The 136,756-nt window shown below is 51.4% G+C and overlaps 9 protein-coding genes across 27 annotated transcripts in view; 3 read left to right on the forward strand and 6 right to left on the reverse strand.

Moving 5' to 3' along the window:
* Window positions 1-4,351: 4,351 nt before the first annotated feature.
* EGLN2 (egl-9 family hypoxia inducible factor 2) lies at window positions 4,352-13,530 on the reverse strand. 3 transcript variants are annotated; one of them, XM_040252774.1, is made up of 6 exons: window positions 13,430-13,530; window positions 11,271-12,325; window positions 6,120-6,239; window positions 5,546-5,682; window positions 5,280-5,347; window positions 4,352-4,984 (listed from the first exon to the last, which is right to left on the reverse strand). In XM_040252774.1, exons 2-6 carry the CDS (start codon window positions 12,087-12,089, stop codon window positions 4,929-4,931), a joined length of 1,200 nt encoding a protein of 399 aa, XP_040108708.1. In that variant the 5' UTR covers window positions 12,090-12,325; window positions 13,430-13,530; the 3' UTR covers window positions 4,352-4,928. The 3 variants fall into 3 exon arrangements, with proteins under 3 accessions (XP_040108708.1, XP_040108709.1, XP_040108710.1); XM_040252775.1 differs by lacking the exon at window positions 13,430-13,530 and adding an exon at window positions 12,926-13,216; XM_040252776.1 differs by lacking the exons at window positions 4,352-4,984; window positions 5,280-5,347 and having other exon boundaries at window positions 5,542-5,682; window positions 13,430-13,518.
* A 1,447-nt stretch (window positions 13,531-14,977) lies between these two features.
* On the reverse strand, window positions 14,978-24,225 carry RAB4B (RAB4B, member RAS oncogene family). Of its 8 annotated transcripts, none has more exons than XR_005723247.1 (8): window positions 23,421-24,059; window positions 22,794-22,874; window positions 22,415-22,529; window positions 20,837-20,899; window positions 20,601-20,755; window positions 18,627-18,722; window positions 18,405-18,535; window positions 14,978-15,379 (listed from the first exon to the last, which is right to left on the reverse strand). XR_005723247.1 is itself a non-coding variant. In XM_040252820.1 (8 exons), the coding sequence occupies exons 1-7, from the start codon at window positions 24,079-24,081 to the stop codon at window positions 18,420-18,422; spliced, it is 642 nt and encodes a 213-aa protein (XP_040108754.1). In that variant the 5' UTR covers window positions 24,082-24,225; the 3' UTR covers window positions 14,978-15,379; window positions 18,405-18,419. The 8 variants fall into 8 exon arrangements, 5 of the variants coding, with proteins under 5 accessions (XP_040108754.1, XP_040108757.1, XP_040108756.1 ...); XM_040252820.1 differs by lacking the exon at window positions 23,421-24,059 and adding an exon at window positions 24,066-24,225; XR_005723249.1 differs by lacking the exon at window positions 22,794-22,874.
* Window positions 24,226-24,952: 727 nt separating this feature from the next.
* MIA (MIA SH3 domain containing) lies at window positions 24,953-28,736 on the reverse strand. Of its 3 annotated transcripts, none has more exons than XM_040252849.1 (5): window positions 27,601-28,736; window positions 26,174-26,245; window positions 25,950-26,083; window positions 25,362-25,472; window positions 24,953-25,044 (listed from the first exon to the last, which is right to left on the reverse strand). In XM_040252849.1, exons 2-5 carry the CDS (start codon window positions 26,220-26,222, stop codon window positions 25,021-25,023), a joined length of 318 nt encoding a protein of 105 aa, XP_040108783.1. In that variant the 5' UTR covers window positions 26,223-26,245; window positions 27,601-28,736; the 3' UTR covers window positions 24,953-25,020. The 3 variants fall into 3 exon arrangements, with proteins under 3 accessions (XP_040108783.1, XP_040108782.1, XP_040108781.1); XM_040252848.1 differs by having other exon boundaries at window positions 26,174-26,321; XM_040252847.1 differs by having other exon boundaries at window positions 26,174-28,736.
* Window positions 28,737-28,839: 103 nt separating this feature from the next.
* Window positions 28,840-39,844, reverse strand: SNRPA (small nuclear ribonucleoprotein polypeptide A). Of its 2 annotated transcripts, XM_040252800.1 has the most exons (7): window positions 39,602-39,844; window positions 39,046-39,140; window positions 35,745-35,917; window positions 33,319-33,498; window positions 31,063-31,236; window positions 30,551-30,639; window positions 28,840-29,214 (listed from the first exon to the last, which is right to left on the reverse strand). In XM_040252800.1, the coding sequence occupies exons 2-7, from the start codon at window positions 39,116-39,118 to the stop codon at window positions 29,055-29,057; spliced, it is 849 nt and encodes a 282-aa protein (XP_040108734.1). In that variant the 5' UTR covers window positions 39,119-39,140; window positions 39,602-39,844; the 3' UTR covers window positions 28,840-29,054. The 2 variants fall into 2 exon arrangements, with proteins under 2 accessions (XP_040108734.1, XP_040108733.1); XM_040252799.1 differs by lacking the exon at window positions 39,602-39,844 and having other exon boundaries at window positions 39,046-39,343.
* A 160-nt stretch (window positions 39,845-40,004) lies between these two features.
* Window positions 40,005-59,209, forward strand: CUNH19orf54 (chromosome unknown C19orf54 homolog). 3 transcript variants are annotated; one of them, XM_040252787.1, is made up of 7 exons: window positions 40,005-40,048; window positions 40,908-41,004; window positions 44,185-44,253; window positions 44,743-44,867; window positions 45,635-45,764; window positions 45,871-45,941; window positions 46,698-48,212. In XM_040252787.1, exons 4-7 carry the CDS (start codon window positions 44,765-44,767, stop codon window positions 47,033-47,035), a joined length of 642 nt encoding a protein of 213 aa, XP_040108721.1. In that variant the 5' UTR covers window positions 40,005-40,048; window positions 40,908-41,004; window positions 44,185-44,253; window positions 44,743-44,764; the 3' UTR covers window positions 47,036-48,212. The 3 variants fall into 3 exon arrangements, with proteins under 3 accessions (XP_040108721.1, XP_040108720.1, XP_040108719.1); XM_040252786.1 differs by lacking the exons at window positions 45,635-45,764; window positions 45,871-45,941; window positions 46,698-48,212 and adding exons at window positions 51,083-51,196; window positions 57,600-57,676; window positions 58,551-59,209 and having other exon boundaries at window positions 40,005-41,004; XM_040252785.1 differs by having other exon boundaries at window positions 40,005-41,004.
* Window positions 48,215-65,948, reverse strand: ITPKC (inositol-trisphosphate 3-kinase C). Its single transcript, XM_040252697.1, has 7 exons — window positions 64,608-65,948; window positions 59,990-60,089; window positions 57,265-57,478; window positions 55,608-55,812; window positions 53,323-53,424; window positions 52,628-52,699; window positions 48,215-49,662 (listed from the first exon to the last, which is right to left on the reverse strand). Exons 1-7 carry the CDS (start codon window positions 65,739-65,741, stop codon window positions 49,459-49,461), a joined length of 2,031 nt encoding a protein of 676 aa, XP_040108631.1. The 5' UTR covers window positions 65,742-65,948; the 3' UTR covers window positions 48,215-49,458.
* A 3,018-nt stretch (window positions 65,949-68,966) lies between these two features.
* COQ8B (coenzyme Q8B) lies at window positions 68,967-86,954 on the forward strand. Of its 2 annotated transcripts, none has more exons than XM_040252735.1 (15): window positions 68,967-69,032; window positions 69,434-69,538; window positions 69,675-69,794; window positions 69,941-70,007; window positions 71,805-71,882; window positions 74,981-75,103; window positions 75,253-75,338; window positions 76,555-76,695; window positions 76,782-76,863; window positions 77,851-77,944; window positions 80,765-80,906; window positions 81,051-81,158; window positions 83,476-83,541; window positions 85,636-85,722; window positions 86,172-86,954. In XM_040252735.1, exons 2-15 carry the CDS (start codon window positions 69,437-69,439, stop codon window positions 86,451-86,453), a joined length of 1,578 nt encoding a protein of 525 aa, XP_040108669.1. In that variant the 5' UTR covers window positions 68,967-69,032; window positions 69,434-69,436; the 3' UTR covers window positions 86,454-86,954. The 2 variants fall into 2 exon arrangements, with proteins under 2 accessions (XP_040108669.1, XP_040108668.1); XM_040252734.1 differs by having other exon boundaries at window positions 68,977-69,163.
* Window positions 86,954-111,765, forward strand: NUMBL (NUMB like endocytic adaptor protein). Of its 2 annotated transcripts, none has more exons than XM_040252698.1 (10): window positions 86,954-88,064; window positions 91,861-91,945; window positions 93,774-93,913; window positions 95,598-95,672; window positions 95,759-95,833; window positions 96,769-96,909; window positions 101,680-101,869; window positions 106,786-107,091; window positions 109,146-109,268; window positions 110,358-111,765. In XM_040252698.1, exons 1-10 carry the CDS (start codon window positions 87,810-87,812, stop codon window positions 110,990-110,992), a joined length of 2,025 nt encoding a protein of 674 aa, XP_040108632.1. In that variant the 5' UTR covers window positions 86,954-87,809; the 3' UTR covers window positions 110,993-111,765. The 2 variants fall into 2 exon arrangements, with proteins under 2 accessions (XP_040108632.1, XP_040108633.1); XM_040252699.1 differs by having other exon boundaries at window positions 106,789-107,091.
* A 24,027-nt stretch (window positions 111,766-135,792) lies between these two features.
* The window catches only part of LTBP4 (latent transforming growth factor beta binding protein 4), a 25,978-nt gene continuing 25,014 nt past the window's right edge, over window positions 135,793-136,756 (reverse strand). For 2 of the 3 annotated variants that reach the window (XM_040252654.1, XM_040252651.1), the window contains one exon: window positions 135,793-136,209. In XM_040252654.1, coding sequence (XP_040108588.1) covers window positions 136,055-136,209 — 155 coding nt within the window. In that variant the 3' untranslated portion in view covers window positions 135,793-136,054. The remainder of the gene's footprint in view (window positions 136,210-136,756) is intronic. The other variant, XM_040252653.1, reaches the window with a different exon arrangement.

The raw sequence follows: 136,756 nt of genomic DNA on the forward strand, positions 1-136,756 counted from the left end.
TGGCCTCAAGCTGCGGCCTACGTGCTCATCCTGGAACATTCTTTGTAAAGATCCTTGAACAAATGTCAATGGTTACTTTATATTTTCTGGGCACAACTGCAGAAGGCTTTGTGCTTTCTCATGCTTCTCTCAAGAACAATAAGCACCTTAACATTTTTTCCAGCCAACTCAACCGAAGAAAGGAGAGAGCAAGTCAGAATCACAAGGCCTAACTCCTTCATCCTGGGACTGTACCTGCGGGATGAGGAGAGGGGGTTGGGACCATGCCTCCATTTTGTCACTAATGCCTAATGCAGCTCCCGACACACAGGAGTGCCAGGCTAATGCACACATCACTAGGGGTGTTTTATGAAGTTTATTCAGGAATCAGAAGTACAAGGTACAGGACTTCCCTGGTAGTCCAGTGATTAAGAATCCGACTACCAATGCAGAGGGCACAGGTTCGATCCCTGGTGCAGGAAGATCCCACATGCCACGGGGCAACTACCTTTGAGTTGCAACTACTAGAGCCTGGGCACCCTAGGGCCTATGCTCTGCAGCAAGAGAAGCCACTGCAATGAGAAGCCCTTGCACTGCAACTAGAGAGTAGCCTCTGCTTGCCACAACTAGAGAGAGTCCACTAGTAGCGACAAAGACCCAGTGCAGCCAATTAATTTTTTTTTTTTTAAGTATAAGGTCCAGCATTCATGGACCCAGAGGTGTCCAGGGGATATAGGAATGCACAACTACAGGACAAGATGGACCCAAAGGTACTATGGAGGGTGTACCTGTTGATTTGGTGTGCTGACATGAAAATGCTAGTGCATTAAGACTACCAAATAAGACAGGCTGAGGCAGGCACACACGTGCGCACACACATGCACACACACGTGCACGTGTGCACACACACACACACACAAAGCCAGGAGAAGCCAAGCACACCAGTGACATGGAAAAGAACTGGGTTGACAAATTACAGAATGAGAGGCTGGCAGGTGCCCACTCCTCCACACTCAGTCTCCACCCTTGCTCCACCCAAGACCCCAGGGGAATAAAACAGAAGAAATGAGGAGGTGCGGGCATCGAGGATCAGGGCATGATGGTCTCTGGCCTTACAGCGCTGTCATTGCTGGTCCTGCTACTGGCACTAGCCAGGTGGGGTTAGGGTGCACGCAGCACTCCGAGGCAGGGAGCCCTACCTCCTAGGCCTGCTCTGCTCCCGCTGCTGGGGAACTTGCTGCAGTTAAGAGTTTGGACGCCTGGGCTGTGCACTCATGGAGGCAGCCCCGAGTGGGTGGGGGTTAGAATTCAGAATTCTGCATTTCTGGAAGTGGGGCTGGGGGCTGGAATTCTTAGCTCCCTGAATGAAGACAGAGCTGAGGGCTCAGACCCGGCGAGTCCTGAGAGAGGCTGAAGGGGCTAGAGTCCTGCTTCCTGGGGAAGGAGGAGACGGGGTGGGAAGGTAGATCTAGAGGGAAAATGGGCAGTGGGCCTGAGCTCCTGGTTCAAGGCGGAGTCTTGCTGCCACACGCCAACCCTTACTCCCGGGTCCTGAGGGAGGGGGAGCCTACGGCAGGCCACAGAGAGGTCTGTTTTGGCTCAAGGCGGTGGGGAAAGGGGGGCGGGTCCTGAGGACCCAGACACCTAGTTCTGAGGGGGCAGGGGGCTGGGGACCTGAACTTCTAGATTTTGACGGAAGGCGGAGGGGCTGGACTCCTGGATCCGAAGGAGAAGGAAGCTGGGGTCTCGGCGGCGGAGGGGTCAGGAGCCCAGACTGGGGCCCGCTGACCACCGGCTCCGTGTAGCTCTCTGGCCGCTGGGGTCCGGTGTTCACGGTGTGGCTAGGCACGCGCCCTGCAGTGGTGCTGTGCCGCTACGCAGCGCTGCGGGACGCACTGGTGCTGCAAGCGAATGCCTTCTCTGGCCGCAGGCCATGGCAATCTTCGAACGCATCACAGGCGGAAATGGTGAGGCCCAGGGGTGGGCGGCGGGGGTGGGGGCGGGGGGGAGCGGCGGAAGAGCGGCCGGGAATATCCAGTCGGCGAGAAAAAGCTGGATCGGAGAAATGGGGCGGGGCCTCCTAGAGTCAAGGCTAATGAGAGGTTGGGGCGGAGCTACATTGTAGGGGTCAAATGGGAGTAGGGGGACTGGTTCCTTGTGCAGCCCCTAGAAGAGCCAGAGTCAAAGCCAAACAGAGCATGCACTGGTCAGGGGACAGGACCAGCAGAGGCAGGGTCAATGTGTGGATAGGGCCGAGAAGGCTGGAGTGGTGGCATCCAAAAGATCTGGAACAGAAGCAGAGCGAAGAGTTGCGAGAAAGTCGGCTCCATCGCGGGAAGCTTCTGGGATGGGGCGTGGCCAACTTATCACCCCACCCCTTCTCTTCCCAACGCCCCCCCACAACTCCCCCAAGGCATAGCGTTTTCTGAAGGGCCGCGCTGGCCGACGCTGCGCCGTTTTGCACTTGGAGCACCTAAGGAGTTTGGCTTGGGTACGCGTACCGTCGAAGAGCGTGTCCTGGAAGAGGCGGCTTGTCTGCTTGGTGAATTTCAAGCCACTGGATATACGGCCTGGAAAAAGAGAGGGACCAATGTGGGCGTGGACGCTGGTCAAGAAAGGACCCAGTGAAGGCGTTTGGGTGGAACGAAGCCAGTAACCCAAGAGCTGGGTGGGATCTGAACCACCCAGCGTATGACCTTGTCATGTTCCCACCTCTAGGAGTCCCATTCAACCCCCGGCGGCTACTGGATAGTGCTGTATCTAATGTTATCTGCTCCGTGGTCTTTGGGAACCACTATGGCTATGAGGACATGGAGTTCCCGAGGCTCCTGGACCTTTTCAATTACAACTTTCGCATCATGAGCTCCAGGTGGGGTGAGGTGAGAGGGTCGTGTGCCCAGTCTATGCCAAACCCGAGTGCGTGGATCATTAGAATGGAGCAGTCTTAGAACGTTGGAATGGAAGTTTCACAACTTATAACATCGCAGTCCTGGTCCAGACCCCCCAAAGGGAATTAATGGTCTTGTTCAAGGTCCTGATTTCCTGTCCCCCCAGATGTACATTTTCCCCTCCCTCCTGAACGGGCTCCCGGGCCCACACCACTGAATATTCCGAAACTTCACTTCGGGTCTTCATCTCTCAGCAAATCCAGCTGCACCAGCAGACGCGGCAGCCCGGGAAGCCCCACTATTTCATCCATAGCTTCCTGGATCAAATAGATAAGGTACAGGGCCCTGCCACCCTAAATTCTAGCCCTGCCGCCCACCAGCAGGCGCCTGGCACGCAGCAGCACCCATCTTCAGTACCCACAGGAACAGAGAACCCAGAGAGCCATTTCCAGGCAGAGACGTTGGTGATGACAATGCATAATCTCTTCTTTGGTGGTACAGAGATCACAGGCACCACCCTGCGCTATGGACTCCTCATTCTGCTCAAATACCCAGAGATGGCATGTCTGCGAGCTGGAGAGCAAGGGATGAGGAGATTGGGGTTTGGGGTCGGCTGGAGGCTGCGGTATGCACAGTTCACATCTCCGGTATCCCCAAAGTGCAGGCTGAGCTGGATGGCGTGGCTGGCCGAATGCGTGCCCCAACCCTGGAGGACTGAGAGCACCCGCCCTGCACCAACACTGTGCTGCACGACATCCAGCGTTTCATCAGTATGTTGCCCTTTGGGCTCCCACGTGCTCTCACCTGCAACACTACTTCCTGCCTAAGGTGCCCATTGAGTCTGGGGATCCTGCACAGGAACGGGGAAGGCCTATCAGCGGGTCTGAGCATTCACTGCTGATGCACAAAGGATTCCTTGCGTTGGCTTCTAACTGGGGTCTTTTTTGAGTAACCTTGGCACATCACCCCAGGGCACCTTTGTGATTCCTCTGCTTGTGTCTACACACTGGGTCCCCACCCAATTCAAGAACCCAGAATGCTTAAACCCCACCAACTTCCTAATGACCAGGGTGAGTTGCACAGCAACAACGCCTTCATGCCCTTTGCCCTAGGTCTGGGCTGGGCAGGGAGGAGACCAGTCAGGACATACCCTGGCATGCATGGGTTTCTCACTCCATACCCGTGTCCCCAGGAAAGCGGATGTGCCTGGGTGCAGGCCTGGCCCCAACCGAGATCTTCCTCACCTCCATTCTACTGTGGTTCTTCCTGCTCCCTGTGGGGAGCCACTCCGACACAGACCTCACCCCGCAGTGCACTGGCCCGGGCAACGTGCCCCCAGCCTTCCAGCTCCGCCTCGTGGCCCGCTGAAGGCAGATTCAGCTCAGCTCACTGGCTCTCAGAACTCCTTACCCTCTTCGGTCAATAAAAGCCTGAACTGCAGATGGAGGACTCTTTTCAAAAAGAGGGAGCAAGAGAGTCAGCTATATGCAGCTCTGAGGTAAACTTTTATTTCTTGGCTGATAGGACTTGCACACCCATGCTCCTCCCAGCACCTTTATCCTGCCCAAGCAGTGGCAGCCTAGTCCAAAAGGTGCCATGATGACAGGGGTTGGGGAGTCACTTCACATTCCAGGCTGGAGGTGTGGGGGACTTGGGGATATTCCCCCACAAACCTTTGCCAGCAAGAGGCCATGACTCACCCCAACCCCAGATCCTGCGTCCTGGCGGGAGGTGGCGATGCCTCCTTCCAGCTCTCCAAACCTGAGAGGGGCATGACCAGACAGGGCAGGACACAGGCCCCCAGCTCCAGTAACGGAAGGCCCCAACACTGGCTCCTGTCCAGGACACAACCCCCGTCCCCATCCCAGGGCAGTAGAGGTCTCTCCTCCTCCTTGGTTCTCAGCAATGGACGGAGCCCTCCACACCAGGCAGGACGGAGGCAAGGTCAGAAGCAGTGGTGGTGGCGGGGAAGGAGCAGGCACCGAGACGGGCAGCACCGGGGCCCAGGGCTCTCCTGAAGCCAGGGCAAGCTGTCTGTGCATGCAGCTCTGGGACTGGCCACTAGGTGGGTGTAGTCGGCTGTGACACGGGCACTTGGACACCTTTCTGTCCTGATGCTGGGGAGGAAGAGGGACAGGGGATTGAGTCATCGGGAAGGAACAGAGGCCAAGGGAAACTGGGAAGATTGGGAGAGTATCAGAAGAGAGGGGCTCATGCTGGGGACACCAGGTGAGTCAACTGTCTAGGGAAGGCAGGCAAAGATGGGGAAAAACGAGCTGCAAGGTTCAGTGACTTGAGATTCATCAAGAGATGATGAGGTTCATCAGAGACTGATGAGACAGCTTGAGGCCTAAAGAAGTACATGCAACAGGAAGGACTTAAGAGGCGGGTCACCATTTGGGAAGCAGGTACCTAGCTGATATTTGTCTTTGGCTGCTGCTCGCTCCTTGGCATCAAAATACCAGACAGTGATGGCGTACCTGGGGACGAGAGCAGCCCCAGAGGGCCATTAGAGATCACAGTTAATCCCACCCACTATCTCCACCCCCTCAGCCGCCCCGCCCCCCGCCCCGCCCTCCGTCTTGGCATCCCGTCACTTCCTAGTCACTCCAGGGGTCTGACAAGACTGCTAATGCAGGCAGAGTAGGTGGTCACATTCCCAGAAATATGGATCCTACCTGGTGGCATAGGCTGGTTTCACCTCATGGGGGTTCCGCCGATCAGACCAGAAAATGAGCAGCCGGTCGAAGAGGGGCTCAATGTTGGCTACCACGGGCCGGCCCTCAGGGAATATCTGCAGCAGGCCGCCATGCACCTGAGGGCGGGCCAGAGGATGAGGCAGGAGGCTGGCCAGCACTGCCTGGAACCCCACCTCCCCTTGCAGAGCCAACCCACAAGGGCCCGCCAGGGGGCATAGTAACTGCATGTATCACTCCCTCCCACCACTCAGACTCTGAAAATGAATGACAACCCAGGGTCTGCATCACCATGGAAACGGGCAGGAAGCTACTAAAGACGACAGGAAATGGGGCGGGGGAAGTGCTCCTTAGGCTGGGGGCTGGGCAGACTGCACCATTACCCAACACCAGGAGTCACCACCACACAGCTGGAAGGAGGTGCCATTTCCAGGAAGGGCCCCTAAAAGATTACAACGCCCCCCAGTGGGTTGAGAAGAGGACCAGGACCATACGAGCAGCTGGGCGGGGAGAGGAAAAGCCTCTGGGTGAACGCCGCCCCAGCCCACCATCCTACCTTGACGTCCCAGTTCTGATTCAGGTAATAGATACAGGTGATGCAGCGCCCATCGCCATGGGGATTGTCCACGTGTCTCACGTACCCCAGCCCGTTTCCTGGGTAACATGCCACCATGGCCTGGCAGAGATGGAGACAGGGTTTACTGCGGCGAGCAGGCAGGGACTTTTGAGCAAGCCAGCCATTACCTCCTCTTTCTCACCTCTTTCAGCCCCTCACCTCTCCTCAAGGGTCCTGGGGGCTCCAAGGGTTCCAGCACCCATACGTTCCTTTTTAACCAAGCCTCTATCCACAAGAAACCTCAGCTCCTGGCCCCAAGAGCCCACTTCCCACACACACGAGGCACACAAAGACTGAAGGCAAAAGAAGGGGGCACAGAGTTTGAGATGGTTAGATAACACTACTGACTTGATGGACATGAATTTGAGCAAACTCGAGACAGTGAAGAACAGAGAAGCCTGGCATGCTGCAGTCCACGGGGTCACAAAGGGTCGGACACAACTTGGCAACTGAACAGCATATACATGCCCAGAGTGTGGAACCAAGACGCAGCTCAGTGACTGAGGGTTTGGTTTTTTAAAAGATAACCCCGATCCCAAACTCAAACATTTCAGTAGAATAAAACCAATTTAAATGTTACTTAAACATTTTGTGGTATACAGGGATGTGGCCTCAAAGCCCCACATGAGTTCTCTCCCAGAGCTGTAGAGTTGGAATGACCTGGGACACTGATGCCCAGGCCCACCTCAGAGGTTCTGATGTACTTGGCCTCAGGTGCAGCCTGGAATTTTTAAAGGTTCCCAGGTAACTCTAATTTGCACAATGTTGAGAAGCACTGATCGTAACGGCAAAGAGTATCTGCTAGATACAGTCTCCTACACATGTGAACAGTACCAAAACCTGTAACATGACTAGAACCTGAGATCTAATCAGTTCCAAGGATAACCTGTCAAGTAGCCCTGGACAGTCTCATCATCTGCTACTGCTGCTAAGTCACTTTGGGCCTCAAATGCCTCATCCATCTCATCTGTCAAACGGGGATAACAAACAGCTCCTGTTCACAGCAGTAGCATGAACCCCTCCGAGAATATGACTTTGGGGCTCCTGACCCCCACAGACCTAAGAGTTAGGCCTCATCCCAGGCCATGGTTTCTATATGGAGAGGTCTAGCCACCGGGTTCCCCTTTCTCTCCTTGACTGCTGCTGCTGCCCAAGCCAGCCCTAACCCTGCTGAGCTCTGGGCCTGGCCACTCCAGGCCTGTACGCACAAAATGACAGGTATGGTGTGAGGGAAAGGCCCAGTGTTCCCACAGAGCTATCCCCTGGGTTCACTGGTCTCACTGAGGCCTCAAGAGCTGTGATGCTGGGCAGGGGACTGGGCTGAACTCTTGTTTCAGGCTCCTCATCCCTGAATTGGAGTGTAACTACTTCATAGCTTGCTGAATGAGACATAAATGTCTGGGAAAGCACCCGGGATGGTGCCTGACACGAGTTAAAGCACAGGCTGAAATGTGAAAGGTCCCTGTCCTGTCCTCTGCCCACAGCCACTGGGAAGGCTGACAAGGTCAATAAGGGAGCACTGGCATGAAGCTCCCCGTCTGGGGACCCTCTGTATTGACCCCTCCACCCACAGTGATGCCAGGACAGACTCCGCTGGCCCCTGCTCCTCATAATGCTCAGCTACACCTGGGGGCCATGGCCATCTGCCACAGCCCTGAGGTAAACATTCCCAATCGAAAAGATCGGCACCTGCTGCCAAAACCAGGAGGCTTGCCAGGCACTCCATGGCAGGCCAGGCTGACTCAACCCCTCGGCCTCCTCCCAGCTTATTATTCCCCGGGGCTCACCCCAGCGCGGAGAGTAAGCTGCTCTGTGTTAAACGTGTGCACCTGGCCCACCACAGCACCTGCCCCAGGCAAGAGGCCAGGACAACTGCCACCACCATGGCTACCCAGTGGGGCACCTCTCTCTCTGGCAACATGAGGGCAAGGTCCTGGCCCCCACAGCCCCAGGTTCCAAAGGACTTTCTTTGCACCGCTCACTCCCTGCAGACAGGTCAGTGCTCCAAGCAACTACTTCACCGCGACGAAAGGATCCCTGGCTGTGGCCAGAATGGGGGGTGGCCTGAACCAGTGAGTCACTGATTAGGGACAGGCAAGCCCTCCCCAGTGAGAATCCAAGCCGAGAATTTGCCAGTTTTGTTTGAGGATGGGGTGAGCAAAGGGGTCCAGGGCTGAAACCTCTTCCCCCACATACCATCCCCACACAGCTGCCAGAGACCCTTTACTGCCCCTCACCACAGCTCAAATCCCTTCAAGTTCCTCACTGCATCCCCAGAGAACACAAATTCCTGACCACAGCCTCCAAGGCCACCAGCCTCCCCAACCACCTCTGGCCTCGCAGTCCTCCTGCCTCTTCCCTGAGCAGGCTGAGCTCACCCCCGGGCTTCTGCACCTGCCAGGAACACTCTTCCACCGGTCCCCCTTGGCAGTCAGGTCTCGGGACCTGGAGGCCTCTAACTGAAGGCACCTGGGCCCACTTCCCCTGCCGTCCCCCTCAAAGTGAAATCAGCACAGGCACTTGTTTACCCAGCACTGGCCCCCACGGCCAGGCCAGGCTCCCTAGGGCCAAGAAGGGAGCTGCTGACTGAAAGCACTCTTCTTCTGGGTCTCCGGGCCTCCATGTGTCCTGCCCATGCCTCCTCACAGGACCTCCCACCGTGCAGGCAGGGACACACACTGTAGTCTTTCATGAAGCAGGACTCCTGTGTCAGGCTAGACACAGAGACAGGCCCTTTAAGGCCCCACTCTTCCCCCCACAGATACTCACCTGGGAGTGGGGGGTGGGGTAAGCATCCTCTGGCCTGAGAAGCATCTACTTCCCACTCCCACAAGGGAAAGGGACAGCAAGCAGAGTAATAAGCAAACGTGTTCTTTACACTTCCATCTCCGGGAAGGGGCTGCTAGGATAACGGACAGCTAGAAGCAACATGCCAAGAGCCCCACAAAGCACACACACACAGTACCCACCCACCCACCCCAAGTCAGAATCCCAGGACTGAGCCAACAGCAGCAGGCCCCACCTCCAAACTGGTCTTAAAGGGGCCTCCCCGGGACCCCTATAGTAGTCCTTGAAGCCAGTGCAAATCCAATTCCCTCCCACCTGCCGGTCAGCTGAGCAGAAGAACCAGGGAGGAGGAAGGCAGAGGAACACAGGGGGCGAGTTCAGGAAGCACAGAGGCAGGCGTGATTGGCCACAGCCACACTGTGACCTGAGCCCCACCACCACTGTGGCCACCCCGCATCTCAGCACCCCACCCCATCTTACTCTGGAGCCTGGGGCAGAACCCAGATATTGCCCTGTGAAGGTGAGGAAGCTGAAGTTGCTGTCTCACTGGGGCAGGGGAGGGTCAGAGAGGAACTCCAGTGATTGGGCTGGCTCCTCCCCTCCCTTCTCAGTCCAGCCAGGCTTGTTCTTACCTCCTAGGGCTAAAAAAGTCTCAACCCCCAGCCACCCACCCCCTCCAGGGCCGTTTCCAACCACATCCAAGGCACCAAAGGAGAGGAGATTCACGTATTCTCCTTTCCCTCCTAAAATGGCCATAGACTAGCTAGGCAGTTAACCTGGTTTTGCTATCCTGTAATAAGTAAACTGAGGTTCAGAGAAGTATCCCGCCTTGGGCTATTTTGTTCTTGTGGTCTCCCCCTAACCTCCCTCCTGTAAGGATGGGTGACCCTGGGGAGAATGTGCTGGTCACACTGTGGCTAGGGAGATTCCCACTGACCTCCTGCCCCTGAAGGGCCGCCTCTGACTCTCCACTACCAAGGTAACAGGAGGCAGAGCAAAGTGGGACAAATTCCAGCTGGGGTGGGGAGGCCAGCATGGCTTCAGCCTGGGGGGAGCCCTGGTCCCTAAGCCAGTTTCTGCCTGAGAGGAAAGCAGCAGAGGCAGAACCCAAGATGGGATCTGAGGGAGGAGGGTGGGGACACCAGGAGCACAGCCTCATGCCTGCAGGGCAGAATACAGCCGTGCCGTCAGCCAGGCATCGCTGGTGCAGGGCAGCGGGCACTCCCTACAGGGCCTTGTCCAACCACCACCACACCATGAACTCCAGGCCAGGGCCCTCACACCCTTCCATGAAAGACAATTCATGTGTTGGCAGGCTGAAAGGTCCTATGGACTATTGTCTTGTGCCGGGCTCCTGACCCCAGATTCCTGAATGGGCAGCTGGAGGCCCAGAAGGCCCTGATGACTGCCCATAAACTCCAATCAAATGAGCGTTTTTCTTAAGACAGGGTTTGGTTTCGAGCAGATTTAAAGAAAAAAAAAAAAAAAAACTACTACTCTAAAACAAAAAAAGGGGATCAAGAGAAGACCCAAAGGCAGAAGATCCAGTAAACAGACTAGAGCCAGACAGGGATGAAGTGAGGGACGGACAGAACAGAGATGGAGGACACGGGCTAGGATGGGGCAGGATGGGCGAGATGGGGTCGTGACCTCCACCTGAGCCAGCGCACGGCCACCCCGGGAAGCCGGCGTGAGGCAGACGTCACAGTATGGCATACAGGGTGCAGGGCAGCCCAGCACCAGGCATGGTGGGCATCTTCCCTCAGCCTGGCATGGGCCTCACCACTGCCACCTACCCCTCCCAGTTCTCCTACCTGGGAGACAGACTAGACAGACAAGACACGCACAGTGGACAGGATGGACTAGATACACTTGGATGGATGAAAAAATAAGGGAACAGGAAGAACACAAGATGGGCAGACAGACGGAGACACAAACCTTGCCCACTTGCTCTAAGGCCCATGAACAGACATCACGAGGCTGCTGACCCCACGAGGGCTCAGACACAGATGCGGGGCTACGAATGGCGACACCTCTCTTTAGGTTCTTTGAGAGGATCCCCGGCAAGGTCAAGAATCCCGGTGACTATGGGCCAAACCCACAGCTTGCAGGTGCACAAACTAAGGCCCACAGGGCACAAGAGCCCACAGTGAGCTCTGACACTCTCTGCACCAGGGCTGCCTAAACCCTTTTGTGACCCCAGAAGCCTGTCCCCAAACCCACTGATGCTCAGAACAACAGGCGTCCAAGTGCCTGGGGGGGCCCCGTCCCACCACTCCTCACAGCAGGTCTCTGCGGCCTCACCTTGGTGCGCCCATTGATGACGTAGCTGCCCAGCCTCCCAGCACAGTGGCGGATAACGGCATCCACGTGGGCCATGAGGGCACCGATGCTTTGGCAGCCTGGCTCATGGCCTTCCACCCAAGCAATCTGGTCCCCACGGATGCTGCGTGGCGGGATAGCCCGCTGGCTCACAAGCTGCCCGTCTCGCAGGCGCCCGCCCCGCTTCAGGGCCTCTACCTCCGCCAGCACTTGGCCACCCAGGGCCGCCCCCAGAAAGCTGTCCTTGACGCAGATGCCATAGTACCGCATGCAGGGCACAATGTAGTCCAGGGCCAGGCGCTCGGGCGCCGCGGGCAGCACCTCCTCCCTCAGCCCGGCGCTGGCCTCACTGCTGCCACTGCTGCAGCCCTCCCCCTCCGCCTCCTGGTTCTCCTGCCTGGCCCAGGGCCGCTTGCTAGGTGCAGGGGCATCCCCACCATCCTCTGCCCATTTCCGTTTGGGGGCCTCAGGCCGGGCGCCCTGGGCTGCCAGCCGCTGGCACCCCTTGGTGACCAGTGCCGCAGCACCCTCACTCTGCAGCGGCCGCAGCTCGCCGCCATCCTGCCCACCGAAGCCCTCCCGCAGGGGGCTGCCTGTGGCGGAAGTAGCTGTGGCTCTGGGAGTCCCACTCCCTGCCGAGGCCTCAGTGGGCGCTCCTGGACGGTGGTAGGACAGCAGGGGACAGGGCAGGTAACTCTCCACCCCCATCCTGGCCCGGCTAGGCTCCAAGGGCTCTGACACCGAACCCGGCAACTGAGGGAGAGCCTGACTCAAGGGCTGGGGCTGGCACGGGCTGTCCATGGCAGCAGTGTCTTCATCCCCCGGGCGTGGAGGGCACGGCCCAGGCCCATGGTGCCACCCTCCTCCACCTCCTCCTCCTCCACTTGATGCAGCCGGGGGCCGGGGCGGCTGGGCCTGGCGTGGGGCAGGATGAGGCAGGGCAGGTGGCAGAGGCTTTTCTCTCGCCCTGGGGGTGCTCGCTGGTCCCCAAGTCCTCTGCTGTCCCTAGGGGCTTGGGAAAGGACCTGTCACAGTGGCTGGAGAGAAAAAAAAGGAAGGTGAGAAGAGCTACACAGGCAAGTGCACTAGAGGGGAGTGGGGGCAGTAGGGGCAGTAGAGAGCAAGACAGACTTAGCTACAAAGACCCCAAAACCTGAGGTCATGGCGGGAGGGGGGGTGGGGGCGGCGGGGACTCTGGGACTTGCGGGGAGTCACGAAAAGACAAGGGGCAATAAGCGGGACAGCTGGAGAAGTGAGGCTGGGTAGGTGACCCACAGCCAAAGGACTGCAGTGGGGGCTACGGGTGAAATACATCCTCACACCCAGACCCACAAACAAAAAAGAAGTAAAGGAAGAGACTCTTAGTAGAAAAGGATGGCCGAGTGAGAACTCGAAGATAGTAACAAACGGGGAGGACTGGGGGGAGGGGGGCGGATCAGCCTGGAAAACACAGAAGGAAGGGGGGGTCTACAGACAGTGGAAACTGGTGGCGGTCGGGGCGGGGGCGGAATCCCGAACAGAAAAATAATAGAGCGAAGAAGAGGAGAGAGAGTGGGCCTGACACAGCCGGGCAGAACCAGGTGGAGGGGTCGACCCGAGCCCAACAGGAGGAAAGCCCGTTAGGGGCTGACACACACCCAGACGGAAGGGAGGTCCTGAGACGGACAGACGGAAGGGAGCCGTGGGAGCAGGGTCCACGGCGACAGAGGGAAGGGTGGAGGAGGGTTCACGCACTCGGGGACAGGACGAGGCGGGGAAAAAGAGCCGCCCTCCCCAGTCCCTCCGGTGCGGGCCCTGAGGCCCCTCGGGGCGCAGCAGGACACGAAGGCAAGGCCTAGGGACTGCTGGGACCCCGTGTCCCCTCCCCTCCCCACCCGCTACGCCCGACGCGCGCTCCCGGCTCCCACCCCAACACCCCCAACGGCCGGCGCTCGACGTGCTCGGCGCGCGCTCCCTCCCCCACGCCCCACCCCCACATCCCCTCCCCTCCCCTCCCGTCCCCTCCCCTCCCCTCCCCGGGGTCGCGGCGCAACGCCACGGAGTGCCAGGCGCGCGCCCCGACACCGCGCCCGGCTCGCGCCGGCGCCCGACTTCCAACTCCTTATCCGCCTCGTTCCCTTCCCTTCGCGGGCTCTCCTCACCGAGCTTTTTCCTCCGGCCCCGGCGCCGCCGTTTGTGCCAGCCGCCCTGCGCCGCACAGCGCGCCATACCCCGCCCCCACCACCCGCGACGCCCCGCCCCCGCCTCGCCCGGTGGACACGTGACCGCGTCCGGGCGGAGATGAACAGGCGCAGGCGCGAGCGGCGCGGGGCGGGGCGACGGAGTTCGGAACACCCTCTCCCAGGAGAAAAGGGGAAAGAAATGGATCCGACGGTGACGCCGGGCTTCTTGCGCCCTCCGCCCCGCCCCTTTTGTGCGAGAGGAGGAACGCAGTTAGGAAGGGCCGGATAGGGCTGGGGTTGGGGGGGCTCGTATACGACACCAAGCGAGTGGGAGGGGCATGTAAATTAGCCTATTTACATAGACCGGCCCGTCTCCTTGGAGCAGAGAACGCTGCGGGAGGATGAGCAGTGGAGTCTAGGAGTGGCATGTATATCATGGATGTTATTAACATGGACAGCCCCGCCTTCTCACAGCCCAAGATTAGGACAGAAAAGCGTCTGGGCAAATAGTTGGGAAATGTATGTAAATTTCTCGACAGCAAGTAATTTACATAGGGACATTTTATAAAGAAGAAAAAAGCGCAACGTCCTTGAGAGAAGGGAGAGAGGACTAGAAGGGATGTGGAGGTTCTGACCCGCTCTGCCCTGCCTCTTCGGGACAACTGTGTGGAGTCCGAATAAAACCAGCTAGGAAAGCTAGAGAAGACACTGGCATGACTATCTCAAGAGTCTTTTGAACAGTCTGGACGACCTGACCTAGGGGGATAAAATGCAGATGAGGTCATTTAAAATGCCCCGCCCCCTCCACCAGCCCCAGGCAGAGCAGGGACTCGGGCCTCCCTTGAGGACGGTTTAAGGCCAGCCTGGGGGAGGGAGAGCCATTGGGAGTGTCCTCAGTGGGTTGCACCAGTCCCTGGCAGAGCCGGTGCGGGTGTCAGCGGTCCACCTGGACACAGGAGGTAACACACTGATGTTAAGTATGCATGGGGGTTAGGGTAGTACAGAAGCCCACACAGTCTTCAGGGGCACACACAGGGTTCATGGTCACACACAGGTGTGTCAATAGAGCCAAATACACACCAAAACACACACAGATCTCAGGGGCATATATGCACAGTCAAGCACTAACTAGACACTGCCTCAGACTTTCAGGCATCAGAAATGCATAAGTATCACCCACTGAGCAGACCCAGGGCTCACCCACAGGCCTGAATTCTCATTCCCTAGCCTCAGTGTCCCAAACAACATCACCCTTGTAGACACAATCACCAAGGGCACAGAGCACTCACAAGCAAAGCGTCACACACACAAACAGCACTCATTCCTACAGATCCCTCACACCCACCACAAACAAAGGGACCCACGTGTTACATATGTGGGCAAAATTCCTCCACAACAGACACCTGAGCCATGGAGTCATGGTGGACCCCACACCATGTCCAACCCTAAAACATGGATCCAAACATAATCAGGGACCTCATCTGCCTCCCTTCCCTCCCCACCACCCCAAAATGACAGAGGCTATGACACAGGTGTAAACAATGCTTTATGGGGGGTGGGGGGAATTGGAACAGGACAGGCCTCCAGGTAATAAATAACACGTACTCGCAATGGCAGGGCCAGGGATGCTGAGGCCAAATGGCCCTGGTCTCAGGCTTTGTGAACTCTCTGAGTATGCTCAAAGAGGAGTTAGGGGCTCAGGGAAAACAGGGGTTAGCCAAGACAGAGGAAGCAGCAGCAGGCACGGAGAGAATCCCCCTTCCCCCATGGCTCAGTCTTGCCCCTCAGCCAGGCCCCACCAGGCCAGGGAAGGGAGACCGGTGGCAGGGCAGCTTCTCTGGGGCCAGGGCAGGTGAGGGGCTTGGCCTCCCAGGGCCTGTGTCTGGGCCCCAGACGGAAGGACAGGGCTGGTCCTGGAGAGCAGGTGAGCTGCAAGAAAAGTGTGCGGTGAACTGGGGGGATCCCGGGTCTGTCAGCTGCAGCTTTGTCTCCTTTCTGGGTATCTTCCTGCCCTATCTGTGCCCTTCTGTCTATACTTTTTCTCCCTAACTTGCTACATTTTCTGACTTTCTGTTTCTTGTCTGCAGGTAATGTGCGGCTCTCACTCTGAGGGCACCCGCATTCCCCTGTGTATTTGCCTCAGAGAGCTGTCTCCTTGAGTCTGTAGAGGGGTGTCTTGGTGTCTACATTCTGTGTCCCCACCTTTGTATCTCTGTGTTCCTCTATGTTCCTGGACCACCCTGGCTCTAGGTCTCATTCCTCTATGTTCCTGGACCACCTCAACTCTAGGTCTCATTCCAGGGTTTTCCAAGTCAGAGATCTATTTGACAATCAGTTCTTGCTTTGTGGTTATCTGAAGACAGCATTACCTGCGAGCTTCTAGAAATACCCCAATCACTTCAGAATCTCTGGGGTAAGGCTCAGGCATCAGTAGTTTTTAAAGCTCTCCAGGTGATTCCAATGCATTAGTGGGGTGGGAAATCAGTTTGGTGGGCCTTGAGCAATTTTTCATTGAAACAGAATAAAATAAAAAATACCAGAGTGCTTCATACATAATAATGTTGGTCCACAGACACAGAAAGTAAGTGGGTATAAGGTCAGAAGCTGGAAGGGGAACAGAGAGTGAATGTTTAATGGGTATGGGGTTTCCTTTTAGAATGATGAAATTGCTTTGAAACTAGACAGAGGTGATGGTTTCATAACCTTGTGAGTGTACTAAATGCCACTGAATTATACACTTTAAAATAGCTAAATTTATGTGAATTTCACCTCTGTTTTAAGAATATTAGTATGAGGGAAATGTGTGTTTTAGTTTTCTGTGTGTGTGACTGCATTAGAACAACATACAAAGTCTATTTCCTCCTGTACATTGCAATCAACAGTTTGAAAATGCACTCTTATTAGATTTGATTCACTGAGAAAACCCTGAAACAGACTCAAAATTATGTCCTAAGGTGAAGAGAACACACCCATCTGTTTCTACACAGCCCAGAGTCCTTAAATTGGATAAGAAGAAAAATAATAAACAGTCTTTAGTTTATTGAGTTTTAGTTTACTGACTGTCAGGCCCTGTTCTTAGCACTTTACATGACTTAATTAATCTTCTCAACACTCACTTGAGGTAGGTACTATTATTAGCCCCACTTACAGATGAGGAAACCAAGGCCCAGAGACGTTAAATAATTTGCCGACAGTCACGCAACTATGCAGTGAGAGTCGGAGTATAAATGCAGGCAGCCCAGCTCTGGAGTCTGTGATCTGTCACCTTCTCAGATGGGGGAGACAAACACCATAAATAACGACGGAGGGGACAGAGTTGAACACTTTAAAAAGGAGGGACAGGCGCTTCCCTGGTGGTCCAGTGGTTAGGACTCTGCGCTCTCACTGCCGAGGGCGAGAGTTCCATCCTTGGTTGGAGGACTACGATCCAACAGGCCATTCAGCACAGCCAAAAAAAAAGGAATAATAATAAAAAGGAGAGGCAGACTGCCTATCTAGAGAGAGTTACCCCTTTTGGGAAGAGACATTTTAGCAGAGACCTGATGATGAACAGGAGTTGGCCTGAGAAGGGAGGTAGGAGGACAGGCAGGGCTGATGCAGAGGTCTGGAAGGAAAGAAGCTCCACCCCAAGAGCTCACCCTTGACACATCTCTCTCAAATCCATTCATCTGGAAATTATGTTGGCCCTGCTCTCAAAGTACCTGTGTCCAAGGTCTAACCACTTTGCTCCAAGGCCATCCTGAAGCTGCCAATGGCTGGGGGTGGGGGGTGGGGGGTGGCGGCGAGTGAGTTTGAAGCAGAGAGACAAGAACTGTCAAGACGTAGACACCTACAGAGAGGTGAGGATGGGACCAAGTCTTTCAAGCCTGCCAAGGACTTTGGACCAAGCATAGGGGAACAAGCAAGGCTTCCTGGAGGAGGCGGGGGAGGTTACCAGAAGAACAGAGGGGAAGAAGCAGATTTGTACTTTAGGAAGACCCAGAGATTACATCAAGAGGGGACACGCCTGGAGGCAAAGATGATCTAACCTAACTCACCTTTCAACCCCTCCTCTGCCCCCATCCTGGTCCTGCCCACCACAGTCTTGACTTTGCAGTAGCCTCCTCACTGGTCACTGGGCAACCACCCCTGCCCACCCCACCCCCTGCCCCCCGGCAGTCTCTCTGTTTGCAGCCAGAGGGGCCCTATGAACACCTGAATCAGATCCTGTCCCTTCTCTGCTTGTATAAGCCAGTGCCTTCCCCGTGGCCTACGAGGCCTCACTCATCTGCTTCCCCCACCCCAACCTCATCTTCTGCTCACCTACCCCCGAACACACTCACACGCGCACACATACACTCAAATCCACACACACATCCACTCACTCCACTGCAGCCACACTGGAGTGGCCTTGACTTCCTCACCCAGGGGAGGCAGGACCCTACCTCAGGGCCTTTGCAGTGGCTCTTCTTTCTGCTTATATCACTCTTCCCCCAGGTCCCCACACAACCTTTGCTCAAATGTCTTTACTCAAATGTCACCTTCTCAGTGAGCCCTCCCCTCATCATCCCATTTGACCATCCACTCCTCCACCTCCCCACCCTCCTTGATTCTTCTCCATAGTTTTATCTCTCTGGCCATTATACAGTTTGCTCCTGGGTCTTGTTTCTTGTCTGTCTCTTCCACGAAGGCAGGCATTCTTGTCTGTTTTCCCCATTGCTGTTATCCCCCATGCTGTGAACAGGGTCTGGCACATAGTAGGTGCTCAACAGACATTTGAGGAATTATGAGCAGGATGATCGGACATGCAGGGCAGAGAGCTGGCAGTGGGATGGGAAGAATGGGTGGATCTCCCGTGTCTGGGAAGATGGCCCTTTTTCCTGGTTGTGTCTCCTGTTCTATGTCGCTGTCTCTGCTCTGTCCTCCCCATTGCTGGGAGACCAGCCCTGCAGCTCCCAGGTCCCCAGAATCCCACCTGACTCTGCAGGTCTCAGCAGCCACAGGGCTGAGGAGCCACGGCCTGGGCACTCCGAGGCTGCCGCAACTGGCGAAGGGAGGCATCACCATACTGAATGCCGGAGCCCATCCTCTCGGGGTCCAATTCACCTGGGAGGAGGGAGGGGAGAGGTCAGGACCAGTCCCTGGAAACCTCTGGGCTCTGCCTTCCACTCCCAGTCCAGTCAGTTGGGGGTCTCACCTGAGTCGATCTTGTTCAGAATGGTGCGGGCACACTTCAGGAATGCCTCCTCCACATTCTCACCCGTGAGAGCGCTTGTTTCGAGGAACATTAGCTCTGGTGGGGGCAGGGGGACAGACACTCAAGACAGTCAGGGCCTCAGTCAGTCTACAGTTTCCACTCAGAGTCTGACCTGCTACCTCTCATTCTGTCCCTCAAGCCTTCACTTCGGGCCTCCGTACATGTGTTTTCCTGCCATGAGAGCCCCCTTCCCCAGGTACCCACTGAGCTCTTCTTTCAGAACTCAGCTCCTACCTCCTCCTCCAAGAAGTCCTCCTGACTTCCCAGGATGAACCAGGCGCCTCCCCTGGGCTCTCATTGACCCGTTCGCCTCCCCCTTCCCAGCCCTGAGCTCTTTGGGCTGTCACTCTCTGGAAATGGTCCTCCTCCCTCCGCCCTGGGCTCTGAGACCATGAGATCTGGGCCCAGGGCTGCTTTCATCACTGTGTCCCCAGCACCATCCAGCACAGGCCCCATTCATAGTCCACCCATTAGCCATGTGACAAGGCCTCACAGTAAGTCAGAGCCAGCCAGCATTCAAACCCACATCTTTTTGATAGCAAATCCTCTAAACCTAGAGGTTACAAAAAAGAAGGAACATGGACAGACCCTAAATCAGCAGATGTGGGCCAACACAATGTTTTCAAATGAGTTTAGACCTGCATACCTCTTGTTGTAGTCACTAGTTTATTTTCTGGATTCCACATATAAGTGATACCAAACAACATTTCTTTCTCTGACTGACTTCACTTAGCAATACCTTCCAAGTCCATCTATGTTGCTGCAAATGGCATTATTTCATTCTTTTTTATGGCTGAATAGTATTCCATTGTGCATATATACCACTTTATCCATTCATCCATTGATAGACACTGAGGTTGCTTCCATATTTCAGCAATTATAAACAATACTGCTATGAGCATTGGGGTATCTTTTTGAATCCGTTTTTTGTTTTTTTAAAAGATACATACCTAGGAGTGCGATTGCTGTGTCATGCGGCAGTTCAATTTTAGTTTTCTGAGAAACTGCCATACTGTTTTCAAAAGTAGCTGCACCAGTGTACATTCCTAACAACAGCGTGCTGCTGCTAAGTCACTTCAGTCGTGTCCGACTCTGTGCGACCCCATAGACAGCAGCCTACCAGGCTCCCCCGTCCCTGGGACTCTCCAGGCAAGAACACTGGAGTGGGTTGCCATTTCCTTCTCCAATGCATGAAAGTGAAAAGTGAAAGTGAGGTCGCTCAGTCCTGTCTGACCCTCAGCGACCCCATGGACTGCAGCCCACCAGGCTCCTCTGTCCATGGGATTTGCCAGGCAAGAGTATTGGCGTGGGGTGCCAACAACAGCGCACCAGGGGTTTATTTCCTCTAAATCCTCGCCGACATTTGTTATTTGTGGTCTTTTTGATGATAACGTACTTGCACACCTTTCAATGTGGCTGTCAGTCTTGTCCATTCCCCTAATGTCAGTACCTGCTAATCTGAGGGTCTCCCCTGCCCCTTCTCCCTTATTCACAAAGTGTGCCTGTCCCCTATAGCCATCAACAGTTTACAGTCCCCACCTTACATCAATATTCTATGCTGCCTCCCCATGGTGGCCGAAACCTTCTTAGCAGCCAACATTCATGAAGCACCCATTCATCCAAGCCGTGCCGAGTTCCCCTGGACCGCCCCCCGCCTTTAACCATCTGTGAAGCAGAGTGTGCAATAGTTAAGGGAGGTGGTCCGGGGGGCACCCATTGTTCCAGATGGGGAAACAGAGTGGTCACGTAGCCTGCACATGGTCAACACCCGGGTTTGAACGCAGACCTCTAAAGTTGCATGTTGCCCTGCTGGGCAGAGCCACAGAGAGCTGGGGGGCTCTCACAGGCTCCCCCTGAATGCCCCTCATCCCTCTGCTGGTCCCCTGCCCCACTGATCCACCACCTAGCCCTCACCGTTCTCCTGGGCAAAGCGGGAGGCCTCCAGGAAAGTGACCTCGCGCTCCGGATCCAGGTCCTTCTTGTTGCCACAGAGAATGACCACGATGTTGGGGCTGGCCAGTGTGCGCGCATCCGTCAGCCAAGCAGCCAGTGAGTTGTAGGTCTCCCGGCTGTGGAAAAGGGAGCCAGGAGGGAGCAGGTGCAGCAGCAGGGGCAGCCCGGGCCCCACCCCGCCCGCTCCGCACACCCACCTGGTGATGTCATATACCAGCAGGGCTCCAGCTGCCCCTCGGTAATAACTCCGTGTCACCGACCTGTGGGGCCAGGGGGACCCAGTCACCCCCAAGGCTGGGGTCTGCCCAAGACTGCCCCCCTCTGCAGAGAGAGACTGGTGGTTCGGAGGCCCCCCTGCGCTGCTGGCCCCTCCTCCTAAACCTGGCCATAGTCTGGGTCTCACCACAGTCTCTCCCACTGGTAGCCTACTTCCCTCAGTCTTTATCTTGGCTGCCTGCCTCTGTCACAGTCTCTCCCTACCATTTCTTTGTCTTTGGCCACATCGTGTGGCTTGTAGGATCTTAGTTCCCCGACCAGGGATGGAACCTGGGCACCTCGACAGTGCAAGTGCCAATCCTAACCACTGGGCCTCCAGGGAATCCCCTCTCCCTACTTTTGACTCTCTGTGTCCCTGTCTTCCTGCATCTCTTCCTTGGTAGGTACCGTTCTGTCTCTTGTATGTGTGTGTGTCTTTAATTCTCTGTTTCTCTCCATCTCTGTTGCTCTGGCTCTGTCATCCTTTCCCTTTCATTCATCCTTTCCCACTCATTCAACATTTTCTCTCTTCTCCCCTTTGCCCAGTCCTGGCCAAGCACCAAGCAACTACATCCACTTGGCCCTCTCCTGCTGTTTGGGGGAGGCCCCTTTCCCAGGGTGGTTAACTGTCTGCTTCTCACGGTGTCGCTAGGCTGGATCCCTCTGGAATTCATGCAATCACACCACAACCATTTATAGAACACGTACTGCCGTCCTGGCGCAGTCACACACCTCTCTCTCCTCCATCCTCTCTCTGTCTCTGGACAGCTCACACAATGAACTCTCGCATGAATATTAACTCAGCAGCTACTCAATGCTGACCAGGGACCACCCTTTCCCAGAAACTGGATTCCTCGTTTCTCTCTGCTGGCTATTTCTCACTCAGGGTTTCCATGTGTCTATCACCTTTTCTGCAGACATACTGTGTGCTGAGCCCTCCACATTGCCCTGTCCCCCAAAAACATCCATTTCTCCATCTCTCTGGCCACACCTGTCCCATTCTCTCTGTCTTTGTCTCTCACCTCTATTTTAGTGTCCTCATCTGCCTCTTCTCTCTCAGTCTGTCTCTTTTTCTCCCTTCCTGAGTGTCTGTACCTCTCAACTTTCCTTTTCTGTTTCAGTCATTTTCAGTTACTCTCTGCTCCTTGCCTCACTCCAAGCATCTCCTCCTGTCCAGGCCTTATTGCTCCCTGGAGACAAGTCTCCATCCTTTCAGCCACATGGGTCTATCCTATAGGGTCTCGCTAGGGTCGGTCATCCCTCCCTGGCCCTCTCACTCTTAATCATGCTTCCTTCTCAATCTTTTTGTCTGTCTGCCATCCTCTCTTCAAGACACCTTCTTTCTTTGACTACATAGACCTGCTCATCACAGTCTCTCTTGCCCTCTCTCTCTACCTTGCCCACCCTCTGAGTGTGTCCTTGCTCCCGTCATTATGTTTCCAGGTAACTCTGCATGCCTCTTTCTCTCCTCTCTCCTCCCCTTTCCCCCCGCTTTCTCACTGGGAGCCCAGCCCACCTACCGAAACCGCTCCTGGCCAGCTGTGTCCCAAATCTGTAGCTTCACGGTCTTCCCACCCACGTTGACCACCCGAGATCCAAACTCCACGCCAATTGTGTGGTTGGAGTCCTGTTTGACTGGGAGTGGAAGGGAGAGAAGAGACAGGAGGGCGCTCAGAGGATTCCCTGTCCTCTGAGGCCTATGCAAACCCATTCTCATTGCTGGGTTGACTGAGGCTCAAGGAGGACCTCGCAAAGAGTGTATACCAAAGTAAGGACCTGGCAGCCAGCACTGAAGTTGTACCTAAGGCCAGCCCCACCCCTGCCCAACAGCTGCCTACTTGCCCCCACCATGGCCCTGTCCATGGTTTAGTGCACCCAGAACCACTCCCAGAAACTCACATTTATTTTCAATGAACTGATGAAGGAGACATGATTTGCCTGTTCCTGCACTGCCAATCACCAGGAATTTGAAGAGGAAGTCTGAGCGGATGGAGCCAAATTCAAGAAAAACCCATTCGGAGAGAAAGACATGGAAAGATGGAAACCAGGGGAACATCACAATTACAGGGAGAGAAACAGACACAAGCAGATACAGAACCGTGGGTAACAACCATTACAGATAATTCTTGCAGAGCGCTTACCACATACCCAGCAGAAGTAAGGGTCTTTACTTACATCAACAACTCACTAAATCCTCAAGAAAGCTCTGTGAAGGAGGTATACTAATAATTATTCCCATTTTCCAGATGAGAAAACGGAGGTCTTGAAAGGTTAACTGACTTGCCCAAGATCCCACTGCTAGGTACAGCTGGGATTCAAACCCAGACCAACTGGCTCCAGAGTCCAAGTAACTATTACTTTGCTAAAGCCTCTTGAAAACCATTTTATCAAGGACTACAATCTTGTCCTTGCTCCACTCCCCCACCCCGCCCCACAACTTCGCTTCCTACCACTTTCTGATTCATTCACTGCACTCCAGCCTCTGGTCAGCAGTCTACTCCGTGAGGATGACAAGCTGTTCCCTACCTCAGCGTCTTTGCATTGTTCCCTCGGCTTTTCTCTATTCGCTGAAAGAATGCATCTCCCTCTGACTCCTAATCCATTGTTCTTTCTACTGCACCCTGTTCTCCCACTTTCTACCCATCCATACATCCGGATTTTCCAACTCTGTCTCTCCTTCCCTCCCGCAGTCCGAGGCACTACCGCTAGTCTCAAGCTTAAGCCCCACCCCTTCCCGCTAGTCCCACCCCCTATTTAAAGAACAACTCACCCACAACCGCATTCCAGCCCTCTCCCAGGGTAATTCCTGGGTCCAGAGCATCCCTTCAGTATCCCCCAGCCCATCAAGCTTGATCCTTGCCGTTCAGAGTCAGCTCCGCCCCGTCCACTCAGGCTCCGCCCAGACACAGTAAGGATCATCCTTTCCTTCATGACCCATCCTCACTGCATTCCTCAAATCCCGCCCCAGATTTCGCCCACAACCCAGACCCTCAGGCTCCGCCCAAATTAACTAAGCTCAGCCTCAGACCCACTAAACCCCTCCCAGCATCCTCTAGACTCTGCCCCATAATACCAGGCCCCGCCCCCTGATATATAAGGCCCCGCCCCATACACAGGCCGCATCCTTCCTGGGCCCAGACCCCAGACCCAGCGTCCGCCCACCACCCTCACCGTAGGTCTCAGCCATGACTCGGTCGCGGCCGCTTAGGGCCGCAAAATGGCGACACGGCCGCGCCTGCTCCTCGGCTGGCAGCCGCTCTGCTCGGGGTGCAGCCCCGGCTCCTTCCTACTCCCGGGGCCGGCGCCGCCACTTCCGCCTCCACCCCCCTCCGGCGCGACCCGCTAACGCTGCGGGATACTAGGGAACGCTTCCCCAAGGCCAGGATTGGAGGACTCGGCAGGTAAGGGGCGGGACAAAGGCGTAGATTGGTGGTGAGAGGAGCAGGCGGGACCAAGACGAGCGATTGGTGGTGCCACAGATGCTTCGCCCAGCTCAGAAACGGATTTGGTCAGGAGCCCAGGGGCAGAGTCGAGATTCCAGATTGGGTAGGCGCGGACTTGGGGGCGGGGATACGAATGCAAAGACAGGGACAAGTGTAAGATTGACAGAGCCTGGAAGAGGAACTACCTTGAGCTGGGAGTACTGATCTCAAAGGCAGCAGGGTGAAAACTGGGATGGTACACACAAATTACCTTCCTACCTCCTTCTGAGGAAAGTCTTCCAAGAGAACCCAGAAGACCTCTACTCTGTGATTTGTCTTCCTCATGGTCCCATTGGCTCATTCCCAACAGTTCAATAGTTCTCCTATTGGTCTAGAGAGGACACTGTAATTCCCCAATTTGACTGTTAAGTTATTCCATCGTCTCATTTATTTGTCTGTAACAGCTAAGCTTAGGAGCCCAACTCGACCGAACTTAGGGCAGAGCTTTCAGTCCATGAAACTCTGCCTAGCAACTACTTTTGTCACCACAGTTGGTGGGTTGATTGGCTAGATTCAGAAACCTGGGAGAAACATTTTTTTCTAGATCCCCACACCACAAAGACCACAGACACCCAGTTTGCACTTGGCTGATGTATTTGCATAAAGTCGGGGAGAAACAACAGCACTGACAGCATAGACTGAGCTCACTGGCAGTAGAAATCCCATATCTGAAAAAGAGAAAGGGGAAACAGTGGGGAGAAAACCAGTGGTCACACCACAAAGGATCTAGTGGTTTTAGCAAATGCTGCAGCCTCAGGGACCAGGTTTGGCTGCACAAGTGCTATGCAAATTAGCCTGGAGCCCTCAACTCTGCAGCTCTCTAACTAGGATTTAGAAATCACTCATCTTTCAGATAAGAAAAGGCAGGGAGTCTGTTCCAGCGCATGCAGCTAGGCTGCCAGGGAGCAGAGGTTAGGAGCATCTTTGCCTGTCATTGCAACCCAAAGGTCCTCCCTCGATTCCTGCCAGCCCCCAAGATACTCACATCTGTCTTCACATCGGTTTTGGCAGGTTTCAGGGTCTGGTCTTCACGTACGATGCTACTGGGGAAATAGCCCAGGCGAGCAACTCCGTCTCCATAGTAATCTCCCTGAACCTGGGGAAGAGGAGTTAAAAGCCAGGGTCTGGGAACATGGCAAGCTTATTCCTGCTCAAGTCCTGTGCACACTTGCTCCTCCCTGATCACTTAGCTGGCTCCATCCTTGTCAGTCCAATCTCAGCTTAAAGCCACCTGCTGGAAAATCCTCCCTGACCACCCCATGTGAATTAGTCACCCAGTCACTTTATACTAATTCTTAAAGCAGCACACACGAGTTGGTATTTTTGATGGCTTGTCTCCTTCCATTAGAATAAAAGTGTCATTCTTTATCATACCTTCGGTGTCTATAGCAATTTGGCACTATAGGACATGCCCTAATAATTGCTGAAGAAAGAAAAATAAAGTGGGTCACAGCAGCCACCCCCTGCCGACTCTATTTCAGTTCACTCCCTCAGATTTGCCCTGTAGGTAAAAAAGTACGGTACGCTCCCACCCCAGCTCTCTACCCTTTCCTCCTGTTCTCCCAAGACTCACACTGCCTCCCCAGAAGAGCCGCCCTCGGCCCTTGAGCTTGGAGAAGACATACACCACTTGGCCCTGGTGTATGGTCAAGAAACGGCAGTCAGGGGCCACATAGTCCTGAAGGGCCACGGCCATGGAGATGGGGTCTGGAGAAGGAATATAGAAGGGAGTGAAGGCACCCTCCACACAGGCTAGCAACCCAAGCCCTCCACACCCCCGGGACCCCTAAGGCTCACGGCTGCATTCCTCATCGGCACACATCTTCCGGTCAGCCAGCTTGGGCATGGGGCGGCCCCCAGCACCAGGCCCTGGGAAGGCAGACAGCAAGACGACACAGAGAAACACCAAGGACCAAGCCATCATGGACTCTGGGCAAGACAGTGGCTAAGGCAGGAATGGGGTCTCTAGTTTCCTCCTGCCCTCTCTCGGCAGTAGCATAAGGAAACCTGTGTTCTGGGTCTGGTCCCCTCCTTAAACCAGTCCCAGATTTCGCCCACACCACCTAGAGGCTGCTACCCAGGCAGAACCATTTCAACGACAGGGTGAGGGTTGCCAGCACAAGGAAATACCCAGAGAGCCCCAAGGCAGCCCAGGCCACTCCAAGTAACAAGTCACCCCCCTCAACAGAGGGGCCCAGACAGGCAGGTTAAAATATTCAATTCCATCCTTTCTGAGTTGGCTTGGAGACCTAGGCCCCTCGGCTCTGTCCCCGGAGACAGAACAAGAAGAGCCAGTATGGAAAAACCACCTTGGAATTTCCTGTGCTGAGGGGCAGCAGAACAAGGCAGCCCTTTGATTGCCAGAAATAGCCCCAGCTCTCAAGTACGGAGTGAATATTATATGTTGGGCCTTAGGCTAGGCGATGTCCAACCACGATCACTATTTCTTCTCAGAAACCACTTCCTGACTGCGCTAAACTACTCTCAGAGCCTCACCTTTCTCATCTGGGATACTAGTTATTTAGTAAAGAATTCACCATGCATATTTTTGTTTAAATAGCTCAAATACATACCCTGCACCAACTTGAAGGGGGACCGTCATAATCCCATTTTAGGTAGAAATGGAAGCACAGAGCCTTAAGGAACTTGTCCAAGGTTAGTGTAAGTGGAGAGGCTAGATCTGGCTGTAGGCCCATATCCATCACTACTGGGCTTGGAGCTGTCAGTTGCCCAAGGCCAGAATGAAAGAGTGGCAGAGGATGTGAACTCAAAGTCTATCTAAAACCACGCTTCACAGAGATCCACTTGCCTGAAGACCCATCTTGTTCCTCAGGTATTCTCACCTCTAGCCAGCAAGTCCAAACTTTAGTTTTAGGGGAAGATGGACAAACACAGGCTTGGGGTGGGGAAGGATTCCTCCTGGTCAAAGACTGGGCCTAAGCCATCTCCACACACGCAACACCCAGCACCAAGTACCAGGCAAGCATCAAATAGCTCTATTCATGTCACCTCCCAGAGAGGCTTCCCTTGATCACCCGTTACTGCCCCCCAGCTCCACCACCCCATCACCCCATCATGTCAGTTTTATTCCTATCAGAACCCAGCATCTGAAATTAGCTTGTCTGTTTCATTTACTACTGCGTATCCTATGCCATAACAGTACTTCTTGTTTATTAGGTACTTGGCAAGTTATCTGTGGAATTTACTGAGTGCTTGCTAAGTACCTGGGGTGGGGTGCACAGCTCAGGAAGAAAATGAAGCTCAGAGTGGGAACATCAGTTATCTATCGTGGGAGTTGGGGGGGACTGTCCAGAGACCATGTTGCCATGTGCTGTCTGCAATAACTTGATGTAGTGAAGATGACAAGCATCCTCCCGCTTCCATCTTTCAGATCCTACAAGGAGTGTGCGTGTGGTGCCGTAAATCTTCAGCGTTTCCAACACTGTCGTTCTTCTTTAATGGAGAGAGCAGAGGAGGTGCAAGCTGGGGCTCAGAGCCTTGACACGGGAAAAGACATCCAGGGAGAATTTAACACTGTGCCTCATTGTATTTATTTTTGTGGTAATTTTCTGTTTCTGGCAAGGGATCTCATTTTGCTATCTATATGGTGTGAGAAAGGGTTTTAAGCTATATATATATATATATTTATACACACACACACATTTAGTCAACTTAAAAATTGTCAAGTCAGATCTGTGACAGACTGCTAAGGAAGGTCCCCCGTTCAATCTCCCGTTCTTCTCCAGCTTCAGCTGGGCATGTAACTGTCCAGCCAGAAACCACGTCTTCTAGCCTCCACTGCAGCTGCAGCACTGGAGGGAGACTGACTCAGCCACCTGCCCGAAGCTCCTGGCTGGTATCTCCCGTGTGTGATCAAGTCAGCACGGGCCCTCACCGCAGCAGCAGCAGGGACCTCTTCCTGAACTCCAGAGACTGCAGTTCAATCGGGGGCTGCAAAGTTGAAATCAGCATCTCCCACCCAGACTGCCATTCCTACCATCCTTTCAATGACTCCATGAATACTCATTTTCCTTCCCTTTCTTCCTGAAGTACCTAGAGTGGTTTCTGTGAGACTCCTGCTATGAGAGAAGGCATTTTTGTCTAGAAAAAGGTAAAGAAAAACCTCTTTCTTAACACTCTATCATGTCAGAAAATTATCGCAATCAACATGAGTCTATACAGTGAATGCTGTGCCATTAAAAGCAGCATCTTGTGCAGTATAGAACCTGCCCAACTGTACTTGGCAGCCTGGGTTTTAACTTCTTGCCCTGAATTCTGATTTGAGACAAAACAGAAATCTGCCAAAATAGTAAAAGTGACTTAAGTTTGGACAGTGATGCTACACTATTCTGTATTTTCCCAAGATTGCAATCCCTCAATGTGCTGAGCTGCTCAACACTAAGAATATTCTGGTGTTCAGGGAAGGGAAACATGGAGGACAAGAAAATGAAAACAAATGGTTGTGAAAAAACAAACCGCAAAAAACACTTTAATTCCAGCCTAACAGCGCCAGGTGCAATGTCTGGGGACAGACTCTGGGTACAATGCTGTGTGGCGACCACTCACTCACACACGGCTCCAAGAAGGCCCCCAAAGGGGACTTACCTTCAGGGGGCTGAACCAAGGGGGGAGGGGTGGCCCCAGAACAGGGGGCCGGGACAGGCATGGGGAAAGGGTGCTACTTCTTGGCAAAGGAGATCTTCATGGCGTTGTTCTGGGTGATCTTGAAGCCCTGCAGGGCATCTCGAGCGGCCCCTGCCTGCACCTCATTGTCAAACTCCACGAAGGCGATGTCGTGCCGCCCAGGGACCAGCCGGACCTCCTTGAACCCAGGGAACCTGAGAGAAAGGCAGAGACCTTAGGGATCCAGCCTCAGCACTCCCCTCAAACATTCGAGCATCCAGTGAGTAGGGGCCAGGAATACTGCTAAACACCCCATGATGCAGAAGATGGCCCCGATAACAAAGGGTCATCCAGCCCAAAATGGGGACAGTACTAAGCTGATGTGCTCAGCTGAGTCCGAATCTTTGCAACCCCATGGACTGTAGCCCACCAGGATCCTCTGTCCATGGAGATTCTCTAGGCAGGAATACTGAAGTGGGTTGCCATGCCCTTCTCCAAGGGATCTTCCCAACCTGAGGATCAAACCTGCATCTTCTGCACTGGCAGACGAGTTCTTTACCAACGAGCCACCTGGGAAGCCCCAGAATAACCACTACCCTCTACTTTTGATCTGCTGTTTCTTTCATTTCCCTCTTCTCATTCCTTAGTTCCTTCCCCATTAGGCAACCATCCTCAGGATTCCCCATCAGTATTCTTAGAAACTGTGCATTGTTTTGTGGACATGGTATAAAATTGAATGGTATGATTTTTGTTTCATTCAGTTTTTTCAAAATTTCCTCTCGACCTGGGTATAAAAGGTCCTGCTCCCTCTAACTGCGAGCACCTGCACTTGACTTCGCCCTTCTCCCAGGCTGCTTCCAGCTCCTGGCAGCACCATGAAGAATGCCGCACCCAGCCCCTTGGGCATGACAGAATTTCATACAGTCAGGAGCAAAGTCACCAAGTGTTGTTCTTTAGTCACTAAGTTACATCCAACTCTGTGACCCTAGGCTCCACTGTCCATGGGATTTCCTAGGCAAGAATGCTGGAGTGGGTTGTCATTTCCTTTTCCAAGGGATTGAACCTCCATCTCCTGGATTAGCAGTGGATTCTTTACTATTGAGCCACCAGAGAAATCTAGGTGAGCACTTGACTAAACAGTGGACAGTTACACCACAGAATGGGCCACATCCATGCACATCCCCGAGGGGTCGAGCATCCCCCAACCCCACACCTGCAGTCTGAACAGGCTGACTTCTTCCAGTCTAGCCAGCATTCAGTGACATCTCTGTTGCTGGACTTGCACCTCGCCTTTGTCTAAGGTAGAGACTGGGAAGATGAGATCCAGAGTCACCTCCATAAAGGCAGAGGACAGTCTGCCCATCCTGGCCACTGCTGACATCCACGCCCGGCCGCTGCAGGGCCGGCCTCAGCTTCCTCCCTCTGGCCTCCAGGCACTGACCCTGCCTGCACAGGCTCGGGCTCCACGAACAGAACCATGAGGCTTGTCCCTGTGGTGCCACCTCGCGGCCACCACCCTCTGGGCCCAGCCCAGCCACAGGCCCCACTTACTGGTTGAAAAGCATGGAAAGCATGAGCTCGTTGGTCTCTTCCGGCAGGTTGGTAAGGAACAAGATGTGATTTGGTGGATTTTCTGAAAGCTGCAGGAGAGCGACGGGAGACCGTAAGTCTGGTCGGGGATCTACAGCCCTCCTGCCCTCCAGCCTCTCCCTGCTTGGATTCTTTCTAGTCTTTCACCTAACAGACCCCACGTTGTTGCCTGTCTACCCGACTGTACCCTAGACTGTAAGCCACAAGGGAGCACACTTGCACCCATAAGCGGGTGCTCAGCAGAAGTTGAGAGTGAACCGAGGTGGAGCCCACCCCCGTTCCAGCCTCCCTTTGACTTGCTCCAGCAAACACACCAATTCCTCTGTCCCAGGGGCTGATGCCACTGCTAAATCTTCATCCTCCAACAGCAACTCCTAGGGAAGGCCTGCCCAGACCACCCAACCTAAAACAGCGCCCTGCCTGCCATTCCTGTCTCCTGACTGTACCAGACCCCGGGAGGACCAGACACTTACAGGCTGGGCAGGTGGCATCTGCCCCGGCATAAGCTGCTGTGGCGGCATGGCCCCCGGCGGGAGCTGGCCAGGCGCCAGGCCTGGAGGCGGGATCATGCCCGGGGGCGGCATGTAGGGGGGCTGGCCCGGCATGTGGTGCATGATGCGGGGCGCCTGAGTCATCGGCGGCATGCCCTGTGGGGAGAGGAGGGCAGGGCTGAGAGGGGCACCAGCAGGTGGGAGGAGGTGTGCTTTCAGTGTTGGGAGGAAGCAGAGAGGAGAAAAGGTTGTTGTTACAGGAAACACAGAAAAGATCCAGACTTGGAAAAGGCAAGAAAGGCATCCAAAGAGGGATGGATGGAGCAGATCAGGCCCAAGGTCACAGGGGACACCAAATTAGAAAAATAAATAGAAACTTTTTTAACATATAAAAATTGGTTAGGGGAATTCCCTAGCCGTCCAGTGGTTAGAACTTGGTGCTTCCACTGTAGGGGGAACAGGTTCAATCCCTGGTCAGGGAACTAAGATCCCACACGTCACTCAGTATGGCTCCCCCCACCCCCAAAAAGGAAAGAAAAATTAGTCAGAATGGCCTAATTTTGCTTGTAGACATATGAACAAAGTTAGCGGCCTACTGGGAAAAAAAAGACTAGGAGAAAAATAAAAACGTTATCAACTAAAAGGGGTGGAAATAAACACTATAAGCAGCATGCTGCACTGCTTTAAAACTTTATGGGGACTTCCCTGGTCCAGTGGTTAAGAATCTGCCTTGCAATGCAGGGGACATGGGTTTGATCCCTTGTCTGGGAACTAACACCCCACATGCTGCGGAGCAGCTAAGGCGGCACACCACAACTGGAAAGTCGGTGTGTCAAAACAGGAGGATCCCGCATGCCGCAACTAAGACCCAACACAGCCAAATAAATAAACAGACTGTATGGAGAAAGAAACAGGCCCAGAGAACAGACGGTGAAAGGCAGAGGTGGAGGGGATGGTCAGGGCTGATGCAGAAAGACATGGGAAGGGGTGACAGCAAGGGGAAGGGAGAGAGGCTGAAGGCAAAAAGCACGTGCTCCCAGGGGAGATAGGAGCTGAAACCCATGTGAAGTCAAAGTTGGACGGACAGCTGGGCACAGCAAGAGCAGAGAGGGTAAGAGGGGGGCAGCTTAACCCAGACACGGACACTGACACAAGACAAGCCATCAGAAGGTTCGGAGACCAGAGTGGGTCCAATTCATTCATCTTTTCTTCAGTACTTTATGCTTTCTGTATCTTGTTTAGAAAACAGGATGTTTCTACTCTTACAGCCTCACCAAGGTCATAAAGACATTTTTCTGTTTTCTTCAAGAACTTTGATTACTGGTGCTGACACACTCAAGTCTACCATTTATCTCAAATTAACTTATATGTAGCCAAGGCAGGGCTTAACTTTTCCCTCTTACAAATATCCAATTGGTCCAGTACGATTTACTAGGGGAAAAAGCCCTTTCACCACTGGAGAGCAGTGATACCTCAAGTCATATACAGAGCGACCACGTACACATGTGCGTGTTTCTAGACTCTACTCTGCCCCACTGGTCCATCTTCCCATCCTCAGGCCACTCTGATACCATTCCTGAACAACAGGCCCCAGCTTTGCCATCACAGACATTTACAGATAGCCTGTATGTCCCCACAAACCCCTCTAGGGATTCTGATTGGAACAGAGTTGGCTCTTAAACCAGTTTGGAGAGAAATGACATCTTAATAGCACTAAGTCTCCCAATTTCTCTCAGCCATGTTCTATTGTTTCAGTGGGCGGCCTTGCACACTTTCCTTGGAGGTGTTTTTCAATTTGAAGTATCCTTGTTTGTTGCTAATGTACAGAAACAAAACTGACTTTTCCATATTGATCTGGTGACCTTGTTAAATGAAATTCTTTTCAATCCTAATAGCTGGTTAGTGGTTTCCTCTGGATTTGCTACACAGACACTGACTTTAGAAGACACAGCAAAATCAAGGTCAAGGAGAGAAAAAACAAAAAGACTGAGACACACAGAAAAAGACCCCAAAAAACTGGCAGAGAGGTATAGACATTAGACATTTCCAAGTGGAGATACCATCATTCATATGCTCATCCCGCTATAGATAGGCACACAATCTCCACAAGAAAAATGGAAGTGGGGGGAATGTCTGGATCCCCAGGGGGATACCTCTCCCTACTGCACCCCCGCGCCAGCCTATGAGGCTGAGGAAGACCTGATGGGGAGAGGGCTGCCCCTGTGGGCCCTGGCTTACCGGGACAGGCCCTTGCACGGTGCCCACCACAGGGGCGGCCGCCCCTCCCTGCACAGCTTTTTTGGCAGCTGGGGTCTCCTGGCTCTTGGGCTTCCTCTTCTCCCGCTTGCGGTCCCGCTCCACGAAGGTGCCCTTCATCTTGGCAATGATATCCGAGTCAGTCTTGGCGTATTGGATGCGCTGCCCAACAGAGAGCAGAGGGTGAAGGAGACTGGACTTAGGAGCCCAAATCAGACCTTGCCTGGAGCTTGGTGGGAAACATCATAGAAATCCCTTGGCCTCAATGTCCCCATCCGTCAAATGGATACTGAAGTATTTCCCACTTCAAAGGACGACCAGGAGGACCAGGAGCTAAAACACGCTCTAGACAGTGCCTGGCGTGCAGCAAGCTCTCAGGAATGGATGCTGGGATTCTGATAGCAAGATGGGACAGCCCCTAGCATCACTCAGGGTACAAGGAAACAGGCTGGGACAGGAGCACTATACAGGGGGCTTTCCAACACACACGAGACCAAGGCTCCAAACTAAATCTCATTCAGTGGGTTACAGAGCACCCAAATGTGCTCAGGATTCAGCAATGAGCCAATCACACAAAAGCCCCGCCCTCATGGCATTAGTTCGCTGGAGACAATTTGGCAGAGATCAAAAAGTGAACCAACAGGGGAAGAGGAGGTGAGGAGTTGAGAAGAAGTGAAATTTTCAGAGTGCAGCCAGAAAGACCTCAGGGAGATAATGCTGGCGTAAAGACAGGGAGGGAGGGAGGAAGGGAGGCATGCAGGCATCTAGGGAAAAAAAGCATTCTAGCAAAGGAAGAGCCACGAAGAGCTAGCGTATGGGGTGTGTTCAAGGAACAGCAGGGAGGCCTACATAGATGAGGAGGGAGGGGACATCACAGAGCCAACAGGGGGCCTTGGGACTTTGTCTTTTCCTGAGCAAGCCGGGAGTCACAGGGTGTTATAAGCAAGGGGATGACAAGCTCTCACTTGTGACTCCCAAGGAACGCTGTGGCCACGGGATGGAGAGAGGCCTGGGAGGAGCAGAGGGTCAAAACAAGGAGAAGGGTGGTGGCTGGGACTAGGCGGGTACCAGGGGAGGAGTGGGAAGAATCAGTGGAGGGTTTTTTTGGAGTGGAACTTTGGATTTCTTGTTGTTGTTTTTTTTTTTTAAATTTTGTTTTCAGTGGAGGTTTTCCAGGTAGAGTTGACAGGATTCCCTGATAGAGCTCACAGTGGCTCAGCATTTCCTACGTTTCAAGCAGTGATGTTAGAGAAAAGCAGGGGAGGAAGGTCCACGTAAAATGATTTGTGATTTTTAGTCCTCAAAAGGGAATTTCCAGCTACTCCAGAAAAGCAATGGAAGACGTGGCAACTGTGGGCTCACACACCCACAACAGGACACACAGGCAGGAGTCAGAGAACAGCCCCCTCTAGAAGGGGGTGAGGGCACCAGGCCCTGTGCCCCTGGGGCCAATGTCTTCCGTGTGAAGCAACCTGCCTGGGACCTGCAGGCACTGACACTTGCTGTCACCACCCTACTGGTTCAGGGAGGCATATTCCTATCAGGTGAGAACTGATTGATATGACAGGAATTCTGGATCAGCGCAAGGACTCTGAACAATAGACACCCATCTGTTCAAGGCCTACTGAACATCTGTAACCCACTTCCTCCCATCCCATGGCCCCATGTAACAATGATTTATACATCAGCACCTGGTACCCAGTGTTAACCATCACTGGAACCCCTGATGCTAGATGAACTCTCCCCTTATCCCAGACCTGGGACCCTGACCCAGCCTCACCATCACAACTGAACCCCATCTTCCACAACTGAATCCATCCTCCCCAACAGCCACAGGCATCTCCCTAACCTTTCCACGGTTTGCCGGCAACCTTGGAGTCAAGTCCACCTTCAGGATCAGCTCCTTAGCCTGACTTCTGACAACTCTCCAGGCCACGCCCACCCCACCATCTCCCACCCTTCACTTCTGCTGAATGAACTTGACTCACTTTCTCAGTTACACAGGTTCTTGGTTATCTCCCATCCTTAGTTTGTCTTTCTCAGCTACTCTTCTCCAACTCTTACTCATCCAGAAAGGCTCCCCTGCAAACTCCCAGACTGGGTGAGAGTAAGCTCCCTGAGTTCCATGCATTCGCATGTCCCAGCCCTGACCCCTCGGGTCGTCGCCACCTGGAGACAGGCGTGTCTCTCCAGTGGCACTGTGGGTCTATAAGGGCAGAGCTGGGACTTCTCATGACTGCTTTGTGTCTCCACTGCCCCAGTACAGTGAACAGTGGACACCGAGGACCAACAGGAGGAACTCCCATCCTTAAGGCTCTGGACTACAGGCGACAGTAGACCAGACCCATCCAGCCTGCAACAACATTTGGCACGGGCACACACCCATACCCTCCACACCCGGTGCTCACCATGGGCTTGTCGTAGAAGGGGAAGCCCTGCATGGAACGCAGGGCGTTGGTGGCACTGCTGACCTCCTTGAAGATGACAAAGGCCTGGCCCCTCATCTTCAGGCTTCGTGACACCAGGATATCCAGGATCTGGCCAAACTGGGAGAAGATGGCATACAGGGACTTCTTCAGCTCTGCAGTGGGGAGAGAAAAGACCCAGGGGTGACTGTAGGCCGGGGTATCAAGTCCTGGGGCTGGAGCTCCGCTTTTCAGAGGAAATGCAGCCCAGAAGGGAAACCATCAGCCCATTGACAAGAGTACTGAGCAATACCATCAGCAGTCTAGAACCACTCAGGTGGTCATGTGCGTTGACTCTGCAGTAGGTCAACAGTCACAATACCTACCCCACAAGGCCGCTGCAGGGGAACATGAGTCACACATAAAGAGGGCACACAGTAAATGCTCGATAAATGCAAGGACTTTCATTGTCTCCAGCACTTTGACACAAGCTCCTCTGATCCGGCCCTGGTGACTTCTCCCACCTCATCTCTCCCCATGCCCCATCTTCACTCTTATAGCTCTAGCCACACTGGCCTCCCAGCCCTTTCTCAGGCTCGTCACAGCAACCTTGCCTCAGGACCTTTCCACTGACTGCTCCCTCTACTAGGAGCAACTTTCTCCTGATGTGTACATGGCTGCCTCCTTCCAGTCACCCAGGACTCAGCAGAGATATTACCACCCGAGGCCTTCCCTGACCACCCTGGTGAGATAAGAGCCCCCTCATGTCACTCCCTTCACCGTAAGAACCTACTTGCTTTTCTTTCATGGGACTTCCCACCTCCTGACATCATGTTTGTTTCCTTTTTGTTTGGTCCTCTTTCTGAAGAGGTACAAGTCTATCCTATTTGTTTATCACAATATCCCACAGGGAACTCCCTAGTGGTCCAGTGCTTAGAACTCTTTGCTCTTATTGACAAGAGTCCAGGTTCAATCCCTGGTCAGGGAACTAAAATCCCATAAGCCCCTTGCTAAGTCACTTCAGTCGTGTCCGACTCTGTGTGACCCCAGAGACGGCAGCCTCACAGGCTCCCCCGTCCCTGGGATTCTCCAGGCAAGAACATTGGAGCGTGTTGCCATTTCCTTCTCCCATGCAGGAAAGTGAAAAGTGAAAGTGAAGTCGCTCAGTCGTGTCCTGACTCTTAGTGACCCCATGGGCTGCAGCCTACCAGGCTCCTCCGTCCATGGGATTTCCCAGGCAAGACTACAGGAGTGGAGTGTCATTGCCTTCTCCATAAGCCCCTTGGTGTGAGCCAAAACAACAACAACAACAAAAACCTAATTAACAGTACAGTTGCCAGCACACAAATCTCCAAATACATCTGCCTGAATAAACACATCATTAAATGATTTCTGGGAATAACTTCACTGAATTTTTACCTCTACTCCATGAGTTAACAATTATAACTGAACCAATTTTACTAATGTGGACAGAGGCTCTCAGAGGATCTGTCACTGGCCGAGGACCCAAGTCCATCTGAACCCAGGACCACCAAACCTCCCTAGCAAATGGACAGCCAGGAAAGGGTACCAGTCTTATGCAAAGAAGGTACCTGAGCTTAAGATACCTGGCCGAAGAGACGGTAGGAAAGAAAAGGGGGATTGGGTAAAGAGGGAAGCAAACAGCCAAAAATTCTGATGACATTTCTGAGATTTGTCTCCACTTGCCACCCCCGTGAACCCAGTGTGGGCCCGAGTCATTCCCCTGGGTGCTGGGCCTCTCCCCAGTCTCCTTTCTTGCCCATGCAAGTCCACCCTCCACAGCTGGAAAAGACCTTTCACAATTAACTGCATCCCTTGCCTGGCTCCCCAAAGCCCTCAGGATGAAGTAAAACACCCACCCAGCCCTCAAGGCATCAGGAGCCAGAGTGCACTGCTTTCCTGAATGTTCTCCATGAATCACCAGCCTCTAAGTCTCAGGCACCTAAAACTGCAGTACATGTGGTTCCCAGAATGCCTTGGGCTCTCTTCTGCCCCTGGACATTTGCATATGCTGGTCCAGGTTAGTCACTCTTCTCCCTCATTGTAACACAGATGCTGCTTCCTCTACCTGGCAGACTTTCCCAAAATGTCTCCTGTTCTATGAACCTGAATACCTCTTTCCAAGTGCCCAATCCCAGCCTTGACTACTATGCCTCAACTTCCCCCAATTATGGCCATGGCTACTCTGGGCTATCACTGTCTGGGAGCAGATCTGTCATCTCTACTAGACTGTGGTTCCATGAAGTCAGGACCAGGACTGTCTCAGTCACCACTGTGTCCACAGCTCCACAGAGAACTGGCTGGGCACAATGCTCTAACAGTATATCAGGGATTTACATGGCTTGTTTATTATCTTCAATAGCAACTTTATTGGTAACCTCAACTTAATGCCAGCAAGCTCCTTCAGTTCTCCTAACAGTTTTCTTGAGGAGGTAACAAGGGCTAACACTTATATCCAACCCTTACTAACGGCTAGGCACCATAAAAAAAAAAGCATGGAAGTTTAGCTCATAGATTCCCCATAACATCTGTGCACAGATTTTGCCCAGCTTTCCTATATTTATAAAAACATGAAGTTCAATAAAAAGTGTTAACTTGCTCAAGAAAAAAGAAAAGTATGTCATATCTAGAATCGAGTTCTTAACCCGAATTCCATATAGTGGTCTCAAGCACGTTTCCCTGCTGTATGCCTTGCGCAAATCATATCCCTCTGGAGTCTCAGTTTCTAATCTGAGAAATGGGAACAATAGGTCCTTCCTGCAGGATTGCTGTGAAAGTTAAATGTAACCATTATTTATACATCAGCACCTGGTACCCAGTGTAACCCACCATCATGGTTCATTTCACTTTATTTTGAAATGAAACGTTTTCACTGTGGATTATTCACTTGAGGGCATGACAGTGACCAACAGTTGCAGTTCTTACCCTCCTGGGGCTCAAAGGCCAGGAAACAGACAGTCCCCTGACAGCCAGATCAGGACTTGGCTGGGGAGGTTCAGGGTTTTAGGAAGTCAGAGGCAAGCACGTGGGTGGAAAAGGGAAGGGGGCGGCATCCTGGAGGAGGGGCGTCTTGAAGCTGAAACCTTGAAAGACAAGCAAGTTACCAGGTTACCAGGAAAAGTGTAGGAGAAAATGAGGAATATCAAAAGCACAGCTTGTGCAAAGGCCGAACTTAAAAGAGTTTGGCTGGAGAAGGCTGAGGAAGAGACATGGATGCTGGGGACAGAAGAGGGGGCAGATTCGTGCGGGATAGCCTGGTGTCCGGACTACCCCGAAAACTCACCATCCTTCTTGATCTTCTCATTGAGATTGTTGATATAAATAGTGTGGTTGGGGCGGGTCTCGGGAACTGCCATGGAGTAAGTTGCTGAGGTAGGGCTGAAAGAATGAAAAAGTCCCACTCAGTCCTGGGTTTCTGAAAATCCTTTTGTTCCAACGCGGGCTACTAAAGGATCTTCCTTCCAAGAGAAAGTCAAGTAAGGTAAAGAGGAGGGAAGAGGGAAGCACGGCTCGTAAACAAAGCAAACGCAACACACAGCTTCTCCTCCCCGCGTGGTGAGGGAAATCTCGTGAGGTTTACTACGAGTCCCAGGATGCTCTACTCGACTTAGTAGGCGGAGCGGCCTAGGAGGCGATTCCCACTGGCCCACGCGCTCAAAGGGCGGCCCAGGAGAAATGGCCCGGATGTAAGAGCCAGTTAAGGCAGGGGGGACGACTTTGCCGAACCCTGGCCTCGCGCAGAAAAAAAATAGTTCCCACTACATGAGGCGCAGGAAAGCCCGGGCGTCAAGCGCTCCGCCGCCAGGCGCCTACGGCCGTTTGTGCCCAAGAATACTCACCAAGACAGACTCAGCTCCAGCAAGCGGTGTCTGCTACGCTGCTGAGCGCCGACCACAAAACTTCCTCCTCTGGACCCGCCTTTGTCTATCTACAAGCCAACCCCTGCGCAGAAACTTGGTAGCTTGGCCAATCAGAGTAAGGCTAGCTCCCGGACCCAGATTTTGCCAATAAAAACGGCAATTGGGTTCCCGCCTCAGCAGAAAAACTCCGCCCAGCCCCTGCAAACCCTTTTGCGGCGCACGCGACTACGGACCAATCAGTGGAGGTCGCGCCCCCTCACGCGCCTCTTGCCAATCGGGACTCGGTTCTTGCGGCAGTCTCTTCCAAGGCCTTTCTTTCGCAGCCCGTCTCTGTCACGTGATCGTTAAAGGGGCGGGCTTGAGTTGCGAGTCTTACCGCGGGATTTGGGAAAGGCTGTACGCTGCGGCAGCCATTTTGCGGCAAGGGTAGGCGCGTTTTACTACCCGAACCTGTTACTCCAGCCGTATGGGGGTTCCCAACGACCTCCAATCTGTGAGCCTTCTCCAGCCCACAAGACTTCCTGTTGCGCCCCGATTTCAGGACTTTTTCCACAACTAGGCTAATTTTCCCTGCCAAGTGTCCTTTTGACCTCTGACTCAAAGATCAGCTCTAAGGTTCCAAACTCGGGTCTGAGATGCGAAGAGGGTAGGATCTCTTCTAAATTCTCGCAGTTTTTAGCCCAGGGGTCCTCAATCCCACGCTTTACATGTCTTGCCCCAGGCCTGGGCTTTCGTGTCCCATAATTTCCTAACTTTCTAAACTAGCCCTGGATAAGAAGTTAACTCCTACTAAGCCTCACTCCTTGAGCTCTGCATCCCAACTCTGTACCACAGATCTGTTTGCACATTAAAGGACCCCTTAACCCTCAGATTCCTTGTGATTTGCGTCAGCTTCAATCCCTGCTCCCAAGGTTCCAGATTTTAGCCCTGTTTTTTTGCAATCCCAACTTCAGCTCCCAGATCAGGAGTTCAGCTCTAAGACTGTCAGACTCCATCACTGTGACCAACATTTTGGAGGATCTGTCCCCTCCCACTCTTGACCTTTCAGCCTAAGTCACAGACCCCAAAATGATTTCTCCATGTTCTCCCCCTTTAGAGCCACCAATTCCTCCTCCCGAAACCCCTGCATCCCAGGCCCTTAATGTTCCACTTCCTCCCCTTCCCCTAAACCTCCCCGAATTAGCTTTTCCACCCTCCAGTTGCCAGGGCCCTGTTCCCCCACCACCCCCGCTGCCGCCTCCGCCCCCTACCACTGGGTTTGCTCCCCCTCATGTCTTCGGCCTAGAGAAGAGTCAGCTCCTGAAGGAGGCCTTGGAGAGGGCCGGCCCAGTCCCCGGGAGCAGAGAGGACGTGAAGAGGCTCCTGAAGCTGCACAAGGACCGGTAAGGGTCCCCATGGCCCATCCCTCCCACCCGTGGTCTCACCCAGCCACCTCTCCCCACATATCTTCAGTCATCTTCTCTTGGGGTTTCCCATGTTCTCAAGGGCAAACAGTCTGCTTCAGCTCCCTATTTAGACGCCTTCAGTAGCTGTGTGCCTTCAGCAATGAAGAAAGCTCCTGCTCCTTGAGAGCACCTCATCCAGTGGGAGAAACAGATCGCTCCCTCCACCAGACAGTGACAGCCCAGAGAGGTCAGAGCCATCCGGAGGGAGTCTAGAGGGAGTTGGTGCCCCAGGAGTGGGGGGTCCCAGGGGCTTGTCTAGAGGAGGGAACCCCTGAGTGCTGTCGAGGAAGTTTCTTGATGAGAAGAGTAAATAGCTTTTGCCCAGGCCCAAAAGTGAAATGAAGAGATGTTCTTTTCAGGGACCTGCAAATATTTGACAGAGAAGCGGCAAATGTGGGGTTTCCCACGTGGCCAGGAGCCTGACACAGGGCATTGGAGCGAGGGGGCCTGTGAAGGAAGGTGGACTGTCCTGAGGGCTCTGGGGAGCTGTGGAAGGGCTTTGTGCCCTTCCAGGGAGGGAGGGAGGCTGCCTTCCAGGAGTGGAGATGGTAAGACTGGAGGCTAGGGGCCCAGAAGGAAGCTGCAGCACCCAGAGACCCAGGCAGGAGGGAAGGGGCCTAGACATGGGCTGGGGGTGAAGGGAAAAGGGAGAAGTGACCTGTCCCTGTCTGGAAGAAATTTCCAGTTCTCTAGACAAGTTTATAATCAGCCCTAAAGGCCCCAAGTATAGTAAGACAAATTGTTTTGTTTTGGTTTTTGTTTCTGCTACACTGTGTGGCATGTGGAATATTAGTTCCCCAACCAGGGATAAAACCCACATCACCAGTAATGGACGCACAGAGCCTAACCACTGGATTGCTGGGCAATTCCCCCATAGTGAGGCAAATTGAATGCAAGTAACAACCACCCACTATCTATACATGCCAAGTGCTGTTCTAAGTGTTTTTTACTTATTAATTTAACCTCAGCGATTCCATGAGGCAGGAACTTCTTTTTTTTTTAATTGAAGTATAGTTGATTTATAATGTCATGTTATTTTCAGGTGTACAACACAGTGATTTAGATATACATATAGACACATACATGTATGTATGTACATATATGCATGCATGCATGCTAAGTCACTTCAGTCGTGTCTAACTCTTTGTAACCCCATGGACTGTAGCCCACCAGGCTCCTCTGTCCATGGGGATTCTCCAGGCAAGAATACTGGAGTGGGTTGCCATGCCCTTCTCCAGATACAAAATAGCATATCTATGTTAAACTCAACCTTTTAATTTATCTCTCCCCCCTCAGGGCAGGAACTATTGTTACCCATTTTTCAGATGAGGAAGCTGAGATTCACATTGGTTAAGTCACTTGGCCACAGTGCTTAGAAGAGAAAGGGCATGGCAATGGGGTGCCCTGCTTTTTGCGGGGCGGGGTGGGGGGGGCGCCCTGCTTGTAACCAATGTGCTGTGATATCTCCTCTCATCAGGAGGGTGCCTCCCAGCCTTGCCCTTTCATTGGCTTTGGGATAGAGATATAAGCACATTGCTCAGCACCTCCTGAGCCCTGGTGGGGAGGGGGGAAGGATTGGAATCACCAAAATATTCTGAGTGGCCTCCCTAGAAGGGGCTGGGCCTGACTCTTATCAGTGATCTCTTAGACCTGGAGCTGTCACCTGGTTTTGCTCAAGGCTGAGTGAAGGGATTTTCATCCTAACTGCGAGAAAAACAGGTTTGAGAGGAGAAAACATGGAGAGTTTTGGCATTGATGAAATTAAATTCATGTTTTATGGCAAGACAAGAGAAAAATTTCTTTTTCTTAATGTGGATCATTTTTAAAGTGTTTATTGAATTTGTTACAGTATTGCTTCTGTTGTTTATGTTCTGGTTTTTTGGTCGTTTGGGCTTGTGGGATCTTCGTTCCCCAACCAGGGATCAAACCTGCATCTCCTGCTTTGGAAGGCAAAGTCTTAACCACTGGACCAACAGGGAAGTCGCAGCAAGATAAAATTTAAATGTGAATTGTTTCTTTGCCCTTTTGGGTCTCCTCCCTCCCATTTAGTACCTCCTTACAGAGTAATATTCCTTCTTAATCTCATCAAACGGAGAAGGCAATGGCACCCCACTCCAGTACTCTTGCCTGGAAAATCCCATGGATGGAGGAGCCTGTTAGGCTGCAGTCCATGGGGTCTCGAAGAGTTGGACACAACTGAGCGACTTCCCTTTCACTTTTCACTTTCATGCACTGGAGAAGGAAATGGCAACCCACTCCAGTGTTCTTGCCTGAAGAATCCCAGGGATGGGGGAGCCTGGTGGGCTGCCGTCTATGGGGTCTCACAGAGTCAGACATGACTGAAGCGACTTAGCAGCAGCAGCAATCTCATCAAAAGACTTTCCTTCTTAATCTTGTTAAGGGGTCAAAATGACCCATGTCCCACAACTTGCATTGTACTTGTAGATCTGGATTGAGTAAACTGTCAGTAATATTTTGACAACCCTTTGCCTCGAAAACTTAACATATAACTGTGTTTTGACATCTGATGGGTGGGGAAGTCCTCAGAGCGTTCTGAAAGACTGTCTCCCAGGTTATAATCCTCAGGTTGGCTCCAATAAAATTTTCCCTTTCTTTCGTTAATTTTTTCATCCATGGTGTAGAGCATGCATGCGTGCTCAGCTGCTAAGTCATGTCAAGTTCTTTGCAACTGTAGCCCACCAGGCTCCTCTCTCCATGGGATTCTCCAAGCAAGAATACTGGATTGGCTTCCCATTCCCTTTTCCAGGGGATCTTCTTGACTGAGGGATCAAACCCGAGTCTCCTGCATTGGCAGGCTGGTTCTTTACCACTGAGCCGCTAGAGCTCACCATGATGTAGAGACACCCCTTCTAATAAATTCCTCTGACTCCTAGTTGCAAAGCTTTTGCACATCTGCTCTTTGCCCCTTCAATGGCTGAGAAAAAGCAGGGAGTAGCAGGCAGAAGAATAATTCCCGTTGAACAGATGAGAAAACAGAGGTGGGGGAGGGAAGTGTCTCATCAGGGATGAAGGCAGTCTGACCCAGCCAAGAGCAGCCCTTAAGGGTGAGACCCTAGGAACTGGTTCCCTCATGACCTGAATGTGCCTCTGATTCAGTTTCAGAAGTGACCTGCAGTGGATCCTCTTCTGTGCTGACCTGCCCTCCCTCATCCAAGAAGGCCCTCAGTACGTACCCTGATTCGGGACTCCAGCCCCTTGGCCGGCTGTGCCCTCCAGCCTTTGCCCTCACCACCCTCTGTGAGGATTGACCGGGGAGTGTGGGAAGAGTGGGTTCATCCCAGGCAGCCTAGGGGGAAGGAAGAGGGGAGGGAGAAAGGGAACTTACCCAGGTCAGGGTCCTGGGAGCAAGCATAGTAAATTGAAACAAACAAGTCCATTATCTCTGAGTCCCCCTTAGCACCTGCTCCTCCTGGAAGCCCAGGTATATCTGCCTAACCTGCTACCCACTCACCCCACCCCAGCCCTCCAGCCTTGGGTTCAGGCCTTGGCCATCCTCTCTCCTAGGAGGGGGAAGTCAGGTCTCCCCACTTGACCTGGGAGACAAGGGAATTCCCCCAGGGCAGCAAACTGTTCCCTACACTCCAGCTTCCAGAGCAGAGGGGGCCAGGAAAGACTGGAATTAGAGGTTGGGGGGCTGGGCCTGTCTCTCCCCAGGTGTGGGCTGGTGGCCTTGTGGATGGCAGGCACCCTCCTGGCGCCCCCCAGCGGCACCCCCTTGGAGAGACTCGTGCAGGTGGCCATGGAGAGAGGATACACGGCCCAGGGGGAGATGTTCTCAGGTAGGTTGGGTGTGGAAGGGTGTTACCCAGATGTCCTGCAAGAGGGGACTGGAGAGATTGGCTGGGACATATCAGGCACATGGGGGACTTTGTTCCATTCTTTGCACCCTTCTTCCCCCGCCTCCTCACTGCCCCGCTGAAGAAGAGCAGAGTGTTATGAGGTGGACTCTGGAACCAGGCCACCTGGGTTCCCAGCCCAGCTCTGCCACTTCCTGCTGCATCACCATAGACAAGCAACTTATCCTCTCTGTGCCTCATTTTTTTTTTTTTTTTTAATTTTTTTTGCAGCAGAGTTGCTTCACAATGTTGTGTCAGTTTCTGCTGGACAGCAGGATCAGTTAGCCATACACGTAGATATACATTCTCTCTTGAGGACTTCCTTGTCATTCAGGTCATCATAGTGCATTGAGTTCCCTGTTCTATACACTAGATTCTCATTAGTTGTCTATTTCTTACATAGTATCAATGGTACATAGGTGTCAGTTGCAATCTCCCAGTTCCTCCCGCCCCCACCCGCTTGGTATCCATACATTTATTGTCTGTATCTGTGTGTCAGTGTCTCTGTTTTGCCAGTAGGATCATGTGTACCAGTTTCCTAAATTCCACACACATGCATTAATACAGGATCTGTGTCTTTCTCTGGCTTTGCACGTTTGCACGAAGAGATGATGGTCACAGTGAGGGTTATAGGCATTGATTCCTAAAAGCCTTTTTCCGGTGCCTGGTGCACAGTGACTGCTCCTCGTGTGTCTGCTCTGCCCCTGCAGTGGCTGACATGAGCAGGCTGGCCCAGGAGGCACTGGGCTGCCAGGCAGAGGTGCTCTGCGGCGGCCTGGGCGGTCCCAACAGAGACCACATCCTGCAGCACGTTGTCGCCGGACACCCCCTCCTTATCCCGTATCCCAGGGTCAGGGAGGGAGCCGGGCTGGGATGGGGGGAGTCGGGCAGGTGTGTGTGTGTGTCCCGGGGCCATCCCACAGCATTGGCCTTGACCGCAGTGCAGCTACGACGAGGACTTCAACCACGAGCCGTGTCAGAGGAAGGGCCACAAGGCCCACTGGGCTGTGAGCGCAGGTGAGTTCCCCCTCCCCTGCCCTGGACCCTCACCGTGGGCCTCCCTGATCCCGTCTCCCCTCCTCACATGCTCACCCTCGTGCCAGCCCCTCCACACTACTCAAGGCAGGAGCCAGGGTTGGCCCACCTTTGTCCCTACAGGGTAGTTAGCAGGGTCCTGGCCGGCAGCAGGTACTTCAGCATCTGTCAATCAGGGTTTTTCCCAAACAAGAAACTCAGAGCACAGAGAAGGATCAAACTGGGCTGCAAACCTGGTCCAGACACTCCCAGGCTCTGTGACTCTGGATCTCCAGGTCCCCATCTGGAAATCAGGGTGAACAGTCCCCAGGGCAGAGGGCTCTTTGAATGTTCAGACTCTTTAAATGGTGCCTGTTGGGTTCCATGTCTCAGTTAGTGTTAGCTATAGTCAGCAGCTTCGTCTTCGCACCTGTCTGGTAGAAGGCGGCGCCCTGGTGTGCACACCTCTGAGCACGGCTCTCCTAGACAGCTCGCAACAACTAGGTGATGACGTCTGCTCTGTTCGGTGCTGTCTTGGCCACCTCCCTGTGCTGACAGGCTGTTGGAGGCTGGACTTAAAATGCCTGCAGTTCTGGAGCCCAGCACCATGGGTTCAAATCCAAGCCCAGCTGTGCCCATGCTGTGTCAGTGCAGGGATCATGGCAGCGCCCACCCTGGAGGGCAGTGGGGGGACTCCGGGAGCCCCAGCCCCTCGTCAGGGCTCAGCTCCTACTCACAGCCACCCCCTCTTCCCCGCAGGGGTCCTGCTGGGTGTGCAGCATGTGCCCACCCTTGGCTACTCAGAGGATCCCGAGCTGCCAGGCCTGTTCCACCCAGTGCCCGGCACACCCCAACAGCCACCGTCCCTGCCGGAAGAAGGCTCCCCGGGGGCTGTATACCTCCTCGCCAAGCAGGGCAAGAGTTGGCACCACCAGCTGTGGGACTATGACCAAGTCCGGGACAGCAACCTGCAGCTGACGGATTTCTCGCCCTCTCGGGCTGCGGATGGCCGGGAGTATGTGGTGCCTGCCGGTGGGGTGCGGGCCGGCCTTTGTGGCCAGGCCCTGCTCCTCCGACCACAGGACTCCAGCCACTAGGCTCCTGTGGCCCCAGCTCAGCTGTGTCACCAGCCACAGAGTGCCCCAGCTTCTCCCTCTGAGCGACAGCCCGAGGGGTTGGATTGGACATCAAACCAGAGACCCTTCATTCAGGGTCCCCCAAATCCATCCTGGGCATCACCCCAACTCCCCCAAGCGCACCTTCCAGTATTGAGCACCTATTCTGGGCTGGGGTTATAGCCAGGAGCCACCCAGACCAGCTGCCTCTCTGCAGGGGAGAGACTGACAACGGCTGAGACCGCAGGGCTCGTCAGCAACCCCCCACCCCCTGCCCCAGCCATCAGTGCTGCATCCACCCGTTTCTGGCTGCCGACCACCCTCTCCCTGCACCCCTTGCCTCCCCGTGTCTTCACGTCAAGCCAGAGAAGCCTTTTAAAACACGAACTGTGGACTTCCTGGCGATCCAGTGGTCAAGATTCCGTGCTTCCACTGCAGGAGGCACAGGTTCTGACCCCTGGTTGGGAGCTAAGATCCTGCGTGCCACATGGTATGGCCAAAAACAAAACCCCAACCACGTTTCACCACTGCCCTCCAGAGAAGCTTCCAGCACCTCCTGCCTGCTCCTCGTGCTGCACCCTCCTGGGTACTAAACTCACCTGTCTCCCTCGCCCCAGGTTCTTCCTCCTCACATTTTCTCTCAGCTGCCTGGGGTGTCCTGTGCCTGCACCCAGCCCTCCGTTACAACTCCTGAACTCCACAGTCCTGGCTCCTTACCACTTCCTCAGGGAAGAGGCCTTCAGGCTCAGCACCTCCCCCACCTGTGTTCTCTCCTTATTTAAAAAGCAAAAGCTTCCACTGCTAGTTATTTGTGCCCACCCCTTCACAGTTAACGCATCAAGTCCCCCAACCCTATAAGAAGGGCACTAGATCCTCCCAGTTTGAGGGAAAAACAGGCTGGAGAAGTACCGTCACTGGCCTGAGGTCACAGGGCTGGCCAGTGGCAGGGCCAGATTCAAGCCAGGCATATAGCACCTAGACAGATGGAGTCAGGGCGGGCCAGGCACAAGAATAGCAACTCAGTGAAGCTAATGAACCACCAGCTCTGAGCCCACTTCTACCCCAGACCTGTCATCCCCTCACCTCATGTGGCACTAATGCTCCAGTTATGAGCTTTGAGCCCACAAACTCCAGATGTAAAAAAAAGACTCCACGAAATAGACTACGAATGTGTTTATTGGGGTGTCGTTGCAGGGGGAAGGCAGTGAAGCGATGTTGCCTCCTGATCCCCAGTGTGACCCCATCAAACTACCTCTCGTATAAATAAGTATAAAGATGGTCAGTAGAAAAGGAGCAACCCTCAGCCTGGAAGACCACGCCAGAGCTTTGGCTAAGGGGGAGGGAGCACCTCTCTTCCCCCAGCCCAGCCTCGTGGGCCAGGAACCCAAAGTTGGGAGCAGGAGGACAGAGGGGCTCCACCCGCACCTCAGGGTGCTGGGGTCTTCTGGTTTGGACCAGGCTGCCAGCCCTGCCCACCCTGCACCTCAGGCCCCAAACCAAGCAGGGCATTTTCCCAGCAGAGGCCGGAGAGGGGGCGCTCCCGAGGAAAGTAGCTGGGTCCCGAGCCAGGCCCAAGTCTGCCTGGCGTCAGAAAGCCCTAGCTGCGACCGCAGCCCTCTAGGAGGAAGGAGACAGAGGGCAGGAGGAGGAAGTCCCCAGCTGAGGCTGGTGCCTGAGGGTCGAGAGGGTGCTGCCACAGTGGCGGCACGGATGTGGCTGTGGCTTCGGTCGGCAGGGGGTCAGCAGTTCTCCTGGGAGCAGGGAAGGAGCCCGTGGGGCCAGGGGCGGGTAGGACAGGGTGACCCGAGCCCTGCCCAGCGGTGTCAGCCCTCAGCCCCAACCCACAGCGCCACACCCGCAGAGCCTCTGCCAGCCTCAGCCACCCCCAGGTGAAGAATGGGGCCGTAACTGCTGGGTGGGAGGAGAGCTGCTGCGTTTGTTCACTAATGAGGTCTGGCTCTCCAGCCCCGCCAGCAGCCAGCCCGCAGAGGGAGGGGCCGTGGTTACAGTCACTCTTGTGGCAACAGGCCCGAGGTCACGCCTGTACCGTGCAAGCGTGGGCAGTGCGTTCTTTCAGGGCACGTGGTTTAGCTGCGGCCACTGCATCCCCTCCTGGCTGGTCAGGGGCCCAGTCTGGTTCTGACTCAACCGCGGGCCCCAGCCAGGTCACACTGCCTCTCCGGTTCTTAACAACCTCCCATCTCGTCAAAGGGTGGGGCGGGCCCCCACCCCCATCTCCAAGGCCCTTCGGATCTTCCACACTGGTCCTGCATGGTGTGCGATGCAACCTCTCCCATCCCTGGACTTCAGCTCCCCTGTGGCCGACCTCAGGCCCCTTGCATCTCGGGGCCCCTCCAGCCAGATGGGCACCATCCAATAAATGAACCTGGTTGTGGACAAGCAGGTCAGCTCTGGGCCAGACCCTGGAGCAGGCAGATCATGTTGTCCAGGCCCCAGAGATAGCCGTCTTCGCGATTGCCTTCAGCCCAGGGCAGCCGGTGGCTGAGTGTCTGGTGGTCAGGCAGGGCCACGGTCTTGCCGAAGTCGATCATCCAGACCTTGGCCAGGCCGGTGTGGTCGTGCACAAAGAGGAGGGAACTGCCTACCACCTGCAGAGGAAGAGGCAGGAGGTTAAAGGGAGGGGCAGACACGGCCAAGGTCCCTGCCCCAGCAGACAGCTGAGAGGGTGGCTGATAGCATGGACTTTGGAGTCAGGCTGCCTGGGTTCAAGCCCCAGCTCTGCCACTTACAGGCTGCATGCCCCTCCCTGGGCAGGGGACTTTTAACTCTCCTTACCATTTACCTCAAAGACTGCTATGCATATTATCTATAGGAAGTAATCCACATAAAGCTCTTAGAAGACTTGCCTGTATAAACAAATGCAAAATACGGATTTCCCTGGTGGTCCAGTGGTTAAGAATCCACGTTGCAATGCAGCAGACAAGGACTCGGGCAACTAAGCCCGAGTGCCGCAACTCCTAAGCCTGCACACTGCAACTAGAAAGAAGCCAGTGACTAGAGAAGCCCGAGAGCTGTAACTAACACCTGACAGCTAAAATAAAAAAGTTTTTAATGTGAAACTGTTAGCTGTTACCCCTTTTCAAACTGGGGTACAAAATCCAATGCCTGCAGGATCCCAAGTGGGTCAAAGGAGCCTGGTGGGGACTGAGGGTGTGGATAATGCCTCCTCATGGTAAGGGGCAGCAGCTACTCAGCCCCAGGGAATTGCTACTGGTGACCCGAGGCAAGTGGCTTCCTTTTTTCCAGGCTCAGTTTCCTCATCTGTAGAATGGGGATGATGGTCAGAGCCCCCCTCCCTTTGCGGCATTCCATGTTCCACAGCTCACAAGCTGCCTTGTGGAGCTGAGCACACCACCCTAGGGAGATACCGGGCTGTTTTTTTCTTTTTAATTTAGAAATACAGGGCTTCCCTGGTGACTAAGTGGTAAAGAATCTGCCTGCCAATGCAGGAGACATGGGTTCAATCCCAGGTCCAGGAAGATCTCACATGCTGCGGACCAACTAAGCCGGTGCGCCGCAACTACTGAGCCTGCGCACTAGAGCCCGGGACCCACAACCACTGAAGCACACGTGTCCTAGAGCCTGTGCTCTGCAACAAGAGAAGCCTGCACACTGCAGCGAAGGGCAGCCCCTGCTTTCTGCAACCAGAGAAAGCTCGAGCAGCAGCAGCAGCGAAGACCCAGCACAGCCAAAAGTAAATAAATGAAACTTTTTTTTTTTAATTAGCAACACATTCCTTCCTCTTGTCTAACTACAGGTTTGCAAGCCCCTCCCTTTTGCTACTTGGGTTTCAAACATCAGTTCTTCCAGAGAACACAGATGACGGGGCAGCTGAGCAGGTGGCTGTCAGGAGAGGCGACGCCACCCAGTTCTGGATGGCTGTTGGCACATGGGGAGGAGCCCAGGACTGCCACATCTCCTGTGGTCCAAAGGGAACTAGAAATCCCGATTTTGGCGTGAAGTCTCAGGTTTTAAATCTTGGCAACTTGCTTTTTTTTTTTTTTTCAGATTCTAGTCACCAGGCAAGTGACACCAAACACAAGGATAGAAGAGACGGAGTCCCCAAGCCTCTTTGTGCCTCGCATGTGAAGCTCAAAGGCAGTGACAATGATGAGGGTGATGGTCAGTGATGACATGCGACAGTGAAAACTGGCACACACTGAGGGTTTCCTGTGGGCTGGGCTTTACCTAAGTTAATCCACTTAACCTTCACTACACCCAGGAGGCAGGTGCTACTGGTGCCCTGTCCTACGGGTCAGGAGACAGGCCTGCAGAGCCACTGCCCAGGCAGCTGGGGTTCAAACACGGGCCCACCTGACCCAGATGTGGCTCTTTCAGCAGTCAGTGCTAACAGGGAAAACAGGAGAGAGGGACTTGGAAGAGAGAGATGGAAGAGCGTGGAGATACACCTGGTGACGTCACCACAGACTTCCTGAGACAGCCCCAGAGAGGTGACAGCTTCCAAAGAGACACAGGCTGGGAAAGGGTGGGAAAGGGGAGGGGGAGAGCTGCCAAAGGAGGAATGCAGGGAACAATGACTGGAAGTCATTATGGAGACTTCCCTGGCGATGCAGTGGTTAAGAATCCGCATTCCAGATCCAACATGCAGTGAAGCAGCTAAGCTCATGCGTGCGCAACTACGACTGAGCTTGTGCACTACAGCCCAGGAACTGTGAGGACGGAGCCCACGTGCCCCGAGCCCACGCTCTGCAACAAGAGGCCACTGCAGTGAGAAACCCTTGCACCGCAACTAGAGAGTAGCCCCTGCTCTCCACAGCTAGAGTCCCAGTGCAGCCAAAAATAAAAAAATAAATAACATTTTCTTCCAAGAGAAAAGAATCTGCCTTCCAATGCAGGGAACTTAGGTTCAATCCATGGTCGGGGAACGAAGACTCCACATGCGACAGAGCAACTAAGCCTGAGCCCCGCCATCGCTGAGCCTGAGAGCCACAACAAAGATCTCGCGTGCCACAGCTAAGGCCAGATATAGCCAAAAATAAAGAAAACTTATTTTAAATAATTATGGCTACAAAATCGTCACAAGAGCTGGGAGCTCTTCTGCACTCTGAACAGCACTCTATTCGCTCACGTCCATCTCAGCAGCTCCATAAGGAAAGTACTATTTTCCCTTCCTCTACCAGGAAGAAACCAAGGCCCAAGGGGGTAGGTCACATGCCCCGGGTCACATGGCAGGGCCAGCCTTCATCCCAGGCCATCTGCCTGTAGTCCATGCTCCTAACTGTCCCCCTCCCTAAAATTCCTGACGCTGCTTACCCTAAAGAAGCAAACTCCCAAACCTGGGGGAGGGGCCTCGGTTTTTTTTTTGGCCATGCCATAAGGCTTGTGGGATCTTAGTTCTCCGACTAGGGGTTGAACCCAGGCCCTGGTCAGTGACAGTCCTCACCACTGGACTGCCAGGGAATTCCTTCAGGGTCTCCTTTTATAGCTTTGGCAGGTGACTCTGTCAGCGGTTTCTCCTGAGGCCACCTCGACCCAGACACCCCCCTCAACACCCACAGGGCCCTCTGTTCCCATGGCGGCTGGGGCTCGCACCTCATGGGTCCTGAAGAAGGGGGAGCTTTCCAGAGCCTCACGAAGTTCTTCTAGGCGTGCCACGTACTTTCTCTGTGGGTGAGAGGGAAGATTTCTTGGTTAGTTCATGGACTTTGTGGGTCTGTACCCACCTTAAGATCTCACTCCATCTCATTCCCCCCAAAGGAGTGGGCAGACCCCAGCCAGGATGGGATAAGAGGAGCCATGGGGAAATTGGGAAGGGGGGGTTGGGGGCGGGATTGGAGGCATCAGGGTGGCACAGACAAGAGTATAGCTGGTAGATTACATGAATGCCCACAATTCCTAGCAGCTTTTCCTACCAAGAGGCAGACTCTTTCCCTTATAATCTAGGTTTGATTGTATGAGTTGCTTTGGTCAATAGAACCTTGCAGGAATGAAGGTGGCCATTCTGAGCTCAGTCATTGAGAGACCTTGCTTTTTCACTTGCTCTCTTGGCCTGCTGCTTCCACTGTGAGAACAAGCCCAGGCCAGCCTGCTGCATGATCTAGCCAGGAGCTGAGACAGTGAGGCAGCCACCAGACATGACAGCAGGGCATCCCTGGACCTGCCCACCCTGACAAGACAGTGAGCAATGCCAGCCCAGCGTCAGCTGAAGCAAAAGATGGTTAACACAGGAGGAACAAGGATGTGGCGGTCCTATACTTCTAAACTTGGGGCCTGGGTGTCCTGCTCACCAGGATTGTATGGTTCCCGTCCACAAAATCCTCCAACACCTTTGTCACCTGCTCCAGCTTCTGCGTCTTCTTGAAGTTAGTGTTGCAGGTCCCATCGGCTTTCTGCAAGATGAGGGGTGTCATGGCTTTTCCTTCCCACACCCAACACCAAGCAGCCTTAGACACCTCTGGGGGGCAACTACCTGCCTCCAGGCTTACTTGCTGTTCAGGGGAAGCCAGCCCACCTGGTCATACTCAGCCCCAGGTCATACTCCTGAGCAACCAGTCCTTCAGGTCTGAACTTAAACCCCCTGGTTGAACCAGTCTAGCCAAGTGGGCTTTGGAGAGGCTTGGATCTGGCTTTGAATCATGGCTCTGATACTTCGTAACTTGGTGGCCTTGAGCAAGTCACCTGCCTCAACCTTGATTTCCTCATCTGGAAAATGGGATTGTGTTAATACCCACCTCCTAAAGCTGGTATAAGGATTAGGAGAGCCTGAGTGTGTAGGATCCATAGCACAGCGCTGGGCACCACTCAATGAAGTGCTCAGCCGCTCGGTCATGTCTGACTCTTTGTGACCCCGTGGACTGTAGCCCGTCAGGCTCCTCTGTTCATGGAATTTTTCAGGCAAGAATACTGGAGATGCTTTCGAATTGTGGTGCTAGAGAAGACTCTCGAGAGTCCCTTGGACTTCACAGAGCTCAAACTAGTCAATCTTAAAGGAAATCAACCCTGAATATTTGTTAGGAAGGACTGATACTGAAGCTGAAGCTCCAATACTGTGGCCACCTAAGGTGAAGAGCCAACTCATTGGAAAAGACCCTGATGCCGAGAAAGATGGAGGACAGGAGAAGAAGGGGCGACAGAGGATGAGATGGTTGGATGGCACCACCAACTCAATGGACATGAGTTTAAGCAAGTTCTGGAAGATAGCAAAGGAGAGGGAAGCCTGGTGTGCTGCAGTCCATGGGGTCGCAAAGAGTCAGACACGACTTAGCGACTCAACAACTCTAGGGGGTCTTCCCTACCCAGAGATCAAACCTGCGTCTCCTGTATCTCCTGCACTGGCAGGCGGATTCTTTACCACTGGGCCATCTGAGAAGCTCCCATACTACACTTGATCTTAGTGAAAAGGCAGAGAAGCAATAAAATAAAGGAGATTAATGTTACTTGTTATGTCTGAGAGAGGTACAAAGGGCCCCGAGTCATCCTGCCAGGCTATGCCAGGTGCCCTGTGGGCAATGGTAACACACAGGTAACAGCACAGGTGTAATTAGATGAGGGAGGCAGATACTGAATAAGATCATCATAAAGGGAGATAAGATAAGGGAGTGTAGGAAGTTATAAGGAGGTAAGGAGAGGCCCTGAACTAGTAGGACAGAAATCAAGGAGGGCATCCCAGAGGAAGTGGAATTTGGAAGGAGACTGGACAGTAACTGAGAGTCAGTCAACCAGGGGAAGGGGGAACAGCAGTCCTGGCACAGGAAACAGCAAATACAGAGGGCCTGTGGCAGGAGACAGGAGAACCCTTTCAAAGAAATGAAAGTACTTCACTGTGCCATCTATAGGGGCTTGTGGCACACCCACAGAGAGCTAATACAGAGGGGAAGGGGAGGAAAATCTCTCTCTCTCTGCAATGACAAGGAAAACTCTCCAGGACCATGCCATCTTTTGTAAGAAAGAGGAAAATGTTTGTATATACAGGAAGAAATATAAGTAACTGATCAAGTGGTTCCCCAAGAGGAGGTGCGGGGTTGGAGGGGTGGGGGCACAGAACAGGAAGGAGAGCAACAGGGTTGGGAGAGAGATTTCTTTTACAATATTTTGACTTTTAAACTGTGGTGGCTAGCTATTCACAGAATTAGATTTAATTTACAAAAAAAAAAAAAAAAAAAGGAAGAAAAAAGAGAAAACTTTTCTGCATAAGGAGGAAGAAGCCCATCCAGCTGCTATATCAGATGATGGATCAGAGTGGGTAAGTCCAGGATCTGGGAGCCCAGGGAGGCTGGGGTAGGAGAAGGTGGGGCTGGATGCGGACAGGGCTTCTGGGAGGGGGAAAAAAAGTGGAATCAAGAGACTTTCAGGCAGGTGGACAGATAAAACTTGGTCTGCGACAGACATGGCAGGAACAGGGAAGCGGGCCTCTCCCAGCCTGTTTTCCATCCTCTGCAGTCTCCTGCTTGCTCTCCAGATCTGGCATCTTTCCAGTTTTTTCTGACATCCTAGTTGGTTGGTTTTTCTGTCACTCTGTCTCAGACCTAGCTCTTAGCCCTCCGGAAACAGGCCAGCAGCTCCTGGGCCTCACCTTGATGCCCTCGATCCGGAAGCCCAGGGTGGAGGTCGAGCTCACGGTCTCCCTCCACTGCATGTAGCGGGGCTTGGTGACCGCACACTGGGCATGCTCCTCGGGGGTGGGGGCCCCGGGGTCCACAGCCACCATCTTCTCATACATGTCCTTCCGAGGCCGGGGCCGTTCTCGCGCCTTCACCAGCTCCTCCTCCAGGTAGGTCCTGGGACACAAAGGATGTAACAAGGGAAACCATGAAGAACAAAGCTGGAGGACTTTTACTCCCTGATATCAAGGAGTGTTATAAAACTGTAGTATGGCACAAGAATAGACAAATAGATCAGTGAACTGGGACAGAGTCCACAAACAGAGAGACAAGTACATTCACCCGATTTATGACAAGGAAGGCCCTGCAGTTCAATGGGGAAAGAGCAGTCTTTTCAATCAATGATATCAGGCCAACAGGATATCCATATGGAAAGGGAAAATGAACCTCAATCCCTGCCTCACACCATATATAAAAATTATATCTAGATGGATTGCGGATCTAAATGTGAAAGTTAAAACAAAGCTTGTAGGGGCTTCCCCAGTACCTCAGTGGTAAAGAATCTGTCTGCCAGTGCAGGAGACACAGGTTTGATCCCTGGTCCGGGAAAATCCCACATGCCACACAGCAACTAAGCCCATATGCCACAACTATTGAACCTGTGCTCTAGAGCCCAGGAACCACAACTGCTACTGAGCCTCCACACGCTAGAGCCCATGCTCTGCAACAAAGAGAAGCCACTGCAACGGGAAGCCTGTGCACCGCAGCTAGAGAGTAGCCCCTACTCGCTGCAACTAGAGAAAAGCCCTTGTGGCAGCAAAGACCCAGCACAGTCAAAAGTAAATAAATGATTTTAGAAAAAAACAAAACCTGTAGAAGAAAACACAGGAGATCGTCGTGATCTTAAAGTAGGCAGATTTCTTTAAAAGCTACTAACCATAATGAAATAAATTGATAAACTGTACTAAGTTAAAAGTACTTCTGTTTATCAAAAGACATTATGAGAGTGAAATGGGAGAGTTGGAGAGAGAGAGAATGGTGCGTGTGTGTGTGTGTGTGTTTGTATCTCCAGCAAAGGACTTGTATCCAGAATATATAAAGACTTACAAATCTTTACAACAAAAAGAGAGCCCAGTCGAAAAATGAGCAAAACTAAATAGTAAAATGGGCAGTTTTCAAAAGAGGATATCCAAATGGCTAATTAATGCTTAATTTCTTTGGTCATCAGAGAAATAGAAATTAAAGCAATAAAGAGATACCCGCCAAGATAGCTAAAAGTAGTAAAACAGGTAATACGAAGCATTGATGACAAGATAAAACAACTGGAACTCTCATACACTGCTGGTGGGAAAGGATGCTAGTACAACCACTTTGAAGATTGGCTTAAGACTTCCCTGGTGGTCCAGTGGGTAAGATTCTGTGTCCCAGTGCGGGGGGCCCAGTTTGACCCCTGGTTAGGGAACTAAATCCCACATGCCACAACTAAAGATCCCACATGTCACAAGCTGGGCCTGATACGGCAAAATCAATAATTAAGTATTGTTTAAAAAGAAAAAGATCAGTTTGGTTTATCTTCAAAAACATCTACCCAACCTTTCACCTCTGCCCCATGGCTGCCCCTGAACCTACCTGCTGCCCATCTTGCAGTCCATGATGGAGGGGTTCTCAAAGTCTGCCAGGAGATCTTCCATCTGGTTAAAGGTCTGGCCATCCCGCTGCACCATGCCATAGTAGGCTGGCACAAAAGGCCGCAGGGGGTCACGCATCAGCTGCTCCAGGCTGCGCTGCTCATACTGACAGAAACGCTTCAGAATCCAACCATCTTCTCCTGCCTGAAAGTTCCCTATGAGCAGCCATCAACAAGAGGGTCAGAAAATGAATGAGCCACTTCCCTGTCTGTCTCAGATCCTGGCCACCATCATCTTGCCTGACCCGTCTGCAATACTTTCTCTCCCTCCCTGCAGCTCTCAAAATCTTGGCCAGGGGAATATATCTGAATCAGTTCTAATCAGGTGGACGAACTAGAGCCTATTATATTGAAGTAAGTCAGAAAGAGAAGTATAAATATTGTATACTGATGCATATATATGGACTCTAAAAAGATGGATTTATTTTCAGGGAGTCAATGGAGAAACAGACATAGAGAATGGACCTATGGACATGGGGGGAGGGGAGAGGGTGACATGTATCCAGCGAGTAACATGGAAACTTACAATACCATATGTAAATGGGAACAGCCAATTCCCACAGCCAGTGGGAATTTGCTGTAGGATTCAGGGAACTCAAACAGGTGCTCTGTGACAATCTAAAAGGGAAGAATGGGTAGGGAGATGGGAAAGAGTTTTGGGAGGGAGGGGACATGGCTGATTCTTGTTCATGTATGACAGAAAACCACAAAATACTGTAAAGCAATTATCCTTCAATTAAAAAAATATATATTGGCCAGAGTTGGTGAAGGAAGGGCCTAGTTCTGCATTTTTGTCTAAACAGAGTCAGATTCCCAGCACACTATGTTCTCATTTGTTTTGTAATTTTGGATTATGAGCTCATGATCAGCAGTGAAAACTTTTGTGAGAGCTGAGTCAAGAGCATGACTCTCCCAAGCAGATTTGCATTTGTTTCAGCCTGGAGTCCCAGAGTGCTAACAAACGGACCTTGTTAATTCACAAATCTGGCATTTCCTGGGCCATGCAGATAGTGTAGAGTAGAATGACAGATAGTACTTTCAGATTATATTTTCCAAAATGTCTGTAATGGTAATCATGAACCCTTCTCCTGGGGCATTTGTTTTGTTTTCATCATATATATATGATGAGTAAAGAGTAGCTCATGTCCACACGCTCTTCTAGAATTTTGCCACTCCAATCAAGAAGTGGAATCTAATTCTTCAATTCTTTTCCCCTTGATTCTGACAGAATCTTGACTGTCAACACTATGACTTCAGAGTCTGAGATGCAGCCTCCACTTTGTTATCACAGACCCTTGCCTTTCAGTCCTGAGCTACCAAGTAAGAAATCTGCTGAAGCCACCATACTGTGAAGAACCCCAAGCAGCCACACAGAGAAGTCACACATGGGCTTTCCAGCTGGCAGTCCCAACGGAGAACCAGCCAATAGCCAGCATCAACTGCCTGGTATGTGAATGAATGAATCTCCAAAGGTTTCCAGCCTGCAGCCTTTGATTTTCCTAGCTGAATTCCCAGGTATCATGGCGCAGCAATAAGCCATCCCAGCTATGCTCTGTCTGAATTCCTGACCCAAAACTTATGAGTGTAATAATATGGTTGTTTTATTCCACGAAGTTTTTTTTTTTTTTCCCAAACCACTAAGTTTTGAATTTTCTGTTTTTGGTTTTTTTAAACTCAGCAATAGTAACTAGGATACATACAGATGGCAGGCCTGTGTTGACGGTTTTGTTGGTGGGGGGCAGGGGGGACTTTGCCTTTCTCTGACTCAGATCTGAGGATGAACAGCAAGGTAAGTTCCCTTCCCTTTGTTGATAGGAACAATTTGTCTAGTCCAGCCCACTGCCAGTTTTTGTAAAAAGAAAAAAAAAAAAGCTTTATTGGAACACATTATCTATGTCTGCTTATATACTGCAAAAACAGAGTTGAGTACTTTATATTTATTATCTAGCCCTTGACCAAAAATGCCTTTGCTTGGCCTCATGCTACTATGTGCTTAAGACACTGTGCTAGGTCCTGGGGGGGGTGGGGGGGTGACATTTAAGCTGTTGTTTGTTGTTGTTTAGCCACTAAATTGAGTCCAACTTTTTTGACCCCATGGTCTGTAGCCCGCCAGGCTCCTCTGTCCATGGGATTTCCCAGGCAAGAATACCGAAGTGGCTTGCTATTTCCTTCTCCAAAGGCTCTTCCCCACCCAGGAATCGAATCCCCATCTTTTGCATCAGCAGGCAGGTTCTTTACCACTGAGCCAACAGGGAAGCCCCATAGCTGTTGTTTCCCGGGGGCCTACTCTGCTCCAGACACAGGATGGGGATACGGACTGGTAACTGCCATTTAGGAGGGGCAGGGCCCCAGTGAGGAAAAGTAACTTGCCCAGGGCCATCCACAGATAAAGAGCAGAACTCAGATTCAAGCTCAGGCCCCTCTGTCTCCATGATCAAAGATTTGCCTGCCAGCACCCTTGACACCAGGCTAACAGGAAACAGCCCTCCATCCTGAGGTATGAATGGCCTAAGCACGTGCCGCAACAGCTCCAGGAACTACAGACTGCCACTAAGCCCATTTCACAGATGGGGGACCTAAAGTACAAAGAGCGGTTCCTTCCCCGCCCAGGCATCTCTGCCCACCTCGGCCTGCCCCTCAGCCACCCTTCTCCCCACCCGCTCTCACCAGAGTGTCCAGACAGCTGGACCCAAGGGTAGTGTTTTCGGAAGGAGACCACAAAGGGCGAATACTTCAGAACTGTCTTCAGCTTCTTCCACGGCTTGTTCTGTGTGGGGCAGAGAGGGTGGGGTCAGGGTTGAGGCCAGGAAGGGAGGGTGAGGTGAGTGCCCTGAGAGGGAACCAAGGGGCAGCCTGGGGTCTTTCCAAGGGCCAGGGGGGGCTTCCTGGAATCACTGGGGTGAGCAAAGCTCACTTACTTCAGTAATCATGAGTACCCCCCAATGCCTCAGCAAAGGTGAGAAGAGTCCCTTTCCATTTATCTCAGTGTCATTTTTTTTTTTTTTGGCTGCACAGCATAAGGGATCTCCCCCAATCAGGGATCGAACCCTATGTTGGGAGTACAGATTCTTAACCACTGGACCACCAGGGAAGTCCCTCAGTGTGATCACTTTGTATCTGTGTCTCTCTGTCCTCCTCAAAGAAGTAAAGATAGGCTAGGTTTTGCTGTAGTCACCAGCAACACCTCACATCTTTCCACGACATACACACACCAAAAATGGGGAAGCCTGCTGTTCCTAAAGGAAGTCAGATCTTCCAGGGAAAACGATAAAGGAGTTGATGGATAGAGGCCGAACAGCAGAGAAAGAGAAGTGGAGACAGGGGACAAAGTGAGGACTGGGACAAAGACAGGGACCGTGGCGGCCCTAACAGCTGCTCACCAAAGACCTCAGGCCCGCCTCCCTGCCAGGGATACCCTGCCCTCTCGAACTTAGCTTTGGCCAATGCAATGGGAGTGGAAGTGTCGCTTTTAGGTGGAGTCTTAAAGCCAGTGAGTGACTCCATGTTCTTTTTCCTGTTAAAGAAGGGGGCGGGGCGGGCAGGGCACTGTGGGAAGAGAAATAGCAGCTGAGTGAAGGCAGCATGGAGCAGGGGGCCCTCGCCTCACCCATCACTGCTGAGGGCCCATGTTCAATCCCTGGTCAGGGAACTAAGATCGCACAGGCAGCACAGCCAAAAGAGAAGAAAAATCCTTCATTGCTCCAAGTCACTAAGTTTGGGCGCTGTTTGTTACTACAGCAGTCCTGACCTCTTCCCACTGACACAGAGTTACTAGAAGAGAAAGAAAGAGAGAAACAGAATGGGAGAGGCGGAAATGACAGAGGAAGAAAATGAAACCTAGATGCAGAGAAAAGGTGGCAGCAAATAAAACAGAGACGCCAACAGAAAACAAGCATTTAGTTGTATCCTGTTGACTCAGCCAAGAGCATCTTGAGAAGTGGTTAGGGCCTGAGTTCACTGCGTATGCACACACACACACACCCATGAGCGTACACACACACCCGTGCATGCACACATGCATGCATGCTTCAGTCCTGTCCAACTCTGTGTGACCCTACAGACTGTAGCCCACCAGGCTCCTCTGTCCATGAGATGTCCCAGGCAAGAGTACTGGAGTGGGTTGCCAAGCCCTCCAGGGGATCTTCCTGACCCAGGAACCAAACCCTAATCTCTTACGTCTCCTGCATTGGCAGGTGGGTTCTTGACCACTACCTACACACACACACACTCAAATATAGCTTCTCTGCTCTAAGCACATACCAAACTCTTAGCAAGGATTGGGAAAACAAGTTGTGTCCAGAGGAAAAAACCTACATGGCTCATCTCCCTCCACTGAGGGTCAAAGTCATGTTATCTCCTACACCCTGAAAACCCCGTTACCTAGCAGACATCTAATGGTGGGAAGGTCAAACACAAACCAGGGAGTTGGACTGCAGGACTCAGGAAGGGTTCTTCCCTCCCCTCTCCAGCTGCCAGCCATGGAGAGGAGGTGATGAATGAAGGTTCCTGTTTACTAAGCACCTGGAACATTCCAGGCACAATGACAAAGGCTCAGTGTGGCATAACCCACCTAATCCTAAAAACACCATCCCAGGAGGATTGTTGACTGTATTACAGGGGTGGAAACAGACTCAGAGGGGTGAAGTCACCTGCCTAAATCACACAGTGTAGTGTTGGGGTTCTATCTCTGGTCTGCCCCCACGGCCCTGGGGTTATCCACCACAGCCCTGCCAGATTACAAGCCTTGACTGAGGGCAGAACTGAGGTTGCCATGGTTACAAGCATGTCCCCAGTCATGGCCTGACACAGAATATGTGCTCCAAAAATATAGTTTGGGTTGAAGGAAGTTGATTGAAAGTGTGTTTTTCTTTCTGTCTTTTAATCATAAGCAGATTCAGTATCTTCTTTATCTCTTTTTTCTTAGATCTGATGGTTAGTCTGGGCTGTCTCAGATTTCATCATGCCCTCAGCTCACATGTCCCCCCCCCCCCCCCTCCCCCGCCCCCCTCCAGGAAGCCCTGATACCCTAGGTCTGGCCAGTCACCTTCTCTGGACTCCCACAACCCTGTGGGCTTCCCCCATCCCAGCCCTGACTCCTCCAAGCTGTCACTGCCTGGTGATGAGTTTGTCTCCGCCCAGTGACCTGGGAGCTCCATGCAGGCAGCATTTGGGTCACTGCGTGTTCCCAGGAAAACCAACATGGAGCCAGACACATAGCAGGGACTTGGGGACTGTCTGTTGCCTGATTAGGAGGATGCACGTGAGAAGGAAGGAAGCGGGGAGGAAAGGAAGAAAGTAGCTGAGTCTTTAAGGTCAGATGGGATTTCAAAACAAGGGAGCAGGAAGCGAGGGGTATTCTGGGCAGTGGGAATGGCTTGAGCAACAATCGGAGGCAGGATGGCAGCAGTGTGTTCGGGGAACAGCGTGTACTTAGGCTCCGTTGCAACAGCAGAAGGGGTCAGGAGGGGAGAAGGGAAGCTGAACAGAGGAAGGAGCCTGGAGACAGGAAGCTGTGAACTCAGGACCAAACTCCTGGTCGCTACTATCAGGAAAGCCCTGGGGAACCATGGAAGACTCCAAAGCTGGGCACCTTCATATGTTAGTCACAGCTGGGCCCTGGAGACAGATTCTAGAGGAGGAGAAAACACCAAAGACAGAAAGCCTCCAGAGGAAGGCAGATGAGGAGGAATGGATCCACACATTATAGGGGTGAAAATGCCTGGGTTTTTAACTCAGTCAGAACTGAGTTAGAATCTAGGCTCCGACTGGACGAAGCCAACTCTAAGCAAGTGATCTCACCTCTGTAGGCCTTAGTGTCCCCTCTGTAAAATGGAGATAATAATCCCAAACTTAGAGTGCTGTTAGAAAGATTCAATGAGTTAATACATATACAGCACTTAGAAAAAGTGCCTATCGTTCAGTAAAAGTTGGAATCTGTGCCTTCCAAGGTCTGTGACTTTGGACAGGTCTGTGTGTTTCAGTCTCTTCATCTGTAAAATGGAGATAAAGGAATCTACCTCATAGGGCTGCTGTGAAGTTTAAATGAGTTGAAACAAGCAAAGAGTTCAGCACAGGGACTTCCCTGGCAGACCAGTGGTTTGGATTCTGCACTCCCAATGCAAGGGGAGAGGGTTTGATCCCTGATTGAGGAGCTTAAATACCTTGTGCAGCAAGTTGCAACCAAAAAATAAATAAATCAACAAAAGAGCTTGGCACAGGGCTGGGCATGAGTGAGTGAGAGCTGGTTTTGTTTTTTTTTTTGAGAGAGTTTTTTTTTTTCCTTCATTCACTCCAGCTCAGCGGCTATGAGACGCCAAGGAGGTGAGGGAATAGGGAGAGGGAAGAGCAACAGCAGAGCACCAGAGGGTCAGTGCAGGCAGGCTGCGGCAGGCCTATCTGTTACACCTGCGGCCACATGTGTGAGCATGTTCAGAGAGCGAAGCAGGTGGGGTGAGTGGGGCTCAGGGCAGGCTCCAGCCAGGGGCCCCAGGACAATGGGAGGATCCAGCAGACTGACCCATGGGAGGCTCTCACACCTGCCTCTGCACTGACCCTCCCTCCCTGAACCTGCCCTGCCAGCCCTCCTGATTCACCAGCAGAGAACCGCACCCAAGCTGAGGATGGAGGATGTAAACAAGAGATTGCAGGAGCACCCTGGGGAGCTGGGGGTAATGCAGTGGGGAGACGGAGAGTCCTTGGCTGGGGTCCCTTAGCGTTTGGGGTTCACACAGCCCTTTGAGAATGATTTAAAAAAAAAAATACTGGGCACTTGCTCCCTGCAGAAGTGAATGAGCTTAGGGGTGTTGAAGGCTGATGATCCCTTAAGGCAGCTACGGGCCCCAGACTAAGAAAAGTGGGGTAGAAAGTGCACCCTTTCTGTCTTCCTAAACTAGTATTCTTTAAAGTCTGGGGGGCAGGGAGGGGTGGTCACAGATTGTCCAGAGGATCCAACAGAAGTTACAGACCCTTGCTGCAACAGCATGTGTATATACTCACAGGACTCACACAACTTTTAGGGGTTCCTGGGTGCCATGAAGTTGGCCAGCAGCCATCCATTTTAGACGGGGAGGCGGGGGAAAGGAGAGAATGAAGAGGAGGGCACCTGGAGAGCTAGGAACCCTACTGTCAAAGGGAAGAGGTTGGTGGATGGAAGAGGTGCCTGGAGATAAAACTGCTGCTGGAGTTCTAGAGAACTTCTCAAAGGAAAGGCGGGGGTGGGAGAGTTGGGGGGTGGGCTATGGGGTCTGTAGGGGTCTGGCTCAAGGGCAGGATGGGTCCCACTCACCCCAGACCTGTCCTCGGGGTCGCTGGCACCTCCGCCCCCAGCCACCACGTCATCCTCAGACTCGTCGAAAGAGGAGGCAGAGGAGAAGCCACCACTGCCCGCCTCAAGCTGGGAGGGGGGTCCCCCTGGTCGAGCCTCAGGCTCAGGTGTCTCCGGAGTGATAATGAGGCGGGGCACAGGGGTCATGGGGCTACCCTCCAGGTGAGAGTACCGGTGAGTCACCAACTCCCTGTGTTCTGGTTCCTCTAATGAGTCATCTTGGTTGGGCTCCCCCAAAAGGCAGTCTGTCCTAGGCTCTGTCTGGGGTCCGTCAGTGCCAGGCTGTGACCACAAGCCATCGATATCTTGTGTTGGGAAACCACAGGGGTCAAGCTGCTTCCAGGCTGTTTCAGTGTCCTGTTGTATCTGGGAGCCATCAGTGTGCAGCTCCGTCCAGGAGTCTTCGGTACCTTTTTCCGTCCTGGAACCCTCGGTAAACGGTTGTTTCCAAAAGCTGTCAGCACTCCGCTCTGTTGAGAGAGGGACCCCCTCTGGCTGGGTCCGGACGCTTGACCTGTTCTGGTGGGTGCAGAGGTTATCCGCCCTGAGCTTGGCCCTCTCTGACTGGGTCTGTGACCCATATATTTCTAGTTCTGTCCAGGGCCCGTCAACCCCTGGCTGTGCCCAGAGGTTAGCCCTCTGGGGCTGAGACTGGAGGTCAGTCCTGTGTGGATCAGCCCAAAAACCATCTGTCCCAGTCTCTGTCCAGTCACCGGCTGTATCCAGCTCTGACCAGTGGCTGCTCCCTCCTAGATGTGTCCGGAGAATGGACTTGCCTGGCTCCGTCGTTGTGTTGGGCCGCTCCGTCTCCGCTCCGAGGCCAGCTGCTTCAGGCTCAGCCCGTCCGTCGGCCCCCGACGCAAGCCCGAGGCTGGCCCTCTCGGGCTCGGTAAGGAGGTTGGACTCCTCGGTCCGGGCCCGGGGTCCGCCCCCTTCCGGCCGTCCCACCGGGCCCCCTGCTCCGGGCCCAGGTCGTTGCTGCCCTGGCTGCCGCCGCCGCCCCCCTCGCGGCGCCGCCAGTCCCATGCGGGCTGTCGCCGGCAGCGCCTGGGCCTCCGCCTCGTTCAGGCTTCCCCGGCACGGGCAGCGCCTCATGCCCGTTCGCAAGGTTCGGGCTTCGACCGGGCCCAGCCCCTCCTGTCCCTTTAAATCCCGCGAGGGGTGTGGCTGGGGAGCCCCAATTCGCGGGTTCCGGCCCTCGGAGCTCCAGCCCGCCCAGCCACGGAGGGGTTAACCGATACTCCCTCCTCCATCCCGGGGAAAGCCCCGAAGCCCCGCCTCGCCGGACGTGACGTAAGGGACGGGCCTTGTCTGGCTCCTCCCACCTCCTTTGGCTGGGTGGACTGCGAGTCCGTGACAGGTCGTGTTTGTGGTGCTCGTGTCCTGATCGCGGGCGAGTAGACCCCTCTCTACACCCTCGCAACTAGTCCAAACTCGCCACACCCTCGACTGGCTAGTTTAGTCTCCCTGTAACCCCCTGCGACGAGTCCAGCATCCCGCTCATTCTTACCGCAGCGCCGGGAAGGACTTTCAGAGACTTGGGAATTCTATTTGCGTCAGTTGAGACCCGCCTCTGCTAGTTCCTAGCCGCGTCCCCCATGAGGGAGTGACTTCCACTCCCAACCCCTTGTCTGAGCCCCAGACTCAGTTTTCTCACCTGTAAAATGAGGATACGTTACTTTATTGTTTGGAAAAAGGTGTGTTCAGTGTCACAGGAGCCAATTACTTTTAGCAACTGGGAAATTGTGGCCCAGAGCAGTGAAAGAAATTGAAGGCCAAATTCTGGTTCCAACACGGACTTCCAGGATGACCTCTCCCAACAGAATTGTCTCTTCTGAGCCTCAGTTTCCCCATCTGTAAAAAGGGTTGTTATGGGGATTTTTAATTTACTTACAATAACACATTTGTGTACTTGTTTTGTTCCAGGAGCTGCACTTACCATTTTGTACCCCAAAATCTTAAAAGGTGGGATCATCGTTATCCCCGTTGCACCATCAAGGAAACAGAGGCACAGAAAGGCAAAGCAGTGAGTCCAGATCACACATCTGAGAATTCCCTTGGTGGTCCAGTGGCCAAGACTCTGCACTCCCAATTTAGGGGACTCAGGCTTGATCCCTGGTCAGGGAACTAGATCCCACATGCCACAACTAATGAGTTCACATGATGCAAAGAAGGTGGAAGATCCTGTGTGCTGCAACTAAGATCCTGTGCAGCCAAAGAGGTAAAAAAAAAAAAAAAGATCATACATATAATTGTATAGATTTGAACCTTCAGTTCAGTCACTCAGTCGTGTCCAATTCTTGAGTGACTCGTGAGTGACTCCTTGTAGCACATCTGAGCTGGCTCTGTTTACCTCCAGACTTCATCTTATCCTTTTTGCCTCATTCACTCTGCCTTTAACCTCTTTCCTATTTTTCTTCCATGGCAGGGACTTTGAACTGGTTGTTCCCTCTGCCTGAAACATTCTTCCCTCAGCTATTTCAATAGTTTCTTCCCTCACCTCCTTCAGATCTTTACTCAAAGGAAGTCTGCTCAATGTGGCCTTTCCTGACTGCCCTATTTATTTATTTTTGATCCACACCAAGTGGCATGTGGGATCTTAGATCCCAACTAGGGATCAAAAAACAAGACCCCCTGCAGTGGAAGTGAGGAGTCTTAACCATTGAACCATCAGAGAAGTTCCCTGAACCACCCTATTTAAACGCAGTCTTCCCTCCTCTCCCTGCCCTTCCCAGGTTTATTTTTCTCTTTAACAAGTGTCACCTAATTACATATACTCATTTATTTATTTATTACATATACTTATTTATTGTGCCCCTCACCAGAAGCCAGTACCAAGAAGGCAAAGATTTTTGTCTGTATTATTTCTTGCTGTGTCCCCAGAGCCTAGAAAAGCATATGGTAAGCACTTCACAGAAATTTTGAAAAGAATGGTTTTTCTATAAGAAATTTCTCTCATGTGTAGAGCTCTTGTTCTGTACTGGCTCTGTGCCAAGCTCTTTACACACACGATTTCACTGCATTTCTCTCTCACTAACCCTGAGTAAGAGGGAATGCCATGACCCCACTTTACAAATGGGGACACTGAGGTTCAGAGCTCTGCCATCCTGTAGCATTTGCTTGTAGTCTCCAGGCTAGCTGATATGATCTCATGTACACGAGGCATGTGATACCCAACTTGGTACCATCAGTCACAGCTTTGTAGGATGAGTTATTGTCACAGGTGCTTTTTATGTATTTTGCCCCTTGGGGTGAGCTGCCACCTAGCTCCTGAGTCAGACCCTTGTGTCTGGTACGGTACAGGGGGTGGTTTCTGTCTTGAAACTGAGTCACCTGGAAAGGGATGTTGGGCATAGACCCAGGGCTCTAAAATGAGTAATCTCTTTACAGACCAGTGACCCATAGCAGGGTCCCCCTAGTGCATCATACAGGCTAGGAAGCTGAAATTCAGGAAAGCGTAAGGCTCTTCTGAGGTCGAATAGTACAGGGACAGAGATAGGGAGGTCTGATTCCTGACCAAGGGGGATAGACAGGGTTGGTGGGGGAGGCTGTTCTGTGCAGTGTCATATCCCTTCTTCAAGCGGTAGGAGAGATGCCCCAGCCAGCTGCTTCTATTCCAGACTGTGAGAAGAGTGAGTCAGCCTATTGTGGGGGGAGCATGCTTTAAGCCTGTCCTTCCCCCATCAACAACACACACACCCAGATGGGCTGGGAGCTGGTTTTCTGGGATGCCGGGGCTCCTGAGTCAGCACAGGGAATCTTCGCTGAGTGTGTTCTGGGAAATGTCAGGCCTACAGGAAACAAAGGACTCCCACTCACACCATCCTGCAGGTGGGTGGGGAGCCAAGAGAGCCGGGTGTATGGGGAACAGGGGCCCAGTGTGCAAAGGGCTGATTGTGAGGGAGTTTTCACATGGGGCGGGGGGAGCAGGTACCAGGATATGGCTATTTAAAACAGAGGGTGAACTTGCAAAGTGGAGGGGCTCCATGTGCAAGGGAACTGTTTGCTGGGGACATATGTGTTCAAAGGAGAGATGCGATGAACCTACTGGGAGTACAAATAAGAGGTTGACAAAATGTTCACGCAACGGAGCAGTGAGTTTCTACAGGAGAGGAAAGTTTGCAAAAAAGACGTGTAGGAAACTGAAAGGTGTCCTGCGTACAAGGTTCTTTGAGGTGAGTGGAAGGGCATAAAATGGCACGTATGAGCTCCTGTAGTGCCCCTAACCACCCGTAGGCCCCGCCCCGTCACGCACAGTGGGGCGTATTTTGTGTCAGTCAGTGACCTGCTCCTCTGTCATTGGCTAGCTGACCGGACGGGGCGGGAGTGAGGAGACTCCCGGAAACTCAAGAGGTCCCCGGCGCGTAGCTGACCCCGAGCCAGGGAGTGGGTGCTTAGCAACCAGGGGAGGTGCCCAGTAACGGGGTTGGGGGGGAAGACAAGAGGAATTGTGGGTGCCTAGCAACAGAGAGGAAGGCGGTGCCTAGCTACGAGGGGGTACTCAGAGCAGCGGAGAGGTAGCCCTGGATGATCTGTGGGTGTCTAGCAACGGGGAGGACCCTAGCAACGGCGGAGATGGGAAGGGGGAAAGTGGTTTGGAGAGGTGCGCGGGAAGAGCCATGGGTTCTTAGCAATGAGAGAGGGAACCAGGAGAAACTGGGAGCCTATTAACAGGGAAGGAAGTCTTTGGCACGTGGGAGCCTTAGGGTAGACACGGAGGAACGTGAGGCAAAGAAGAGATCAGTCCCACAACTCCTATCCATATAGTCCCTCCTCTTCTCCCCCAGACTATGTGGCAGGAGGTGGGGGGCCTACTGCGTGCGACCTGTGGACAGCTGGGCCGGACTATTGGTCTGCCTTGTGGGGCCCTGGGGCCGGGGCCCCGCTGCTGGGTAAGAGGCTGGGGAGGGGTTTCCAAGGGGAAGAGGCTGAAGGAGGCTTCAGGGGGCCAAAGGACAGGGAGGGGTCTAAAAGGGCCAGGCAGATACCATATCCTCCACTCTTTACCAGTGTTCACGTTTCTTGCAGGGGCCATGTGGGGATTCTTGGGCCCAAAAACTTCATCAGGATGGGCCTGGCAGGGGCCTGGGTGAGGAGGACATTCGCAAGGCCCGGGAGGCCCGGATCAGGAAGACGCCCCGGCCCCAGGTATCATAGTGTGCCACTCAGCAGCACCCCCATGAAGGCAGCTGGCCTCCAGAGCTTGGGGAAGGGTGTGGTGGCAGGTTGGTCGGACTGCCTGGGTGCTTTGTCCATCTTTTCCCGCTCAGACCTCCTCACTTCCCACTTCCCAGCTGAGTGACCGTTCTCGAGAACGCAAGGTGCCCGCCTCCCGCATCAGCCGCTTGGCCAACTTTGGGGGTAGGTGTGACTATGGGAGACTGTGACCTAGATCAGAAGAGGTGACGTTTACAGAATGAAGCAAGGGAGAGAGTGAATCAGAGAGAGAGGAGGGAGAGATAAAAAGAGAATGAAGGCAAAGGCCTGTAAAAACAAGAGAAATAGAGAAGAATGTTATATTTATTGAGAACCTGGAATGTGCAGGGCCCCTTACACATGGTCTCTGCAGTGAATCAATGAGTGTTTGTTTCCATTCTATAGAGGAAGTGGAGGCTAAGGGAGGTAAACAGCACTAAACCCTGGGTCCTGCACCAGGATTATTCAGACTTCAGGTCACAACCTGCATGAAATAATTTAGTAGGTTGCAACCAGCATTTAAAAGAAGAATGGAAAATATGAGTGCAGATGTAGAGTCAGGGAGAAGTCTTGTTTCATGAAACATTATGTATCGCTGGTCTCTATCGGTTATAATGCAAATGTCTTCTTGACTGTGAATCATGGTTCAAGTTTTAAAGATACTGATTCCAAAAAATAAATAAATAAATAAAGATACTGATTCACAGTGTAAAGAAGGAGTCAAATGCACTGCTTAGAGCTTTGGCACCAGGCTGCCCAGGGTTCAAGGGGGTGATTCTTATGCATCTTCACTTTGTGAGTCTGGATAAGTTACTTCTCTGAGCCTCAATTTCCTTTTCTGTAGAATGGAAGTGTTTCTATAAAATTTCTCTCATGAGGGTGTGAGGACAAAATGAGTCAGTGCATAAAAGGCACTGCGAATGGTTTTTGGCATGGAGAAAGTGCTCAGAAAATTCAAACTATGATTATTTATGGAAATGATGAGAATACAAGAGGCAGTGACTTAAAAAGTCTTTGAGGACAAGGAGACAGAGGAGGCAGAGGAAATCAGAGCTGGAGAGATAACATCAAAAGGAGGAACTGAGAGGAGGCCTAGACAGACATACTGGGTGGAGGGAAGGGCAAAGATGGAGAAAAAACTGACTTAGAAAAGGAGAGGTGCGCAGGAAGAAGAGAAACAGGAGTCATAGGAAGACAGCGACCTGGGGGGAGAAGGGGATCGTTTCCAGGCCTTCTTACTCTTGGCTGTACACTGGAATCATCTGGAATGGATGCCTAAAAGAAAAAGAATTCTAATTCTGAGGGACTTCCCTAGCGATCCAGTGGTTAGCACCTTGCCTTCCACTGCAGAAAGTTCGGGTTCAATCCCTGGTCAGCGAGCTAAGATTGCACATGCCTTGTGGCAAAAAAACCTGAAACATAAAACAGGAGCAATATTGTAACAAATTCAATAAAGATTTAAAAACTGGTCCACATCAAAAAATCTAAAAATAATAATAATAAGGCTAAAGACTTCCCTGGTGGTCCAGTGGTTAAGAATCCAACGCAGGGGACTGCTGTTCGATCCCTGGTCGGGAAACAGATCCCACATGCCGAGGGCTCGTCTCAGGCCAGTTTAACCAGAACCTCAGTGGTGGGGCCTGGGCATCGTATTTACAAAAGTTCCTCACGTGACTCTGGATGCAGCCAGGGGTGAGAAACGCTGACCTGGGAGACAGAAACAAGGAGAGAGGGATGGAAGCAGAGGTAGCTTCACCTCCATGGGAACCTCAAGCAGGGAGGCAGTGAGTAAGAGCCTGATGTAGAGACAGAGAGCTGCAGAGAGTTGACTGCAAAGAGATGGGAGACAGGGGTGCATAGAGGGAGACAGAGAGCAAAGAGGGTCAGGGAGGTGGCGAGGGGGTGGGGTAGGAGATCGCCCCAGGGCAAGCGAGCACTCAGGCCCCCCTCTCCCTTCCCCAGGACTGGCTGTGAGCTTGGGGCTGGGAGCACTGGCTGAGGTGGCCAAGAAGTCCCTGCCCGGAGGAAGTATACAGTCAGGTAAGCGAGCCACGTGCCTGGGTCCACACCCTGGCCTTGCTGTGTGTCCTGGGGCAAGTGGTTTCACCTCTCTGAGCCCCAGTTTCCTCGTACAGAGAATGGAGCCGATGATGACACAGCCACCTCTTTGGGTCATGGAGGAGTGCTCAGAGCAGGTGAAGCTGCTGTCAGGGTGGTGATGGGTAGAAGCAGGTCATGGGGGAAAAAAATGTAAGCCATCCACAGTGCAGTTCCTAACTATAAGCAGCAGAGGAAGTACAAAAATAGGAGAGCTGCTGAGGGTCTGCGGCCAATAGAGATGGACTGGGCAGTGTAGAGATCAGCATTTGAGGGTACAATTCCCCAGCATGTCAATGTCTTGAAACAAAAACAAGGGTGGATATTCTAAATGAAAAAGAGACTAGAGAGATAATAATCGACAAAGGGAACGTGTGAGCCATGATTGAATGTTTGAAAAAAATGACTATAAAAGACTTTGGGGGACAATTGGGAAAATCAGAATATGACTGGATGGTAGATAGTTGAGAATTAGTGTTAATTTTCTTTTTTAAAAACGTCAAATTTATTAACTCTGTTATTATTTTCATTTTGTATTTTTTGGCCACATGGCATGTGGAACTTCCCTGGCCAGGGATCTAACCCATGCCCCCTGCATTGGAAGCATGGCGTCTTACCCACTGGACCATCAGGGCAGTCCCAGTGTTAATTTTCTTGGATGTGATTTTGGCATCGTGATTGTCTAGGGGATTATTCTTATTCTTAGCACAGGTTAAGTGCAGATCAGTCAGCAAAAATAATGGTCAGTGTCTGGGTACAGTTAAAGTGGGTGAAGGAGCATGTCAAAACTTTGAATCAGGTATGTAGGTATTCACAGGATGAATGCATCCTTTTTGTCTGTTTGGATCTTTTTCAAAGCAAAATGTTGGCAGTAGGTGGAGGAACAGTCTGGCTTTAAGGTAAGGCCAGACTGAATTTACAACCTGCTCTGCCACTTCTGTGCTGTGTGACCTGAGCCAGGCAAGGTACCTTTCTGAATCTCTGGCTTCCTCACCTTGAAATTTAAGGCATTGGTTTTTCTTACTTCCTGGGGTGATTGTAGAGATTCAGCCAAAGAATCCATAGAAACACTTAAAATTCTGCCTAGCACAAGGTGAGCCCTCAATAAAGAACTCAATAACTGTTATGAAATAAAAGCTTATCAAACACTTTATTGAATAATAGAATTTGCATATAGAACCACACGTATCTAATTGTACATATAGAACCACACATATCTAATTGTACAGAATGGGTCGTTTTCACAAAGTGGACGCATCTGTGCACCCATATCAAAAACCCCTAAAACAAGCAGTTCTCAAACTTTTTAATCTTAAGATCCATGTACACCTTTAAAACTGAGGACTGGATAGGCCAAATGTGTTATATCTATACCATGGGATTTTATTCAGCCATGAAAAGGAATGAAGGACTGACCCATGCTATTGTGTGGTTGAATCTTGAAATACTATCCTAAGTGAAAGAAGCCAGACACAAAAGGCCACATATTTTATGATTCCGTTTATCTAAAATGTCCAGAGGAGGGAAATCTACAGAGATAGAAAGTAGATTAGTGGATTCCAGGGGCTCAAGGGCGGGTGGGTGAGGGAAATGGGAGGGGGTAACTGCTCACAGGCTTCCCTGGTGGCCCAGTGGTAAAGAATCCACCTGCCAGTGCAAGAGCCACCAGTTCAATTCCTGGGAAGACACTCTGGAGAAGGAAATGGCACCCCACTCCAGTATTCTTGCCTGGAAAATCCCATGGACAGAGGAGCGTGGCAGGCTACAGTCCATGGGATCATAAAAGAGTCAGACACGACTTAGCGACTAAACAACTGCTAATAGGTATGGGTGTCCTTTTGGGGGTGAGGAAAATGTTCTGTAATTGATCATGGTGATAGTTGCACAACTGAAAATACTAGAAGTCACTGAACTGTGTGCTTTAAATGGGTAAATTATATCATGTGTAAATTACCTCTCAATAAAACCATTAAAAAACAGAATGAGAACCCCAAGAACTTGTTTATGTAGGTTATATTTACTATATATGCTGTATTGGAGATTAAAACTGAAAAATTTGGGAAGATTCCCTGGTAGTCCAGTGTTTAAAACTCTGCGCTTTCACCACCAATGGCCTGGGTTCAATTCCTGGTTGGTGAACTAAGATCCCATTTTTTTTTTGGTGAAGTTTTGCCAAAAAAAAAAAGAAGAAATTTAAAAACTGAAAAATGTTGTAAACAAGAATATACCCACTCACTCCATCTATCATCAGAGCAATTACAGCATCACAAGTCAAAGAACTTCTGGAAAACTCCACTGAACATTTATAGGCTAATGAGGGTAAAAAAGGGCAAATAATGTATTGATATAATTATGAAAGTTCTGTTCTCACAGGCTCTCCTAGAGGGTTTCAGGGCCCCCAGACCACACTTGGAAAATTGCTGCCCTGGTTCTCCAGAAGCTCTTCTGTACCCATTCTGGCACATCCTCCCCACATCAGGGGTCCCCACTGTCTTGGCTTCTGACCGTCAAGATTAGTTGTGTTTGTTTTTGCTCCTTACACCCATATCATCAGACAGTGTTTCATGGCACGTGTCTGGCTTGTTCCGCTCAGCATTCTGTTTAAGAGGTGGGTCTGTGTTACTGTAAGCTGTCATAGGTTGTTTGTTCAACACTGTTCTCATCACCCCGTGGCTCTCCCACAGTCCCTTTGTTGGTTCTGTTGATGGTCCTTTGGGTTGTTTCCATTTAGAGACTATTAGAACAGTGTTGCCGTGAACCTTGGGGCATCTGTTGGTGGACACATTTATGCATTTCTCTTGGGGCTATACCTCAGAGAGAAATTGGGTACAGTTTTATGCTTCAGTGGAGACTGCCCAACTGCTTCCCAAAGGGCTTGGGCCGTGGCACAGTCATCAGCAGTGTTGGCATTCCAGCGTTCCACATCTTTGCCAACACTTAGTATTGTCGTCTTTGTTTTAGCCATTCTGGTGTCTGTGCGGTGGTGTCATAATGATCTTTTTTTGTGGTTGCCGTACTAACGATGATTCTCTCCACCCCAGAGGGAGGCTCCCAGCCAGGCTCCAGCCTTTTCCTGTCGGAGGCCAACGCTGAAAGGATCGTGCAGACTTTGTGTACAGTTCGGGGGGCCGCCCTCAAGGTTGGCCAAATGCTCAGCATCCAGGGTACAGCAGCGTGATGACTCTTGACTCCTGACCCCTGACCTCAGCCTCACCCCACCCCACCTACCACCAAGCCCCGGCTTCAGATACTCCCCCAGGGCCCCTTGTGGCCTCCCCTCTCACTGGCTTCCCTCTCCCCGCTGTCTCCCAAGACAACAGCTTCATCAGCCCCCAGCTGCAGCGCATCTTCGAGCGGGTCCGCCAGAGCGCCGACTTCATGCCACGCTGGCAGATGCTGGTGAGTGCTCCGAGTGGGAAAGGCTGGTGAAGGAGGCCTGCCCCACCTGCCTGGCCCTCCTGGCTTCATGGCTCGGGTCCCTGTCTGACTCAGTGTTCCCATTCGTTAAATGGGAATCACTAAAGCCCACATCTCGGAGGATGGTGGTGATGAGTCAGTGAGAAAAAAGCACAGAGCTCTTCGTCCAGTTCCGGGTAGGCTCAGGGCTCTGTCTGGGCTGTGAAAGAGGCTGTGAAGCACTGTGGTCAGAGGCCAGACTTTGGGAGTTCAAACCCCAGCTCTGCCACTTGCTACCTGTGCGGTCAGACATGTGGCCTGCCCTTTCTGCTTCAGTGACCTCATCTATGATTGGTGGTAGTTCTAACAACGCCCACATCTTGGGGTTACAGAAACCAGTGTGTGCAAAGCACCTGGAAGGGCCCCTGACACACCATGAGTGAGATGCAAATGTTAGCTGTTCTTATTACCGTTTTTTTAATTAAAGGAGAGCATGTCTGTAAATAGGTTGGCACAGCACCTGACACTGAGTAACTGCCCAGGACATGAGCTGTTCTAATCACTGGGGCAAGGGTGTGGAGTCCAGGATACAGCCACCTGCCTTCTGAGTGCTGTTCTCTCCCTCTCCATATGAGCCACTCTGCACAGGGCCCAGCCCACAGGAAGAGCTCTGTAATTTTAGCTCTTTTTTATCATGTTAACTGTAGAGTTAATAATACAATATACGAGTATATGAGTATAATGGAGGACAATTATCAGTCTTGAAGTAAAGAAGTGTTGGTTGCTCAGTTGTATCCGACTCTTGTGACCCCATAGATTGTAGCTGGCCAGGCTCCTCTGTCCATGGAATTCTCCAGGCAAGAATAATCGAGTGGGTTGCCATTCCCTTCTCCAGGGGATCTTCCCGACCCACTGATCAAACCTGGGTCTCCCATGTTGCCGGCAGATTAACTATACATAATAGCATTCCCCACAGCAGCCTGCACAGCCTCAGGAGTATGGGCCTTCCAGTCTGTCAGCGCCTGGCTCATCACCTTGGGCCAGGAGGCCTCTCTCTGAGCCTCAGTTTCCCCATCTGTAAAGTGGGGTAGCAGCCAAGAGCTTGGCCCAAGGCCTTGCATGTGGCGAGTGGGGTTCTTAGCATGTGAAGCGCTCAGCACAGGGCATGGACCCAGCTGCCTGAAACCATGATGACGAGTGTCATGACCACTCTCCCCAGAGAGTTCTCGAAGAGGAGCTCGGCAGGGACTGGCAGGCCAAGGTGGCCTCTCTGGAGGAGGTGCCCTTCGCAGCTGCCTCCATTGGGCAGGTGCACCAGGGCGTGCTGAGGGACGGCACAGAGGTGGCCGTGAAGATCCAGGTGAGAGGGGAAGCAGGGTGGGAGTTGGGGGGCACCTGGCCACCCCAGGGGGTGACTCCCATCCCCCCTCCCTCCTCCCCTCCCAGTACCCAGGCGTTGCCCAGAGCATCCAGAGCGACGTCCAGAACCTGCTGGCGGTGCTCAAGATGAGCGTGGCCCTGCCGGAGGGTGAGGCACTCAGTAACCCCCTCACCCCGACCCCGACTGTGGCGGGTGGCACCCTGAAGAGATAAAGTCGGGGGAGGGGCTGGACGCAGCAGGGGGTGGCCAGCAGCTCAGGGCAGGGTGTTTCACGTGTGTGAGCCCAAGTGAGCACCCAAGTCTGGGTGTTTGAGACAGAGTGAAGGGACGCCAAGGTGGGGGGAGCCCAGAGTATAGGCGTGGGACAAAGTCAGGCTTAGACATGCCCACAGAGACCCTGAGAGACAGAAGCCCAGACAGAGATCCAGAAACAGACACACGGGATGTGCAGAGCGGGACAGGAGGCCTGAGAACGAGCCACAGAAACAGGAGGGGGTGCCAATGGGACCTCACAAGCGTGTTACAGTATGTGAGAGAGCGCCTGAGGGAGATGGAGCAGAGTGTGTGTGTGTGTGTGTGTGTGTGAGAGAGAGGGCGGGGGGAGAGTGAGAATGAGAGAGTCAGGCCCAGAAGGAAGCTTCAGAGACACTGGAAGCAGCATAAGAGAGTAAGAAATAGGGACAGAGGGGGACTTCCCCGGCCGTCCAGTGGTTAAGACTCTGCGCTTCCACTGCAGGGGGCACAGGTTCGATCCCTGGTCGGGGAACTAAGATCCCACATGCCATGGTGTGTGCAGTGTGGCCAAAAATGGGACAGAGAACGGGTGGCAGATGTGACTGTGAAAGGGGCCTAAGGACCGGTGTGCGTGCCTAAGAAAGAGACCCCACCCGAGAGGCTTCCACAGAGGCACAGCTGTGTGAAGGGCTGAGGGGAGTGTGTGCCCAGAGCGTGTGGGTGAGAGACATGGAGCAGAAGGGATGAGTGCTGGGGAGACAGTGACAGACACGACTGGCAGGAGAAGACGTCCCTGAGTGGGAGCCTGAGGGGTCAGGCAGGGGGCAGGAGGCAGGCTGTGGCCTTCCCTGCCTGACACAGCTGCACCCCCCACCCCCCGCCCCCACTCCCCACCCCCAGGCCTGTTTGCTGAGCAGAGCCTGCAGGCCTTGCAGCGGGAGCTGGCGTGGGAGTGTGACTATCGTCGTGAGGCGGCCTGTGCCCAGAACTTCAGGTGAGCTGACGCCCCTACAGGCCCCTGGACAGGCCTCTCTGGTGGCTCAGGCGGTAAGGAATCTGCCTGCAATGCAGGAGACCCGGGTTCAATCCCTGGGTGGGGAAGATCCCCTGGAGAAGGGAATAGCTACCCACTCCAGTATTCTTACCTGGGAAATCCCAAGGACAGAGGAGCCTGGCGGGCTACAGTCCATGGAGTCGGGAAGCGTTGCACATGACTGAGTGACTGACACACACACACACACACAGGCCCCTGGAGGCCCCCTTCCGCCCTCCAGATTCTTTCACGGGCTGAGAGGGCAGCTGGAGCCCTGCGGTGGGGCTGGCAGACTGCTTCTCTCTTCGTTCATTTGGTCATCCATCCAGCCCTTTGCTCATTACATCATTCACACCCTGTATCCTCTGTGAGCATTCTAAATTCCTCTCTCTAAATGTCTCTTACTTTCTCGTGGGTCAAATGGGACACTGAACCACTGCAGTCCGATGCAGGAGACAGACTGGTCAACAGGCACTCAGTCACACGAGATACCATCACACCCACTGAACTAACAGAGATGAAGCTATCAAGAGCTGGGGGCTCCAGGGACTTCCCTTGGTGGTCCAGTCCCTAAGATTCTGCCCTTACAATGCAGGGGCATAGGTTCAGTTCCTGGTCAGGGAACTAAGATCCCATGTGCCTCACATTGTGGCCAAAAAGTAAAATTAAAAACAAAAGAGCTGGGGGCTCCAGGGCATCCCTTATACTCTGTGGGCAGGAGGAACAATGGATAGAACCATTCTGGAGAATGGCTTGGCATCATCAAGGCTCAGGATCCATATCTAATCCAACAGTTGTCCTCCTGGCTAAATACTCTAGGGACACTTATGCCAGACTTTTCCAGAATACTCAGAACACTCATAGCCTCAAATTGGAAACAACCCAAATCTATCAAACTTAGCCAGCAGGGTGGATAAATAAACTATGGTATATTCATCAACACAGTATCACATAGCATTGAAAAGGAGTGAACTTCAGCTCCGTGGAACAGTGGTTGTATCTTAGAGGCATCGTGATAAACTGCAATTAATTACATCTCAGTGAGACCCTCCACAGTGTGGAGCGTGGCCCACATGTTTACTGAGCCCAGCTCTGTAGATACAAAGGCAGTATAAGGCAGTGGTTAGGGGCCTGGGCTCAGATGTGGGATCCAGTCAGGATTCAGTCCTGGGTCAGCCCTTAATGGACTGGGTAGCTTTAATATGCATGGTGACCTCAAGAGAGCATCCTCCTCAGGGAAAGTGAAGATAAAGGGGAATTGTGCTGGGACTTCCCTGGTGGTCCAGTGGCCAAGACTCCCTGCTCCCAGCGTAGGGGGCCCAGGGTTCAATCCCTGGTCAAGAAACTAGATCCCACACACCACATCTAAGAGTTCACAGGCCACAGCTGAAAGGTTCCGTGTGCTGGAACTAAGACCCAGCACAACCAAATAAGTATTTTTTTTAAAAGAGGGAATTGTTGTGCTGACTAAATGCTCAGCAGAAGCCTGGCCCATGAGGAGCAGTTCAAACATCAGAGATTTAATCAACAAGCACAAAAATAACAGCCCCCAAAGCAGAACGTCAATGCGGGAGACCTGGTTAGATCCCTGGGTCGGGAAGACCCCCTGGAGTAGGGCCCGGCAACCCACTCCAGTATACTTGCCTGGAGAATCCCCATGGACAGAGGAGCCTAGAGGGTTACAGTCCATGGGTCACAAAGAGTCAGACACAACTGAGTGACTAAGCACAGTGCAGCAAAGTAGGACCTGGAGAAAGAGTGTCAAGTGGCCTGGGCCAGAGCACTCCTGTGTGGGGTCTGGGGAGACCACCCCCTCCCGGAATTTCCCAGTGCTCTTAGGATAAAACCCACATTTCCCCAGCTGCCTGTCCCCCAACCTGCCCCACACCAGCCTTCCTACAGGTCCCCAACCAGAGGCCTCGCTTATATTCTTTGCCTCCCATATCTTACAGTAACATCCTTATCTCAGTCTACTGTTGGTCTGTTTGTTTGTTAGAATGTGGCCTTCTGTGACTGATGGCGGGGGCAGTGGGGCATGCCCGGGGCTCCTCTTACTGCTCTGTCACCCAGCATCATCTAACACAGGGATGGACGCCAAGAATGCCCTTTATTAATAGTCAGTGCTTCCCTGGTGGCTCAGAGGGTAAAGCGTCTGCCTGCAACGCAGGAGACCTGGGTTCGATCCCTGGGTCAGGAAGATCCCCTGGAGAAGGAAATGGCAACCGACTCCAGTACTCTTGCCTGGAAAATCCCATGGACAGAGAAGCCTGGTAGGCTATAGTCCATGGGATCGCAGAGTCCGACACAACTGAGCGACTCCACTTTCACTTTCAGAATAATGACTCCAAGGAGTGGCCAACAAGTATCACTGTGGACTCAAAGATTTGTATATCAGTGACTGTTTTTCAGATAGATGAATTAATAAGTTGATGAGAAAGTAATCCTCATTGAGTTTAATACACTGAGCTCATCCCGGGGTGACCAGAAGTCAGAGAAGTGTTTCTGGTAGGGAAGTGGTCCCTGGGTCTCCAGCCACACTTAGGGGCAGGCACAGATATTTGCTGAATGAATGCATGAGTGAATGAAGGAAATGTCTGAATGGGTGTCAGTCCAGCCAGGTACTGGCCATCACTCAGGGCAGAGAGGAAAGAAGAGGGCGGGAGAGAAGACAAGACACAGACTTTCCCACGGAAGACTTCTCAGAGGAGGGGGAGGGCTCAAGCCAGGGCCACAGGGGCCTGAAGAGTGAGGTCCCCACCCCTACCCTCCCATGTGCCCCAGGCAGCTGTTGGCAGATGACCCCTTCTTTCGGGTGCCGGCGGTGATTCAGGAGCTGTGCACAACGCGGGTGCTGGGCATGGAGCTGGCAGGAGGGGTCCCCCTGGACCAGTGCCAGGGCTTGAGCCAGGACATCCGGAACCAGGTACATGGACTCATGGGACAGTCAGAAGGGTGCTGCCCTGGGACAGGGCTGGCTGGGCAGACCCACGGTCCCCCTCCAGGCTTCAGAGGGCTTTACAGGGGCACATGACTCTCAGATTTCTGTTACTCCTTCTCCCCACCCTAGATCTGCTTTCAGCTCCTGAGGCTTTGTCTTCGGGAGCTGTTTGAGTTCCGATTCATGCAGACGGACCCCAACTGGGCCAACTTCCTGTATGATGCTTCCAGACACCAGGTGGGTTCCTTGTGATGTGTCAGGGTGCGTCAGCTGCTGTAACAGATTTCCCAATATGTCAGCAGCTCAGCACAATAGCTCCAATAGCTATTGTAGCAGGCTGGAGCGGCCTCCTCCATGCAGTGATTCAGGGATCCAGGCGCCTTCCCTTTTGTGAGTGTGCCACCCCCTCCACACACACACCCCAGGCCTTGAAAGGCTCTCCTTCCAGTGCAAGGGGAAAGAGAGGTTGAGAAGGTAACCCCCTGCCTAACTGCTTTGGCCAGAAATGACCCATCATTCTCTTCACCATTCCATTGATAGGAACTGGACACATGACTCATCTAGGTGCAAGGGATGCTGGGAAATCTCTGGCTAGGCAGTGGCAATGGAGAAGAGTCATTACCTCACCTGTCATTCATTTAGAACATCCCAAGTATTAACACCTACTGCCTCTTGACAGTGATGCCAAGACAACTCCAACCCTTGCCTTCCCAGAGTTCCTCACCCAACACAGGGCCCTATCACCAGACAATGTGACCTGCAGTTAGTACCTTGGTAAGGAAGCACAGGCCACAGAGGGGTCAAGTGATGGGGGAAGCTCAGGGGTTGGTGGGAAGCCAGGGAAAGTGGCTAACCCTGCCTGGGGTGAGTAGGGCCAAGGAAGCTGAAACCAGAAAGATAGCAGAGGCACAGCCACTTAAGGAGCAGGGAATAAAGAGCTTTCCTGGTAAAGGACACAGGCCATCCAAAGGCCTGGGAGTGACAGTTTGCACTGAAAGGCTCTCGGCATGCATGGTTGCTCAGTAGCTTTCCAGTTGCTCAGTGGTCTGTGCCATTCCGTCCCCAGAGGGGTCCTTCTAAAGCACAAGTCCCTTCCACAGCTTCCAGCACTCTCAGGGTCCAGTGAGCCATGTGCTGGGGGTAACAGGGCCCCACTGCATCCAGCATCTGTCCCTTGCCACCTTCTTCCCCCAGGTGCACAGACGCCTACATCCCTCCAAGTCTCCCATGGCAGGGAGGGCAGTTTCCCCAACTCGGGGGCCAGGGTTGGGGTTGAGGGCGGTGATCTGAGACCTGACATCAATTCGTTGGGTCTCAGAAGCTGTTTTATTTTAAAGGCATAGACTATGTTGCCAGTGGGAGGGATCATATTGTTTCGGGACACTTGTGTTTGATGTTTATTTATGTGTGCATTAGCACTGGAGCCCAGAATAATCTGCATTTTCTTCCCCCCGACTTTTTTTAAATTGGAGTATAGAGCTTCCCTGGTGGGTCAATAGTAAAGAGTCCGCCTGCCAATGCAGGAGACGTGGGTTCCATCCCTGGGTTTCAGAAGATCCCCTGGAGGAGGAAATGGCAACCCACTGTAGTATTCTTGCCTGGAAAAATCCCATGGACAGAAGAGCCTGGCAGGCTACAGTCCATGGGGTCCAAAGAGTCGGACACAACTTAGCAACTAAACAACAACAAATAGTTGCTTTACACTGATGTGTCAATTTTTGCTGTAGAGCACAATGAATCAGCCACGCGTATCCTTATATCCCCTCATTTTTGAATCTGCATTTTCTTACTGTGGGTTGTGATCAATAGTTTGAACGCCACTGTTACAGAGAAACTTACACATGTGTTCATTCACTAGCAAAACCCCAAAATAACCACAGTGCCCATCAAGCAGATACATGTGATATATTCATCCAACAGGATCTTAACTGGGCAGTGAAAAAATGAATGAAAGAGCTAGAGCAGTGGGGATGAATTGCAAAACCATGTTGAACACAAAGAATTTGCAGAATAACTATCATAAATGCCATGTATGTGAAGTTTTAAAATACACAAAACATGACTATGTATTGTTCCTGGGTCCACATATATGTAGAAAATGTAGCAATGCACACATGGGAATTTCAGGAAACAATAATAATTTCAGGAACATGGTGACCCTGAAAGAGAGGGTAGGGACTGGGGGAGGTAGAATCAGGCCCCGCTTTGATTGGTAGTATATTTGTGAGTATATTGGTGGTAGGATTTGTGAACGTTGATTTCACTTTTCCATGTATTTTCTTATTTTCTGGGTGTTTCTTTTTCTTCTGTGCCTAAAACATGTTATTATAAAAACAACTAGAACCCCCCAAATAAAAGCCAGGTCCCATCAGCTTCATGTGGGGATGGATTGAAGTGTGGAGACCAGAAGCCAGGAGTCCTGGGAGGCGGCTGGTCAGGGACTCAGGCAGGAGGGGGTGTGGGGGGGGACAGAGGGATGGGCCCTGGCACCCCCGTAGACAATGGGGAGCATTGGTGGACTCCCAGCATCACTTTGACCATCCCTCAATCCCAGGTGACCTTGCTGGACTTCGGGGCAAGCCGGGAATTTGGGACTGAATTCACAGACCATTACATTGAGGTGAGTGCCCCCCAGCTCTGGGGTCTCTGAAGGGCCAAGCCTCAAGCCAGATACTAAGGCTTGCAGAGAAGGAGAAATACACTATCTGGCATTAAGAAATAAATAATAAGGCTGTGGATCTCTGAAGCCATGTTTTGCAGCTTGTATGGAGCAGGGGAGGGACATAGAATTAGGAAACTCCTGAATAACAAGTGGTTTCTTAAACCCTAGGAGGCTGGGGTGGGGTTGGGGAGCTGGCAGAAGAGAGGGGTCAGAGACAGGCCTAGGGCTCTGGCTTGAGGAACTGGGCCTTGTGAGGTGGGGGGTTCCCCTTTGCATAGGGACAGGAAAGAGTTGGTTACCCCCCGCCCCAACACAGACACACTGGCTCCCTGGGGTTCTCTCTGCAGGCCACTCTGGAGGTACAAAGCTGAGGCCTCTCTGGATAGTTGGGACATCCCCTCCCCACCCCCACAGTCCTGTTTAGCATGGCCCTCCTGCCTCCTCCCCAGCCTTTTCCAGTTTAAAAAAGCCCTGTCACACGGGTCCCCCAAGGACCACAGGCGTGACAGATGGCCAGACAGGCTGGGGCAGGGGGAGCTGGGACAGATCAGAACTGCCAGAGTTAATCCTGTATCCCCCTTCCTCCCAAGAAGGGGCAACCCGGTGGTGAAGGGTTCATGCCCCTTCCCCTTCTGGCCGGGCCATTCCCCACTTTGAGCCTGGTTCCTCTTCTGGGAAGCAGGGACCCTCCTATCCACCTTTTAATACAGTAAGTCCCCTACACACAAACCTTCTAGTTGCAAACTTTCAAAGATGCGAACCTGTGTTCACACGTCCGGTCACGTAAGTTAGTTCACGTGTCTGGCGTATCCTGTCACCTCTATTGTCACCTGCATGCATCCTCTACAAGGGCCTATGCTTTTGTATACTGTACAGTACGGAGTACAGTAGTACAACATCTTTCTTTCAAGCCCAAGATGTCCGGAAGCAAGTGTAAAAGCAGCAGTATATAACTGATTGTGTTAACGGGGTACCCAGGCTAACTTCGTTGGACTTAAGAGCATAACTGAATTTAGGAATCTGCTCTCAGAAAGGAACTCATTCGTATGTAGGGCACTTACTGTAGTAATAGGAATTCGTGATATTTATGGTGTTTCCTTCCTGTGGGCAACTTCCCTGGTGGCTCAGTGGTAAAGAATCCACCTGCAATGCAGGAGACACGGGTAGACGTGGGTTCAATCCCTGGGTCAGGAAGATCCCTTGAAGGAGGAAATGGCAACCCACTCCAGTATTCTTGCCAGGAAAACCCCGTGGCCACTGGAGCCTGGAAGGCTACAGCCCATAGATCCACAAACAGTCGGACAAACCAAGCACACACGCACCACGCAAAGCACACCACAGATACACTCTCATCCTCCCAGAGCCCCATGAGGAAGACAATTTCATCACCCCCACTTCACAGATGAGAAAGCAGAGGCCCCCAGAGCAAAGCGACTTCCCCAGAGTCAGCCAGCGAGTGGCAGAGCTGGGATAGAGCCCAAGCAGGCTGGCCCTCTGTCTGTCCCTGCGCCCTCAACTCCTGCCCACTACATGGCTGGAGAGCTGCTTAGCTCCCAACACTGATTTACTAAACAAGGGTTTTCACCAAGGGCCTCCTGAGTGAGTGCCAGACCCTGTGCCACTTGGGACTACACCCAGCTGGGATCCCTGCCCTCTTGGGGCTCCAAGTCCAGTATGGAAGCCAGACATCAACCAAGTGATCCCAGAGATGGCAGCCTCAGAGGCAGTTCTGGGTCACGGTCACACCCTTTAGCAACTGAGTGTTTGGACCCATGGGCATCACTTGGCATCTGCTTTCCTCTGTCCTGCTTCCATGCAGCCTCTGCCTTCCCAGCCAAGTGGGCGGAATGCCTGACCACCCCAACCCCCAGGCTCAGAAACAGTCTTGAGAGAGGCACAGACAGGGGTAAGGTGGAGAGGGAGAGGCTTCCAGGTGAGAGGGCTTAGGTAGAGAAGAACGGAAGTGGATCTGGGCAGGGCCAGACTTCCAGCTCCCGTCTCCAGACCCACCCTTGAGCCCCTCTGACCCTGTGCCCACATCCGCCTTTCCAGGTGGTGATGGCTGCAGCCAATGGAGATAAAGATCGTGTCCTACAGAAATCGAGAGACCTCAAATTTCTCACAGGCTTTGAGACCAAGGTGGGGAGAGTTGGAGCTGGTGTCTCCTTGCGGAGAGTAAAAGCACTTCTCTCTACTGGGGGAACTGTGGATGAATGGGGGACTCTAGGGGGACCACTTCTCTGTACTGGGAGCTCTGGGGAGGAGGGGTAGATGGGGGTACCACTCATCTATTCTAGAGAGGGAATGGGGGGCTGCTTGTGGATCTGGTAGGGCAGGCGGTTGAGGAACAGAAGCTGCATCTCTGTCCTAGAGAGTGAAGGCTATGTGTCAACTGGAGGCCCTGAGAGGACAGGAAGGGTGCTTTCTTTGGGGAGTAGAGGGGGGCTGCTTGTCTCTTAGGGGCTCCGGAAGGAGCGGAGGCTGCCTGTTACTCTCTGGGAAATTGAGGGCTTGTGTTTGTACTTGAGACTGGGGGAGCAAAGGGCTATATGTCCACACTGGGTGCCTCTGGTCTCTCCAATCCCTAGGCATTCTCGGATGCCCACGTGGAGGCCGTGATGATCCTGGGGGAGCCCTTTGCCACCCAGGGCCCCTACGACTTTGGGGCGGGTGACACTGCCCGCCGCGTGCAGGGCCTCATCCCTGTGCTGCTGCGGCACCGGCTTCACCCACCACCCGAGGAGACCTACGCTCTGCACCGGAAGCTTGCCGGGGCTTTCCTGGCCTGTGCCCGCCTCCGTGCCCACATCGCCTGCCGGGACCTCTTCCAGGACACCTACCACTGCTACTGGGCCAGTCGCCAGGCATAGCCACGGCCCATAGCCTCCTAACCAGAGGACCCATCAGAGAGACTCCATCTCAGGACTCAGCCCCATCGCAGGCCATCCTCTGCTATGAGGCCTCTTTTTCTCCCCTGCTGTAGGCCTGGGGACCCACTTTGGGCTTGGGACTAGGACACTCCCAGCTTCATACGCCCATGTCCTGCCCTCCCCACTCCAAAGGGAGCATCCGGGAATTCTACCCTGGTATTAATTTATTTCTGGAAACATTTGAGAGTCTTAGGGCCCTCTGCACTGCCATCACGGAGATGCAGAGGCAGCTAGAGGGGGAGCCCCTCACCTCTGCCTCAGGTCCCCCATAGATGTCCGTGAAAGAGGAGGGCGTGGTGGTTGGTGGAGGCAGCCCTCACCTTTGCCTTGCTCATCCCTGCACCAGCTGCCTTCTCCCTGGTAGCATCCTCTCTGTGTGTTTGGGGAGGGCATGGTGGGGGGGGTGAAACTTCAGACCTAATAAATGTGACCCTCCCATTCCCCCAGTTCTTTTCTCTGCTACGGGAGGTGGGGGGAGGTCGCTGGCTGCCTCCAGGTGCAGATGGCCAGCCCCCTCCCACCCTCTTGTCTGAAAGCCCCAGTCCTGCCTGGGCCATCTGTTGCCAGGAACCTCCTTCTCTCCTTTCCCTACCGCCCCCCCCATCCCGCCCCTCCCGCACGTGCTGACCACCTGCTCTGAAGGCTGCAGCAGCTGAGAAGGCCTTCCTCCCCACCCCCCAGAACACATACACACACACACACACACCCCACCTCCCAGCCTCCTGGCTCCCTTCGCTCGCCTCCCAGCAACCTCGCTTTTTTGCTAATGGGCCTTAATGCCCCTGCCAGCTGCTTTGCCAAACCCGCAGGACTGGGCGGGAGCAGGGGCGCTTGGGCGGCCAGAAGCCGCTCCCCCGTCCCAGCCTGGTGCCCCCGCCCCCAAAGCTGAACCGACCGCGCACCAGGACGTCGGGGTCTGTTCACTCCCCCTCCCCTTCCCAGCAAAAAGTGCCTCGTCACCGCTTCTGCCCGCCCCCGCTGGGCTGGGAGATCCGTAGGGTTAGCGGAAAGATTTGGGGATGTGGGGAGGCGAGGCGCCTCCAGAGGCAAATCTTTCGGACGCAGAACTTAAGGGGATCTGAGGTCAGGGGTCAAGGAGGGGAAGAGAGCCCACGCCTGGATGGACCGAGAAGAACCAGTGTCCGCGAGATTCACGTGCGTGCTCAGCCCAGGACTGGCCAATGGGCGTGGCGGGGCGGTGGCCACACAGAAGGGGGCGGGGTCATATTTGCGTATAGGCGGGGCCTGCTGCTCAAGGGGCGGGGTCTCTCTGCATATCCAGCAGGCGGCGGGCCAATGGGCGGGGCTGGGGCGGGGAGCCGAAGCGGGAGGGGCGCTCCTCCGCCCCTGGAACGGAATCCTCCAGGGAGCGGAGCAGGCTACCGAGCGTGCATCCCGCACCAACCCCCGGCCCCCATCCCCGGCCCGCGTCAGACGGAGCTGCCGCCGCCGCCGCTAGAGCAGCAGCAGCACTCGGGGATCCGGGCCCAGCCGGGGCCGCTGGAGGCGGGGGCGCCCGAGCCCTGGATGTCCCGCAGCGCGGCGGCCAGAGTGAGAAGGGCGGGAGAAGGGGGCTCGGGTGGGGGGCGGCGCCGCTGCTGATGTGGCGGAGGGTGGGAGGCGGCCGCGGCACCCGGATGGAGAGGGTGCCAAGGCTGGAGAGGGTGGTCCTGGGTGGGGGGGGTCCAGGAATACGCTCCGCTCCAAGCCAAATCTTGGGAGACAGAGGTCTGGGGCACAGGCCCTCTCTTGCCCAGGTTCTAAAGATAGGGATCCCAGAAAGAGATCTCCCCCTCCAAAAAAATCAAGGACAGGGGGACAGCTTCTAGGTACAACTTCCTAGGCAAGATTTTGGGGATGGGGTCTAAGACACAACCTCCTTAGGAAGCGAAGGCCTCTAAGAGGGGATTCCACACCAGACACAATCCTTACCCCTCCCTGCCTGAGGGGGTCTCTGAATACAACAACCCTCTAGGCAAGGTCTTGAGAATGGGGTCTCTGAGCACAGCTTCCCCACCAAGGCAAGGCCTGGGGGGATTCCAAGCACAGTCTGTCCCCAGGCCTCAGAGGCATCCCGGGCAGAGCATCGCCCCCACACTTGGGCGCTGTCCCAGGAACATCCCTTTCTCAAAACAAGGTCTCTGTGCCTGGGACCCCATCCCCCTCAAGTCTGAATAAAATAATGGGAATTTCAGGCAAACCCCACAAAAAAAAAAAAAAAGGCTTGGTCAAGGGACCCAGGGCACAGGTCTCCTGGGCCACCCTCTTTGTCCCGGGGGCTGCCCAGCTGTCAGGGAGGGGCCCGACCCGCAGACAATCCACTGCTTCCCTCTTCAGTTCTGGCCCCCCAGGCTCCAGGATTCAGGCTGGGCCAGGGGGCGGCTCCCCAGGGACCTGGTACAGCCCCGTCTGTCTGCAGTGTCTGCCGTGCTGGTGACGGCGGCTTTGTGTGTGGTACCTGGGGGGAAGGGGGGGAAACCAGTGATGGGGAGGTGGCTAAGAGTGTGACCCTGTGTTTTTGTGACTGTGGCTGCCTGTGTGTGTCTGTGTGTGAGCTGCTGCTGGGGACTGTGAGGAATCGTGTGTGTGTGTTTCATGCTTGTGGTTGTGTCTGTTAGTGCCTGTGATTGTATTTGTGTGTGACTCCAGCATTTGTGTGACTGTGTATGTATGTATGACAGCTGCTTGCTCCATGTGCAGAACCCTGTACTTTTCATTCCATCTCTGTTTGTGTGCGTAGTCGTGACTCTGGTTGTATCTTTGATTACATCTTTTATGACCCTCACATATGTACCTTGGTAACTCTAACTGGGTATGTGACAGTATATCCGTTGAGTCTGGGGTTGGGCATGTGTATGGCTGACTGAAGATGTGGGTGGAGTTGTGACTGTAAGTGGAGTTGTGTCTATGACTCTGTGTCCATGTGCGGCTGTTCTAATGACTTCTAGTCTTTGTGGTTGTGTCTCTAGCTGATTTTATATGTGTGTCGCACATGTGTTTGTGACAAACACATGTGTGACACATAACTCTGCCTGCAATTTTGGGTGGATGACTGCCTTTGTATATGAAGTCACATTGTGCTTATGTGACAGGTTGTGTGCTGGCTGTGACTTATATGTTTCTGTTCATAACCACATATATGCATGTGATCAGGGCTGTATAAATGACTACATTTAGGTCTGTGTGTTGATACTGACTGATGCTGTGCATTTGTAGTTGTGTATGTGTGATTTGGGTTATGTATTTGACTTATGAGTCTGAAACTCTGACTATTAATAGTGAGTTATTTCATTGCATGTGACTCAACCTATAGGTGTGTCTATATGTGCTGGCCCCAGGTGATTGCGTGTGTTTGTGGGGGTGTGTGTATGAGACTGTGACTTCTATATTTGTGTGTGACCTGCATGTCTGTGACCCTGGGTGACTCTGCGTACCTGTGTCTGTATCACGGTCTGTAAGATTGTGGTCTGCTACACGTTGGGTAGCAATGTGGCTGGTTGGGGTGGGTGCGTGTGTGTCCCTGCAGGCGTGCTAGGCCGCTTTGTTGAAGTTGCATGATTTGGTGACAGAGTGAATGTCTCCTGACAGCATACACGTCTTGATCCGAAACCATGTCTTCTGTGTAGATGTAGCTGTAAGTATTCCATCTAGGTGTGTGAAATGGAAATTGTGCGCTGATGTTTCTGTGTGTGAGATATAGTGTGTCTGTCCACATGGGGCTGTGATTATACATGGTCCTATACTTGTCTGTGTGACTTACGTGTTTGCAGGAAGAGACTGTATGTTTTTCTGGGATGATGTGACACAGTACAGCTGGGAGTTGGTGGATAACTGCAGTAGATGTACCATGACTATGATACATGGCTGTGTAATCTGGACACTCCTGGGGTGGGACTTTGGATACATGACCGTTTCTGAAACGCATATGACTGTGACTCTGAGCCACCAACTGTCTGGCTGTGTCCGAGTGGGGCGCGGGAAGGTCTTTCTCTGGATGGCTGTATGCATGTCTTGAGTTTGTGTGCCTGTTTCTCTCTAATGCATGGGCCGTGGCCATCAGGGTCCCTGTGTGTGGTTGTATATGGAGGACCATCCATAGAAGTGTGGCTGATACTGTGACCAAAGGTATGTCTCTGACTGGGATGTATGACTGTGTAACAGTGTGTGACTAGAAAGGTGTGTTGGTGCAACTGATACAGTTGGGGTTAGTTGTCCTTGTACAGCCGTGTGCTGGTCAATGACTAGACACATGTGTCTGCAGCTGGGTGTGACCAAATGTGTGTCAGTATGTCTACATGCATCCCTGACCGGATGTCAACAGGCAGCAGGGGAGCTGTGTGTGAACACTGTGTGTGCCTCGGTCTAATAGGTGACCTCCAGCAGGGTGTGATTCTTCATGGGTGGGTCTGTGACATGAGTATCTTGGATGCTTGCCTGAGGAAGCAACTCTCCTTGGGTGTGGTTGTTCACAGGCTGCCCTGGTGGGTGTGCCTGGACCCGGCTCTTTGTATGTGGCGGAGAAAAGAGAAGTGACCGAATATCAGTTGCTGATATGACCAAACATCTGTGGCGCTGCCTAGGCAGCCTGGCACTCTGTACGTGTGTGCGTGCTTTGTTGCTCAGTCATGTCTTACTCTTTGCGACCCCATGGACTGTAGCCCCCTTCCCAGTCTCCTCTGTCCATGGGATTTTCCTGGCAAGAATACTGGAGTGGGTTGCCGTTTCCTTCTCCAAGAATACTGGAGTGGGTTGCCATTTCCTTTTCCAGGGGATCTTCCTGACCCAGGGATTGAACCCGCGTCTCCTGCATTGCAGGCGGATTCTTTACCTGCGGACAAATGGTCTGTAGCAGAGATTGTGTGTCTGTGAACATGGATATGTGGCCAGATATTTACAGTGGCTGTGACTGTTGATGTGTATCTCTGTGATCCTGTGTGTGTAGCTGTGGTTGTGTCTGTATGTAACTAATTGTGCAGAGCTATAACCAGGTGCTGGGGACAGCTGGAGACCAGAGTTGCATGTATACCTGTGACTGTATGTGTGTGTGCAGCCCTGGACATGTGTCTAGAGGGCAAGGCCACTCCCTCTCTGCACCAGCCCCTTGGGTAGTGATGGCCTTCTGAGGCCAGGACATCCCCAACAGATGCTCCCAAAACACACCTACTCATTCCTAGGTCCTTGCAACCAGGTGGCTGATCGCCTTAGTAACAGTTGCTATAGTAACCAGGACTCTCATCAGGGATCCTGAGATGGAGGGGGGTTGGCTGATATCCAAAGAAGGGGTGAGGTAGGGGACTGAGCCCCACCCCAAGCCAGCTTCTCAACTTTCCCTCCCTCCCTCGGGCAGGGCGGACCCAGGAGGCCTGAGCAGCATCTGCCCCCTGCCCCCTGTGGGGCCCTGGGGCCCCCTGAAATCTCCAGGACGGAGCCAGGTGAGTGGCCAGCTGGGGACTGGTGAAGGCTGATTGATGGGGTGGGTCTGCCTAGCACGGCCAGAGGAAATGTCTCTGCAGTCACACAGGCTTAATCACACTTATAAGTGGACATCCTCAAATGACTTCCATCACACTCAAGTGACCTCCTTCACAGACTCACCTACCTAGACTGTGTCACACACACACATTCAGACACGCACCAGCATCTCTGCACGCACAGGTACAGGGTGACACAAACATGCAGACACAATCCTCAACAACATCAAGACTCCCTCCCAGGCGAGTGCTACTTACTTGGGGACTCTCAAGAAATGTCCTCTTGAACAATCTCTCCAACAACACACACAGACCCACACTTTACAGACCACAGCCCCACTTTCACAAGCAGATCCAGCCTCACAGATAGCGCCCACGTGCTCATGCCTATATAAGAGCTACAGTTTGGCACACAGTCTCACAAATAAGTCAGCACTGTCATAGACAGTAGCCACATTCTCACACCATCACACCTTCATAAATAACACAAACATAACGTCAAAGACAACAGCCTCATGTCCTCACATACCCTCACAGACCCATGGCTGCATACAGACACACCCCCAGAACAACACTCACAGACCCACACTCTCTGCAACAACACATGATCTGACCCAGACACACTGTCACAAACAACAGCCATGGAAACACAGCCTCACCACCAACAGCTTCACTCTTAGACAGACATGGTGTTTTGAATATCTCTCACAGACACATACTGTCATGGGCAACAGCCATCAAAGGCAACAGTCACATCCTCACACAGACACACAGCATCAAAGATAACAGTCATAGACATGGCCTTTCAAAGAAAACAGCTTCATGCTCAAACACAGACCCATCCTCAAAGGCAACATTCCCTGACACACACTCACCGCCATTCTCTTTAGCCATGAGCTTCAGGGACCTACACTCAGACAACAACCACAATCTTGGCCACAGACATCCCCTCACAGACAGCATTCACACACACACTCTCAGACTCACAGACACAACCATTCTCAGACCTGCATCCTTCCACACAACCTTCAACTGTACACACACTCATAGTAGTTGTCCAAGTGGTTGTATCTGCATCAGAGACCAGCCCATCCCCAACACTCTCTGGCATGGGCTCTGAATCTCAATCCCTGGACCTTCTGTGTCCCCCCCCCCCCCCCATTTGGACCCATGCAACTCTCAACTCCTGTGCCCTCTGACCACCTCTGACCTTTACCCCTAAACCCCCTGACCTCATAGCCCCTGACTGCTATGCCCTTTACCTCCCAGGTCCCCACTGCCTTAACTTCCTATGACTTTGGATCATCATGCCTCTTGACCGTCACATCTCCAAACTGCAGACCCCTAAAAGCTGTAACTCAGGACACTCCATCCCAGAACTCCACGCCCCTTAGACCTATGCCTTTTTTTGGCCTCACCACAGGGCATCTGGGATCTTAGTTCCCCGACCAGCGGGAACCAGTGCCCCCTGTACCCTCTACGTTGGAAGCACCCAGTCTTAACCACCCACCACTGGACAGTCAGGGAAGTCCATAGCCGCATGTCTTTTGAATCCCCGCTGCCAATTCTCTCACTCCCCTGCCTTCAGGTGCCCCTGTGCCAGTATCCCCTAGATGCTGCTGGTCCATGATCCCCGAATGTCAGATCCTCTGACCCCGTGACCCCCAACCCTGTAACCCTGCTGCCGTGTTATCTGACCCCGCGCTCCCTGGGCACTGTTTTTCCCCCACCTTGAGCCCCATGCCTCTGACCCTCGCCCTTGACCTGCACCCCTGTTTTGTGTCAGCAGACGGGGCGGGCACCATGAACAAGCTACGGCAGAGCCTGCGGCGGAGAAAGCCAGCCTACGTGCCTGAAGCATCGCGCCCACACCAGTGGCAGGCGGACGAGGACGCGGTGCGCAGGGGCACGTGCAGCTTCCCGGTCAGGGTGAGTGGGCGGGGCTCGGCTGGGCGTGGCTGCAGCTGTAGTCCCGCGGTTTGCTGTGCTCATGCGTTCCAGTGCCCGAGAGGTGACTGAGACCTCGGCCTGTGTGGAAGAGACTTGACATCTGCAAAGAACTGTGGAGCCTGCAACATTAGCGCCCCCGCTCCCCCAGCCTGGGTCCCTCACAGTTGGGATTAAAACCCAAGACACATTCTCTTGTGCCAGGAAAATATTACTTGGAGTGTATGTTGGGGAACGCGTCCCGCCTGGAGTCACGCTGTTCTGTGGGAGCTCACAGTATCCAGGGGGGCCACTAGAAGGTCACAAAGATTCTGTAGCATTTGCAAAGCCCTCTACTGTTAAGTGGGCTTCCCTGATAGGCCAGTTGGTAAAGAATCTGCCTTCAATGCAGGAGCCCCGGGTTCAATTCCTGAGTTGGGAAGATCCGCTGGAAAGGGGATAGGCTACCCACTCCAGTATTCCTGTGCTTCCCTTGTGGCTCAGCTGGTAAAGAATCCGCCTGCAATGCGGGAGACTTGGATTCGATCCCTGGGTTGGGAAGATCCCCTGGAGAAGGGAAAGGCTACCCACTCCAGTATTGTGGCCTGGAGAATCCCATGGACGGTGTAGTCTATGGGGGTAGCAAAGAGCCCGATACTACGGAGCGACTTTCACTTTCACTACTGTTGAGTGCTTTCTGGTTTAGACCACCACGACTCTTTACAACACACACTAAAATTTATGAGGGAGAGAGCAAGATTCAGGTTCAAATCTGTACTCAGTCTCTTCCTGGCTAGGACACAACAGATGATGGTCGCAGAAGGAGGAGTCCGTCCCCCCGCCCCCCGGACACACACACTCTCCTCTCCTCCCCACCCTGCCTTATTTTCCCTTCCCCTGGAAGTGGATTTTGTGTGAGGGGCTGTTGAGAGGTGCAGGAAATGCTGGAGAGAATGAGGACTGGAAGATGGCCAATAAAGGGTGTTTTACTAAACTACAGCTGTGAGCAACTGAGCTTGATGCCACTGGGGAACTCTGGGAAATCGGACCATCCCACCCGCGGGGTGAGGGAGCTGGAGCGTGTGTACCCCAGCTCCCATCAGTCACTGCGTGAGGCCAGTCCTCAGGCGCAGACAGTGTCACTCAGAAGGACACCGAGATGTGTTGGGGAAGCCCAGGGATACAAGAGAGGTGCAGACGTAGATTATGGACTTGTGGACATAGCTGGGGAAGGAGAAGGAGGGCTGAATTTGGGAGAGTTATATTGACATATGTATACTACCATGAACAAAATAGATAGCTATTGGGAAGCTACTGTATAACCCAGGGAGACCAGCTTGGTGCTCTGTGATGACCTAGAGGGGCGGAATGGAAGGGGTAGGGGAGGGGTGGGAGACTCAAGAGGGACGGGATATATATACACCTGATTTATGTTGTTGTACAGCAGAAACTAACACACCAGGGACAGAGGCAGGGTGAGAATCACTAGTCCGAACTGTGCTTCAGTTTTCTCACTTGTATATCTGGGAGGAGAATGGAGTCCGCCACCTTGTAGGCCTGAGATGCAGAGTACTGAGTTAATATACACAATGTGCTTAGGACACTGCCTGATACAGCAGCCCAGTGAACACTAGGAATCACTGATGACTGTTCTGGTTTCATGTCCTCCCTTCCCTCCCCCACCAAGTACCTGGGCCACGTGGAGGTGGAGGAGTCCCGAGGGATGCACGTGTGTGAAGATGCTGTGAAGAAGTTGAAGGCGGTGAGTGAAGGGCTGGAGCGGGGAGGGAGCAAGGTCAGAGCAGAAGAGGCAGCCCTGCCCACGCCCTCTGTCTGCCTCCATTTCAGCTGGGTCGGAAGTCCGTGAAGTCTGTCCTGTGGGTGTCAGCCGATGGGCTCCGGGTTGTGGATGACAAGACAAAGGTAGGAAACCTGTGGGCCTGGGAGTGGGCACCAGTGGGCCCCCCTCTCCTCAGCCTGCTCGAACGGGGCCTTCTCACCCACCTCTGGATTGTCCCTCCCTCGGGGACCTTCGAGATTCAGCTATGGGCTCCTATAGTAAATTGGCACATTCACAGTCATAATTCAGGATTGAGTCCTGTGGCTATTTGTGAACCGGCATGGAGTGTGGGTGAGAGCACAGACTAGAGCAGTTGCCTCAGCTGGTCTTCCAGCCCACCCACTTTCCATCTGGGTGACCCCAGGTGTGAGGGGGGCGGGGTGGGATTTAACCCTTGTCATACCTCACTTGCCTCATCTGCAAAAATGAGGATAAAAGTGGAGCCTACCATTCAACGAGAATGTATGTGCAAATAGTTTAAAACCATGCCCGGCATAGCAGAAGTGTTCCGATCAATAAATGTTAGCTGTTACATGCTTATTGTCCATCTACCCAGCCAGATGGAAGCACCGTGGAACCAGGACCTGGGTCCCTGTCTGCTCACCATTGAATTCCCTGCCCCTAGCCCAGAGACTGCCCGGGAAGCCAGCCAGCACGTGATGACAATTAGGTTAATGACTGAAAAGGATTCACGCCCTCCAGGAAGCTTTGCTGGACTCCCGTCCAGCTTGGGTCAGGCACCTCATCTTGCTCCCAAAAGCCCCTGCACCTCCCAGATCCAGCCCTGAGCCCTCCACCCATCAAGAACAGTGTGGCTGGGACTCTGGCCTGTCTCCATTGGGTGATGAGTCTGACTCCCGCCCTAAACTCAGGAGCCGCATGTAAGCAGGGCCCACAGCTGTTTCAACAAATGCAGGGTCCCCAAGCCATCTGGGACAGGACACAGTCCAGACACGAAGGGAATACTGAATGAATAGGTGAGAGACAGTTCACATTCCTTTCCTGGCCTCCCTCCCAGGATCTGCTGGTGGACCAGACCATCGAAAAGGTCTCCTTCTGTGCTCCTGACCGCAACCTGGACAAGGCTTTCTCCTACATCTGCCGTGATGGGACCACCCGTCGCTGGATCTGCCACTGTTTCCTGGCGCTCAAGGATTCAGTGAGTACCGCCGAAGCCCAAAGCCACCTGACTCTGTGTCCCCCATGCCCTGGTATTCCCAGCCTCAGCCTGCTGTGTGGTGTCGGGCAAGTCACTCACCTTACCTCGCCTCTGTGTCCTCATCTGGAAAAGGGGGTGTGTTCACAGTCCCTGAGTGCATGCATGCTATGTCACTTCAGTCGTGTCTGATTCTGTGCCACCCTGTGGACTGTAAGCCTGCCAGGCTCCTCTGTCCATGGAATTCTCCAGGCAAAATACTGGAGTGGGTTGCCGTGCCCTCCTCCAAAGGATCTTCCCGACTCAGGGATCAAACCTGCAGCTCTTATGTCTCCTGCATTGGCAGGCAGGTTCTTTACCAATAGCACCACCTGGGAAACCCATTCACAGCCCCTCACAGAGGATTATTGTGAGACTTGACGAGTTTGATACAGAGTATTTGGAACGATGCCTGGCATATAGGAAGCACTCAGAAAAACATTGTTTACCATCATCCTCCTCTTTGTCAATAATTCTTCATGTTTCTCTACCTTTTCTCATTTGAGGAGCATATACATACAGTAACATGTACAGATAACCCATGCACAGCTCCATGAATTTTTCCTTATTTTGAAATTTTACTTATTTATGTATTTTTGTCTGCATCACGGGGCATATGGGATCCTAGTTTCCCAACCAGGGACGGAACCTGTGCCCCCGGCAATGGGAGCTTGGAGTCTTAACCACTGGACCACCAGGGAAGTCCCAAAGTAATTCAAGTGTACGAGTCAGTGACATATATATATATATATATATATATTCACAATGCTGTTTACACAATTCCGTCACCTCTATCTAGTTCCAGACATTTTATCACTCCTAGAAGACACCTCATGCCCATTAAGAAGTCACTACCTGCTTACTAGCTCTGTGGAGTTGTCTATTGTAGACAGTGTGTACAAACTGATTCATACAGTATATGATATTTTATGACTGGCTTCTTTCACTTAGGATAATGTTTTTAAGGTTCGTCCTTGCTGTAACATGACTCAATATTTCATTCCTTTTAATGAACAAATAATATTCCATTGTATGGACATACTGCATTTTACTTTATTTATCCATTGATGAACACTTGATTTGTTTCTCCCTTTTGGCTATTATGACTAGCGCTTCTGTGGACGTTGGTATGCAAGTATTTGTTTGAACACCTGGTTTTAATTCTTCTGGGTATGTACTTAGGAATGGAATTGCTGGGGCATATAGTAAATTTAATCTTTTTAAGTTGGGGTATAGTTGCTTTACAATGTTGTATTATATCCTCTCCCTCTTGGACCTGCTTCTCATCCCATCTAGGTCACCAGCAAGCACTGAGCTGGGCTCCCTATGCTATACAGCAGGCTCCCACTAGCTATCTGTTTTACACAGAGCAGTGTACATTTTTTGAGTAATTGCCAAATTGTTTTCCTTGGTGGCAGCACCATTTTCATTCCCACTCACACTGTACAAGGGTTCTAATTTCTCCATATCCTTGTCAACACTTTCTTTTATTATAGCCATCCTATAGATGTGAGTGCTATCTCACTGCTGTATTTCCCTGATGACTAATGATGTTGGGCATCTTTTCATGTGCTTATTAGCCAACTGTACATCTTTTTCAGAGAAATACCTATTCAAATCCTTTACCCATTTTTAATTGGGTTGTTTGACTTTTTACTGTTGTGAGAGCTCTCTATATATTCTGGATACTAGATACTTATCAGTTGTGTGATTTGCAAAACTTTCCCCTCATTCTGTGGGGTGTCTTTTCACTTTCTTGATAGTGTCCTTTGATGTACAAATGTACACATTTTGATGAAGTTCAATCTCTCAGTTTTTTTCTTTTGTTACTTCTGTTTTGGGTGTCATATATCATATCTACGAATTCATTGCCAAATCCAAGGTCATAGAGATTTACCAAATGTCTTCTTTAAGAGTTTTATAGTCTTGTTGTTAAGTCACTCGGTCATGTTCAACTCTTTGCGACCCGACTGCAGCACACCAGACTCTCCTGTCCTTCACCATCTCCTGGAGATGGCTCAAACTCATGTTCATTGAGTTGGTGATGCCATCCAACCATTTATAGCCTTAGCTCTTATATTTAGGTCTTTGATCCATTTTGAGTTAATTTTTACAAATGATGTAAGGTAGGAGTCAGCCTTCATTTATTTTTCATGTGAATATCCAGCTGTTCCAGTATCTGAGCTCTCAGTTTTGTTGGTCTATATGTCTCTCCTTATGCTAGTATCACATTATTTTGCGGTGACTGCTTTAGCTTTGGGTAAGTTTTTAAACTGGAAAGTGTGAGTTATTCTATTTTATTCTTTTTCCAAATTGTTTTGGCTGTCCTGAGTCCCTTGCAATTCCATAAGAATTTCAGGATCAGCTTTTCCATCTGTGGAAGAGCCCATTGAGATTTCAAAAGGGATTGCATTCAATCTGCAGAATGCTTTGGAAAATATTGCCCTTTTAACAATATTAGCCTTCCAATCCACAAACACAGGATGTATTTCCATTTATTTAAGTCTTCTTAAATTTCTTTCAACAATGTTGTGTAGGTTTTAATGTTTACATCTTTTATTTCCTTGGTTAAAGAAATTTATTCTTAACCATTTTATTATTCTAATGTTACTGTAAATGGAATTGTCTTAATTTCATTTTTGAATTGTTTACTGCCTGTGTATATAGATATAACTGATTTTTTCATGTGTTGATTTTGTATCCTACAACTGTGCTGAATTTATTTATTTGCACTAATTGTGGCTCCTTTTATCATATTCTAAGTATATGATCATGCTCTCTGCACACAGAAGTAATTTTACTTCTCTCTTTCCAACTTGGGATGCCTTTTATTTCTTTTCCTTGTCTAGTTACTCTAGATAGAACTTCCAATACAGTGTTGAATAGAAATGATGAAAATGGCATCCTCATCTTGTTCCTGATCTAGGGGAAAGCTTTGTCTTTTACCACTGAGGATAATGTTAAGTGTGAGTTTTTCATAAATGTCCTTTATAAGGTTGAGGAAATTCCCTTCTATTCCAATTTTGTTGGATGCTTTTATCATGAAAGGGTGCTGGATTTTGTCATATGCTTTTCCCGTGAGAATCAAGAGTCATGTGGGGTTTTTTTTCTTTCATTCTATTAATGTGGTTGATTGATTTTCATATGTTAAGCCAACCTTGCATTCCTGGAATAAATCTCACTTGTTCAGGGTGCATAACCTTTTTAATGTGCTGTTGGATTCAGATTGCTGGCATTGGGTTGAGGATGTTTGTCCTCAAATTTAACTTTAAGAGGTGACTGAGCATCTTGTTTCTGGGAGAAGGAAATGGCAACCCACTCCAGTATTCTTGGCTGGAGAATCCCAGGGACAGAGGAGCCTGGTGGGCTGCCGTCTATGGGGTCGCACAGAGTCAGACACGACTGAAGCGACTTAGCAGCAGCAGAGCATCTTATTTAGGGGACAGAAGTCAGACATACCTCATGAGAATTCCAACTCTGCCATTCACTTGTTATAATGGGCAGGTTGACTGAACCTTAGTTTCTTCATCTGTACAATAGGTTCACAAGGTTGTCCACCTCCTGGCACTCTTGTGAGGATTCTGTAAAAGGGTGCAAACCAGAGCTCAACCCAGGGCTACACAAGATTTTTGCTGACACATATGTGGGCTTCCCTGTGCCTGGCTTTGTGCCACATGCCCTGCATAGATTCATTCACCTTTCTTGCAACGACCCGATGAAGCAGGTGCTATTACAGCCCTCATTTTACAGATGCGGAGCCTTGGATACTGGAAGTGATTTTCTTGAGGTCACACAGCTGAGAAATGGGAAGCCAGCATCAATCTCAGGCTCTCTGGCCTTTGTTCAGTTGCTCAGTCATGTCCAATTCTTTGCGACCCTATGAACTGCAGCACACCAGGCTTCCCTGTCCTTCACCATCTCCTGGAGCTTGCTCAAACTCATGTCCATTTGAGTCAGTGATGCTGTCTCTGGCTTTGGAGCCTCTCAAGTAGGCAAACTTGAAAGATTTGTAAAGTCAGCAGTCACTTGTACACCCCTCTACCCAGATCTGGCGATTAACATTTGCCTGGGCTTATATCACTTACCTACACATCTTACTTTTTGATGCATTTCAAAGTTGCAGACATCAGAATACTTCCCCAAACACTTCAGCTTGCATACCAGTAAGCAGAATTCGTATTTGTTTCCAGCCTTCTTTTTTGGCCTCAAGTTGCGGCCCATGGGATCTTAGTTCCCTGGCCAGGGTTTGAACCTATGCCCGCTGCAGTGGAAGCATGGAGTCCTAACCACTGGACCCTCCAGCTCCTCTTTTGAAGTGAAATTCACGCTGCCAACAAACCTTAAGTATACATTTGTCGAGTTCTGACAACTGTGTACACTGTGTAGCGAAACTGTGACATCAAGATCTAGAGCATTGCCACCAACCCAGACTGGTCCCCTCGTGCTCAATCAGTCCCCATCCCCACTCTGTACAAAACAACCACTGTTCTGATGTTTTTCCATCAAAGACTAGTTTTGCCCATCCTGTAAGTTCACATAGAGTAATACAGTTCAACAGAGCCATACAGTTATTACGCTCTTATCTGCGGCTTTTGTCCCTCGTCGTGCAGTTGTGCACGGAGGCCCAAGAGAGGTGAAGGGACTCGGGGTCACCCAGCTGCTGGAACCCGGGGCTGCCGGCGTCCGGTCTGCAGCACAGAGAGTCGCTAAGGCCAACTCCACCTCTTCCCACAGGGCGAGAGGCTGAGCCACGCGGTGGGCTGTGCTTTTGCGGCCTGCCTGGAGCGGAAACAGCGGCGGGAGAAGGAATGCGGGGTCACGGCTGCCTTCGACGCCAGCCGCACCAGCTTCGCCCGCGAGGGCTCCTTCCGCCTGTCTGGGGGCGGGCGGCCGGCGGAGCGAGAGGCCCAGGACAAAAAGAAAGGTGGGTGCTGCCCGGCGGGCGCGGCGGGGCATCGGATGGGCCGGGGGTGTGGCTAAGGGATCCGGTTTGAGCGAGGAAAGCAGAGGTACCTGGGCTCTACGGTTTACAAAGCAGGAAAGAAAACACAAAACAAAACCCCAAACAAGCCACTCCCCGCCCCCCCAAAAAAAGGCATCGACCACGAAGTCTGGTTACAGTTTCTAGCGTACTTGGGTTTAAGGAGTCCTTTGGGCAATATTCTACCGGCCACAAACCGGGGCAAAGCTCACCGAGCGCTTTATTATCTGCTAACCCAAGGAGGTTCCCAGGCTTTTCAAACTGTGTATCCACCCTGTTAATGGGTTGTCGAAGTCGAATTGCTGGGTTGTGGTTGGCATTTTAAGAAATAAAATAGAAAACGACAGGAAAATATCAGCGTAAGGGAATGTAGTAAGGGTAAATGTCGTTATGTACTTTTATGTCAGTGGGCCTATGTGCATGGTGGGAGAGGGGGACGGGTTACCAGGTAACAAGTATTTCTTACTGTGGATTGCTGTCATGAACGCTGGAAAAATACCTGGCAAGCTCTAACATTCTAGGTCAAAGGCAAACAGTAAGTTCTCAAACTGTGTTTTTAAATATTTGAGTGTATTATGTGTTGGGTCAAAACATAATTTTTAATTTTTTTTTACTGTGGATTTTAGTTTTTAAAATTTTGGAAAACATTGGTTAGAATTTACAAAGAATTTACCATTGGATTCAGGATAAAGAAGACTGAAGAGATTTGACAGATATTATTAATAAAAAATACAGTGTTCGATCGTGTATTGGATCCTGGATATTATATAAATATATGTATTCAATGTTCAATTCAATATATATTTTTTGAATATATATATGTTGAAATGTATATTAATATCCATAAAGAATATGAGTAGAAATTGGAATATGGACTGTAGATTACCTAATGGTATCATATCCATGTTTAATTCCCCAAGTGAGAAATTATACTGTGATAAAATTCTTTACAAATTATCTATTTTACATATAGTAGTGTGTATCTGTTAGTCTCAAACTCCTAATTTATCTCCCCTCCCACTTCCCCTATGGTAACCATAGGCTTGTTTTCTGTGTCTGTGAGTCTATTTGATGTCTGTTTGTTTGGTTTTTTCCTAATTTTATTTATTTATTTTTGGCTGTGCTGTCTTCTTTGTTGCGTGGGCTTTTCTCTAGTTGCAGCAAGCGGGGGCTTCTCTTGTTGCAGAGTCCAGGCTCTAGAGCTTAAGGGCTTCCATGGTTGCAGCAAGTGGGCTGAGTAGTTTCCGCTCCTGGACTCTAGAGCACAGGCTCAATAGTTGTGGTACATGGACTTAGTTGCTCTGTGCATGTGGGATCTTCCCAGATCAGGGATGGAAACTGTCTTCTGCATTGGCAGGCAGATTCGCTGAGCCACAGAGGAAGTCTTATTTCTGTTTTGTGAATAAGTTCATTTGTATCATTTTTTTAGATCCCACATAAGTGACATCTTTGATATTTGTCTTTCTCTGTCTGACTTGCCTCACTTAATATGATCATCTCTAAGGTCATTCATGTTGCTGTAAATGGCGTTATTTCACTCCTTTTTATGGCTGAGTAATATTCCATTGTAAATATATATATATATATATATACACACCATATATTCTTCATCCATTCATCTGTCAATGGACATTTATATTATTTCCATGTCTTGGCTGTTGCGTGCAACTTAAATGTTACAGAAGGACAATTATGGAAGGAGAGACAGCTCAAATACCATAACAAGTTAACACTTGGGAACATTGGTTAAGAGAACCTGTGTGCTCTGTGTTCCATTTTTACATCTTTTCTGTAAGCTTAAAACATTTCTAGCTAAAAAGTTAAGAAAACAAGTTTTTATCACTTGCTATAATATTCAGGTTTACAATGTCTATTTTTCTTGGTAAATTATGGGACCGCTTACAAACCTCTTGACAAATTTAAAGATTTATTCACAGCTTACAAAATATTTTATGTTTACATCGTCTATCAGAATTGGTAAAGAACTTTATCAGTGGCAAAGCAGATTACAAAGTATAGTTAACAGAGGGCCTGCATATATGATATTTTATTGTTTGCAAAAGAACACACTGAGTGGATAAGTTTACTACTTATATAGGATATTAGAATTCACCAAGAATGTCATTTGCTTTAGAGTTCGCAATGGATTTTGCTGTTTGCATCCAAAGGATATTATAATTTCCAGGTAGAAAGCATTTTAGAGTTTGCACCGCGAAAATGAGAGTTTACAAAGTGTGGTATATGATCTGCTGAACACATTGTGGGGTTTTGCCCAGTGATGCACTGATTCACAGTCTGGAGGCACCGAATGTCTACAAAAGAGCTCTCTTCAGTTTAGGAGATAGGGAACAGTGCCCTTTCCGCAAAGTTGTTTACCAAGCTTTTGTGGGATTCCAGAGCAATTGAACATTCATTGTCTCAACTTAGGCTCTCAGGAGGCCTGGGGAGGCAGCAGGGAGATGTTTATTCCAGGTTCAGTTGGGGAACCTGCAGCCCAGAGATAGGAGACTTTCTGAGGCCCCAGGTGGTGGGGGCAGAAGTGGTTTAGTGGTTCTAACCTGTACCAGCCTGGTTCCACTGCCCCCAGCCTGACCTGGAGAAGGAAATGGCAACCCACTCCAGTATTCTTGCCTAGAGAACCCCATTGACAGAGGAGCCTGGGGGGCTGTCGTCTATGGGGTCGCACAGAGTTGGACACAACTGAAGCGGCTTAGCAGGCATGCATGCATGCATTGGAGAAGGAAATAGCAACCCACTCCAGTATTCTTGCCTGGAGAATCCCATAGAGAGAGAAGCCTGGTAGGCCGCCGTCTATGGGGTCGCACAGTCGGACACGACTGAAGCGACTTAGCAGCTGCAGCAGCAGCCTGACCTGGGGGAGAGCCTCATCGCCCCCTCGTGGACGATGGGAGAAGCGCTGGGCAGCCTCTCTGCCTCCCTTGTGCTAAGTCACTTCAGTTGTGTTGACTCTTTGCGACCCCATGGACTGTGGTCCTGATGCCCGGGCTCCAGCACTGGTGAACGACGAGCTGATCTGCGTGCAGAGGGCACTGATGCTGTCGCTGCCACTGGCCCCAGGCGGCTCCATCTCAGGCACTGGGAGGTCAGGGAACAGGCCGAGGCTCTGCCCTTGACCCCAGCCCTGCGGGTGGCCCTCACAAGGTGTGTGAGTCGTGATTCACTCTGCAGTAACTAAATGGCCATGGCCACAGAAATAGCTGTGCATGTGTGTGTGTCACACGTGAGTGGCACAAGAGCCAAGCAGTATGTGACGTCGGGCCTCCGTGCACAACTGCACGACGAGGGATAAAACCCACAGACAAGAGCATAATACTGTATGGCTCCGTTGAACTGTATACTCTATGTGAACTTACAGATTGGGCAAAAGTAGTCTGTGATGAAAAAATACCAGGACAGTGGTTGTTTCTTAGGCAGTGGGGACCGACTGAGCACGAGGGGATGGTCTGGGTTGGTGGCAATGTTCTAGATCTTGATGTTACACAGTTTCTTTACACAGTGTATACAGTGGTCAAAATTCACAAATGTAAACTTAAGGTTTGTAGCCAGCATGGGGCTCCTCTGTCTGTGGGATTCTCCAGGCAAGAACACTGGAGTGGGTTGTCATGCCCTCTTCCAGGGGATCTTCCAACCCAGGGATCAAACCCGTGACTCATATCTCCTGCATTGACAGGCAGGTTTTTTACCACTAGTGCAGCCTGGGAAGCCCCTGAGTTTAACCTCACTAGCACTCATCTTCCCTGGTGGCTCAGACAGTGAAGAATCCGCCTACAATGCGGGAGACTTGGGTTCAATCCCTGGGTTGGGAAGATCCCCTGGAGGAGGGCATGGCAACCCGCTCCAGTGTTCTTGCCTGGAGAATCCCATGGACAGAGGAGCCTGGCGGGCTACAGTCCATGAGGTCACAAAGAGTCAGACACAGCTGAGTGACTAACACACACACACACAGCACTCGGGCTGTGGCTCAGGTGTGGCCACTTGGGAGGCTGGCTGTGTGTTTGTGTATAGGTAGGAGTGAGAGAGCCCTGCCATTTGGTGCTGAGTGGGGAGACCAAGTGCCCCCCGAGGACAAAGAGCAGCCCCAGAGGGGATCGATCCCAAACTGAGAGATTGAAACAATCTGGAAAACTCCTCAGAGCAATTGTGCCAAGCTGGCTCTAGAACAATGGGTAGCAACTGAAGGAATGGAGGAGGTACTTGAGGCAGGAAGAGTGGTGGGAGGCAGACAAAGAACAGAGCAGATGGAATGACGGAGGATGACAGCGTGATGTGGAGAGAGCAGGCCAGAGGAAGAGGCAGGTTAGCACAGTCGTTTGGAGCTCAGATTGTGGAATCAGCCTGCCCCTTCCTTCACAGTGTGGCTCAGGCAAGTCACTTGCCATTGCTGGGCCTTAGTTACCACATCTGTAAAATGGGGATAAAGATAGTTTCAACCTCATTGGGTGGTGGTGAGGATTGAATGAGTTCATCCTTTCAAGGCACTTGGAACACTGCCTGATACATTGGTCATGCACCAAAGAAGTGTTTGTTAAATTGATTAGAAAGGGAGACAGGCGATCTCCGAGGGAGAAATAGCAGAAGCAGCAGAGGAAGATGGATGGAGGACAGAAAGCTTGAGACACACAGAGGGTCAGGTTGGGTGATGACTCCCCACGGGCCTCCTGGGGAAAGTGGTCTTAGCGTGAGTGGGGATGAGGGACATTTTAGGGCTCTGGCCAGCTTGTCTTAAGGCCAGGGCACATGGGGTAAGGAAGGCAGCATTGGAAAACAATCAAGGGGACTGAGAAGAGGCCCCATGCCAAGGGGAGGTATCTAACCATCTCTCTCCCCCATGTCTCTAGCAGAAGCAGCAGCTGCCCCAACTGCGGCTCCTGGCCCTGCCCAGCCTGGGCACGTGTCCCCAACACCAGCCACCACATCCCCTGGTGAGAAGGGTGAGGCAGGCACCCCAGTGCCTGCAGGCACCACTGCGGCTGCCATCCCCCGGCGCCATGCCCCCCTGGAGCAGCTGGTTCGTCAGGGTTCCTTCCGTGGGTTCCCAGCACTCAGCCAGAAGAACTCGCCTTTCAAACGGCAGCTGAGCCTACGGCTGAATGAGCTGCCATCCACGCTGCAGCGCCGCACTGACTTCCAGGTGAAGGGCACAGGTGAGCCCAGGACTCAGCAAGAAGGAACATTGGGATCAATGCCCCTGACTGTTCTGAGCAAGAGATAGGGAAGAGGTGATACACATCACGATTGATTAGCACAGTCTGCCACAGGCAAAGGAAAGGTGGAACGCATCATGATCAGTTAGCAATGTCTCCCATCAGTCTGGGCGAGGAGAGAGGAAGTGTAAGCTGTGATCCATTAGCAATGTCTGCTCCGGGTAAGGGATAGCACAAAGGTGGCTCAAGTCATGATCAGTTAGTACTGTCCGCTGTAGTTAGGGACAGGAGAGAGGTGGCATACATACTGATTGACGAAAACTTCCGTGGGCAGGGGAGAGGAGAGCAGCTGGGCCGGGATGCCATGCTGTTGCTCAGGAGACTGAAGCACCATAAGCTAATGCTTCCTTCCAGGCTTTTGACCAGTACAGCCATGAGATACAGGTGAAGGATACAGGTTCAGAGGAATGTCTGTTTAGGGCAGGGAGAACTGAGTGATGGCAGACATCACGGTCTCCTTACAGTGTCTGGCATGAACAAGAAAAGAGAGTAAGGCGGCACACCACATGATTAATTACCAAAATTTGTTTTGGGCAAGCAAGAAGAGAGAGCAGGATCGTTACATTTTGCTCAAGAGATGAATCTCAGAATTTGGCTTATGGAAGCAGGAGACAAAGGGCACAAGTAGCCTGGGGATAGTGGAATCAGGGAGCACAGTGACAGATTCGTCATGTTGCTTGTGGATAAAGGACTGTGGGAGGCAGGACCCATTGTTATTGATTAGACATGCCTTCCTGGGAGAGTGACAAGGCAAAAGGTAGTGTGTCATCATTGATTAGCAATGTCTGCCACGCTGGTGATAGAGAGGCAATACAAAGGTCCTTTTTTGTTGGAGGAAAGATGGAATTACCAGTCCTTTCTTACAGCATTTGGCCAGTAGAGCCATGAGGTCTTGCCAGGTGAGGGGTAAAGTGAGCAAACAGTTTAACGGGAGAAAAGCATCATGTTTGACTACTAATGTCTGCTGTGGACCAGGAAAAGGAGAGACACGGCGTATGTCATGATTTAAAAACAACGTCTGCCATGGGGAAGAGAGAAGAGAGGTGGCATGGAACTGTGTTTAGCCCGAGGGAGACAGGCTGGAGGGCTGCCTTTCCTCCCAGCTGTCAGTGAAGTCATGCGGTCTGGCTAGCTCTCCCGTTACCATATGCCAGATCTGTGACACCTCCCCCTTACGGCCCCGGGGATTGGTGTGGGAGGTATTGATCTGTATCCAGGAGGCTGGGCTAATCCAAAAGGTGACTTCTTGCAGAGCAGGTGCCAACGCTTGTTGGGAATGACGCACGCTCACTCCATATCCTGCAGCTCACTCTTGTGTCCTGCACACACCCTCGCATTTGCTGTCTTCATTAAGCAGCCTGCCAGTAAGCACACCCCCAGGGCTCTCACATCTGCTCTCTGAGGGGGCAGACACCCCAGACTTCATGTGGAGGCCTCGAGTGCCTGTAGCCAATTGCACACCTGCTTGGATGTGACTTGCCATCCAGAAATTTCATAGACTCACACAGATGTCCCGCTCTGCTGTGGGTATCATGCTCGGAAGTCACACACTTAGAGAGAGACGCAACTGAAAGTCACATACACACACAGAAGTTGCAGAACCAGGTGTGACCATTACACACACTTAGAAAACACATAATCAATACAAACTGTTATATATAAAACAGATAACCAAGGCCCTGCTGTATAGCACAGGAAACTATTAATATATTCAATATCCAGTAATAAACCATAATGGAAAAGAATATGGAAAAGAATTCACACACACATATATACACGGATGTATGTATAACTGAATCACGCTGCTGTCACACTGCTTGACTCTCGTACCACTCAGGTGTGACACACACACATGCACAGTTATTTTTGTGGCCATGGGCACTTGGCTACTGCAGAGTGAGTGCGCGGACACACACACCTTGTGAGGGCCACCCGCAGGGCTGGGGCCAAGGGCAGGGCTGCTCGCTGACTTCCGCCCTCTCCTGACCTCCCAGTGCCTGAGATGGAGCCGCCTGGGGCCAGTGACAGCGACAGCATCAGTGCCCTCTGCACGCAGATCAGCTCGTCGTTTGCCAGTGCTGGAGCCCCGGCATCAGGGCCCCCGCCGGCCCCTACAGGTAGACGCCGCCCTTCCCCTGAGCCCTGCAGTACTGCTCCCGCCTCCCCCTGCTTCTTTCAGGACCACTGCAGAGACTCTGGGAATCTTGGAATCCCACAAGCTTGGAACCCTGGGTCATCTCAGAGCTATGAGATTACCATAGAAACCATAGGTTACCATAGATTCTATTACCATAGAATCCATAGGTTACCATGGATCATTCAAGATCATCCTAAAATCATGGAATCAATCACTGTAGCACCATGGAATCATCTGCGAGCCATGGATCATTTAAGAGCTATGAATCATGTAGAATCGTAGAATCTACCACTTCAGAACCATGCACCATCTTAGGTCATTTCAGGGACGTGGATTCATCCTAGAACCATGAAATAACATAAGAATTATGGGATTAGAACTTTAGAACCATGGGATCAATGTTTAACACCTTCCTGTCTTAGAATTGTAAAATCTAGACACCTACAGTCTTTGAATCACAAGATATTAGAGCCTAATACATTTGGAGCCACAAAACCTTGGAATCTCAGAGCCTCGAAAGCAGGCTCTCTGAGAAAATAATGCTAGGCAATCCCCCTCAAGCCACATGCTTATCCCAGAACCGGGGAAGCACCTTGGAATTCCAAACAATGTAAATTTAGAACTCTAGAATCTTTGAAAACGCAAAATTAAAACTACTGAAACTTGCCCACCATGTTAGAATAGTACATTCTGAAGAAAGAGCCATGCGATCTTAGAATCTTAGCCTTCTAAAGCAGTACTGTCAAAGTATTAGAGCCAAGGGTAATATTGAAAAGTATTTAATAACAGGTTTGTTACTGACCAACCAGAAGGGAAACCAGCCTGGGTGATTGTCATCCTTGCCTATATTTTTCCATCTCAGGACCTTAGAATCTCAGAACTGAATTTTCTGAGAGCTGTATGACCTTATGTGGTTTAGGAGGGGTCAAGTCATTTGTCCAAAGTCGGTGCAATTAATGAGGAGCCAGGCTAGAGGCAAGGCAGGCAGCCTGGTGCAGCATCTGGTCTCCAGCCTGGGGTTCTCTCTGCTGCAGCCCACGCCCCCTAACTGCCCCTCTTCTCTCTCCAGGGACTTCTGCCTGGGGTGAGCCCTCCGTGCCCCCTGCAGCTGCCTTCCAGCCCGGGCACAAGCGGACCCCTTCTGAGGCCGAGAGGTGGCTGGAGGAAGTGTCCCAGGTGGCAAAGGCACAGCAGCAGCAGCAGCAGCAGCAGCAGCAGCAGGCGGCCCCTGTGCCCACTGTGCCCCCCGGCTTGCAGCCCTTCCCTGCCCCCGTGGGGCCCTTCGACGCCACACCTGCCCAGGTGGCTGTGTTCCTGCCGGCACCACACATGCAGCCCCCTTTTGTGCCCACCTACCCGGGCTTGGGCTACCCACCCATGCCCCGTGTGCCCGTGGTGGGCATCACCCCCTCACAGATGGTGGCCAACGCCTTCTGCTCAGCCGCTCAGCTCCAGCCCCAACCCGCCACCCTGCTCGGAAAAGCTGGGGCCTTCCCACCCCCTGCTGCCCCCAGCGCCCCTGGGGGCCAGGCCCGTCCACGCCCCAATGGGGCGCCCTGGCCCCCAGAGCCAGCACCGGCCCCGGCCCCTGAGTTGGACCCCTTTGAGGCCCAGTGGGCAGCATTAGAAGGCAAACCTGCTGTGGAGAAGCCTTCCAACCCCTTCTCGGGCGACCTGCAGAAGACCTTCGAGATTGAACTGTAGCCCGAGCCACCCTGCCCACCTCATCATCTCCGGGTGCCCCACACCTGGGAGTGGAGGCCCAACCTCTCCTCTAGTCCTGCACCCTCCCATGGCCCCTCTAACCCCTTCTCTCGACCACCTCCCACAACCACTATGGAACTGACATTGTGACGCCCAGGTTGCAGCGGGATGGAATTCAGGGATGGACCCAGCCTGGCTAAGGGACTCATTTCCCTGCCAGACTTAGGCTGGCACAACCTCCTCTCCCCTCACTCCAGACACAGGGGGATGGCCACAGTCCCACTGAGCGCCTTGGTTCGAGCTACATTTCCCAGTTTCTGTTGTTGACCTTCTCTACCTTCCAGTGTTGGGTGGGATGGAGGCAGGATACCCACCTAGGGGCCCTCCTGGGCCCCACATGAGTGCCCACCCCCAAGTCTGATCATCGCACCCCCATACACAGCACAAGCAAAGGGCTTCCTTCTGCCCACCTGCTACGTTCACTGCCAATGCTGTGCTCACCCCTCCCCTCCCCTCGGGGGCCCACCTCTTCTTTGGACCAAGGTCTCAAGGGGATAGGGGGCCAAGTTGGGAGGCCAGGAGGTGGGGTGGGGGAAGGGGAAGAAGAAGAAGCTCAGTTACCTCACGTCGGTGCCCGCTGGGGAGGGGCTCCAGGAAGAAGGAAGGGGTGCCTGGCGGGTACTTTTCTATCTTTTATTTCCAGATTTTTTTGTATCTAAACTTGCAGATTTGTATTATACAAGGACAACCAATAAAGGAAGAATATAATGGTGCCCCTCGAGAAAATAGGGTGTGTGTCCAGGGGAGACGGTGTGGAGACCAAGCCTTTCCTCCCAGTCACCTAAAACCAAAAGGAGTAAAAAGGGTCTCCCCTGCGTATTGGCCTCTGAGTCATAGCATGGTAGCAGGTAACGCTGACCTAGGACTCAAGAAGTGGATATTAGTGGGCATCCCAAATTAATCACCCCATTTCTGATTCTACAGATTTTGAACCAAAGAATTATGTAAATATATATGTGTGTGTAATGGCACCCCACTCCAGTAATCTTGCCTGGAAAATCCCATGGACAGAGGAGCCTGGTAGGCTGCAGTCCATGTGGTCTTGAAGAGTCGGATACAGCTGAGCAACTACACTTTCACTTTTCACGTTCATGCATTAGAGAAGGAAATGGCAACCCACTCCAGTGTTCTTGCCTGGAGAATCCCAGGGACGGGGGAGCCTGTTGGAACTCTCTGGGGTCGCACAGAGTTGGACATGACTGAAGCAAAGCGACTCAGTAGCAGCAGCATATATATGTATATAATCTGCTTCTAATAAGTGTAGTATTAATATTTTAAATAGGTTTGGAATAGCACAGCTTTGAGCTGGCTTCATGTTCCACCAATTGCATTTTCCATAACAGGTCAAAGTGTCATTTGACATGGCAGCACGTTTTTAAGTTTCTCTATTAGTTTCCTGGGTTCCTTGATAACAATCTATAAAGTCATATATTTAAAAATATATACTATATAGATGACATGTTTAATTCTTTATAGCTCTTTAAAATGAGGAGGCTGGTCTCAAGAAATCCAACCCCATATATTCCATTTGATAAATCAGGAAATTGAGTCACTTACCCAAGGTCACACATCTGACTAGTGGAGGAGCTGGGGTTCAACTCCAGCTTCTGGTTGACCTCAAGGCCAGTCATTGAACCACCAGACTGTGAGGGGAGAAGCCTAGGATCTGGCCTCAAGGGTTTACATTACATCCCGTCAACCAGCTGGATCCTGGACTAGGGGACCTGTGACAGATGGTCTGCCTGGGCACCAAAGAGGGCTCCTAGGGAGCAAGCAAAGGACTCTGCTTGGAAGGAGCTGTGCTTCAATCCAAGCCTCTGCAGATGCTAGTTCTTCTGCCTGCAATACCTTTCCTGACACTGCACCTTCTCCAGGAAGAATGCTATTCATTCTTTTTAAAAACTTTTTTTGTTTGCAGTTTGCTTTATTTTGGGGCTCCCCTGGTGGCTCAGACAGTAAAGAATCTGCCTGTAATACAGGAAACCTGGGTTCAATCCTTGGGTCTGGAAGACTTCCTGGAGAAGGGAATGGCCACCCACTCCAGTATCCTTTTCTGGGAAATCCCACGAACAGAGGAGCCTGGCAGGCTACAGTCCATGAGGTCACAAAGAGTCGGACACGACTGAGTGACTAACACTTGCTTTATTTTCCCCTAATAATAGAATGCCCTGGATATGCCATTTCATATCGGTGAGTCAGATATAGATCCGTGTCAGCCCTCCGTTAACAGTTCACAGGACGCTACTCATTCTTCAGGCCTCAGTTCAAAGATCTCTTTGTAGAGGTGGAGCCTCTTCCAAGGTCCCGCCCCCATCCAATCCTTTCAAAACTCTGTCACCTTTCAGGCCCAGTCTGGAGCGCTCAGTCTCCAGTTGGGTCCTCCAGGGCCCTGAGCGTCCCCCATCCTGGCCCTAACTCCTGTTTCTCCCAGACCAGGCCCGACCCACTCTGCGCTGTCACTATCTGATCTCCCAGTGGACTATGGGTGAGGGATGGGTCTGGGGCTGTCTTGGTCATTTTGATGTCCGGGCACAAGGCCAGGCCCAGAAGAGGTCGTTTCAGCAATTCACCTCTACAAACCACGGGCGAGTGAGAGAGGCAGAAAGAGCCTAGGACTCGGAGGTGATGCGAATCACTGGTATGATGGGGAAACAGGCCACGCAGCACACAGAAAATCAAGGACAGAGTCAAGACCGTCGTCTCCCATGCCAGAGGCTGACCTTTACAGAAAACCATTCTTCCCTGTGCCCAAAGCAGTCTTTCTCAGACGTCCTCCGCCTGCGCGCGCGCGCGCACACACACACACACACGAAGCCCCCCTCCCCCCAATCCCCGTTGAGGCAGATGTGGAGTTCCGCGGGCCCGGTATCTCCCAAAGACCTCCCACGGCCTCCTCTTTGCCAGTTTCCCCATCTTCCCTCCCACGCCCAAAGAAGACTCTCTCAGAATAGACCCAGGGACGCGGAGTTAGCGCCACCGCCCTCCCCAGTGACCTCGCCCCACCTGACACCCCGTGATCCATTCCCCCCTACCCCACGCCTGCATCGAGGTCATCTTTGGGGAGACGTGCAGCTCAGGATGCTTGAGCGCCCCCTTCCCGCCTCTTTGGAAAGTTCCGCCCCCCCAGACCCAAACCCCGCCCCCTACTCCCACCCCGGCGCCCCCTCTCCAGGAACAGTAGGCGGCGGCCCGGGCTATTTTGGGAAATTCCACACCAGACTGCGCTTAGCGCTCCGCCCCCTTCCCGGAGCGCCTCGGAAAGCCGCTCGCTGCGCCTCGGGCTCCGCGCAGGACCGAGAGCGGCCCCCCGCTCCGCTGACGAGCGGCTCCCCGGGGCTGCTTCCGCCACCCTACGAAGGGGACGCGTCGCCCTTCGGAAACCTTTCCCCGGACAAACAACCCCCATCTCCCCACTCCGCCCTGAACGCGCGGTTCCTATCTCCGGCTCCTGCGAGGCCAAGGCGATCCCAGAGCGCAGTAGAACAGCGCCCCCGTGTGGCCTTGTCCTGCGGAACTCGCGGAAGGCCCGGATTAGTGGAGAGACCCGCCCGACCCGTGCTAAGGTTTTAATAGGAAAAGTGTTTAAGGAAACAGCAAAAAAAAAAAAAAAAAAACCTAGTGTCACGGTCACGGACAACATGATCCTTTAGGGTCTGGCTCAGTCGTTCACTCTGCCAGGAAGTCCTCTCTGACTTCTCATCTGAATCTCCTGCAGCCACTTAGGCTTCCCCCATCCCTGCCCTGACCCCTGTGCCTGTGTCTCCCCCGTCCCGGCCCTGAGCTCTGGGTTTTCTTAGTCACCACCGTGTCCCCAGTATCGTCCAGGGCAGTACAGTGAAAGGCTCAGACGACCTGCGGGGCACCTCCTAGGGAGCATTCGTTTGCTCCCTCACCCAGACGGTGCTTAGTTTTGGTGACGTGTAATCTACAGATCATAAAATCCACCTATTTTAAGTGATGTGATGTTACTGAGTGATGATTGTTTACAGTTATACAGCCATCCCCACAACCCAATTTTAGAACATTTCTGTCAGCCAAAGAGGATCTCTCCTGTCGTGCCCTCTTTCAATCCATTCCCATTCCCGGTCCCAGCCTCAGCCCCAGGCAATCACTGATTACTTCCCACCATTATGTATTCTTCTCTTTATTTTACAAGCATTCTCGGAATGCTTGCTTCTGTTAGGTATTGAGTGTTGAGAATACTTAATGACACACACAAGTCCTGCCCTCAGGGACCTCAGAGTCCGGTTGGGTCCCACGGCTAATGGGAAAATAGGTCTGGGCCCATTCCTTCCTTCAAAAATATGTATTGAACACCTGTGCCAGCTACTTTTTTAGACCCTGGAGATATAGCACTAGGGGTAGGGAGAGGAAAAAAACCTTTTTTTGCTGGAGCTGATATTCTAATGAGAGGATTTAAAAAATAAGTATATATGTGATATAATGGCTGGTGATGAAAAGTATTGTGAAAACAATAAACCAGGGGAGGTGGTAGTGATTTTTTTTGACCCACCACAAGGCTTGTGGGATGGAACCTGGGTCCCATGTAGTGGAAGTGCAGAGTCCTGAACTCTGGACTGATTGCCAGGGAATTTCCAGTGATTCAGTTTTACTTATTTGTTGGCCCCTCTGCATGACACATGGGATCTAGCTCCTCCACCAAGGATTGAACCTGAACCCCCTGCATTGGAAGCATGGAGTCTTAACCACTGGAGCACCAGAAAAGTCTCCCCAGGGGTGCAGTTTTAGAGTGGTCAGGGAGCACCTCTCTAAGAAGAAAACATTTGATCAGGGACCTGACTGAAATGAAGGAGTCAAGCCTGTATCTGAGGGAACAATGGATAAACACTCCACCAACACTGTTTATATGCAAGAGACCCCCTGCAAGTCACAGATAACTGGATGAAAGGGATAGCAATCCATTCAAAGGGGCGCTTTGGACATTTGGGGCTGAATTGTCCTGTACACTGAAGTCCATTTGGCATACCTAACCACCCCAGGTTTATAAATGCCTTTAGAACAGGTCTCAAAGTTTGGTCCAGGATACCCTGGGAGTTCCCCAGACCTTTTGTCCACAAAGTTAACATTATTTTCATAATAATACCAGGATGTTTTTTGGCCAGCCCACTCTCGTTTTCTCTTGAGTGTACAGTAGAGTTTTTCAGAAGCTCTGGGACATGTGATGATGTCATTGCTCTGCTGGCTGATGGAATATGTGCTTGTGGATTCCTGTATATTCAAAATATCAGTTCTAAGTTCTAATACTTGACATTCACAACAGTAAATATCGATAGTTATAACTTTTTTGGCAGAGCCGTGTGGCATGTGGGATCTTGGATTTCTGACCAGGGATCAAACTCTCGCCCCCTGCATTGGAAGCACAGAGTCTTAACCACTGGACTGTCAGAGACATCCTAGCCGATATAAATAAAAGCTGTTTGGGGTCCTCATCACTTTTAAGAGTGTAAAAGGGGCTTTGACATAAAAATTCCAGAACAGGGAAGGATGGGAGGAAGGAACAGTTAGGGAGTTTGGGATGGACATGTATACGCTGCTTTGTTTAAAATGGATAACCAATAAAGATCTATTGTATAGCACATGGAACTCTGCTCAATGTTACATGGTTGCCTGGATGGGAGGGGAGTTTGGGGGAGAATGGATACATGTGTAAGTATGGCTGTGTCTCTTCTCTGTTCACCTGAAACTATCACATTGTTAATTGGCTATCAGTTCAGTTCAGTTCAGTTCAGTTGCTCAGTCGTGTCCGACTCTTTGCGACCCCATGAATTGCAGCAAGCCAGGCCTCCCTGTCCATCACCATCTCCTGGAGTTCACTCAGACTCACGTTCATCGAGTCCGTGATGCCATCCAGCCATCTCATCCTTGGTCATCTCCTTCTCCTCCTGCCCCTAATCCCTCCCAGCATCAGAGTCTTTTCCAATGAGTCAATTCTTCGCATGAGGTAGCTAAAGTACTGGAGCTTCAGCTTCAGCATCATTAATTGGCTATAGCCTAATAAAAAATAAAAAGGTTAAAGTTTGAAAAAAAAATAAAAGAAAGTGAAAAAAACTAAAATGGATAACCAATAAGGACTACTGTAAAGCACATGGAATTCTTCTCAATGTTACATGACAGCCTGGATGGGAGGGGATTTGGGGGAGAATGGGTACATGTATATGTATGGCTGAGTCCCTTCTCTTTTCACCTGAAACTCACAACACTGTTAATTGGCTATGCATGCATGCATATTAAGTCGCTTCAGTTCAGTTCAGTTCAGTTCAGTCGCTCAGTCGTGTCTGACTCTTTGTGACCCCATGAACCTCAGCACGCCAGGCTTCCCTGTCCATCACCGACTCCCGGAGTTTACCCAAACTTATATCCACTGAATCAGTGATGCCATCCAACCGTCTCATCCTCTGTCATCCCCTTCTTCTCCTTCCCTCAATCCTTCCCAGCATCAGGGTCTTTTCAAATGAGTCACCTCTTCACATCAGGTGGCCAAAGTACTGGAGTTTCAGCTTCAACATCAGTCTTTTCAATGAACACCCAGGACTGATCTCCTTTAGGATGGACTGGCTGGATCTCCGTGCAGTCCAAGGGACTCTCAAGAGTCTTCTCCAACACCACAGTTCAAAACCATCAATTCTTTGGTGCTCAGCCTTCTTCACAGTCCAGCTCTCATATCCATACATGACCACTGGAAAAACCATAGCCTTGACTAGACAGACAAAGTAATGTCTCTGCTTTTTAATATGCTGTCTAGGTTGGTCATAACTTTCCTTCCAAGGAGTAAGCGTCCTTTAATTTCAGGGCTGCAGTCACCATCTGCAGTGATTTTGGAACCCCCAAAAATAAAGTCAGTCATTGTTTCCATTGTTTCCCCATCTATTTGCCATGAAGTGATGGGGCCTGATGCCATGATCTTAGTTTTCTGAATGTTAAGCTTTAAGCCAACTTTTTCACTCTCCTCTTTCACTTTCATCAAGAGGCTTTTCAGTTTCTCTTCTCTTTCTGCCATAAGGGTGGTGTCATCTGCATATCTGAGGTTATTGATATTTCTCCCGGCAATCTTGATTCCAGCTTGTGCTTCTTAACAGTCCAGCGTTTCTCATGATGTACTCTGCATATAAGTTAAATAAGCAGGGTGACAATATACAGCCTTGACATACTCATTTGGAACCAGTCCTTTGGAATTAAGTCACTTCAGTCATGTCCAACTCTTTGCAAGCCAATGGACTGTAGCCTACCAGGCTCCTCTGCCCACAGGATTCTCCAGGCAAGAATACTGGAGTGGGTTGCCATGCCCTCCTCCAGGGGATCTTCCCTACCCAGGGATCAAACCCATGTCTCCAGTGGCCCCTGCAATGCAGGCAGACTCTTTACCACTGAGCCACCAGGGAAGCCCCTAATTGACCCAATACAAAATAAAAAGTTTTTTTTACAAAATCCAGAACAGCTGCCTTTAGCAACCCTTTCCCAAGTCATTGTGACAATCACCAAATATCGCACACATTTTGAAAAGGCCGCCAGGCACTGCCCCTGGGTGAGAATACAGCCATCAGTTGTTGAAAGCCACCTCGAGTCTCTGCCTTTAGGCTTCTGTCAGAGGATGCTAAATTGAACTTTTCCCAGGACCTCCAGAATTGGTACTAGGTCCAAAGATGGGAACAAAAGCAGCCCAACTACCCCTCTGCCTCAGTTCAAGATCACCACAATAGGAACCAGCCACTTACCTTGAAAACTTGACACAAGGCTAGCCTAACCTCTGTCAATTCCCCCAGAAAATGATGGGAAAAGGAAAGTTAGTGTCATCCTCTTTGGAGGGAAATGAAAGGGTAGAGTACTCGGGAGAAGCTGGAACTTCCCTCACGCATGAAATTTGAATCTGGTTTCAGCTGAAGTTTTCTTCCCCTCAAATACTTGTTAGGAAGAACGAAGTCTATGGAAGAGTTGAGAGAACGGTACAACGAACGCCAGCATACCCTCTACCTTAGCAGGCACGCTTGCTAAGTTGATTCAGTTAGTCTGACTCCTGGTGACCCGATGGACTGTGGCCTGCCAGGCTCCTCTGTCTGTGGGATTCTCCAGGCAAGAGTACTGGAGTGGGTTGCCATTTCCTTCTCCAGGGGATCTTCCCAACCCAGGGATGGAACTTCCGTCTCCTGCATCAGGAGGCAGGTTCTTTACCACTAGTGCCACCTGGGAAGCCGAAGAATAAGCAGTTGTTAATAAGATGGCTGGAGGAAGTGAAGAGGAGCTAAAAAGCCTCTTGATGAAAGTGAAAGAAGAGAGTGAAAAAGTTGGCTTAGAGCTCAACATTCAGAAAACGAAGATCATGGCATCGGGTCCCATCACTTCATGGGAAATAGATGGGGAAACAGTAGAAACAGTGTCAGACTTTATTTTTGGGGGCTCCAAAATCACTGCAGATGGTGACTGCAGCCATGAAATTAAAAGACACTTACTCCTTGGAAGAAAAGTTATGACCAACCTAGATAGTATTTTCAAAAGCAGAGACATTACTTTGCCGACTAAGGTCCGTCTAGTCAAGGCTATGGTTTTTCCTGTGGTCATGTATGAATGTGACAGTTGGACTGTGAAGAAGGCTGAGCACCGAAGAATTGATGCTTGAACCGTGGTGTTGGAGAAGACTCTTGAGTGTCCCTTGGACTGCAAGGAGATTCAACCAGTCCATTCTGAAGGAGATCAGCCCTGGGATTTCTTTGGAAGGAATGATGCTAAAGCTGAAGCTCCAGTACTTTGGCCACCTCATGCGAACAGTTGACTCATTGGAAAAGACTCTCATGCTGAGAGACTGGAGGCAGGAGGAGAAGGAGACGACCAAGGATGAGATGGCTGGATGGCATCACTGACTCGATGGACGTGAGTCTGAGTGAACTCCGGGAGTTGGTGATGGACAGGGAGGCCTGGCTTGCTGCGATTCATGGGGTCGCAAAGAGTCGGACACGACTGAGCGACTGAACTGAACTGAACTGAATGAGATGGCTGGATGGCATCACTGACTTGATGGACGTGAGTCTGAGTGAACTCCAGGAGTTGGTGATGGACAGGGAGGCCTGGCGTCCTGCAATTCATGGGGTCGCAAAGAGTCAGACACGACTGAGCAACTGAACTGAACTGAACATTTCATGCTGTTTCCCTTCTTTCTCTGTATAGCCACACGTGCTCACACATATATGAACATTTGCTGAACCATACCGAGGCTTGGCTGCTAATACTTCCGCCTGTATCCTCTAAGAATGAAGCCATTCTCTTACAGAGTGAAAGTAAAAGTTGATAGAACCATGATACTATTATCACCCCTAAAAAACGGGAGCAATCATTTCATAAAATAATCTAGTGTTCAAGACTGTGTTTTAAAATGAGTGTAAATGAGAGAAACAGGGACTTCTCTGGTGGTCCAGTGGTTAAGAATCTGCCTTCCAATGGAAAGGACATGGGTTTGATCCCTGGTTGGTGAACTAAGATCCCACATGACCCAGGGTAACTTAACCCAGGGGCCACAACTAGAGAGTCTGAGCCCTGAAACTCTTGAAGCCCACACTCTCACAACAAGGGAAGCCCACACACCGAACTAGAGAAACCCTGCACGCTGCAATGAAGAAGCCACACGCCACAGCAAGGACCCAGCCCAGCCACAAACAGAAAATATGGGAAACATTAGAGACTCTGGTGACATTGTCATTAAGGTTCCATACAGACTGGTTCCAAATAGGAAAAGGAGGACGTCAAGGCTGTATATTGTCACCCTGCTTATTTAACCTCTATGCAGAGTACATCATGAGAAACGCTGGACTGTTAAGAAGCACAAGCTGGAATCAAGATTGCCGGGAGAAATATCAATAACCTCAGATATGCAGATGACACCACCCTTATGGCAGAAAGAGAAGAGAAACTGAAAAGCCTCTTGATGAAAGTGAAAGAGGAGAGTGAAAAAGTTGGCTTAAAGCTCAACATTCAGAAAACAAAGATCATGGCATCTGGTCCCATCACTTCATTGGAAATCGATGGGGAAACAGTGTCAGACTTTATTTTGGGGGGCTCCAAAATCACTGCAGATGGTGATTACAGCCATGAAATTAAAAGACACTTGCTTACGACTTGGAAGAAAAGTTATGACCAACCTAGATAGCATATTTAAAAGCAGAGACATTACTTTGCCAACTAAGGTCCGTCTAGTCAAGGCTATGGTTTTTCCTGTGGTCATGTATGGATGTGAGAGTTGGACTGTGAAGAAGGCTGAGCACCGAAGAATTGATGCTTTTGAACTGTGGTGTTGGAGAAGACTCTTGAGAGTCCCTTGGACTGCAAGGAGATTCAACCAGTCCATTCTGAAGGAGATCAGCCCTGGGATTTCTTCGGAAGGAATGATGCTAAAGCTGAAACTCCAGTACTTTGGCCACCTCATGCGAAGAGTTGACTCATTGGAAAAGACTCTGATGCTGGGAGGGATTGGGGGCAGGAGGAGAAGGGGACGACAGAGGATGAGATGGCTGGATGGCATCACTGACTCGATGGACGTGAGTCTGAGTGAACTCCGGGAGTTGGTGATGGACAGGGAGGCCTGGCGTGCTGCGATTCATGGGGTCGCAAAGAGTCGGACACGACTGAGCGACTGAAGTGAACTGAATAGCCTTTGTGCTAGTCACTAAGTCATGTCCGACTCTTTGTGACCTCATGTTCTGTAGCGCACCAGACTCCTCTGTCCATGGAATTCTCCCAGGCAAGAATACTGGAGTGGGTTGCCGTTTTTCTCCTCCAGGAGATCTTCCCAATCCAAGGATTGACCCAGGTCTCCAGTATTACAGGCAAATTCTTTACCATCTGAGCCACCTATAGCCTTTATTTGACAGTAAAAAGTAAATTAACAGAGCAAAGGTGGAGGCAGTCACTAAAAAACAAAAGGAAATGATAGTGTTTTCGATGCCGAGGAACTGAGATTTCTCGATAAACTATTTCCATCTAGAATTGGGATTGGGAGAATGTGACCCACCTTGGGCACTGATTGTACCCAAAGAAAAGAAGCCAGACTGTAATTTCCAAAGAGGGCTGCAATGACGTTTCCCACCCCACAGATTTTTGCCTGCCCTCTGTTTGAACCTGAGCAGGCTTGTGAGTTGCTTGTAACCACCAGCACGTGCTAGAAGTGATGCCGCTTGATCCCCAAGGCTAGATCAGAAGAGCTGAGGCTGTTTCTGCCTCCTGGGGGAGGCACTGACACGGAGGACCAGAGCTGCCAGCAGGAAGTCTGACTGCTGGAGGCCATTCATGATTTGAGGAAGCCCAAACCAGCCCATGGGGAGAGATCACTTAGAGAAGCCTTGAGACTACAATGAAAGAGAGAGCTGCCCACCTACCTCCGGCTTTGTCACTGTCCCAGCTTCAGCCACCAACTAATTACATCCATATGGGATCCCAAGGCAGAACTGCCCGGCTGGACCCTCCCCAGAAATCTGATCACAGACATGGTGAGAGATAAAAGGCTGATTGTTGCTTTAAGCCAACCATGTTTTGGAGACACTTGTTACCCAGCAATAGTAACAAGAAAGAGGGTGGAGTACAAAAATAAACTTGCAGAGAATGGCAGCCTGGAGCGCTGAAAATAGTCGCCTAATGACAGTAACAGCAGCTAGCATCTAAGCGCTTTCTGGCTACGAGCACCATTCTAAGTGCTCAGCATTAATGAACTCACTTAATCCTCACAGCAATCCTAGGAGGTGAGTGTCATTATTATCTCTGTTTTACCGGAAACTGGGCAGAGAGGACAGTGGGGAATCGTATAAAAATGGAATTTGAACCTCGGTGGTGGCTTCAAATAAAGGGTGTTACCATTGAGGAACAGGTGACTTGGCTCTGCCAATCTGGGCATTTGGGTCCACCCCAGACCACAGTGATTGGCTCTGGCACAGCATGTGACCTAAGCTGGCCAATCAGAGTCAGTCTTATTACTGGGGGGGGGGGAACCTGAGAGAAAGTTGCTTCCCTTTAGCTGGGGAGTATGAATGAGAGTCCCTGTGGCCCAAAGGCTGCTCGTGGCTCTCTCGGGAGATGCCCCTGGAAAAGGTGGGGTAGAGGGGTGAAAAGATATAGGGTCCTTGGCGACACTGCTGAACCGATGTGTCAATTTTAGCTCAAGTCAGGCAAGTGTGGCATTTCCGGTTACAAATTTCCTGTGCCCTTTAAGCCATCTGAGTCAGCTTTTCTGTTCTAGTATCCAAGATTAATCAAAATATTTAACAACCAGTAATTTGGGCACTGAGCGATCAGAATGCTTCAATATTGTGCCTCATAGTAAGGCTTCCCCTCCCCCTGCCCCTGTATTGTGGGAGGTCTGGGAAGTGGGGGAAGTTGGAGTGGTCATAGTAAGGGAAACGTGCAGGTCTTGAGGCAGCACGATTTACCAACCAATACAGAAATAATCTAGTATCTCAACAGTCAACAGAGCAGGATAGCTCGTCCAAGCTGTGAAAATTGATAAACAGAAGCCTCACTTAAAATGAAGTTGAAGGACTTCCCTGGTGGTGCAATGGATGAGATCCACCTGCCAATACAAGGAGACAGGGTTCCATCCCTGGTCTGAGAAGCCGCCACATGCTGCAGAGCAGCTAAGCCCCGTGAGCCACAACTACTGAAGCCTGAGAGACTGTTTCTAAGGAAGAGTAGCCCTCCACTTGCCGCAACTACAGAAAGCCTGGGAAAAGCAACAAAGATCCTGTGCTGCCCAAAATAAAATTTATTAATTAAAAACATGAAGTGGAGAGGCCAGAAGGGGAAGCTGTTATGCTCTGCCTCTCTGGGGCAATTATAGACTGAACAGGAAGAGATGTAACTTTCTATTTCCAACCGGAAGGAGGTTACTGCTTTACCACACAGTAGGAGGAAGGAAGAGTTTCTTCTTGCCTGGCAACTCCATGGCCAATGAGAGAAAGTTACAACTCAGCCAATGAAAAGCCACTAAACTTCAAGCTCCCAAGTTTCCTCCAATGGACTTCCTCCAAGAGCTCCGCCCAACCCTCCCCTCTATAAAAGAATGTTCTTTGTTCTCGCTACTTGCTTGTGCTTTGCTGTAGAGTGCGTATCCCGAATTGTAATATCTGTTGTTCCCAAGTAAACCCAATTTTGCTGGTAAAATACCTGGCTTATTGTTTCAGGCCAACAAAACTGAATATTAGCTTTACTTGCTGGCTGATACAACCCTCTTCTGACATGAGCTGGTGTGAATGGATTTCTGTTTCCTGCAACTGGGGGAAAAAAAAATACATCCTCTTATGAACTCGAGTCATGAATCAAACCTTTAGGAAATAACAAATAGCAGTGAAATCTCACTTTAACCATATGAGGTCATTTCAGCTTCGAGTCAGGCAGAAACACTATGGAGATTTTGCCAAGGGATCCGCACCCTTTGGCCCAGCAATTCCACCTCTGGGACGCACAAGGCTGTGCATCGAGGCATTATTTATAATGGGAGGAAATTGGAAACAGCTTCAATGTCTGGCAACACTGCCCCGTTGAGTAAACACCATACAAACATTAGAGATTGTGTTTACACAAAGATGTTTTAACAAGGGAACAGCTTATGTTTTAAGAAGGGAAAAAGCAGGACTGTATAAACAATTTGCTCACACAGTTATGTAAAACACACACACACACCACTTTTAAAGCCTGAATAAAATAGAAAACGCTGAAAGGAAATACATCAAACTCTTAATTACAATAGTGATGTGGGATTGGGAAAGTAGTGTCTTTTTCTAATTTTCTCTATTTTCCAAATTGTGCTTAACCAACAATGAACTCTTCTTTTTAATTTTATTTTCAAAAAGTTTAACTTAGGTTGTGAAAATTTCCAAACAGATACCAAAAGCTGAGAGACAATAAAGCCACATAGGCCCATCAACTAACTTCAAGAAATATCAACATTTTGCCATTTCATCTTCTTCCCCCTCTATTTGGGACTATTAAAAAAAAAAGTGATGGACATGCTCATTCTTAAATACCACAATGAACCTCAAAATAAAGAAGAGGTGCATATTTTTATATAACTACAATGCCTTATCAGAGCTAACAAAATTTGAAATATTACCTCTTGTGCATGCTGTCACTTCAGCCATGTCCAACTCTTTGTGACCCTATGGACTGTAGCCCTCCAGGTTTCTCAGTCTATAGGATTCTCCAGGCAAGAATACTGGAATAAGTTGCCATGCCCTCCTCTAGGTGATCTTCCTGACCCAGGGATCAAACCTGCTTCTCCTGTGGCTTCTGCATCACAGGTGAATTCTTTACCACGGAGGCAACAGAGAAGGGCCTGTCATCTCCTAATTGTTTCTTATTCAAGTTTTCTCCCCTGCTGCTCCCAAAACATCGTTTTACAGTTGTTCTGTTTGAACTGGGATCCAGACAAAGTACACTTACTTTTTAAAATATCCTTGTTTACAAACAATAGAAGTCATCAATGGCTGGATATCTGTGTGTATTCCGTTTTGACAAATGTATAGAATTGTATAACCACCACCGCAAGCAGGATTCATGGCAGTTCTGTCACTCCAAAAATTCCCTCAGGCTTTGTAATCAAACATGTTTGCTTTTTATGTGTTTTTTTTTTTTTTTTTTTTTTTTAATAATGGAGAAAAAGCAGTAATCGGAGGTGGTTGAAGCCCTGAAGTTAAGATTTCAAAGCACAGGGTTAAGTAGGAGACCAGAGCTCCAGTCCTGTTCTATGGCTTGGGGTCTTCCTCTCTTGGAGCCTCAGTTTTCTCATCTGTAAGATGCGTGCAGTGAGGACCCAGGTTGTGAGGAAGGGCGCTCTTCCTTACAATTATAAGGAAGCGCTCAAGGATGGCAGCGCGGTTAGCCTGACCTGCCCTTCCTTCTTTATTCACAGCCCCGCAGGTTGAGCCATCTCCTGGTAGGGGGACCAGGTCTGCCCAGAGCGGCCACGCCCTCCCTTTACCCTCTCCTCCCTTGCAACCAGCATGACTTTGCGTTCCGTGGTTTCTACTTTCAATGGGACTGGAATTCACCACCTCCTCCAGCCCAGAGTCCCCAAGGCCTTTCCCACCTGGGGTCCCTGCCTGACCTGCTGTCTTCCCTTACGTCACTGGGCCCCCTCAGCACCCCACCCCCAGCCCCCAGCTTCCTAAATGTCACCACACCCTCTGGCATGCCCCTTGGCTGTCACAGAGACCGGCCAAGCACTTCCATTCACTATACAAGATAATTTCCCATAATAATCAGGACATGAATAATATTAATGGCCAGAAAAGAAATATGAAGGCTGCACTATTCTTGAACCTCATCTATAAAAAATACTGCCAGTAAAAAAGAATTTAAAAATAAATTTTACAGTACAAAAAAGAAAATAAAAAGCCCTGTTATTTATTCAAAGTTTATTGAAAGATTTAGAGTTGGAACATGGTTCCTTTGGTTACAGTCTGATGTAATAAAAGTTTATGTAAATAGTTGTGAGTTTTTTTCTTCTTGAGGAGAGAGAGATTGTGAAGGAGGAAGGGAGACAGGGAGGGAGACAGAGAAAGAGTCACGGAAAGAGATCGAGAGAGCGTGTGCAAGCAGTAGGTTGCATTTCCAGTGACTACTTAGCAGGAAGGGTCACTGCTGAGTCCCACCTCCCAGACACTGGCCCTGAGCACTTGGGGGCCTCCCTGCAAAGTGTCCCCGCATCAGTACTCAGGGCAAGGGCATTTCAGAAGCATTAACTTCCCGCTGTCTGGATGGGACCCAGAAATCCCATCCCTCTTCCCTTCCCCCACCCCAAGACCTCCCCATACACTCCCTCCCCGCTAGCTGCCAGAGTGGGAAGATGTGCTTAGTAAACTGGCGAAAGTAACTGGGGTGGAGGGGCTGGGTGTGTGGCTATAAAAGCATATTGTGTAGGGAGAGCAGGGCACTGAGGGCTGGAAATGTCTCGCTTCTTAAGCTGGGTGGTGGGAACATGGAGGCTTCATTGCATTTTGCGTTCTTTTGTTTCTTGAAGTTGTTTATTGAAGTCGTCGCACATGCAAAGCAGGACAGACCATCAGTGTTCAGTGGAGTGAATTTTCACCAACTGATCACACCTCTGTCACCAGCTCTCCAACCAAGGTGGGCTCCTTTCAGCCCATCTGCCCTTCCATCAGAGTTGCCCTCATTCTGACTTCACGACATGGACTGGTTTTTCCTGTGTTGAAACTGATGTAAATGGAATCAGAAAGTGCATTATCTCAAATGTCTGCCTTTTCCCACTCAACACAATGTGGGGACTCATTCTTGTAATCATGTGTAGTTATAGGTTATTCTGGTGGATCCAGCTGTGTGGCTGTACCCAGTTTATTTATCTGGTCTCTGTTGGTGAGGGAGTGAGCCAAGCGGAAAGAGTCCTCGAGGCAGAAGGAACAGCCAGTGCAAAGGTCCTGAGGTGAGAACACATCTGGTTTCTTAGAGACAGAAACAAGGAGATGCAGGTGCCTGGAGAGGAATAAGCAGGGAGGGGAAGGAGGTGTGGAATGAAACCAGAAGCAGATGGTGCAGCGTCCTATGGGCTGCAGCAGGGCCCCAGCTTTTACGAGTGAGATGGAGCAGGGGAGGGACTGGATCTGACTTGGGTGTTTAGAATCCTTCTAGCTCAGAGGTCCCCAACCTTTCTGGCACCAGGGACCAGTTTCATGGAAGACGATTTTTTCCACGGATGGGGTGGGGGTGGTTTCAGGATGATTCAAATGCATTACATTTATTGTGCACTCTATTTCTATTATTATTACATCAGCTCCACCTCAGACCACCAGGCATTAGATCCTAGAGGTTGGGGATCCCTGCTCTAGCTGCTTGAGAAAGGGACTCAGGGACAGGGGTGGGAGCAGGAAGTCTGGGTAGGAGGGTGGGACACAGGTGGAAGCAGGGAAGTTATCCAGAAGTGTTTAGACCCAGAATATACTTTTTCTCTGTTATTAGTGTTGTATTTCATTCACTCCTCCCATCTTACTTTGTGGTTTTTAAAAAATATTTATTTATTTAGCTGCACCAGGTCATGTGTGAGTGTGTGCATGTGTGTGCTCTGTCGCTCAGTTGTGTCCAACCTCTTCACGACCCCTTGGGCTGTAGCCCACCACACTCCTCTGTCCATGGAATTTTCCTGGCAAGAATACTGGAGTGGGTTGCTATTTCCTACTCCAGGGGATCTTCCAGACGCAGGGACTGAAATCACATCTTCTGAATCTCCTGCAACAGCAGGCAGATTTATTACCTCTAGCACCACCTGGGAAGCCCGAGTCAGGTCTTGGTGGGATCTACTTCCCTGACCAGGAGTTAAACCGGAGCCCCTTGCATTGGGAGCTCAGAGTCTTAACCACCAGATCACCGGGGAAGTCCCATTACTTTGTGATTTTACTATCCTTTTTTTTTTTTTTCTATGCTTCCCGCCACCCTTGCTCTTATTAAGCCTTCTTTGAACTGATTGTGTTTTTTCTTTGCTATGTCATATTTTCTTACTCTTCCTTTTCCCTCTACTAATTTGGAATCTAGATACCACTTCTATTCTTTTAGCAGTAATCCTTGAAACTTTACCATAAAGAAAATCAGATCTGAAGTTTAATTAAAAGTTTAATCTTCACACCAAACACTACCTGGAACATAGAGCATTTTATCTTTATCTCCCCAGTTCTACTTATAGTGATATTGTTGTCCAAAATTTTAGATCTCTCATTTCTCAAAATATGTTTTTAACTCTTTTTTTGAGATAAATTCACATTTACCAAGTTGCCAGACTAAGAACAGTATAAAGACCATTCGTATACTTTTTACTCAGGTTCACCTCTTGTTAATAGTCTTACTCTCTTTTAAAAATACTTGTATTTATGTATTTTCCAGCTGCACTGGGTCCTCGCTGCATGGGCTGCTCTCTAGTTGTAGTGAGCAGAGGCGACTCTGTTGCACTGTGTGGCTTCTCTTGATGCAGGGCGCCGGGTCTAGGGCAGCAGGCTCGAGTACTTGGGGCACATGTGCTCAGTAGTTTCGGTCCCCTTGCTCTAGAGCACAGGATCAATAACTGTGGTGCATGGGCTTAGCTGCTCCAGGGGACATGCAATCTTCTCCAACCAGGGATCGTTGGCAGGCAGATTCTTTACCACTAAACCACCAGGGAAACCCCATTTTTACCCTCTTTAACATTTGCTCTATTATAGGAGTGGGGGGAGTTGTATAATTTGAAGTTAAGATACACCGTGGCCTTTCACTCCTAAATAATTCAGTGTGCATTTCCTAAGAATATCAATATTCTCTTACATAACCACAGTACTATGACTAACTTTCATAAATTTAACATGAATATGCAAAAGTTTCCTACTCTACTATTTGTATTCCAATTTTGTCATTGACCCAATAATGTTCTAATTTATATCAAGAACCTAACTTTTCTTCCACTACAGGACAGGAAGATATATTGTACGACACGGAATACAGTCAATATTTTATAATAACGATACGTGAAGTATAACCTTTAAAAATTGTGAATCACTATTGTACATAAAATATTGTACATAACTCTCAGACGGTAAAGCGTCTGCCTGCCGTGCAGGAGACCCGGGTTCGATCCCTGGGTTGGGAAGATCTGCTGGAGAAGGAAATGGCAACCCACTCCAGTAATCTTGCCTGGAAAATTCCATGGATGAGGAGCCTATAACCCTGAGGGCTACAGTCCATGGGGTCACAAAGAGTTGGACACGACTGAGCAACTTCACAACGTCACATACTTCAATTAGGGGCTTCCCCGGTGGCTCAGCGGTAAAGAATCTACCTGGAACGCAGGAAACGCAGGAGAAACCGGTTCAATCCCTGGGTCTGGAAGATTCCCTGGAGAAGGGCATGGAAACCCACTCCAGTGTTCTTGTCTGGGAAATCCCACTGACAAAGGAACCTGGAGGGCTAGTCTACAGGGTCTCAAAGAATCAGACACGACTGACGCGACTTAGCAAGCATGCATATACTTCAGTTAAAAAATACAGGATGGAATATCTTTCAGGGGTAGACCTGACGGAATTTGCTTATATTTTTGATATAGGATATGAAGGGAAATGTCCAATTCCTGAAACATTCTGGGGATTCACCGGACCCAGAGGCACATATGTCAGGAACAGTGTCTCTATTCATCTCCCAGCCCTACTTTCGCCTGTGTTGGCCTCACTTTCAGACAAGTTTTTCCCTCAAGGAAGTCCCCAACGATCCACGCCAGTGCCATTCCCGCACAGCAAGTCTAGGAGGCCCCTCCCCCACAATCCCGCAATACTCCGAGGACTGACTCTCATTGGTCCGACTTCAGGGCCACGCCCATTCCTGAACCAATTGCAAAGGCTAAGGGGAGGGATTCACTCTTTGGCCAGGCCTGGAGTCAAAGTGAAAAAGGTAATTCTCCCAAAGAGAGAGAATGAGCAATAGGCATACAAAACAACACCCGGTAAGGACCTGTATTCCAGTGGTTCTCAGAGTCTGGTCCCCAGATCAGCAGCAGCCCCTGGGAACTTATTTGAAATCCAAATTCTAGGTCCTTATTCCAGACTTACTGGGAGTGGAACCCAGGATTCTGCCTTTTAACAAGCCCTTTAGGTGATTCTGGTGCCCAAGGCAACGGCACCCCACTCCAGTCCTCTTGCCTGGAAAATCCCATGGACGGAGAAGCCTGGCAGGCTGCAGTCCGTGGGGTCGTGGAGAGTCGGACACGACTCAGTGACTTCACTTTCACTTTTCACTTTCATGCACTGGAGAAGGAAATGGCAACCCACTCCAGTGTTCTTGCCTGGAGAATCCCAGGGACGGGGGAGCCTGGTGGGCTGCGGTCTGAGGGGTCGCACAGAGTCGGACACGACTGAAGCGATTTAGCAGCAGCAGCAGCAGTTTTAGGATCAAAGCTAAGTCCCTGCAACAAAGAGACTTCAAATTTTGTTGTTGTTCAGTTGCTAAGTTGTATCCAACTCTTTGTGACCACATGAACTGCAGCATGCCAAGCTTCCCTGTCCTTCACTATCTCCCTGAGTTTGCTCAAACTCATGTCCATTGAGTCAGTTATGCCATCCAACAATCTCATCCTCTGTTGTCCCCTTCTCCACCTGCCCTCAATCTTTCCAGCATCAGGGTCTTTTCCAATAAGTCAGCTCTTTGCTTCAGGTGGCCAAAGTATTGGAGTTTCAGCTTCACCATCAGTCCTTCCAATGAATATTCAGGGTTGATTGCCTTTAGGATTGACTGGTTTCATCTTCTTGCAGTCCAAGAGTCTTCTTCAGCACCACAGTTCGAAAGCATCAATTCTTTGGCACTCAGCCTTCTTTATGGTCCGACTCTCACTTTCGAAATGACTTCTGGAAAAACCATAGCTAAGAAGTTTATTCTCATTGAATACCCACAGATTAAATAATCCAAGCTAGCAACATGGTGATTCCGGGACCCAGGTTCTTTCCACTCTGACACACAGCTGTTCTGTGGAATTAATTTGAAGCAATCCCCAACCATCCTTGGAGAAGGAAATGGCAGCCCACTCCAGTGTTCTTGCCTGGAAAATCCCATGGACAGAGGAGCCTGGTAGGCTGCGGTCCATGGGGTCGCAAAGAGTCAGACACGACTGAAGTGACTTAGCAGTAGCAGCCCAACCATCCTATTACTTCAGGATTATTTTTGAACAGTTCAGAAAAATGGCCTCCGGAGACAAGCTGCCTAGGTTCAACTCAGACTCTGCCACTTAGTAGCTGTGTGATCTTGGGCAAGTAGTTTCCTTACCTCTCTGTGCTTCAAATGAGGAAAACGGAGATGGTAACAAAACCCATTTCACAGGGCTGATAATGAGGATTAAATGAGGTGATATGTATAAAGCAGCATAGCGCCAGGTACATAGAATGCACTGTTTATGTATTAGCTATGATGATGATGGTGATGGTGGTGATGAAGAAGAAAGTGACATTGACGACGGCGATGAGGATGACTTTAGCCAGCAGACCAAAGGTTGAAAAGGAGCGGTCGATGCTAGCTGATGACTGTGTAAATTCTGAATAAGCATTGGCCACTAGGGGGCGAGGGGAGTTTGGGACGCTCTTGCTCGGTGACCGTCAGGGGGCGCTGCGGCGCTTGTCTGGCGAGAGAGGGGACAGGCTGAATTATTTCCCTCTGGACATTCCAGAGGAGAACGCGCTGGTCTCTGCACGTGCCGAGGGCCACCCAGCGCCGGAGCTAGAGGTTAGTGTGGAGGATATAGGCAGGAAAAAAATAGATGTTCGGCACACCCTCCCGTCTCGGCGGTGGATGAGAGGGATATTTGGGGCTCTCAAAACCCCACCCCACACCCTGGATGCTGAAATTTCATCTCAAAGTTTTCCAGCACTGTTGGCCACCCCTGGCCCCATTCTTGGGACATTTAGATAGCAAGGCGGTTGTGGGGGGTCATTGGATAATTATGGGCTGCCTAGGCACAGGCGCTTGAAGGAATGATAGTACTGGGGAATTGCCCACAGGGTTTGTGTGTTTTTTCTTCTGTGAATGTCCAGAGCGTTCAACATTCTCAACGGAATCTTTGAACAGAGACTGTTCAGAACTCTATCTCTTCCTCCAGGAAGCCTTCCCTGATGTCCTCTCAGACGAGGTCAGGTGCCTCCTCCCCTGGGAACCTACAGCCTCTAATCTTCTTTATCCCAGCCCTGATTCCTCTCCTGTGACTCTCTCATCCCAGCACAAATGGTCACGTCTGACTGGAGCTCAGTGAAGGCAGAGACCATGGATTGCTTGGGCACTGAAAGTGTCACCAGCATTGTCCAAACCAGCACTGTCCAACACAAGGAGTGACGTACGAAAGAAAGGGGAGGGACTTCTCTGGTGGTCCAGTGGTTAAGAATCTGCTTTGCAATGCTGGGGACACTGGTTTGATCTCTGGTCCAGGAAGATCCCACATGCCTCAGGGCAACTAAGCCCGTGGGCCACAGCTACTGCAGCCCACGTGTCTAGAGCCTGTGCTCCAAAACGAAAGAAGCCACCGCAGTGAGAAGCCCACTCTTGCTGCAACTAAAGAAGGTCTGTGAGCAGCAACGAAGACCCAACACAGCCAATAAGTAAATAAATATTTTAAATAATTTTTTTTAAAAGAAAGGAGAGGACATTTAAAAGATATTGCCGTACTGACCTGTAGGCCTTTGCAGAAGCTGTTCCCTCCACCTGGAACACCCTCCTGCACGGCTTGGTCTGGCTCATTTCCTCATATTGTTCAGGTCTTAGCTCAGACATCTTCTCCAAGGAACCTCCCTAGCTCCTACCTCCTAGGGCTGGGCTAAAGTTTGTGTTCTTGACACTCGCGTTTTACAAAGTAGGTATTATATAGAACATATTTGTTGAATGAATGAATGACAGGTCAATGTCTGGGCTAGGTTCCCTGTGTCAACTGACAGGTCATTTCTTGACTCCCTCTGTGGAGTTTTCTTTTTAACTGCTTTATTGAACTGCGTACCATGCAGCTCACCCATTTAAAGTATACAGTTCAGGGCTTCCCTGGGGGCTCAGTGGTAAAGAATCTGTGCACCAATGCAGGAGACACGGGTTCAATTCCTGGTCTGGGAAGATCCCACATGCCTCAGAGCAACTAAGCCCGTGCGCCACAAATACTGAACACACATGCCGCAGCTACGGAAGCCCTGAAGCCCTCTTGCCTAGAGCCTGCGCTTGGCAGCAAGAAAAGCTGCTGCAATGAGAAGCCCGCACACTGCAAGGAAGAGTAAGCTCCACGCGGTAGTGAAGACTCAGCACAGCCAAAAATAAATAAAATTGTAAAAGAAATAAAGTGTGCAGTTCAGTGGGTTTCCGTGCAAAATTGTGCAACCATCATTGCCTTTGTCGGAGCTTTGATCCCCTCACAGTCTGACACCGCCCCCCCCCCAGCTAAGGTCCTGTGCTAGCTTTCTCACTGCCCCATGGGACGGGGAGAGAGTCTGGCCTCAGGGAGGGAGACTGAGTGAACGAGCTCTGGCCACCTGCCCTCGCCACCTGCTCAGGGTTATGGTAACAATCCCTGAGCACTTGCCAGGTGCCAGGTGCTGTTGTAAGCAATTGACAGATGGCTCACGCAACTGCCACCAGCACTCCTGTAGATCAGGCGCTACCTGTACGACCCTCTACGTGGCACCGGGGAGAAAGCGACCCTTCCTGAAGCTCATGAGGGGTCAGGTCAAGAAGGGCCCCCTGTTCCCCATGTACACAACTTGAGCTCAACCTGAAAGATTGAAATGGGTCTCTCACGGAGCAGATCCACAGAGTGGTTTTAACCAATATTTTTATTTAAAATAAGGAGGGAACTCCTTGGTGGTCCAGTGGTCAGAACTCTGTGCTTTCACTACTGAGGGCCCAAGTTCAATCCTTGGTCAGGAAACTAAACTCTGGCAAGCTGCAGAGCATGGCCAAAAAAAAATTTTTTTAATGGGGAGATTTTCCTCTCTGTTCCTTCCAGCCCTTAAGTAGAGTGTCCCTGGCTGGGAGTCCTTACCCTTGTACTTTGACTTTATTATCCTGCACCAGCTTCCATGTCACCTGGTCCCTGAAGCGTCTGAGTTCGAGACCCTCACACTAACAGGGGGGTGAAGAATGACTCAGGTTTAAATCTATGTATTTATTTTGATTGTACTGGGCCTTCATTGCTTCATGGGCTTTCTCTACTTGTGGTGCATTTGTGCATGGGGTTCTCATTGGGGTGCTTCTCTTAATGCAAAGCATGGACTCTAGGATGTGCGGAGGCTTCAGCAGTTGCAGCTCCCAGCATGGGCTCAGTAGTTGTGGCACAGGGCTTTTGTTGCTCTGTGGCAGGTGGGATCTTCCTGGACCAAGGACTGAACCTGTGTCTCTTGCACTGGCAGGGGAATTCTTATTCACTGTACCACCAGGGAAGTCCAGATACAATCTTTCGTTTCGTTTTTTTTTTTTCAGTGTCAAAGAGCTCCCCCACTCCCAACTGTCTCCAATCCGCTGAGCTTACTCCCATTCAGACCATTTTTTGTTCTTTCAGCGAGAAGAACTTTGGATTCCTTACATGGCCAGGAAGCAGGCAGGGACCAACGGGGAGGGGGCGTCTATGATAGACTCTTTACAACCACACACAGAGTTCATCCCGGCTTCCACATGTCCTTGCACAGGCCACCCACCAAGAGTGCCACTCCCTGCCTACCGTAGCCAAATTCCAGCTGGAGGCCCGGGTCTGGATGTCCCCCTCCAGAGACTCCTGCTCCCACCTCCTCCCCATGGCCCACTTGCACCAGAGAAGCTTGAAACTTCTTTGGGAAGTAGAGGAAATCTGGGGTTCCCTCTAGTTTAGTAAAGAGGGAGCACTCTCATCAGGGGTTAGGCTACCCTATTCCACCCCTTCTTGAGGCCTACGGCAGGGGGAAGTTGAGGCTATGGACAGGATTTATCGGGAAGGGCAGGAGTATTAAAAATCCAGAGGTATGACCTCGAGATTAGAGAAAATGAAACAGAGAGGGAAAGAGAAAGACACAGAAACACGGAGAATTAGGCAGAGAAAAGAAGCAGAAAGACAAGAGCCAGAAGACAGAGACAAAGAAACAGACACAGGAGAAAAGCAGGAACCAAAGGAGGCAGAGATAGAGCAAGGGACGGAGGCGCAGGAATGAAGAAGCAGGAATGGGGAGAAGACGTAATTTAGTGGCTCAAATAACAAATTCTGGAGCCAAACTTTGAGAAACATCAGGCAGACAGAGGCGGAAGGTACAAAATAGGTGTTTTTTAATTGAACATTTTTTATAAAAAGGAGCAGGAATGTGAAGGGGACCGTGGGCTAAGCCTGGGCCCGCGGCGTCGGTAGGAAGGCTGCTCCTTCCGTCCATCTGTCCCACTGACCCTCCTCTCCGCCGGATCCGGCATCGCTGTGCGCATGCGCGCAAGCGGGTGGGTGGCAGGGTTGCGCAGCAGGGACCCCGCGTGCGCAGGCGCGGAGTGGGCGGCCCAGGGCTGCTGGGGACTCACTCAGGCCCGGGGTCTGGCGGGCGTGCAGTGATGCGGCTCGTGTGAGGGTGCGAATCCTGGGCGGCAGATACAGCGGAACGAGCCATCGGTGTTGACGCAGCGGGCGTTGACACAGAGCGGGGCGGCTGCCTCAGCCTCGTCACACTCGTTGATGTCTGGGGAGAGGGGATACCAGGAGTGCTATTCAGGGCAATGGCACCCCACTGCAGTACTCTCGCCTGGAAAATCCCATGGATGGAGGAGCCTGGTAGGCTGCAGTCCATGGGGTCGCACAGAGTCGAACACGACTGAGCGACTTCACTTTCACTTTTTCTTTCATGCATTGGAGAAGGAAATGGCAACCCACTCCAGTGTTCTTGCCTGGAGAATCCCAGGGATGGGGGAACCTGATGGGCTGCCACCTATGGGGTCGCACAGAGTCGGACACAACTGAAGCGACTTAGCAGCAACAGCAGCAGCATTCAGGGCTGGGGACCCAGGAACCCGCCTCCCTGGCCCCTGAGGGTTGTGGATGCTGAGTCTCCTGTTGGAGTGGAGACTGTTGGCTGTGTGAGCTGGACAGGTGACTTAACCTCTCTGCACTTCAGCTTTGTGTTCTGTGAGATGGGTATGGTAGCCCCCTAGGACACTGGGGTTTTGATAGGAAAACAATACTGATGATGATACCAACAACCACAAATGCCAGACATTGTTTTGAGCATA

The sequence above is a fragment of the Oryx dammah genome, unplaced genomic scaffold (assembly GCF_014754425.2).
Source record: "Oryx dammah isolate SB20612 unplaced genomic scaffold, SCBI_Odam_1.1 HiC_scaffold_13, whole genome shotgun sequence".
NCBI lineage: Eukaryota > Metazoa > Chordata > Mammalia > Artiodactyla > Bovidae > Oryx > Oryx dammah.

Bases quoted from the DNA above. Each gene is read 5' to 3' on its own strand.
- COQ8B (XM_040252735.1), top strand. From the start codon at position 69,437: ATGTGGCAGGAGGTGGGGGGCCTACTGCGTGCGACCTGTGGACAGCTG. The intron at 76,696-76,781 runs GTGAGAGGGGAA...CTCCCCTCCCAG, and splicing joins AGGTGGCCGTGAAGATCCAG to TACCCAGGCGTTGCCCAGAG. The intron at 77,945-80,764 runs GTGAGCTGACGC...CATGTGCCCCAG, and splicing joins GCCTGTGCCCAGAACTTCAG to GCAGCTGTTGGCAGATGACC.
- NUMBL (XM_040252698.1), top strand. From the start codon at position 87,810: ATGGGCGGGGCTGGGGCGGGGAGCCGAAGCGGGAGGGGCGCTCCTCCG. The intron at 93,914-95,597 runs GTGAGTGGGCGG...TCCCCCACCAAG, and splicing joins CGTGCAGCTTCCCGGTCAGG to TACCTGGGCCACGTGGAGGT. The intron at 95,834-96,768 runs GTAGGAAACCTG...CCTCCCTCCCAG, and splicing joins TTGTGGATGACAAGACAAAG to GATCTGCTGGTGGACCAGAC.
- ITPKC (XM_040252697.1), bottom strand. From the start codon at position 65,741: ATGAGGCGCTGCCCGTGCCGGGGAAGCCTGAACGAGGCGGAGGCCCAG. The intron at 55,813-57,264 runs GTAGGTTCAGGG...TTTGTGTCCCAG, and splicing joins GACTGCAAGATGGGCAGCAG to GACCTACCTGGAGGAGGAGC. The intron at 53,425-55,607 runs GTGAGGCCCAGG...CTCATCTTGCAG, and splicing joins TCCGGATCGAGGGCATCAAG to AAAGCCGATGGGACCTGCAA.
- CUNH19orf54 (XM_040252785.1), top strand. From the start codon at position 40,691: ATGATTTCTCCATGTTCTCCCCCTTTAGAGCCACCAATTCCTCCTCCC. The intron at 41,005-44,184 runs GTAAGGGTCCCC...CCTCTGATTCAG, and splicing joins CTGAAGCTGCACAAGGACCG to TTTCAGAAGTGACCTGCAGT. The intron at 45,765-45,870 runs GTATCCCAGGGT...ACCGCAGTGCAG, and splicing joins GGACACCCCCTCCTTATCCC to CTACGACGAGGACTTCAACC.
- EGLN2 (XM_040252774.1), bottom strand. From the start codon at position 12,089: ATGGACAGCCCGTGCCAGCCCCAGCCCTTGAGTCAGGCTCTCCCTCAG. The intron at 5,683-6,119 runs GTAGGATGGTGG...GCCCGCCCTCAG, and splicing joins ATCAGAACTGGGACGTCAAG to GTGCATGGCGGCCTGCTGCA. The intron at 5,348-5,545 runs GTAGGATCCATA...TCTCGTCCCCAG, and splicing joins AAACCAGCCTATGCCACCAG to GTACGCCATCACTGTCTGGT.
- MIA (XM_040252848.1), bottom strand. From the start codon at position 26,300: ATGATGGCTTGGTCCTTGGTGTTTCTCTGTGTCGTCTTGCTGTCTGCC. The intron at 25,473-25,949 runs GTGAGTCTTGGG...CCTCTTCCCCAG, and splicing joins GGCTCTTCTGGGGAGGCAGT to GTTCAGGGAGATTACTATGG. The intron at 25,045-25,361 runs GTGAGTATCTTG...TCTCTTTTTCAG, and splicing joins AAACCGATGTGAAGACAGAT to ATATGGGATTTCTACTGCCA.
- RAB4B (XM_040252819.1), bottom strand. From the start codon at position 22,950: ATGTTCCCCTGGTTTCCATCTTTCCATGTCTTTCTCTCCGAATGGGTT. The intron at 20,900-22,414 runs GTAGGTGGGCTG...CTGGCCCCACAG, and splicing joins GCTGGCCAGGAGCGGTTTCG to GTCGGTGACACGGAGTTATT. The intron at 18,536-18,626 runs GTGAGACCCCCA...CCCTCCTCCCAG, and splicing joins TCTGAACAAGATCGACTCAG to GTGAATTGGACCCCGAGAGG.
- SNRPA (XM_040252800.1), bottom strand. From the start codon at position 39,118: ATGGCAGTTCCCGAGACCCGCCCCAACCACACTATTTATATCAACAAT. The intron at 33,499-35,744 runs GTGAGCACCGGG...TCTGTTGGGCAG, and splicing joins CCTTCTACGACAAGCCCATG to CGCATCCAATACGCCAAGAC. The intron at 31,237-33,318 runs GTAAGCCAGGGC...CTCTCCCCACAG, and splicing joins CCGTGCAAGGGCCTGTCCCG to GGCATGCCGCCGATGACTCA.